Source organism: Jaculus jaculus, chromosome 5 (genome assembly GCF_020740685.1).
Source record: "Jaculus jaculus isolate mJacJac1 chromosome 5, mJacJac1.mat.Y.cur, whole genome shotgun sequence".
Lineage (NCBI taxonomy): Eukaryota > Metazoa > Chordata > Mammalia > Rodentia > Dipodidae > Jaculus > Jaculus jaculus.
Window position 1 is genome coordinate 168,728,740 of NC_059106.1, and position 101,384 is coordinate 168,830,123.

At 43.4% G+C, this 101,384-nt stretch overlaps 2 protein-coding genes and 1 pseudogene across 8 annotated transcripts; all 3 read left to right on the forward strand.

The window, feature by feature from the left end:
• The first annotated feature begins 9,869 nt into the window (after positions 1–9,869).
• On the forward strand, positions 9,870–61,858 carry Spast (spastin). 5 transcript variants are annotated; one of them, XM_045150123.1, is made up of 17 exons: positions 9,870–10,339; positions 19,359–19,445; positions 24,829–24,912; positions 28,753–28,848; positions 33,990–34,177; positions 35,505–35,638; positions 36,465–36,558; positions 40,500–40,574; positions 42,937–43,008; positions 46,323–46,398; positions 46,544–46,635; positions 46,779–46,858; positions 51,638–51,680; positions 54,475–54,554; positions 57,419–57,489; positions 59,185–59,225; positions 60,360–61,858. In XM_045150123.1, the coding sequence occupies exons 1-17, from the start codon at positions 9,889–9,891 to the stop codon at positions 60,480–60,482; spliced, it is 1,887 nt and encodes a 628-aa protein (XP_045006058.1). In that variant the 5' UTR covers positions 9,870–9,888; the 3' UTR covers positions 60,483–61,858. The 5 variants fall into 5 exon arrangements, with proteins under 5 accessions (XP_045006058.1, XP_045006059.1, XP_045006060.1 ...); XM_045150124.1 differs by having other exon boundaries at positions 19,362–19,445; XM_045150125.1 differs by lacking the exon at positions 28,753–28,848.
• LOC123460786 lies at positions 22,338–23,435 on the forward strand (annotated as a pseudogene).
• Positions 61,859–68,019: 6,161 nt separating the features above from the next.
• Slc30a6 (solute carrier family 30 member 6) lies at positions 68,020–98,796 on the forward strand. Of its 3 annotated transcripts, XM_004667336.2 has the most exons (14): positions 68,020–68,078; positions 70,787–70,873; positions 75,624–75,708; positions 77,036–77,078; positions 79,843–79,908; positions 83,007–83,087; positions 84,631–84,666; positions 89,119–89,213; positions 89,558–89,606; positions 89,908–90,027; positions 92,670–92,772; positions 94,840–94,887; positions 95,771–95,839; positions 98,134–98,796. In XM_004667336.2, exons 1-14 carry the CDS (start codon positions 68,076–68,078, stop codon positions 98,626–98,628), a joined length of 1,380 nt encoding a protein of 459 aa, XP_004667393.1. In that variant the 5' UTR covers positions 68,020–68,075; the 3' UTR covers positions 98,629–98,796. The 3 variants fall into 3 exon arrangements, with proteins under 3 accessions (XP_004667393.1, XP_045007098.1, XP_045007097.1); XM_045151163.1 differs by lacking the exons at positions 68,020–68,078; positions 75,624–75,708; positions 77,036–77,078; positions 79,843–79,908 and having other exon boundaries at positions 70,788–70,873; positions 84,636–84,666; XM_045151162.1 differs by lacking the exons at positions 68,020–68,078; positions 75,624–75,708; positions 77,036–77,078; positions 79,843–79,908 and having other exon boundaries at positions 70,794–70,873.
• Positions 98,797–101,384: the final 2,588 nt, after the last annotated feature.

A 101,384-nucleotide genomic window follows, 5' to 3' on the forward strand; every position in this document is an offset into this window, starting at 1 on the left:
GCACCACACCCACTCCCTCTAAAAGTTTTGCTATTAAAATCACATCACTGGGGGATGGGGAAGGACAGGGAAGAGGCTAACAATGGTACCAACTTGACTGTAGTCAACTGAGTAGAAAACTAATTAATAAAAATTTTTTTTAAATCCCATCACTAGGACTGGAGAAATGGCTTAGTGGTTAAAGTACTTGCCTGGGAAACCTAAGGACCTAAGTTCAATTCCCCAGGTCCCTCATAAAGCAAATGCACATGGTGAAGCATGCATTTGCAGTGGCAGGAGGCCCGGGCACGCCCATTCTTTGTCGCTATTTGTTCTCTTTGACTGTCTTTCCCTACTTGCAATTAAATAAAAATGTTTTTTTTTTTTTTAATTCTGTGCTGACCAATTCTGCTATGTCTTCTGGCATGATAGTTTCAAAAATCAAGTTGAGCAGGTCAGGTAACAATTTGTACTCACACCTACTATTTCACAACCATGAGCTCACTCACTTTCATTAAAATAACAAGCCATATGTAGAGAGTCTCACAGTGGTGACTCATAGTTGTCTTTGGCTGGTGACTGGCTTTTTTTTTGTTGGTTTTTTTTTTTGTTTTGTTTTTCCAAGTAGGGTCTCACTATAGCCCTGGCTGACATGGAATTCACTCTGAATTCTCAGGGTGTCCTCAAACTCACAGGAATCCTCCTACCTCTGCCTCCTGAGTGCTGGGATTAAAGGTGTGTGCAACCACACCCTGCTAAATTTTTTTTCTTTTTTTTTTTGAGAGTGACAGATTGAGAGCAAAAGAGGCAGACAGAGAAAGAAAATGGGCACCCCAGGGCCTCCAGCCACTGCAAATGAACTCCAGATGCATGTGCCACCTTGTGCTTCTGGTTTACATGGGTACTAGGAAATCGAACCTGGGTCCTTAAGCTTCACAGGCAAGCACCTTAACCACTAAGCTGTCTCTCCAGCCTTTTTTTGTCTGTTTGTTTGTTTGTTTGTTTGTTTGTTTGTTTGTCTTGTTTTTTCGAGGTAGGGTCTCACTCTAACCCAGGCTGACTGGAATTCACTATGTAGTCTCAGGGTGGCCTCGAACTCATGGCGATCCTCCTACCTCTGCCTAGGGAGTGCTGGGATTAAAGGCGTGCGCCATCATGCCTGGCTTCCAGCCCTCTTTTTAAAAATTGTTTGTATTTATTTATTTGTAAGTAGAGAGAGATAGAGAGAAGAAAAGACAGAGAGAATAGGTGCACCAGGGCCTCCACCCACTGCAAAAATGAACTGCACATGCATATGCACTTTGTGAATCTCAGCCCTACTTTTTTTGTTTGTTTGTTTTCTGAGGTAGGGTCTCATTCTGGTCCAGGCTGACCTGGAATTAACTATGTAGTCTCAGGGTGGCCTCAAACTCATGGCGATCCTCCTACCTCTGCCTCCCGAGTGCTGGGATTAAAGACATGCACCACCAAGCCCAGCCTTTTTTTTTAATTGTTTAATCTTCATCTGGGTTGGCATAGTGTCCTTTATTTATTTATTTATTTATTTAAAATGAGAGAGAGAGAAGGAGAGAGAGTCAAAAAAAAAAAAAAAAAGAAAAGAAAAAAGAGAGAAGGGGCACACTAGGGTTTCCAGCTGCTGCAAATGGGTTTCAGATGTATGCACCACCTTGTGCATCTGGTTTACTTGGGTTCTGGGGAATTGAACCTGGGTCCTTTGGGTTTGTAGGTAGCACCTTAACAGCTAAGTCATCTTTCAATCCCCCCGCTTTTTTTTTTTTTTTTTTGTATTTTCAAGGTAGGGTTTCACTCTAGCCCAGGCTGACTTGGAACTCACTATGTAGTCTCAGAGTGGCCTCGAACTCACGGTGATCCTTCTACCCCAGCCTCCCAAATGTTGGGATTAAAGGCATGCGCCACCATGCCTGGCTAACCTGTATGTTTTAATTTATTATTTCTCTCATGATGCTGGGAATTGGACCTAAGGTATTATGCAAACTAGTCAAGTGCTGTTGGCTGAGCTGTTTCCCCAGTTCTCTTTCTTTTCTTTTTTTAAAATTTTTTTGGTATCCCCATACCTGATTTTTTTTTGTTCATTTACTTATTTATTCGAGAGTGACAGAGAGAGAGAAAGAGACAGAGATAGACAGATAGATCAAGAGAGAGAGAATATGGGTGTGCCAGGGCCTCCAGCCATTGCTAACGAACTCCAGACGCATGTGCCCCCTTGTGCATGTGGCTAAGGTGGGTCGTGGGGAATCGAACCTCGAACTGGGGTTCTTAGGCTTCATAGGCAAGCACTTAACTGCTACGACATCTCTCCAGCCCTCTTTCTTCTTTTATTTTGAGACAGGGTGTGGTGGTTTGATTCAGGTGTTCCCCCATAAACTTAGGTGTTCTGGATGCTAGTTTCCCCAGTTGATGGCAATTGGAAATTAAAGCCTCCTGGAAGTGGTAGATTGTTGGGGGAGGGCTTATGGGTGTTATAGCCAGTTTCCCATTTGCCAGTCATTGGCACCCTCTCCTGTTGCTATTGTCCACCTTATGTTGGCCAGGGGGTGATGTCCACCCTCTGCTCATGCCATCGTTTTCCCCTGCCATCATGGAGCTTCCCCTCAAGCCTGTAAGCCAAAATAAACCTCTTTTTCCCAGAAGCTGCTCTTGGTTAGGTGATTTCTACCAGCAATGTGAGCCTGACTGCAACACAGGGTCTTTCTAAGTTCACATTGGCCTTGAACATACTCTCTGGTCCAAGCAGGCTTTGACTTGCAATCCTCCTGTGTCAGCCCGCGACATAGCTGGGGATAGAGGTCTGCATCAAGGCCCGGGGAGTTGGCGGGCTTTATTTATTTATTGGTTTTTTGAGATAGGGTCTCACCCTAGCCCAGGTTGGCTTGGAATTCACTCTATGGTCTCAGGGTGGCCTCGAACACACGGCAGTCCTCCTTCCTCTCCATGTGTGCAAGCCATCTCCAGACACATGTACCACCTTGTGCACCTGGCTTATGTGGTCCTGGGGAATGGAACCTGGATCCCTTGGCTTTGCAGGCAAAGCACCTTAACCACTAAGATGTGCCTTTCCAGCCCCTTTCCTGCTTTTACTTCTGCTTGCTATCTCCCTAATAAATTTACTCGTTTCCAAAGCGAAAGCATGGCTAGCGTGGATCACTCTTTTCACCACAAGCACGTCTGCCCTCTAGCATGCCGCATTGCTCATGCATGGGACTCACACATATACTGCAGGAGCTTTGGGTTTTAGCCACCACATTAGACGACAAAGTCAGTCTATCCCTACCACCCTGTCCTGCCCTGAGTCCTGGCACCTAACTCACTACCACAGCTCCCGTGGTTAATGTCTATTTGTCCAGGGAAGAAGTGAATATATGCCACATTGTAGACTCAGTTTAGGGAAATAGTTGTTTTTGCTGATTAACACAATCCTAGGATTCTCCTTTTATCCTCACCTGCGTTTATGACGGCTTCTCTAGGATTTTGGCCTTTTGCAAAATCAGCCATTCTAGGGATGGGGAGCTGGCTCAGAGGTTAAAGGCACTTGCTTGCAAAGCCTGATGGCCCAGGTTTGCTTCAGGGTAACCACATAAAGCCAGAATACAAAGTGATGCATGTGTCTGGAGTTTGTTTGCAGTGGCAGGAGGACATGGTGCACCCATGTTCTCTCCTTTTCTCTCCTTCTCAAATAATAAATAATTATTTTAAATCAGGCATCTTGAAAAATGATAACCATGAAAAATAATAAACAGTGAGGCTGGTTGTGCTGGCGCACGCCTTTAATCCCAGCACTCAGAAGGCAGAGGTAGGAGGATCGTCGTGAGTTCAAGGCAACCCTGAGACTACATAGTGAATTCCAAGTCAGCCTGGGATAAAATGAGACTTTAACTCAAAAAACTAAAAAATTAAATAAATAAATAAACAGTAGTTGCTTAAAAAAAAAAAAAAAAACTGCCAGAACTGCACATGGTAGCACATGCCTTTAATCCCAGCACTTGGGAGGTAGAGGTAGGAGGATCACAATGAGTTTGAGCCACCCTGAGACTACACTACAGAGTGAGTTCCAGGTCAGCCTGGCCTAGTGAGGCCCTACTTCCAAAAAAAAAACCCACAAATAACAACTGCCGGGCATGGTGGCACTTGCCTTTAATCTCAGCACTCAGCATAAACAGAGGTAGGAGGATTGTGTTGAGTTTGAGGCCAGCCTGAGACTACATAGTGAATTCCAGTTCAGCCTGGGCTAGAGTGAGACCCTACTTCAAAAAACCAAGAAAGAGGCTGGAAAGATGGCTTAGCAGTTAAGGCGCTTGCTACTCTCCAGGTCCTACTAAGCCAGATGCACAATGACGCACGCATGCCGGGTCGCACATGCAAACAAGGGGGCACATGTCGAGTTTGATCACGGTGGCTGAAGGCCCTGGCACACCAATTCTCTCTCTCTCTCCTTTCTCTCTGACTCAAAAAAAAAAAAAAAAAACACAAAAAACAAACCACAGGCTAGGCATGGGGGCACATGTGTTTTATCTCAGGACTCAGGAAGCAGAGGTAGGAGACTTACTATGAATGAATTCCAGGTCAGCCTTGGCTAAAGGCAGACCCTACTTTGAAAAACAAAAACAAACAAACAAAAAAAGCAGCAGCCATCTCTCATCATAGCTCTAAGTATGTTATGTTATTTTATTGATTTTTAATTTTTTTAAAAATTATTTATTTATTTGAGAGACAGAAAAAAGAGAAAGGGGTAGAGACAGAGAATGGGCATGACATGGCCTCCAGCCACTGCCGTCAAACTCTAGACACATGTGCTACCTTGTGCATCTGGCTTTATGTGGGTACTGGGGAATCAAACTCAGGTCCTTGGGCTTTGCAGGCAAGTGCCTTTATTGCTGAGTCGTCTCTCCAGTTCTATATATATATATATATATATATATATATATTTTTTTTTTTTTTTTTTTAGTTGAAAAGATGTCCTTATAGCTGTTACTGGTCTCTACTTCAGGTAATCTAGGACCTCTAAACGTGCAGTGTGAGGAATAAGTATTTCTGAAGGCACGCAGAGCTGAACTATTAACAAAAAACAAACAAAAAAGCCCCTTTGGTGGTGTCTACTTTGGTAAACAAATTAATGGGTTAAACTGATAAAGTAACTGGATGTCCTGGCTTAGCTGCCACAGTCCTCAGCTCTTCTTTTTTGTCCCGGCGAAACTGTTCCAGATTCCATTTGAGATTAAATGTCCTGAAAGCTCTTACAACCTATAAACAAGGAGGCTTGTCACCAAGTAGGGTTAGTAGCTAGGAAGCTTTAGGATGGTTAGACCAAACACACTTTAATGTGGGGGAAATAGCAAGGTACAATTTTTTCTCTAGAAACTCACAAAATGGGTGTGAGACTAGAGGTTTAATTCCAAGGGGCAGAAGCAGTGTATTGAGAATATTAAAACACAAGATCCCAGTAGAGCCAGAAATCTGGTATGTCATTGCAAGTAAAAGACAAAAATAAATAAATGTATTTAGCCTTTTTATACCACACCACAGCACAAGAATTATGCTGCAGGTTTAGTACAATTTTATTTTATTTTTTGGTGTTTTGAGGTAGGGTCTCATTCCAGCCCAGGCTGACCTGGAATTCACTATGTAGTCACAGGCTAGCTTCCACGGCAATCCTCCTCTCTCTGCCTTATGAGTGCTGGGATTAAAGGCATACACCACCACACCTAGCTAGGCTGAGAGTTTTAAAGTGTATTTTTTATTTGAGACAGAGAAAGAGGGGGAGATGGGGAGAGAGACAGGCATACCAGAGCCTTCTGCCACTGTAAATGAACTCCAGACACATGAGCTACTTTGGGCATCTGGCATTACATGTATACCGGGGAATTGAACCTGGATTATCAGGCTTTGTGAGCAAGTACCTTTAACCACTGAGCTATCTCTCCAGCCCTAAAATGTACTTTTAAAATTATTATTGTTTTTTTTTGGAGGCACACCAGGGACCACTACAAATGAACTCCAGACCTTGTACATCTGGCATTATGTGGGTACTAGGGAATCAAACTTGACTCCTTAAGCTTTGTGGGCATGCACCTTAGCCACTGAATCATCTCTATAGGGCCCCTCCTTTTTCTTTTTCTTTTTCTTTTTCTCTTTCTTTCTTTTCTTTTTTTTTGAGGTAGGATGGCACTCCAGCACAGGCTAACCTGGAATTTACTATGTAGTCTTAAGGTGGTCTCAAATTCAAGGCAATCCTCCTACCTTTCTGCTCCCCTGTGCTGGGATTAAAGGCATATGCCACTATGCCTGTCCCCCATTTTTTTTTTTTTTTTTACAAATTTGTTCCATGTATATATATTATTAGAGACAGAGAGAGGGAGAGAGAGAAAGAGAATGGGAGGCCAGGGCCTCTAGCCACTGCAGATGAACTCCACGCACATGCACTACCATGTGCATCTGGCTTATGTGGGACCTGGGTCCTTCAGCTTCGCAGTTAAGCACCTTAACTGCTAAGCCCATCTCTCCCTCTCTTTTTTTTGAAAATATTATTTATTTATTTATTTATTTGAGAAAGAGGGAGGGGGGGGAGAATGGGCGTACCAGGGCCTCCAGCCACTGCAAATGAATTCCAGATGCATGCACCACCTTATGCTCTGGCTTATGTGGGTTCTGGAGAATTGAACTGGGATCCTTTGGCTTTGCAGGCAAATGCCTTAACTAGGCCATCTCTCCAGACCCTCCATCTATTTTTTTATAATTTATTTATTTATTTGTTTGTTTGACACATATATATATGTGTGTGTGTGTGTGTATGTATGTATAAATATGTACAATATATACATATATGTATATATACATATACATATACATATATATATATATATATGCATATATATAGAGACAGAGAGAGAGAGAATGGGTGTGCCAGGGCCACCAGCCACTGCAAAGGAACTCCAGATGCATGTGGCACCTTGTGCATCTGGTTTATGTGGGAACTGGGGAATTAAACCTGGATCCTCAGGCTTTGCAGACAAGCACCTTGACCACTAAGCAATCTCTCCATCCTGCATCCCCAATTTTTAATATTTATTAAAAAATTTGGGCTGGGGGGGATTGCTCAGTGGTTGAAGGTGTTTGATTGCAAAGCCTGATAGCTTGGGTTCAGTTCTCCAATACCCACGTAAAGCCAGATGCACCAAGTGGTGCATATGTCTAGAAATCATCTGCAATGGCAAGAGTCCTTGTTGCTCCCCCACACACTCTCTGTAATAAATGCCGGCTGTGGTGGCACATGCTTTAATCCCCAGCACTAGGGAGGCAGAGGTAGGGAGGCAGAGGTAGGAGGATTGCCATGAGTTTGAGGCCACCCTGAAACTACACAGTGAATTCAAGATCAGCCTGGGCCAGAGTGAGACCCTACCTCGAAAAACCAAAAGAATAAAATAAATAAATAAATAATGGCTGGGCATGGTTTACCACTATTAAAAAAAAAAAAATCATTCCTTCCTTCTACATGACTATGGAGCTGTTTGCTGCCTGCCTGTGGGGATTGAAGACTGGCGTGGACTGAAGGCCAGTGTCAATTGAAGAGCCAGGTGGATTGAAGACCAGCAGCTCTCCAGGAAACCTCGAGGCCTTCTGTGCTGGGTTGGGACTGCTGAGGCATCTGGTCACGTGGACTGAGCAGCTGCCAGGTTCCTTGATTCTCAGGTCTGCAAGTACCATTGGACTACTGTAAACTAATCCAATATATAAAATCTAATAAATTGAGCTGGGCATGGTGTTGCACAACTTTAATCCCAGCTCTCAGGGAGGGCAGAAGTAGGTGGATCGCCTAAGTTTGAGGCCCCCTGAGACGACATAGTGAATTCCAGGTCAGCCTGGGCTAGAATGAGACCCTACCTTGAAACACACACACACACACACACACACACACACACACACACACAGAAGAGAGAGAGAGAGAGAGAGAGAGAGAGAGAGGGAGAGAGAGTGAGTGAATGAGAACTATAGTGGTTTGAATGTAAAAAGTTCCCCATAGCCTCACATATTTGTGATTAAGCCTTAAATTTAAGCCCCAGCTGGTGGATTTGAAAGGGAGAAAACATTTCAGAATGAGAAAATAGCATAAAAACAGAGGCAAAAAAGGGGGAAGCAGTACTTGGAATCCCGAGGTCATTTTTGCAGTAACATGCAATAATTTGTAGGGTATATTGGCAGGGAATAGAGTTGTGGCAGAATGTGTAGACTCTTGGTAGCTCTCATGAGGGGTAAGCCTCACACAGTTAACAATGGGGACTCTGTATTAGCATTCGCTAGTTTAGGCTACAAGCAACAATTGTGCCTAACTGAAGTAAAAAGTGGACTGGAGATATGGTTTAGTGATTAAGGCACTTGCCTGCAAAGACTAACAACGTAAGTTAGATTCCCTAGTGCCCACATAAAGTCAGATGCACAAAGTAGCTCACACATCTGGAGTTCGTTTGCAGTGGCTGGATGCCATGGTGCACCTATTTCCTGTGTCTCTCCTCTCTCTCCCTCTGCTTGAATTTTAATACGGAAGAGATTTTTTTCTTTTTCCAGGTAGGGTCTCACTCTAGCCCAGGCTGACCTGAAATTCACTATGGAGTCTCAGGGTGGCCTCGGGCTCACAGGCATCCTTCTGCCTCTGCCTCCCGAGTGCTGGCATTAAAGGCGTGCGCCACCACACCTGGCTTGAGATTTAAAAAAAAATTATTAATTTCTTTTTTTAAGATTGGCAGTTAGAAGAGAAGAGTGAAAAGACTGAGCAGTTCGTTGGACAGCATACATAATGCGGTGAGTAGGCCAGGAACCCACAGGACCTGGGGAGTCTCCGTGGGATGCACGGATCGACCATCTCGCTCCAACTCCGCGTCCATGGCCACAACCTTACACCTGCGCGCCTGCGAGGGGCTGCTCCCAGCCAAGTCTGCGTGACCTGGTGTGTGTTTGCGCTGGTGCTACCTGGGCTTAGATGGCTTCGTGGTTAAAGACCCACGTCAGCCAGATGCACATGGGGGCGAGTGCATCTGGAGCTCGTTTGCAGTGGCTGGAGACCATGGCACGCCCATTCTCTCCCTCTCTCTTTTTCTAATAAATACATTTTTTAAAAAGTTAAAAAAAAAAAAAAAGATGTGGAGGTCGGGCGTGGTGGCGCACGCCTTTAATCCCAGCCCTCGGGAGGCAGAGGTAGGAGGGTCGCCGTGAGTTCGAGTCCAGCCTGAGACTACATAGTGAATTGCAGGTCAGCCTGAGCCAGAGTGAGACCCTCCCTCGAAATAAAAAACAAAAGGAAAAAAAAAGACGTGGAACCGTGGAAGTGACTCTGTGCTTGGGGGGGGGTCTCGCGTTACGTCGCACGCACACTCATGACGGGGTCGGGCACCAAAGCTGCCTACTGCGGGCCCCTCCGGAGCCCCCGGGGTCAGCAGAGCCCAGGGGCGGAACTGCGGGTGCGGAACTGCCGTTCCCGGGGGAAGGGGGATGAGAAGGGATTCCACACATGCGCACAACATGCCCAGGGCAACAAAAGACGGCGGCGTGCGTGCGTGTGCGCGTACGCGCGCGCGCGCCGGAGAAAGTACACGGGCGTGCGTGCGCGGGCACGGCTAGACGCTGCCCGGCGGCTGAAGGGAAGGGACCCAGCGAGCCAGGGCGAGAGCGGGCGAGGGAGGGGCGGTAGCCAGCGACCGCTGGAGGCGGAGGAGGAGGGGTGGTGCTCCGGGCCGGGCAGGGAGAAAGGGGCGGGTCCGGGGAGCCGCGCGTGCCGGTGCAGCGCTCCGGGGGACCCGTGGCGGGCGGGCGGTCCTCGCCGACGCAGCGGCCGTCGTCGCCCGGTGTCCGACGGGGGCCGCGGGAGGCGGGTTATGGCGGCGGCGGCAGCGGGAGCTGTGAATGAGTTCTCCGGCCGGACGACGGAAGAAGAAAGGCTCCGGCGGCCCCAGCAGCCCGGTGCCGGCCAGGCCTCCGCCCCCCGCGCCGGCGCCCGCCCCTCCCGCCGCGGGGCCGTCCCCTCGGGCCGGGTCGCCGCCGCCTCCGCCTCCGCCTAAGCGGAGCCCGTCCTCCTCCTCTTCCGCCTCTCCCTGCTCGCGGTCCCCGCTGCGGCTCGGCTTCGCCCTGCTGCGCCTGGCCGCCCTCCACCTGGGGCTCCTCTTCGTGTGGCTCTGCCAGCGCCTCTCCCGCGCCCTCATGGCCGCCAAGAGGAGCTCCGGGCCCCCGCCGGCGCCCGCCTCGCCCTCGGCGCCGGGGCCCGTGCCGGCCGGCGAGGCGGACAGCGTGCGCGCCTTCCACAAGCAGGCCTTCGAGTACATCTCGGTGGCCCTGCGCATCGACGAGGACGACAAAGGTACGGGGCCCGGGCCGGGGCCGGGGGCGGGGGTCCAGGCCGTGCACCCCCGAGTCCGCGTCCCCGCGTGTCACACCCGCCCCCGCGCGCCAGCCTTGCCTTCCCCGCGCTCTTGGACGCCGCCCAAGTTCGGGGAGACGTCCAGCCGCGCTGGTGACAGTGACAGTTGGCCTCGAGTTGACCACTCCGGGGCTGTCCTCCAACGCCGCCGGACAGTGTGCGGCTTTTTCTCCGAGCCAGGCTTTCCCAAAGGCTTGATACCGAAGACGCTGAGCCTCGTTAGGCTTAATGAAAGCGGAGTACTGTAGTGCCTGGAAGAAAAGAAAGAAAGAAAAAACAAAACAAAAAACAGATGGTGACTTTATTTTGAAAGGAGTGGCTGGGTGTACCGCTGATTTTGGCTGATCTTAAAACTTTGGTGAATTTTTGTCCCCCTCCCCCCCCCCCCCGAGGTAGAGTGTCACTCTGGCCCAGGCTGACCTGGAATTCACTTTGTAGTCTCAGGGTGGCCTTGAACTCTCGGCGATCCTCCTGCCTCTGCCTCCTGAGTGCTGGGATTAAAGGCGAGTGCCACCACGCCCGGCGTTGGTCAGTTATTTTAACACTGTAATGACTACTGAGTATTACTTTTTAAGAAGTTGTATCTTACCCCTGGTTGCTTTGGCTGTAATTAGACCATTATTCCAGGCCAGCCTCTAAATTTCTAAATTGTTACATGAAAGCGTTAGATAAGCATGCATGTTAGTGTGCAGTGAAACTTAAAGACAAAGAGATCTCTCAAGAAAGGCAAAAATACTACATCTTTAAGGTCTTTTTTAGCCTTTCCTTGTGCCAGGCATTGTGCTATTGGCTGTGCATGTGTTACTAAATCCTCACAATAAATTTGTGACAGGGAAGTACTATTGGTATCAGCATTTTACAGATAAACTGGTGCTTAGATGATGAAAGTAGATATGCCAAATTTATGCTTATAGGCTAATCTAAAATATCTGCGAGCCGGGAGGATCCCTGTCACTTCCAGGTCAACCTGGATCTACAGAGAGTGAGACACCACCTCAAAAAAAAAAAAAAAAAATTGAAAGGACCCAGGTATGGTGGTGAGTTCGAGGCCACCCTGAGACTACGTAGTGAATTCCAGGTCAGCCTGGGCTAGAGGCTTAGTGGTTAAGGCATTTGCCTGCAAAGCGGAAGGACCTAGGTTCCATTCTCCGGGGCCCACGTTAGCCAGATACACAAGGAGGCGCAAGTGTTTGGAGTTCGTTTGCAGTGGCTGGAGGCCCTGGCGTACCCATTCTCTTTCCCTCTTTCTCTGTCAAATAAATAAATAAAATATTTTTAAAAAAACACCAAACAACAAAAATCTGTGGAGGGACGGGAGAGATGGCTCAGCTGTTGAAGGCATTTGCTTATAAAGTTTGACTACCCCCGTCTACTGAGGTTCATTTCCCCAGCACCCCTGCATATGTGTCTTAAATTTAAAAAAAAAAAAAGTAACAACAACAAAAAAAAAAACCTGTGGAAAATAAGTAAAGTTAGAAACTTACTTTTTCTATTCTTTATTTTCAAGCAGAAAGACAGAGAAAAAGTACGGGTGCACCAGGACCTCTAGGCCATTGCAAGCGAACTCTAGATGCATGTGCCACTTTGTGCTTCTGGCTTTACATGGGTACTGGGGAACTGAACCTGTGTTTTTTTCAGGCAAGCACCTTAACTGCTGAACCATCTTTCTACTTCTTACATTTTTTGTTGTTTTTGTTTTTCTGGGGTAGGGTCTTGCTCTAGCCCAGCCTGACCTGGAATTCACTATGTAGTAATCATTCAGGGTGTCCTTGAATCCATGGTGATCCTCCTGCCTCTGCCTCTGCCTCTGCCTCTAGGGTACTGGGATTAAAGGCATGTGCCATCATGCCCAGTATAAAATATATTTTTTATTTACTTTCAAGCAGTAAGTGATAAGAGAGAGACACACTGAGACAATTGGCATGCCAGAGCCTCCAGCTACTGCAAACAAACTCCAGACACTTGTACCATCTTGTGCATCTGGCTTTACATGGGTACTGGGGAATTGAACCTGGGTCCTTTAGCTTTGCTGGCAAGCACCTTCACTGCTGAGCCATCACTCAGCCCCTAAATCTAATTTTTTAAAAATTTGTTTTGTTTTTGTTTTTTGAGGTAGGGTCACACTCTAGCTCAAGCTGACCTGGAATTCACTATGTAGTCTCAGGGTGGCCTCAAACTCATGGCGATCCTCCTACATCTGCCTCCCAAGTGCTGGGATTAAAGGTGTGAACCACCACGCCCGGCTCCTAAATCTCATTTTATTAAAATTGTGCATGAATGTGCTTTGCATGGTGACTTTATAAAAAATTTATTTATTAGAGAGAGAGAGAGAGAGATTGAGAATGGTTGTGCCAGGGCTTCTAGCCATTGCAAATGAATTCCAGATACATGCCCCAGCTTGTGTCTATGGCTTTACATGGGTCCTGCGGAATCAAACCCGGATCTTATGGCTTTGCAGGCAAGTGCCTTAACTGCTAAGCCATCTCTCCAGCCCTGCATGGTGACTTTCTGTTTTTGTTTTGTTTTTGGTTTTTTGGTTTTTCGAGGTAGGGTCTCACTCTGGCCCAGGCTGACCTGGAATTCACTATGTACTCTCAGGGTTGCCTTGAACTCATAGCAATCCTCCTACCTCTGCCTCCCGAGTGCTGGGATTAAAGGCGTGTGCCCCACGCCCAGCTGCATGGTGACTTTTTAAAAAATATTTTATTTTATAAGAGAAGATGTGAGATACAGACAGAGAATGGGTGTGCACTAGGGCCTCCAGCCACTGCAAAGGAACTCCAGACACATGCGCTACATTGTGTATCTGGCTTTATGTGGGTCCTGGGGAATAGAACCTGAATGCTTTGGCTTTGCAGGCATGCACCTGAACCTCAGTCCATCTCTCTATCCTGAACTACTTCTTTCCAACTAGCCCCCTCCCTCCCCCTCCCCCTCCCTCCCTCTTTCTCTCTCTCTCTCTGACGTGTGAGAGTATTGAGAGAGAAGAGGAGGGAGGATTGGAATGCCAGTGTCTCCAGCCATTGCAGTTGAACTTTAGACACGTGCACCCCCTTGTGTGCATGTGCAACCTTGCGCAGTTGCATCATTGTGTCCGGCTTACGTGGGACCTGGAGACTTGAACATGAGTCTTTAGGTTAAACGCTAAGCTGTCTCTCCAGCCCCCAGTCTCTTCTATTTTGATGTCATCTTTTTTTTTTTTTTCAGACCCACTATGCAGGTCCTGTGTAGGTAGCATCAGCCACTGTGAGGTCATGAACATCAAGGCTACTTTGTGTCTAGAAGACAGTATTATAAACAGTTCTTCCTTTCCTTTGGCTCCCACATTCTTTCTGCAACCTCTTCCAAAATGGTCCCTGAGCACTGGAAGGTGTGATAGGATGTCTCAGTGCTGAATACTCCACTGTCACTTGTCAGCATTTTAATGGGTTTTGAGTCTCCTCGGTGGTCATCACCACCAGAATATAAAAGCCTCTCTTGCCAAAAATGAGATTTGGGCATTTTTTGGGCAGTATATCAATTTAGATTTAGTCATAGCTTCCCCTAGAGCTTATGACCTTCCCAGCAATATGTTTTTGACTAGATTTTCAGTATCAGGCATCAATTCCCTCTAACAGAGTAGGCCTCAAATTCAAATCAGAGAAAAGTTGGTTTCCTGCATAACAGACATGCCAACGTTGGTACCACTTGATACATTTGACCTGGCTAGTCAGCTGTAAAGCTTGCAGTGTCCACTGCAAGGTGAGACCACTGATGACTTTTCTCCTCCCAAAGGCTATGTATGTGCTGCATAGCTCTTTCCATCATCTTGACAGCCATTTCTTTTGAGGGGGGGGCCTTCCAGCTCCAGCTTGATTTTATTTTTTAATATTTTACTTATTTATTTGAGAGAGAGAAGGAGGGAGAGAATGGGCATATTAGGGCATCCAGCCACTGCAAATGAACTCCAGATGTGCCATGTGAATCTGTCTTACGTAGATCCTGGGGAATTGAACCTCGGTCCTTTGGCTTTGCAGGCAAGTGCCTTAACCATTAAGCTATCTCGCCAGGCATCCAGCTTGATTGCTTAGTGTCCTACTTGCACCACTTTTTGTGTCAGGTTTACATGGTTGGTTTGGCCAATTGGGAATTGAACCTGTGCCACAAGACTTTACAAGTAAACACCTTTAACCTGTCAAGCTGTAGTCCTAGGTTCCTTACTCTTTTATACCAGTTTTCTCCATTTTTTAAAAAAAAATTATTATTTATTTGAGAGCCACAGACACAGAGAGAAAGACAGATAGAGGGAGAGAGAGAGAATGGGCGCGCCAGGGCCTCCAGCCTCTGCAAACAAACTCCAGACGCGTGCGCCCTCTTGTGCATCTGGCTAACGTGGGATCTGGGGAACCGAGCCTCGAACTGGGGTCCTTAGGCTTCACAGGCAAGCGCTTAACCGCTAAGCCATCTCTCCAGCCCATCCATTTTTGTCCTATTAGTATTCCTGCCAAACCAGTGAAGGCATTACTGTACTGTACTGATACAGTCTGTGTGTGTGTGTGTGTGTGTGTGCGCGTGTGTATGTGCCCTGGTAGGCCTGCGGAGGTCAGAGGATGATTTCCAGGTTTCTGAGCTTCACCTTCTTTGAGACAGGCAAACAAACTGTCAGACTGCAAAAGAGTGAAGCGGAGCAGCAGACTAACTGGCCAGCCAGCTTGGGAATGTGCTGCCTCTACCTGCTATCATCGTAGTGGCTCAGGCCACTTTGCATCCAGTTTCAAGTGGGCTCTGGAACCTGTAGGCTTGATAAGCAAGCATTTTTTTTTTTTAAGTACGCTCTCACTTCTCGTCCAGGCCGACCTGGAATTCACTCTGTATTCTCAGAGTGGCCTCAAACTCTCTTGTTTGCAGTAGCAAGAGACCTTGTCTTATGGGATATAGAACACATAAACCTCGAACTTCCCAATCTCTTGGCTCCATCTTCCATTTTTAAAGCCATGTCGGGATTACAGATACATATACCATTTTGCATCTGGCTTTGCATTCATGGTAGGGAATTGAACCCGAGTAGGCAGGCGCTTGCAAGTAAGTGCCTTTAAGTGCTTACCCTCGCCTCAGCCTCTTATTTTTTGTATCATTGACAACTTACATAATTACAAACAATAAACTATGATAATTCTTCCCCCTCACTTTCTCTCCATCATATCCCCTCCCCCTCTCAATCAGTCTCTCTTATTTTGATATCATCATCTTCTCCTCCTATTGTACTGGTCTTGTGTAGGTTAGGTAGTGCCAGGCACTGTGAGGTCATGGATGTCTAGGCTATTTTGTGTCTGGAAGAGTGCATTGTAAGGAATCCTATCCTTCGTTTGGCTCTTACATTCTTCACACCACCTCTTCCACAATGGACCCTGAGCCTTGGAAGGTGTGATAGAGATGTTTCAGTGCTGAGCACTCCTCTGTCACTTTTTTTTTTTTTTTTTTTTTTGAGGTAGAGTTTAGCTCTAGTAGCCTAGTAGTAGTAGGATTAATGGTGTGTGCCACCACACCTGTCTCCCTCTTAGATTTTGATTACCTCCCCCCACTTTCATTACTCAGTCACTTAGGCCTTTCCACCCCCATTAATCTGTCCTCCTAACCCTAACCACAGTGGTGTGATGCCTGCTGCTATCTGGCTAAATGCATATATTATGCTCACCAACTGCCCAGTAAGCACTTTTTATAATGTTCATACCATATGTATAAATGATACTTTCACTTTTAGTTAGAGAAGCTTCTCTTTTTAGATGGCAGTGATTTTTGGTATGACCCAAAAGGCACCACAGTGCTGGGAAGTGACAGGAATCTGGGTGTGATAGCCCATGCCTTTAATCCCAGCATTCAGGAGGCAGAGGTAGGAAAGTCACTATGAGTTCGAGGCCACCCTGAAACTACATAGTGAATTCCAGGTCAGCCTGGACTAGAGTGAGACCCTACCTTGAAAAACAAAACAAAACAAAAAATCTATATGAATAAGTCATGTTATGGAATCTACTTTTTTGGACAATGGTGCATCCAGAAGCCATCAATTGCTACTAGAAAATTTTGAGTGCCAGGGATGGGATACCCTCCAATGAGTTGTTGGCCAGAGAGGTCCCTGTTGCTCCCAAAATATAACAGGCCATTGCCAAGGCTTTTGGTTCCCCACCAGGAATAGATGGTAAGACCCTATTGCTGAAGACTCCACATGCTTGGGCTGCAAAGTCACTGAGAAATCCTGCTGGAGTTGAGTTGATAACCTCCTCCATGTAGACCAGCTGACAGAAAGCTGTTAAAAGCTATGCTGCATGTAGCTTCATGAGGGAGAGAGACAAGTCATCAGTGGAGGTAAAAAACAGTGGACACTGCAAGCCTTAAGTTGGGTCAGCCAGGCCAAATGAGCCAACTGGTGCAATAGTAGCATGTCTCTTATGGGGGAAACCAACTGCTCTCTAGTTGGACTGGAGGCCTGCTCCATGGCAGGGAATACATGCCTGATACTGAAAACCTAGGACAGGGGAAGGAGCCATGAGCCTTAGGGTATAATGACTGTATTTTAAAATGGTGTGTGTATGGGTATATGCATGCCACAGTGCACATGTGGAGGTCTGAGGACAACCTCAGGATGTTGGTCCTCTCCTGCATTGCTTGCAACAGGTTTCTCGTGTTTTACTCCTTTATGTGCACCAATTTTGCTGGCCCATGAATTTCCAGATTCTCCTGGTTATGCCTCCCATTGCTGTAGACATACTGGGATTACAGATACCTGTGCCACTGTGTCTGGCTTTACATGGGCGCTGAGGAATCAAACATGTACCAGCAGGCTTGCAAGGATCTTGGCCCGTGAGCCATCTCCCTAACTCCCTGTAGATCTTTTTCATGGCTTAGCTTGAATCAAGAATTAATATAAATTAATATAAATCAGGGCTGGAGGGATGGCTTAGCAGTGAGGGCATTTGCCTACAAAGCCAAAGGACCCGGGTTTGATTTCCTCAGGACCTACAAAAGCCAAATGTACAAGGGGGCACATGCATCTGGAGTTTGTTTGCAATGGCTGGAGGCCCTGCCATGCCCATTCATATTCTCTCCCTGCCTCTCTTTCTCTGTCTCTCTACCTGCCTATTTCTGTCTCTCTCTTTCTCACAAATAAAATAAAAATTAAGAAGAAATAATGTAAATCAAGTACTTGTTCCAGGGGAGTGTGTTACAACAAGCCACAATTGTAATTCCATCCATTAGTTCCTACAGTGTAATAATTGTTACATAAAAACCACTCTAGAAGGAAGTGCCTAGTAGCACATTACATCAGATTTGTATATAATTAGGTTGGGTCATCACCATTAAAGTTATGCACCACCAACCACAAGTTACAAGTTTTGATAAAAACACCTGGACTGGGTGTGGTGCCACACACCTTTAATCCCAGTACTTGAGAGGCAGTGAGTTAAGAGGATTGTTGTGAGTTGAAGGCCACCCTGAGACAACAAAGTGAATTCCAGGTCAGTCTGGGCTAGAGTGAGACACTACCTTGAAAAACCAGAAAAAAAAAAGTGCACTCACACACACATTTGTAAACACCTGAGTCTGTGGTGGACATATATTCAAACTTCCCCATCCATTGAAACCACTTTTATATTTTCCAACAACGTATATGTTAAAATAAAAATGTGTTAGTTGGATGTGATGGCTCATGTCTATAATCCCAGCATTTGGGAGGCTGAGGCAGAAGGACCAGGAATTAAAGACCAGTCTAGGATAGATTACCTTGTTTCAAAAAAAGTAAATAAATAAAAGAGCTGGGTGTGGTGGCATAAATCTTTCCTCCCAGCACTTGGGAGATGAAGGTAGGATGGTTGCTGTGAGTTTGAGGACACCCTGAGACTGACTACATAGTGAATTCTAGGTCAGTCTACCGCGGAAAAAAAAGGGGGGGCTGGAGAGATGGCTTAGCGGTTAAGCGCTTGCCTGTGAAGCCTAAGGACCCCAGTTCAAGGCTCAATTCCCCAGGACCCACGTTAGCCAGTTGCACAAGGGGGCGCACGTGTCTGGAGTTTGTATGCAGTGGCTGGAGGCCCTGGCGCGCCCATTCTCTATCTGCCTCTTTCTGTCACTCTCAGATAAATAAAAATGTAAAACGAAATGAAAAATGTGCTTTAAGTTTTCTAAAATTTCTTGTCATATTACAGTATTTTAATGAGTTTATAAGCATAAGGCCATTAGACAATTAGTAAAATCACAGACTTAGCATTTTTAGAAACATTGAGAAAGCATTCTCCTTTTTGGAGTGGCAAGGACATATTAAGATACAAAAGTTGGGCTGGAGAAGATAACTTAGCAGTTAGGCACTTGCCTGCAAAGCCAAAGGATCTCGGTTCGATTCCCCAGGACCCCACGTTAGCCAGATGCACAAGGAGGCACATGCATCTGGAGTTCGTTTGCAGTGGCTGGAGCACCCATTCTCTCTCTCTACCTCTTTCCTCTCTCAAATAAATTAATAAATAAAAATACAAAGTCATATAGTAATGTTTCTCAGGCTTACTTGTTCAGTCTTGTTGTTATTTGGTTTATTTTGGATTTTGAGGTAGGGTTTCATCTTAAGCCCAGGCTGGCCTGGCACTGGCACTGGCACTTTATTTTGTTGTTGTTTTTCGAGGTAGGGGTTCACTCTAGCCCAGGGTGGCCTCAAACTCACGGTGATCCTCCTACCTCTGCCTCCCAAGTGCTGGGATTAAAGGCGTGTGCCACCACACCCAGCTACTTTTCTTGGTAGTCCTAGGCTGGGCTCTTAATTTATGGCAATCCTCCTACCTACCTCTGCCTCCTGAGTGCTTGGGTTAAAGTTGTGCACCACCGCCTGGCCTGCGATCTTATTTTACATGCTTCACCTGTCAAAGCATACTTTGGGCAGTGGATTTTACATTCTTCATATTGGTGACATATACAAATAATGATTTATATTTTAAAGCAGGACAGAAGGAGCAAGCTGTGGAATGGTATAAGAAAGGTATTGAAGAGCTGGAAAAAGGAATTGCGGTTATAGTCACAGGACAAGGTAGGTTATATTCATATTTATTTAAAGCCATCCCAAATTTTGCAGTAATCCTGTCTCCTTTTCTCCAGCATTCATGAGGAACACATTCCAGGGACTAAAAGAAATTATTACCAAGCCATAAAGACTACACTGATACCAGTATTTGTAATTAATTAATTTATTTATGACAGACATTTATGTTTACTATCAGCTAATTCTTCTTTTCCTTCCCCCATTTTTTTGTGACAGGTTTTTTGATTTGTTTTGTTTTTCAAGGTCCAGTCTCAATCTAGTCCAGGCTGTCCAGAAATTCAGTATGTAGTCTCAGGGTGACCTTGAACTCACAGCAATCCTCTTACATCTGCTTCCAAGTGCTAGGATTAAGGGAGACACAAATTTTTTTAAAATTTTTATTTATTGGTGGGGGGAGAGGGACAATGGGCAGTCCAGAGCTTATATTTAGCCTCTGCAAACATACTCCAGATGCATGCATCACCTTCTGCATCTGGCTTACTTGGGTCCTGGGGAAATCAAACCTTGGTCCTTTGGTTTGCAGGCAAGCACCTTAACCACTTAAGCCATCTCTCTAGCCCAAGATAGTATTTTTAAGAAATGTAGTGGAGCTGGATTTGAATTTTTTTTTTAATTTTTTTATTATTTTTTTTTTTTTGGTTTTTCGAGGTAGGGTCTCACTCTGGTCCAGGCTGACCCAGAATTAACTCTGCCATCACAGGGTGGCCTTGAACTCATGGCAGTCCTCCTACCTCTGCCTCCTGAGTGCTGGGATTAAAGGCGTGTGCCACCACGCCCGGCTTTGGATTTGAATTGTTTATTCTCTGCCTCCCAAGTGTTGGGATTACAGGGATGTTCTTCTATGCCTGGCTAATACCAGTTTGTTTATTTATTTTATTTTATTTTATTTTATTTTATTTTTTGAGGTAGGGTCTCTCTCTAGCTCAGGCTGTTCTGGAATTGACTATGTAATCTCAGGGTGGCCTCGAACTCTCAGAGATCCTATTACCTCTGCCTCCCAAGTGCTGGGATTAAAGGTGCCACCACGCCTGGCTGATTTCTTTCTTTCTTTTCTTTTGGAGGTAGGGTTCCACTGCTGCTCAGACTGACCTAGAATTCGCTATGTAGTCTCAGGGTGGACTCGAACTCTTGGCGATTCTCCTACCTCTCCCTCTGGAATGCTGGCATTAACGGCGTGTACCACCACGCCTGGCCTTAATTTCTAACTATAGTGCATCCATCAATTTTGTATTATTCAGGAGTTTTATTTTTTATTTATTTGAGAGATTTACTTGGCAGATAGAGAGCATAGGCGTGCCAGGTACTCTAGCCTGTGCAAATGAATTTGACACACATCTGCCACCTTGTACAGCTGGTTTATATGGGTCCTAAGGAGTTGAACCTGGGTCCATTGGCTTTACAGGCAGGAGCCTTAACTGCAAAGCCATCTCTCCAGCCCCAGTAATTTTGTTTTTATTTACTTACTTGAGACAAAAATCGATGGCTGGAGAGATGGCTTAGCAGTTGAGCACTTGCCTGTGAAGCTCGACCCGCATTAGGACCTGGCGTACCCTTTTTCTATCTCTTTGCCTCTCTCTCTGTGTTGCTATCCAATAATAAAAATGAACAAAAAGAAAAAAACAGGAAAGAAAATGGGGACTCCAGGACCTCCAGCTACTGCGAATGAACTCCAGATGCATGTGCCACCTTGTGCATCTGGCTTACATGGGTCCTGCGAATTGAACCTGGGTACTTCCTTTGTCTTTCCAGGCAAGCATCTTAATGACAAAGCCATCCCTCCAGCCGTTTTTTTTTTTTTTTAAGGGTAAGGTCTCAGTCCAGTCTAGGTTTACTTAGAATTTATAATGAAGCCTCAGGGTGACCTTGAATTTAAGGCGGTCCTCCTCCAAGTATTGGGATTAATGACATGCACTACCACACCTAGCTTCCAGTATTTTATTTTATTTATTTATTTTATTTTATTTTAGAGCAACAGACAGAGAGAGAAAGAGGCTGATGGAGGGAGGGAGAGAGGATGGGCATGCCAGGGCTTCCAGCCATTGCAAATGAATTTCAGATGCATGCACCCCCTTGTGCAGCTGGCTGACGTGGGTCCTGGGGAGTCGAGCCTCGAACCGGGGTCCTTAATCTTCACAGGCCAGCGCTTAACCGCTATGCCATCTCTCCAGCCCTCCAGTAATTCTTTGATAATTTTATTTATTTATATTGTGTGGGTAAGAGAGAGAGGGAGACAGAGAGAAAAATAAAAAGTGATTGGATGTACCAGGACCTCATGCTGCTGCACATGAAGTCCGGATGCTGTTTGTACATCTGGCTTTCATGAGTACTGGGCAATCAAACCTGGGCTGGCAGGATTTGCAATGTGACCAGTATTTATTCTACTTGTTTCCTGTCTTTATACCTTGACTACTTCTCTAACTAGTATTCTATATAAAAGAAAGCAGCCGGGTGTGGTGGCCCAAGCCTTTAATCCCAGCACTCAGGAGGCAGAGAGGTAGGAGGATCGCCGAGAGTTCAAGGCCACCCTGAGACTACATAGTGAATTCCAGGTCAGCCTGGACTAGAGTGAGACCCTACCTCAAAAAAACGAAAAGAGGCCAGGCGTGGTGGCGCATGCCTTTAATCCCAGCACTTGGGAGGCAGAGGTAGGAGGATCGCTGTGAGTTCAAGGCCACCCTGAGACTCCATAGTGAATTCCAGGTCAGCCTGGGCTAGAGTGAGACCCTACCTCAAAAAACCAAAAAAACAAGAAAAAAAAACGAAAAGAGGCCGTGCCGTCCCCTCATGGCGGCTGTGGCGACCTGGGCGCGGCGCGGCCGTGACTGGGCTGTGAGCCTGGCGGGCTTGCGCCTAGCCACGTGCCCCTCCCCGGGCTCTGCACCCCTGATGCTGCGCGGGTGCTGAGCCCGTCCGCCCAGGCCCACACGATGGTGAAGTATTTCCTGGGCCAGAGCGTGCTCCGAAGTTCCTGGGACCAAGTGTTCGCTGCCTTCTGGCGGCGGTACCCGAATCCCTACAGCAGACGCGTCTTGACTGAAGACATCGTGCACCGGGAGGTGGCCCCTGACCAGAAGCTTCTGTCCCAGAGACTCCTGACCAAGACCAACAGGATGCCCCGCTGGGCGGAGCGACTGTTTCCTGCCGATGTTGCTCACTCGGTGTACATCCTGGAGGACTCTATTGTGGACCCACAGACTCAGACCATGACCACCTTCACCTGGAACATCAACCATGCCGGGCTGATGGTGGTGGAGGAACGATGTGTTTACTGTGTGAATTCTGACAACAACAGCTGGACCAAAATCCGCCGGGAAGCCTGTGTCTCCTCTAGCTTATTTGGGGTCTCCAGAGCTGTCCAGGAATTTGGTCTTGCCCGATTCAAAAGCAATGTGACCAAGACAGTGAAGGGTTTTTTTTTTTTAAGAAGGTTTTTTTTTGTTGTTGTTGTTCATTTTTTATTTTTTTATTTGAGAGCAACAGACATAGAGAGAAAGACAGATAGAGGGAGAGAGAGAGAATGGGCGTGCCAGGGCTTCCAGCCACTGCAAACGAACTCCAGACGCGTGCGCCCCCTTGTGCATCTGGCTAACGTGGGACCTGGGGAACCGAGCCTCGAACCGGGGTCCTTAGGCTTCACAGGCAAGCACTTAACCGCTAATCCATCTCTCCAGCCCCAGTGAAGGGTTTTGAATACATCTTGGCCAAGCTGCAAGGTGAGACCCCTTCTAAAACACTTGTTGAGACAGCCAAAGAGGCCAAGGAGAAAGCGAAGGAGACGGCACTGGCCGCTACAGAGAAGGCCAAGGACCTCGCCAACAAGGCGCCACCAGACAGCAGCAGCAGCAGCAGCAGCAGTTTGTGTAGCCCACCAGCCCGTGCGGCTCAGCCCTCTCCCCTACTCCTCTTGTGCTTTACTTATTAAAAATCAACTTGCAGCCCTCTCTGCTGTTGGGGTGGTGGCTGGGCACGTGTGCCCTGTTCAGCATCTCAGTATACCAGGCTCCATGTCCATGCTGCCCCGGCCTGCTTGTTCCCCCTTTGGGCATCTGACAGGTGCAGACAGATTGTGACTTGCCCAAGGTCATAAGCAGTGCGCAGGTGAAGTGGCAATAAATGGTAGACTGTAAGCTCCACGAGGGCAGGGTTCCTTGTTCTATTCTCTGATGTGTCCCAAGTCCCTGGAATATTTAGCATATAACAGGCATTCAATAAATACTTGTTGGACTCAATAGCCCCCCCCCCAAAAAAAAAAAAAACGAAAAGAAAGCAAAAAAAGCAGAAGCTGGGTGTGCTTAAATCCAGCACTCCCTGACAGAGGTAGGAGGATCGTTGTGAGTTTGAGACTAGCCTGGGACTACAGAGTGAGTTCCAGGTCAGCTTGGACTAAATTGAGACCCTACCTCAGAAAAAAATAATAACAAAACAGAACAGAAAAGATTGGCCTGGGTTGTGGCTTGTTGATAAAGCATTTGACTAGTATTAGCAAGGCCTCTGGGTTTGAACTCAAGCATACTGCCAAATACTGCCAAAATAAATTTCAAGAGCCGGGTGTGGTAGCGCATGCCTTTAATTCTAGCACTTGGGAGGTAGAGGTAGGAGGATCGCTGTGAGCTCAAGGCCACCCTGAGAACATATCATGAATTCCAGGTCAGCCTGGACTAGAGTGAGACCCTACCTCGAAACCCCCCAAAAAAATAAAAAATAAAATATAATAAATTTCAAAAAACAAAGCAAGCTAGGTGTGGTGGCACAAGTTCAAGGTTAGCATGGGGGTACAGAGTGAGTTGAAAGGAAGCCTGGGCAACTATGTAGCAAAGGATGATCTTGAGTTTCTGATCCTCTGCCTCCACCTTCTGAATGCCAGCTTTTCAGGCTGCCACCATGCCTCATTTATTGGGTGCAGGGCATCATACTCGGGTCTCGTGCGTGCTAGGCAGGCACACTACCCACTGAGCTACCTCCCCACTCATGAACTTCTTTTGAGGTGGGGTCTCACTCTAGCCTGGGTTGGCCTGGAATTCACTATGTATTCTCAGGGTGCCCTTGAACTCATGGCGATCAACCTGCCTCTGCCTCCAGAGTGCTGGACTTAAAGGTGTGCACCATCACACCTGGGTAATTTTCTTTCTTTCTTTCTTTAAGACAAGCTCATTCTGTAGCCCAGGCTGGCATATAAGTCACTTTGTAGCCAGGCAGGTCCTAAATCTCCCTGTGCCTCCAGAGTGCTAGGATTAGTTATGAACCACTTGGCTCAGCTTTAACTTCTTAGTAGGCTTTTATTCTCTGTGGAATAACTGGAACGAGACTTTAACTTTAAAAAGTATTAAGAAGGAGATGTAGATACTTTAATTCCTCCTTTTCTTTCTTTTAGGTGAACAGTATGAAAGAGCTAGACGCCTCCAAGCCAAAATGATGACCAATCTGGTTATGGCCAAGGATCGTTTACAACTTCTAGGTATCAATATATTTATAATTAGCATATGAGAAATATTTGAAAAGTAAGTTCTAAGTCTAATAAATCTTGAATTGTAAGTGGTTGAAGATGTACTTGTCTAGCATTTGTATGACCCTGAGATAAGTTCCCACTGCTTGAAAAAACTAGTGTTTGTAGATAGTAGTACTCAAAAAGTTTTGTAATTTATTTGAGAGAGAAGAAAAATGGGCACCCCTAGCACTGAAAATGAACTCCAGATGCATGTGCCCCTTGTGCATCTGGCTCACATGGGTCCTGGGTAATCAAACTTGAGTCCTTTGGCTTTGCACTAAGCCATCTCTCCAGCCTTTTTTTTTCTTTATTAATTTATTTATTTGAGAAACCAATTTTTGTTGTTGTTGTTTTTTGAGGTAGGGCTTCACTCTAGCTCAGGCTGACCTGGAATTCACTATGTAGTCTCAGGGTGTCCTCAAACTCAGTGATCTTCCTACCTCTGCCTCCTGAGTGCTGTTTTTTTTTTTTTTCTTTTTTCTTTTTTTTTGTTAAATGAGAGAGAATGAGACACTATCTTGCCAAAAAAAAAAAAAAAAGGCTTTGTAGGCAGAGTAGACTATGAAATTAATAAAATTTATAAAGATAAAAGGAAAACTGGGCATGGAGGCACACACCTTTAATCCCAGCACTCAGGAGGCAGAGGTAGAAGGATCGCTGTGAGTTTGGCCACCGTGAGACTACATAGTGAATTCCAGGTCAGCCTGGGTTAAAGTGAGACCCTGCCTTGAAAACAGAAAAAAAAAAAAAAAAAAAAAAAAAAAAAACCAACAACAACAACAACAGTTAAATATATTTAGCCAGGGGCTGCATGGTACAGAAAAAGCCAAATCAAGATTGGCTAAGAGGGCTAGAGAGATGGCTCAGCAGTTAAGTTGATTGGCTGCAAAACCTAATAACCAGGGTTGATTCCCAGGACCCATGTAAAGCCAGATGCACTAAATGGTGCATATATCTGGAGTGTGTTTGCAATGACTGGAAGTCCTGGCTTGCCCATTCACTCTGTCTCTCTCTTCTCTCTCTCTGCTTGCAAATAAATTTTTTTTTGTTTTGTTTTGTTTTGTTTTTCGAGGTAGGGTCTCACTCTGGCTCAGGCTGACCTGGAATTCACTATGTAGTCTCAGGGTGGCCTCGAACTCTCAGTGATCCTCCTACCTCTGCCTCCCGTGTGCTGGGATTAAAGGCGTGCGCCACCACGCCAGGCTATAAATTTTTTAAAAAAAAGATTGGCTAGGAGTTGGTAACTACCAGAGCTTAGTAAGGGGTAATTAGTTGGTGGATGTTTAAAAAGCAGGGAGTTGGGGCTGGAGAGATGGCTCAACAGTTAAGGTGTTTGCATGCAAAGCCTAATAACCAGGGTTTGATTACCCAGAGCCCATGTAAAGCCAGATGCACAAAGCTGCATATGCAACTGGAGACTGTTTGCAGTGACTAGGGCCCTGGCATACCTGTATTTTCTCTCTTTGGCTCTCTGTTTGCAAATAAATAAATAAAATAGTATTTTAAAAAGCAAGGAGCTGGCCCAACCAGTATTACTTTTGCATTGAAAATGTGAGGACTTCAGTTCAATCCTCAGTACCTATGTAAATGCCAGCCATGGTGGTGCGCACCTATAAATGCAGGGCTCCAGCAGCAGAGACAGGTGAATCCCTGGAACTGCTGGCCACTCAGTCTAACCTAATCAGTGAGTTCTAAGCCAATGAAAATCCTGTCTCAAAAAGAAGTAGATAGGGGCTGGAAAAATGGCTTAGGTGTTTGCTTGTAAAGCCAAAGGACCCATGTTTGATTCCCCAGGACCCACATAAGCCAGATGCACAAGGACACCTGCATCTGGAGTTCATTGCAATGGCTAGAGGCCCTGGCATGCCCAGCCTCTGTGTCTCTCTTTTTACTTACAAATAATTAAATTAAAAAAAAAAAAGTAGATAGGGCTGGAGAGATGGTTAGCAGTTAAGGCACTTCCCTTTGAAGCCTAAGGACCCATGTTCAATTCCCCAGGTCCCACATAAGCCAGACACACGAGGTGATGCAAGCTTAGGCTTGCACACAAGGTGATCCACACAACTGGAGTTCAACTGGAACTTGCTCTGCAGACATAAGCTTGCCTCCACCTCATAGTGATCCTCCTTCCTCTGTTTCCCAAGTGCTGGGGTTAAAGGCCTATGATAGTGTGCCACCTACACTGCTTTTAAGGCAGAGTCTTACTCTAGCTGAGAGTTAGCTTAACTCCTTCTGTTGCTCACTTTCCCTAATGATGTGATTCATTCTACCCAGCCCAAATATATCATTTCTTACAGTTTCCTTCTGTGCCATTAAATGTGTCTCCTGAATTTTTTTTTTTCATTTTCTTGAGATAGGGTCTCACTCTAGCCCAGGATGACCTAGAATTCACTATATAGTTTCAGGGTGACCTTGAACTCACGGTGATTCTCCTATCTGCCTCTTAAGTGCTGGGATAAGGTCTCACAGTTGCCACGTACTGGAATTAAAGGGGTGCACCACCATGCCTGGGTCTCTCACTCTAGCCAAGGCTAACCTGAAACTCATGGTAATCCTTCTACCTCAGCCTTCTGAGTGCTGGGATTAAACGCATGACCTATCACCCCCAGCTATGTAGTTATTTTAAAAATACAGTCATGTTGGGCTTGGGAGATGGCTCAGGGTTTAAAGGCATTTACTTGCAAAGCCTGGGTTTGATTCCCTAGTACCTACTTACTGGCAAATGCACAAAGTGGCATGTGTGTGTATAGTTCCTTTGTGGTAGCAAGAGGCCCTGGTGCACCCATTCTCTCTCTGTCTCATGAATAAATAAATAAAATTGTTTATAGAAATTGCTAATATTTATTTTTTTTAACTTTATTATTTGAGAGAGAGAGACAAAGGAAGAGAGAGAGAAAGGGTGCACCAGGGCCTTTAGCTATTGCAAATGAACTCCAGACACATGCGTCACTTTGTGTATCTGGCTTACGTAGGTACTGTTGAATTGAACCTTCGAACCTGTATCCTTAGGCTTTTCATGCAAGTACTTTAACTGCTAAGCCATCACTGCAGCCCCCCCCCCTTTTTTTTAAGCAAACCTTAATTTATTAGATAGATGGAGAGGCAGCAGATAGAGATAAAGATAATATTTATTAATTTATTAATTTATTATTTAATTTATTAATCTAAATGCTAATTTCCTAACATAGTGATCTAGATATACCAAATATTCAGGTAAGGTGTGTATGTGTATGTTTGTGTATATATATATATGTATGTATGTATAATTTATTTTTATGTAGTTATGTGTATATATGGGTTCACCAGGGCCTCTTTCCGGTATAAACACTAGACATTTGTTCCTTGTGTGTGTGTGTTTGTCTGCCCGGCTTGGGAAATGTATGTGGGCCAGTAAGCTGTGTAGCAGGCATATTTAACCTGGCCTGGACCTCATTATGTACACCAGGCTGGCCTTTAACATGTAGCATCCTCCCCCTTCTGCCTCTTGAACTACGGGATTATGGGCACAGGTCCATAATTTAACCACTTAGCCATTTTACCAGCCTGTTGAGGTATAAACTGAGCTGCTACCTCAGCCCTTTTTGTTTTGAGGGAGGGTCTCTATCTGGCCTCAAAACTTATGATGCAGGACATAACCTTTCACTTGTTGGCTTCTTTAGCTATTTTTATATCTAAGTTTTTACTAATAATATATTTTAAAATAATATTTTATATAAACGCAAAAACTTTACCACGTGGAGTTTCATTTGCTTATTATAGCTTTTCTTTTTGTTTGTTTGGTTCTTGTTTTTAATCTCCTCTGTTGCATAGAGAAGCTGCAACCAGTTTTACAATTTTCCAAGCCACAAACGGACATCTATAATGACAGCACTAACTTGACCTGCCGGAATGGACATCTTCAGTCAGGTAGGGTTAGGGCAACTAACATGAAATAGTAAACTTTGCATGCAAAGTAAGAATCTTATTTAGCCTAATAATTTTGATTTGGCTTTATAAGAAAAGGTTTAATCATATCTATTTCCACAGGGCTATGTTGAAAATCCATATCATTCATAGTTTGAACATGTAACAAAATATGGTGTGACCAACCACATCTTACTTAAATATCTTGCTGGGGGCTGGAGAGATGAAGGCTCAGTGATTAAGACATTTGGCTACAAAGTCTAATGACCCAAGTTTGATTCTGCAGTACCCATATAAAGTCAGATGCACAAAGTGACACGTGTATGTGGAGTTCACCTGTAGTGTGTAGAGGCCCTAGCATGTCCTCTCTTCTCTCTCTGTCCCTTTCCCTCCTTCTCTCTTCTTGCAAATAAATAAATAAAATTTTAAAAATAAAATTTCATGTCACTCTGCAGTCCCAGCACTCAGGAGACTGAGGTAGAAGGATTGCTATGAATTCAAGGCCATCCTGGGCTACAGAATGAGTTCCAGGTCATTCTGGTATAGAGTGGGGCCGTACCTAGAAAAACAAATAAAAACAAACAATCCCCTCTGCCCCAAAATTGAATGTATTGCTGGGCTTGGTGACCTGTACCCATAATCCCATAGTTCAAGAGGCAGAAGGGGGAGGATGCTGCATGTTAAAGGCCAGCCTGGTGTACATAATGAGGTCCAGGCCAGTCTGGTCTACTTAGCAAGACTTCATTTCACTGTGTAGTCTCAGGGTGGCCTTGAACCCATGGCATTTCTCCTACTTCTGCCTCCCAAGTGCTGGGATTAAAGGCGTGTGCCACCATGCCTAGCTGCAAAACTTCATTTAAAAAAGACAATAAAATAAAATATAGGCAGGCCTGCTACCCCTTGTAGTTACTCAGTAAACCTGTCCTTTTCTTTTTCTTTCTTTGTTTTTTTTATTTTTTATTTTTTTTAATTTTTCTGAGGTAGGGTCTCACTCTAGCCCAGGCTGACCTGGAATTCACTATATAGACTTAGGGTGGCCTTGTGCTTTCCAAGTGCTGGGATTAAAGGCATATGTCACCACACCTGCCCTGACTTTTTTTTTTTTTTTTTTTAATTTTATATATATAATTTTTTTTGTGTGTGTGGTTTTTTGACGTAGGATCTCACTCTAGCCAAGGCTGACCTGAAATTCACTATAGAGTCTCAGGGTGGCCTTGAACTCACAGCAATCCTCCTACCTCTGCCTCCTGAGTGCTGGGATTAAAGGCGTGTGCCTCCACGCCCGGCTCAAATTTATATGTTTTATTTATTTACTTATTAGCAAGAGAGAGATTGAGCATGCCAGAGCCTCCAGCAACTGCAAAGGTACTGCAGATGCAAGTGCTGCCTTGTAACTCTGGATTTATGTAGGTAGTGGGGAATCAAACCTGGGTCCTTAGGCTTTGCAGGGAAGCACCTTAACTGCTGAGCCATTTCTCCATTCAAGGAGGGAGAGAATGAATGAGAATGGGCCTACCAGGGCCTCTAGCCACTACAAATGAACTCGACATGCATGCGCCACTTTGTGCATCCAGCTTTACATGGGTACTGAAGAATTGAACCCAACATATAAGGTATTGCAGCAAGTGCCTTAATTGTTGAGCCATCTCTCTAGCCCTGTTTTCTTCCTTAAAAAAAAAACACTAAAAATATGATGTGCTGGAGAGGTGGTTCAGTGGTTTAGGCACTTGCTTACAAAACCTAAAGGCCCAGGTTCAGTTCTCCAGTACCCACATACAGCCAGATGCACAGAGTGGTGCATGTATCTGGAGTTCGACCCACCTATTGGAGTTTATTTGCAGTGGCAGGAGGCCCTGGCATACCTTTTCTATCTCTCCTGTCTCTGCCTTCCTGTCTCTTTGCTTGTAAATAAATAAATGAATAACATTAAAAATGTGAATGTAGATGACCTCACAGTGCCTGACACTACCTACACAAGACCATCATAACAGGAGGAAAAGATCATGACATCAACATAAGAGAGACTTATTGAGAAGGGGCAGAGATATGATGGAGAATGGAGATTCAAAGGGGAAAGTGGAAGGAGGGATGGTATTACCATGGGATATTTTTTATAATCATGGAAGTTGTTAATAAAGAAAACTGAAAAAAACATGAATGTAGAGCTACAACCTACCCCCCAAATATAACTGTACATGCCTCTTTTTTTTTTTTTTTTTTTCCCGAGGCAGGGTCTTGCTCTGGCCCCGGCTGACCTGGACTTCACTATGTAGTCTCAGGGTGGCCTTGAACTCATGGTGATTCTTCTACCTCTGCCTCCTGAGTGCTGGGACTAAAGGTGTGCATCACCATGCCTGGCCTCTTTCTGCTTGAAAATAATAAAAATAAAAGCCTAGAACAAACTCTGTAGTCCTAGGCTGACTTTGAACTCAGAGTGATCTTCCTACCTCCTGAGTGCTGGGATTAAATGCTAAATGTGTACACAACCACATCTGGCTTTTTTTTTTTTTTTTTTTTTTTTGAGGTAGGGTCTCACTCTGGCCCAGGATGAAGCTGGGTTTCACAATGTAGTCTCAGGGTGGCCTTGAGCTTATGGCGATCCTCCTACCTCTTCCTCCCGATTGCTGGGATTAAAGGCATGTGCCACCATACCTGGCTTTTTTTTGAGGCAGGGTCTTACTCTAGGCTGACCTAGAACTTGCTCTGTAGCTCCGGCTGGCCTCAGACTTGATCCTTCTAATTCAGTGTCTAGAGTGTTAGTATTAAATGTGTCACACTGAGTTTTTTCCTCTCTGTTTTATTTGTGTATGTGTAGGTTATTGTTTTGTTTTTTATTTATTTATTTGAGACAGACAGAATGGGCGCATCAGGGCCACAAGCTACTGCATATGAACTCTAGGCACATGCGCCACCTCGTGCATCTGGCTTACATGGGTTCTGGAGAATCAAGCTGAGGTCCTTTGGTTTTAAAGGCAAACTCCTTAACTGCTAAGCCATTTCTCCAGCTCTATAGGTTAAATATATGTATATGTATTTCATAGCACTCTTATTCTGCCTTATTTTTAAAAAAAAAAAAAATTATTTATTTATTTATTTGAGAGAGAGGAAGAGGCAGAGAGAAAGAGAGAGAATGGGTGCTCCAGGGCCTCCAGCCACTGCAAAGAACTCCAGACGCATACACCCTCTTGTGCATCTGTCTTATATGGGTCCTGGGGAATCCAACCAGGGTCCTTAGGTTTCACAGGCAAACACCTTAACCATTAAGCCATTTCCCCAGCCTTTTTTGTTTGTTTTTGAGGTAGGATCTCACTCTAGCTCACACTGACCTGGAATTCACTATGTAGTCTCAGGGTGGCTTTGAACTCATGGTTATCCTCTGCCTCCCAAGTTCCTGAATTAAAGGTGTGCACCACCATGCCCAGCTTGGTCAGGTCATTTTTGAGACAGGGTCTTGCTGTATAGCCCTCATTGGCAGGGAAGTCACTCAGAATAGGCTGGCCTCATTATTCTTGCCTTCTGACTACTGAGATTACAGACATGAGCCACCATATCCAGATGTATTTTGCGTGGGAGGGGGTGATGAGGTCCGCATTGTTTACCCAAGCTGGCCAGAAGTTCACTGTGTACCTGCCTTAACATTTGTCTTGGCAGAAAACGTTATTCACAAGCACTGATTTTTGCTTTGCAAGCATGTAAAGATACTGTGTAGAAATAGTGAGATTTAAACATTAAGAAGTGTATACACAATGGTACCAACTTGACCTTATTCCCTGAGTACAAAACTAATTAGTAAAAAAAAATTAATACATTTTTAAAAAGAAGTGTGTAAGTTTTTATAGTGGAGTATCACAAGTACTAGTAACTTTCCAACTTGAAAGCATTCTATAAAAATTTTCTTTGTGAAACAGGGACTCATGTAACCTATGAAGATTTTCTTAAATTTGCTGTGTAGCCAAGATCTACCCTGAACTCCTGATCCACCTACCTCTACCCTCCCAAATGCTAGAATTCAGGTGTGGCCTGTGCCCCCATGCCAGCTATAAATGGCTGTTTGCATATAGAAAGAAGCATATATGAAGAACTTGACATATACAAAGCTACCACTTTATACTCTTTCAACTAAAATGGATTAATTAAAAAACTTATATATTCCACACCATAAAATTTTTGGCATCAAGTGGTGGAGTGTTAATTTTTTCCATACATGTTTTCCTAATGCCTTACAGAATTTTTTTGTTTGTTTGTGCTTTTTTTTTTTTTTTTTGTGGTAGGGTCTCTGGCCCAGGCTGACCTGGAATTCAGGCTGGCCTTGAGCTCACAGCAATCCTACCTCTGCCTTCTGAGTGCTGGGATTAAAGGCGTGTGCCACCATGCCTGACTGACGGACTGACCTTCCTTCCTTCCTTCCTTGCCTCCCTCTCCCCCTTCCTTCCCTTCCTTCTTCCCTCCCTCCGTCCTTCCTTCCGTCCGTCCGTCCTTCCTTCCTTCTTTCCTTCCTTTTTTTCCTCCTTCCTTCCCTCCTTCCCTCCTCGTTTTCTAGCACAGGCTGACCTGGAAGTCACTATGTAGTCTCAGTCTGGCCTCATCTTATCCTCCCGCCTCTTCCTCCGGAGTGCTGGATTAAAGGTGTGCACCACTGTGTCTGTCACGTTTTGTTTCCTAATTATTTAGGAGCTTTTTTTGGTTGATATCCCTAATGTCTTCTTTTCCTCACAAATTAAGCTGTTCTTTTTACCAATACATTTCTGTATAAGAAGATGAGACTGTCAGGAGAAGGGCAAACCTAATAACCAAAACATTCACCCATTGACAGCTCTCTTAACATCCTGGTTTATGTTCTGATTCAACCTTATTTTGAAGTGTCTCTGAATTTAAAAACTGAATAGCTCAGTTTTACATTTTTAATTTGTATTTTTTTTAGTTACTTTGTTTTATTTTGTTTTTAAATGAGGCAGGGCCTCACTCTAGCTCAGGTTGATCTGGAATTCACTATGTAGTCTCAGGCTGGCCACGAACTTACAGTGATCCTCCTACCTCTGCCTTCAAACACTGGGATTAAAAGTGTGCACCACCACACCCATCTATTGTTACTTATATTTTACAATTACAGTTTTCTAATTACGGTTATGTCTTTTCCTTGATAGAAAGTGGAGCAGTTCCAAAAAGAAAAGATCCCTTAACGCATGCTAGTAATTCACTGCCTCGCTCAAAAGCAGTTACAAAAAGTGGATCTGCAGGTCTTTCCGGTCACCACAGAGCACCTAGTTGCAGTGGTCTATCCATGGTTTCTGGAGCAAGACAGACACCTGGCCTGGCAGCAAGCACTCATAAGGTACTCGAGCTCAAGGAGTGTCACTGCTGGGGTTTGCATCCTTCTGTCCATTGTAAGTTCTTTATGGTACTTCAGAGGACTGATAGGTTTCTCCACAGTCAATTTTGTTTTCCTGGAAGAACAAGTAGCTACTGAATAGGAAACTCTTACGAATTTCCTTTCAATGTAGTTAGGCATTTTATTATTGTTCACTTGCCACATCTGCTTAATATAACGATATATATGTCATCTCAAGGTTATCTCAGGTTTTATAAATTTTATTTATTTTAAAATTTTATTCATTTGAGAGAGAGAGAGAGGGGAAGAAGCAGAAAGAAAAAGGGGGAATGGGCGCGCCAGGGCCTCCAGCCACTGCAAACAAACTACAGATACATGCGCCCCCCCTTGTGCATCTGGCTTACATGGGTCCTGAGGAATCGAATCTGGGTCCTTAGGCTTTGCAGGCAAACGCCTTAACTGTTAAGCCATTTCCCCAGCCCAAGTTTTATAAATTTTATAATACTAAACATTCCTAAAATGTTGACATCAAGAATCATACTGGGCTGGAGAGATAGCAGTTAAGGTGTTTGCCTGCAAAGCCTTAAGAACCCAGGGTTGATTCCCAGGACCCATGTTAGCCAGATGTACACAGTGGCCCATGCATCTGGACTTCGTTTATAGGGGCTGAAGGCCCTGGCATGCCTATTCTCTCTCTCTGCCTCTTTCTCTCAAATAAAATAATTTTTAAAAAAGAATCATATGTACATGACTATTGTCATAGGACCTTTCTCTTTTATAGTTATTAAATCTCTGGATAAAATCTATATGTAAACTCATGTGAATGCAGTTTTACTTTGAACTAAATATATACTTTGAAAAAAATTATTTGTGCCGGGAATGGTGGTGCACACCTTTAATCCCAGTGCTCTGGAGGCAGAGGTACGAGGATCACCATGAGTTCGAGGCTACCCTTAGACTACATAGTGAATTCCAGGTCAGCCTGGACTAGAGTGAAACCTTACCTTGAAAAACAAGCACAAAATTGTGAGGAGAGAGAGAGAGATAAAATGGGCCTATCAGGGGCTCTTGCTGCTGTAAACACACTTCAGATGCATGTGTCACTGTGTATCATGCTCTATGTGGGCACTGGGGAATTGAACCCAGGCCACTAGGCTTTGCAAGTGAATGCCTTTAATTGCTGAGCCATCTTCCCAGTCCTAAATAATATACTTTTTTGAAGTTTAATTTTTTTTTGCTTTTTAAGCTTGAATTCTATAAGCATTAATGGTGGTTTAAGAGTAAAAAGTTTAGCTTGTATTTTCACATTCAGGTTTTATATTCTTTTAAGGGTACTTCAAAAACAAATAGAACAAATAAACCCTCTACCCCTACACCTGCTGCTCGAAAGAAGAAAGACTTGAAAAATTTTAGGAACGTGGACAGCAATCTTGCTAACCTTATAATGAATGAAATTGTAGACAAGTAAGTTTTGCCATTTGATAGATTTATCTTACAGTCTAATTTTTTTTTTTTTTTTTTTTTGTGGTAGGGTCTCACTTTCTAACCTAGGCTGCCCTGTAATTCACTATGTAGTCTTAATAGTGACCTCAAACTCAGTGATCCACCTACCTCTGCCTCCTGAGTGCTGGGATTAAAGGCGTGCACCATTATGCCCAGGTTTTTTGTTTGTTTGTTTGTTTGTTTGTTTGTTTTTTGCTCTAGCTCAGGCTGACCTGGAATTCACTATGTAATCTCAGGATGGCCTCAAACTCAAGGCAATCCTCCTACTTATGCCTCCAGAGTGCTGGGATTAAAGGCATGCACCACCATGCCCAGCTTATTTTAGTTTCTATTTCTGAATTGTTGGTGTTTTCTTTTTTTGAGGTAGAGTTTGTTGCCAGTTTGTTGTCAGTCTGTTGCCCAGGCTGACCTTATATCTGAATTTTATTTATAAAATGTATCATGAGTGAACCTGGTAGCATAGATCTTTAATCCCAGCACTCTTGTGGCAGAGGTAGAAGGATTGCTGTGAGTTCAATACCAGCTTGGGACTTCAGAGTGAATTCCAGGTCAGCCTGAGCTAGAGTGAGTGAGACACCACCTTGAAAAACCAAAGCTAAAGGTATCATAAGTGAAATACATAACAAATAATCTTGTTTGCATTCGTAATTTAATGACACTTTTGAAAACTCTTTGTAAAAATATAGCTTCATGGAATATAAACTGATTACATTTCATAGGGTTTATGCTTATTGTAATATTCAAGCCACATTTCTGTTGTGAAATTTACTGAAATTCTGTATCTTAGTGGAACAGCTGTTAAATTTGATGATATAGCTGGACAAGAATTGGCAAAACAAGCATTGCAAGAAATTGTTATTCTTCCTTCTCTAAGGCCTGAGGTAAGGCTTTATTTATATTATCGTTTTCCCACGATAACATCCATTACTCAATGCTGTAACAGTAAAGAAATATTTGGGCTATATTAAAATTATTAGTTTATAAAAAGTAATGCTAAGTTTGTTTGTTTGTTTGTTTGTTTGTTTATTTATTTATTTATTTTCTGAGGTAGGGTCTCACTGTCTAGCCCAGGCTGACCTGGAATTCACTACGTAGTCTCAGTGTGTCCTTGAACTAACAGTGATCTAAGGTGTGTGCCACCACACCCAGCTTAAATTTAGTTTTTTTAAAAAGGTAAACATTAAGAGACTGGAGAGATGGCTCAGTGGTTAAAAGGGCTTGCTTGCAAAGCTTCCTGGCCAATGTTTATTTCCCGAGTACCCATATAAATCCAGACATGCAAAGGGGTACAGGAATCTGGAATTTGTTTGCAGCAGCAAGAAACCCTGAAATACCTGTAGCCTCCCTTTCTTTTTTTTTCCTCTCAAATAATTTTTATATATATATATATATATATATATATATTTTTTTTTTTTTTTTATTTAATTTGGTTTGAGGGAGGAAGGCAGTGGGTGCACAGGACCTCCAGCCACTGCAAATGAAGTCTAGATGCATGTACTATCTTGTGCGTCTGGCTTACAGAGTTCCTGGAGAATGAACTTGAGGTTTCACAGGCCAACGCCTTAACCACTAAGTCATTTCTCCAGCCCAAATAATTGTTTTTTTCCCTTTGGTTTCTCAAAGTAGGGTTTTGCTCTAGTCAAGGCTAATTTGGAATTCACTATGTAGTCTCAGGGTGGCCTTAAAGTCATGGTGATCCTCCTACTTCTGCTTCCTGAGTGCTGGGATTAAAGGTGTGTGCTACCATGCCCAGCCCAAATAATAAATAAAACTTTCTTTTAATTGACAACTTCCATGCTTATAGACAATAAGCAGTTTTCTCATTTTTATGGTAGTGTACCTCAGGAAATTCTTTCAAAAAAAATTTTTTTTTTAATTATTTATTTATTTATTTGAGAGCGACAGACACAGAGAGAAAGACAGATAGAGGGAGAGAGAGAGAATGGGCGCGCCAGGGCTTCCAGCCTCTGCAAACGAACTCCAGACGCGTGCGCCCCCTTGTGCATCTGGCTAACGTGGGACCTGGGGAACCGAGCCTCGAACCGGGGTCCTTAGGCTTCACAGGCAAGCGCTTAACCGCTAAGCCATCTCTCCAGCCCTCTTTCAAAAATTTTATATGAGAGTTTTTCTTAATATTTCATATATCTAAATATAGCTTTATGCTATATTCCTTTATTGATAATTTGAGTAGGTATCAAGTTTGGAAGTTATTTTTTTTGTTTATTTTTACTTATTTATTTGAAAGTGACAGAGAAAAAGAGGCAGATAGAGAGAATGGGCGTGCCAGGGCCTCCAACCATTGCAAACGAACTCCAGACATGTGCGCCCCCTTGTGCATCTTGCTAACGTGGTTCCTGGGGAATCGAGCCTCGAACCGGAGTCCTTAGGCTTCATAGGCAAGCACTTAACTGCTAAACCATCTCTCCAGCCCACTTTATTTTATTTTTTATTTTTTCAAGGCAATGTCTCATTCTAGCCATGGCTGACTCTGTAGTCCTAGGCTGGCCTTGAATTCATAGTAATCTTCCTGTCCCTGCCTCTCAAGTGCTGGGATTAAAGGCATGTACAACCATGCTAGGCATTGTCTGTTGTTCTGCTCCTAGTTTTTTGTTGTTTTTTTTTTTAATTTTAATTATTTATTTTTGTTTTTTTGAGATAGGGTTTTGTTCTAGCCCAGGCTGACCTGGAATTCACTGTGTAGTCTCAGGGTGACCTTGAACTCACAGCGATCCTCCTATCTCTGCCTCCCAAGTGCTGGGATTAAAGATGAGCGCCTCCATACCTGGCTCCTAGTATTGCTTTTTTAAAAATTTTGTTTATTTTTATTTATTTATTTGAGAGCAACAGACAGGGAGAAAGAGGCAGAGAGAGAATGGGCATACCAGGGCCTCCAGCCACCGCAAATGAACTCCAGACGTGTGCACCTCCTTGTGCATCTGGCTAACGTGGATCCTGGGGCATCGAGCCTCGAACCGGGGTCCTCAGGCTTTGCAGGCAAGCGCTTAACTACTAAGCCATCTCTCCAGCACTGTGTCTTCCTTTTTAAATAGAGAGGCTAGAACCTGGGGTGTAGGGCTTCACCCTCTCTTGCCATTGGGTGTCTCTGAGGCTCCTGGTTTGGGATTAGTTTCTTTAGAGAATAAAACTTCAGCTGGGGTGGCTGGCGGCTGGAAAGATGGCTTAGTGGTTAAGTGCTTGCTTGTGAAACCTAAGGACCCCGGTTTGAGGCTCAATTTCCCAGGACCCACATAAGCCAGATGCACAAGGTGGCACATGCATCTGGAGTTCATTTACAGTGGCTGGAGGCCCTGGCACACACATTCTCTGCCTGCCTCTCTGTCTGTTGCTCTCAAATAAACAAGCACTCAAAAAAACACTGGGAGAAGTTTAAAAAAAAAAAAAAAAAACTTCAGCTGGTCTTGTCTGGCTACTTAGTGCAAAGCAGGAACATTGGCTCAGTTCATCTTACTTTCAGTGGCCTCCTTTCTACTTCTTTGGTTTCTGATGCCTTTGTTCAGGTCAGCTTGCTTCTTATATTGAAGTATCCATGTACAAGCAAGCACTCAAGTTTGTCCTTTTTCCTTTTTTTAAAATTATTTTAGTTCTAGCTCAGGCTGAATTCACTATGTAGTCTCAGGCTGGCCTTGAGCTCAGTGGGCCTCCTACCTTTGCCTCCTGAGTACTGCTATTAACAGGTGGGCATCATTATATCCAACTCATTTCCTCTTTTTTTTTTTTTTTTTGGTTCATTTCTTTTTTAACCGTAGAAGTTTTTAAAATATTTTTTTGAGGCTAGAGATGGCTTAGCAGGTAAGTGCTTGCCTATGAAGCCTAAGTACCCCAGTTCGAGGCTCTCTTCTCCAGGACCCACGTTAGCCAGATGCACAAGGTGGCACATGCATCTGGAGTTCATTTGCAGTGGCTGGAGGCCCTGGCACACCCATTCTCTTTCTCTCTCTCTCTTTCTGTCTGGCACTCTCAAATAAAAAATACACAAAAAATTAAAAAAAAAACAATAAAAATATTTTGTTTTGTTTATTTATTTGAGAGGGACAGACAGAGAAAGAGGCAGATAGAGAGAAAGACAGAATGGGTGCACCAGGGCCTCCAGCCACTGCAAACGAACTCCAGATGCATGCGCCCCCATGTGCATCTGGCTAACGTGGGTCCTGGGGAATCAAGCCTCGAACCGGGGTCCTTAAGCTTCAAAGGCAAGTGCTTAACTGCTAAGCCATTTCTCCAGCCTTTATTTCCTCTTGTTAAAAAAAATTCATTTTCAAGGAGAGAGAGAATGGCCATGTGAGGGCCATTTGCTACTGCAACCGAACTCCAGATGCATGCACCATTTGTGCTTCTGGGTTTACATGTTTACTGGGGAATTGGACCCAGTGTGTCAGGCTTTGCAAGCAAGTGCCTTTAATTGCTAAACCATCTCCATCACCCGAGCACTCAAATTTTTACTTATTCAGCTTTGCTTAATAATTCACTACCCTTTTATCAGTTCCCCCATCGTACAAGTTATTTTGTTATCATTGTTTTATATATTTATACTTAGAGGTTATGTTTCTCTTTCATTGTAGTTGTGATTTTGTCTACAGAAACATGACTATGGTCATTTTCTTACTTAAGCATTCTTTTATGTTGATTACTGATTTGATTTCGTTTTTCTGTTTTTAATTATACTCACTGATTATGTGATTCTTTTAAAGCTCTTGTAAGAGTGTCACTGGACAAGCATGTTTTTAGATAAATAAAAGATACCTGACAGGATTGGAAGAACTCTCCAGCATCATAGTTGTAAGATAATGTGTATTTTGCAAAGTTGTTCACAGGGCTTAGAGCTCCTGCCAGAGGATTGTTACTCTTTGGTCCCCCTGGAAATGGAAAAACAATGCTGGTAAGAATTCTTTTTTTTTTTTTTTTTTTTTTTTGGTTCTTTTGTATTTTGAGGTAGAGTCTCACTCCAGCCAGCCTGGGCTGACCTGGAGTTCACTATCTAGTATTAGGGTGGCCTTGAACTCATGAACTTCCTACCTCTGCCTCCAAAGTGCTGGGATTAAAGGCATGTGCCACCACACCTGGCTGTGTCCCAGCCCCCCAAAGTTAATTATTTATTCATTTGCAAGGAGAGAGAAAACATAGGTATGCCAGGGCTTCCAGATACATGCACCGCCCTATGCATCTCGCTTTATGTGGGTACTGGGGAATTGAACCCATATTAGGCTCTGCTGGCACCTTAACTGCTAGACTATTTCTCTAGCCCTCTGTCACTTTCTTGGGTCTGGCTTTATGTGAGTGCTTGAGAGTTGAATTCAGGCCAGTGGGTTTTGCCAATAAGAGCCTTTAAATGCTGAGCCATGTTCTCATCCAACCCATTTTTAAAAATTTTTATTTTTTTTATTTTTTAGAGACAGATAGAAGGAGAATGGGCACATCAGGGCCTCCAGGCACCACCATGTGCATCTGTCTTATGTGGGACCTGGAGACTCCAATCTCAGTCCTTAGTCTTTGCAGGCAAGCACCTAAACTGCTAAACAATCTCTCCAGCCCTCCCCCTTTTTTTTTAGTTGTTTGAGAGAAAGTGGGGTGGGGGGAGAGTGGGCATGCCAGGCTCTCAAGCCACTGCAAACGAACTCTAGATGGTTTTTCCTCCTTGTGCCTATGGCTTATGTGGGTCCTGGAGAATTGAACTGGGATCCCTTGGTTTTGCAGGCAAATGCCTTAACTGCTAAGCCATCTCTCCAGCCCAGGAATTTTTTTTGTAAGGTTGAGAATTCTGTTGAGATATGACAAAAACAAAATCTCAGAACCTTTATGTAGTTCTTAAGTTTTACTACTTGATTCTTGCTATAATACATTTCTTAAAAATTTTTTTGCACATGCGTGTGGTGTACGCTTGTGTATGCAGAAGCTCATGCCCTATGCACAGACCTGTGAAGGGCAGAGGAGCTTATCAGGTGTCATTCTCTTCTCACTTATCCATGTATTTATTTCATTGAAATAAGGTCTTCCCCCCTTACTCCTGTAGACTAGGATTACAGGTGTGTGTGGCATGGGTCCTGGGGAGTTGAACTTGGTGGTCTCCAGTCCAAGTGGTCTCTTGATTAAGTGACAAGCACTTTTAACTGCTAAGCCTTCATCTCAGCTCCCTTCTTAAAATATTTAAACCAATTTTCAAAGCAAAAATAAATGGTCCAGTTGGGAACATGGCTGTGGTTAAAGGTGCTTGCTTGCAAAACTGGTTGGCCCAGGTTCAGAACTACGGCACCCACATAAAGTCAAATGCAGAGTGTACATGTACCTGACATTCTGTAGTAGCAGAGATACTGGAGCACCCATGCACACACACATGCAAATAAATAATTTTTAAAAGGTGAAACACATGTTGGCCTCAATAATGTTTGGTGGGTGTGGTTGTGCATGCCTTTAATCCTAGTATGGGAGGCAGAGGTAGGAGGATCACTGTGAGTTCAAGGCTACTCTGAGACTACATAGTGAATTCCATTCAGATCAGCTTGGGTTACAGTGAGACCCTATCTCAGAAAAAGAAATGTTTTGTTCTTTAAGAGTAACAGCTTACCTTACTGTAATTAGTATGTATGTAACAACTCTTGAATTTTTTTTTTTTTTTTTTTTTTTTTGAGCTAGGGTCTCACTCTGGTCCAGGCCGACCTTGAATTAACCGTAGCCTCAGGGTGGTCTTGAACTCTCGGCAATCCTCCTACCTCTGCCTCTTGAGTGCTGGGATTAAAGGCGTGCGCCACCACACCTGGCACTACTTAATTTTTTACAATCCTAACAAACCTAGTTGAAAAAAACTATTGTGAAATTTTTGTATTATACTTTGACCAAAAGCTTTTGCCAGGGTCTGAATACCTATATTGGATCACTCTTCTGTGTGGGAAAATAGGGAAAGAGTACATTTTCTCTTCTGTTTTTCTTTCTCTGAGTCCTTTTCTTTCCTGCCCATGAAAAGAGCACCCAGTCTGCCAACCTATAAGCCTTTCCTTACAGCTGAGAAGCAAGCTTTTCCAATGTCACCTCCCATTCTGTTTCACAACAGAGTGGAAACGAGTATGGCCCAAGGCACCTTTCCTTACAGCGGAAAAGGAAGTGTTGTCAGATTAGGATTGTATCACGCCTTGCATTTTTAAACAGTGTGCTCTGGTACTTAAAATTGATCAAATTTAGCTGCCTTTTTTTTTTTTTTTTCCCCCAAATAAAGATACTGAACTGATATATTTCCTCTGATTTTATAGGCCAAAGCAGTAGCTGCAGAATCAAATGCAACTTTTTTTAATATAAGTGCTGCAAGCTTAACTTCAAAATATGTGAGTACTTTTTCTGGATATAAACATGTTTTGTTTTGTTTTATTTATTTAAGAGAGGGAAAGAGATAGAGTGAGAGAGAATGAGAATGGGTGCTCCAGGGCTTCCAGCCACTGCAAACGGACTCCAGATGTATGTGCCACTTTATGCATCTGGCTTATGTGGGCCCTGGGGAATCAAATCAAGGTCCTTTGGCTTTGTAGGCAATCGCCTTAACTGCTAAGGAATCCCCTCAGCCATCACCATGTTTTTAAAAGTATTTATTTGCAAGCAGAGAGAGAGAGAGGATATGAGCGCACCAGGGCCTCCAGCCACTGCAAATGAACTCGAGATGGATGAGCAACTGGCTTTACGTGGTTACTTGGTTGTTAGGCTTTACAGGCAAGCACCTTAACCACTGGGCTCTCTCTCCAGCCCCTTGATAGTACCACATTTTAAGTTACTGTCTAAATGTTACTATTTTAAGTATAAATGCTGGTAACATTTGGCAGAATACGTGCTTGTACACCAGGTGTAGGTGCCTTTAATCCCAGCACTGGGGAGGCCAGGAAATAGGAAGATCACTGTGAGTTTGAGGCCAGCCTGGAACTATAGACTGAGTTCCAAGTCAGACTAGGCTGGAGTAAGACCCTCCCCCCCAAAATAAAAATAAAATAGAATTATGTTGTTGAACAGTGTACTAGTTTGCTAGGAATGCATAACAAAGTACCATAAGCTTTGTGCATCTGGCTTATGTGGGATCTCGGGAATCAAACCTGAGTCCTTTGGCTACATGGCAAGCACCTTAACTGCTAAACCATCTCTCCAGTCCTGGGAGATAGATTTTAACTTCATTTTTATATCCTCAGCTGTTCTTTAGAAAGTATCACTGGTGGGCCTTCTTTATCTAGAAAGCTGGTGTCCATAAGAAGCGGTCCTGTGGGTTTCATTTCAGGTCAGAGAATATTTGTTTTCATGATTACAAGTCTCAGTAAGATAGTGCCTTTTATTTAAGTGAAATTTTTCACAAAAGACTAAATGCCACAAGAGGAGTTTTACAGTAGATTTTCATAGCCTTCATAACCCACTTAGGCACTGAGGTACATAGAATGGTCTTGAAGGTGTCAGTGCCTGGAAATGTCTGAAGGGCTATTCACAGACCTCCTGGAGCATGTAGTAGTACTTTTGTATTTATTGAAAATGGTATTGTGAAAACAAATTTCCAAGTGCTCATTTTTTATTTTGGTTATTATATATCTGTAGATATTTTAAATACTAATTTTGTATGTATAGATGTCCTGTGTGTGTGTGTGTGTGTGTGTGTGTGTGTGTGTTCACGTGTGTACACTTGTGGAGTGCCAGAGGACAGTATTGGGTGTGGTTCCTTAGGCACCATCTCTCCTTGGCTTAGAGAATGCCAAGTATGCTAGACTAGCTAACTTCCAAGTCCCAGAGATGTTCCTCTCTCAGACACATCCCTGGCCTTGGGATTGCAAACATACATCATTGTGCCTGCCTTTTTCTTTAATTTTTTTTTTAAATTTTTTGTTCATTTTTATTTACTTGAGAGTGACACAGAGAGAGAAAGAGGCAGATAGAGAGAAAGAGACAGAATGGGCGCGCCAGGGCTTCCAGCCACTGCAAACGAACTCTAGACGCGTGCATCCAGCTAATGTTTATCCTGGGGAATCGAGCCTTGAACCAGGGTCCTTAGGCTTCACAGGCAAGCGATTAACCGCTAAGCCATCTCTCCAGCCCCTTTTTTTTAATTTTTAAAAAATTTATTTTAGAGGGCTGAAGGGATGGCTTAGCGGTTAAGGCACTTGCCTGAAAAGCCAAAGGACCCATATTCGATTACCCAGGACCCACGTTAGCCAGATGTACAAGGGGGCACATGCTTTGGAAGATTGTTTGCAGTGGCTGGAGGCCCTGGCACACACTCCCTCCCTCCCTCCCTCTGTCAAATAAATAGAAATAAATTACCTTAGAGAATTGGCGTGCCAGGGCCTCAGCCACTGAAATCAAACTCCAGATGCTTGTGCCACCTAGTGGGCATGTGTGACCTTGCTCTTGCCTCACCTTTGTGCATCTGGCTAACATGGGATCTGGAGATTCGAACATGAGTCCTTAGGCTTCATTTATTTTTGGTTTTTCAAGGTAGGGTCTGTCTTGCTTTAGCCCAGGCTGACCTGGAATGCACTATGTAGTCTCAGGGTAGCCTTGAACTCACAGCACACCAATTTTCCTACCCCTGCCTCCCGAGTTCTGGGATTAAAGGGGTACACCAACATGCCCAGCCCTATTTTTGTTTATTTTTAATTTTCTCTTTTTTCTTTACTTTTTGAGAGAGAGAATGGGTGCACTAGGGTCTTTAGCAAATGAACTCAAGATGCTTGCTCTTGTGCATCTGGCTTATGTGGGTCCTAGGGAATGGAATATAGGTCCTTTGGCTTTGTAGCCAAACACCTTAATTCCTAAGCCATTTCTCCACCCCCCCTTTTTAATTTTCATTTATTTATTTATTTTATTATTTTTTAATTTATTCAAGTCAGAGAAAGAGAGACTGAATGGGTATGCCAGGGCCTCCAGTCACTGCAAATGAACTCCAGACACAAGCACCACCTTGTGCATCTGGCTTCGTGGGTCCTGGGGACATCTAACCAGGGTTCTTTGGCTTTGTAGGCAAATGCTAAGCCATCCCTCCAGTCCCAAATTTTTATTTATTTATTTGAGAAAGAGAAAGAATGGGTGCGCCAGGTCCTCCAGCCATTGCAAACAAACTCCAGATAAACGTGCCACCTTGTGCATCTGGCTCTACGTGGGTCCTGGGGAATCGAACCGAGATCCTTTGGCTTTGCTGCCAGATACCTTAACCCTTAGTGGTTAAGCTAAGCCATCTCTCCAGCCCAAAAAAAAAAAAATTTTTTTAAATATTTTATTTTTATTTATTTGAGAAAGAGGCAGAGAGAGAGAAAAAGGGCACACTAGGGCCTCTATCTAGCCCCTGCAAACAAACTCTAGATATATGCCTCACCATGTATACATCTGGCTTACATGGATGCTGGGGAAAAGAACTTGGGTCCTTATGCTTTGCAGGCAAGTGACCTAACTGGTAAGCCATTTCTCTAGCCCCTTATGCAGTTTAGTAACACATACCATTTTCCCTAATACTTCATCCTTTTTAGGTTGTTGCAAGGCAGAGAAATTAAATTCCTAGGTTTTACAAGAGTAATCTGTCATGAAACCATGAATCTTAAGATTTTAATGATAAAATTTTAATTATTTGGAATAAGTTTTCATTTTATGTGTACAGTAATACATTAATACCTCATTCTAGGTGGGAGAAGGAGAGAAATTGGTAAGAGCTCTTTTTGCTGTGGCTCGAGAACTTCAACCTTCCATAATTTTTATAGGTAAGACAGTTTTAAAGAAGAGCGAAATTAAAGATGCCCTATTGAGCAGAACCCACTGTATTCATAAGGAGCAAACTAAATTTCTTTATGGATGATTCATAGCAATTGGCCTTTCATTAAAATCTTATTCTTGTATTTTCTCCAGATGAAGTTGATAGTCTTTTGTGTGAAAGAAGAGAAGGGGAGCATGATGCTAGTAGACGCTTAAAAACTGAATTTCTAATAGAATTTGATGGTGTAAGTAGTCATATTTTTTTTCATGTGATAGCATTTAGTTTGTTTATTTTTCTGTTAAATGTCTCAAATTAGAAATAAACATATTTATTGTTTCTTATTACTACTCTTATCTAAAATATTGAAGAAAACACTGTGTCTTATAGGTACAATCTGCTGGAGATGACAGAGTACTTGTGATGGGCGCAACTAACAGGCCACAAGAGCTGGACGAGGCTGTCCTCAGGTAGGAAGTTTTATTTATATATATATATATATATATATATATATATATATATATATATATTTGTTGTTGTTGTTGTTGTCTTTCGAGGTAGGGTCTCACTCTAGCTCAGGCTGACCTGGAATTCACTCTGTAGTCTCAGGGTGGCCTTGAACTCAAGGCAATCCTCCTACCTCTGGCTCCCAAGTGCTGGGATTAAAGGCGTGAGCCACCATGCCTGGCGTGTTTTTTCTTTTATTTTTGTTTATTTATTTGAGAGTGACCGAGAGAGAGAATGGGCACACCAGGGCCCCCAGCCACTGTAAATGAACTCCAGATGCTCAAGGGGAAGCATGTGTATGGAGTTGGTTTGCATTGGCTAGATGCCCTGGTGCACTCATTCTCTCTCTCTGCCTGCCTATTTCTCTCTCAAATAAAGAAATGAATAAAATCAAAAAAATCTTCTTTGGATGTCTGAGCAAATTAAAAACAAGACTAAATGATTTTCTCCATATCATGTACCTGGCTCATTGCTACCACGTAACTAAAAGGGGCCTATGGTGATATAAAACTAGTCTTTACTTCATAGATTTGGGCAATTGCTTCTTGGGGTTTGCATTAAATTTCCTTTTTTAAACTCTAAAATTGATTCTTACCTTGTTTTTCTTTATTTTATTTTTTATTTTTATTGACAACTTACATGATTGTAAGCAATATCCCATAGTAATTCCCTCCCCCCCTTCTCAATCGGTCTCTCTTTTATTTTGGTGTCATCATCTCTTCCTCCTCTTATGATGGTCTTGTGTAGGTAGTGTCAGGCACTGTGAGGTCATGGATATCTAGTCCATTTTGTGTCTGGAGGAGCACATTGTAAGGAGTCCTACCCTTCCTTTGGCTGTTACATTCTTTCAGCCATCTCTTGCATGATGGACCCTGAGCCTTGGAAGGTGTGATAGAGATATTTCAGTGCTGAGCACTCTTCTGTCACTTCTTCTCAGCATCATGGTGCCTTCTGAGTCATCCCAAGGTCACTGCCATCTGAAAAGAGAAGCTTCTCTGCCCAAAAGTGAGAGTAGCATTCATATATGGGTATGAACATTAAGAGAAGTGCTTACTGGCAGTTTGTTGAGCATAGTATATACATTTAGCCAGACAGCAGCAGATGTTACACCCCTAGGGCTCATGACTACCCCTGTTGTAGGTTTTTAGTATCAGGGATGTATTCCCTCCTATGGAGCGGGCCTCCAGTCAAATTAGAGGGTGGTTGGCTTCACCTATAACAGACATGCCACTATTGCATCCGTTGGTTCATTTGGCCTGGATGGCCAAATTTAAGGCTTGCGGTGTCCACTGTTGGGTACCTTTCACTAGTGATTTCTCTCTGTCATTGAACTGCATGCAGCATGGCTTTTTCCAGCTTTCTGTCAGCTGGTCTACATGAAGGAGGTTTTCAGCTCAGCTCCAGCAGGATTTCTCAGTGACCTTGCAGCCCAAGTGTGTGGAGTCTTTAGCAATAGGATCTTACCATCTATTCCTGGTGGGAAACTAAGGGCCTCGGTAATGGCCTGTAATGTTTTGGGGGCATCAGGGACCTACCTGGCCAACAACTCATTGTAAGGTATCCCATGTCTCGCACTGAAAATTTTCTAGTAATAATCTATGGCTCCTAAGTGTTCCATTGTCCAAAAAAGCAGGTTTCTCTATGACTTACTTATAACCTCTTAGATTTTGATTATTTGTGGCCAGATCCATCCATTTTCCTGCAAATTTCATAACTTCATTTTGTGAGGTAGGGTCTTGCTGTAGCTCAGGCTGGCCGAGAATTCATGGCCATCTTCCTACCTCTGCCTCCCTTGTGCTGGGATTAAAGGTGTGTGCCACTACGCCCAGTGTCTTACCATTTTTTTTTTTCTTTTCAAATTTTTTTTGTTTATTTTTATTTATTTGAGAGTGGCAGAGAGAGAGAGAGGGAGAGAGGCAGAGAGTGAGAGGGAGAATGGGCGCACCAGGGCTTCCAGCCACTGCAAATGAATTCCAGACGCATGCACCCCCTTGTGCATGTGGCTGGCTAATGTGGGTCCTGGGGAATTGAGCCTCAAACCAGGGTCCTTAGGCTTCACAGGCAAGCGCTTAACTGCTAAGCCATCTCTCCAGCCCAAAAACAAAATATGTTTGTTTTTTTTTTTAATTAACAACTTCCATGATTGTAAACAATATATCCCATGGTAATGCCCTCCTTCCCCCCACTTTCCCCTTTAAACTCCATTCTCCATCATATTTCCTCCCCTTCTCAGTCTCTCTCTCTTTTATTTTGATGTCATGAGCTTTTCCTCCTCTTATGATGGTCTTGTGTAGTTTTTGTCAGGCACTGTGAGGTCATGGATATACAGACCATTTTGTGTCTGCGGGGAGCACGTTGTAAGGAGTCCTATCCTTCCTTTGACTCTTACATTCTTTCCACCACCTCTTCCGCAATGGACTCTGAGCCATGGAAGGTGTGATAGAGATATTGCAGCGCTAAGCACTCCTGTCATTTCTTCCAGACACAGGTGCCATCTTGTGCATCTGGCTTACGTGGGTCCTGGGAGAATTGAACCTTGGGCCTTTGGCTTTGCAGGCAAGCACCTTAACTACTAAGCCATCTCTCCAGCCCATACCCAGCCTTTATTAAAATATTCATTTATTTATTAGAAAGAAAATGAGAATGGGCATGCCAGGGCCCCTGGACACTGCAAATGAACTCCAAATGCTTGTGCCACATTGTGAATCTGGCTAACATGAGTTCTGGGGATTTGAACCTAGATCCTTAGGCTTTGCCGGCAAATGCCTTAACTTCTAAGCCATGTCTTCAGCCTGTATCTTCTTTATTTTGGGTTTTAAATCTTTTCTACTAGTTTTTGTCTTGTGATTTCTTCTCTGGTATTTTGAGACAGGGTCTCATTCCGTGTCCCAGGTGTTGTCAAATTCATGGTAGTCTTCTTGCATCAGCATCCCAAGGGCTGAAGTTCCATGCGTGAGCTACCATGTTCAGCTTTCAGTTTTGCTTGGAAAATGTAATTTTGGAAGGACATTGCTGGGATGGTGCTAACAAGTTAGCCTGAGTGGGTATTTCACGTATACCCTAAAATAACAGGCAGTCACACAGTGAAACTCCACGTGATAACGGAGTGTAACTGTGAATAAGGGACACTGAGCATGGTGGTTCACGCCTATGATCCCAGCACTTAGAAGGTAGATTAGTAGGAGGATTGGCATGACTTTGAGTCCAGCCTCGGTTGCACAGTAAGTTCCATAGTGAAGTACCTTGGGCAAGAGTGAGAGGTCCTGCCTCAAAACAAACTAAAATTGAGCTAGGCTGAGACAGAAAGCTCAGGAATTAAGTTATCCTCAGCTATGTAGCCTGATTTGCACCATCTTACAAAGGTGATGTGTACACCTTGCCTGCCTTGCTATTCCTTTGCTATCAGTTGGGGTTTCTTTGGTCTACTAAAGCCCCCTTATAAGTAGGGAGTGGTATTGTTGCCTTCAGTGTGTGACTTCCTTTCTCAGTGTAATTTTTATCACCATAGCTAGCAGTTATTACTATTTATTTTATTTAATTTTTTGAGGTAGGGTTTCACTCTAGACCAGACTGACCTGGAACTCTCTGTAGGCCAGGCTGGCCTTGAATTCACAGTGATCGTCCTACATACTGAGATTAAAGGTGTGTGGCTAGTTCATACACTTTTGTTGTATAAATGACACCTAGATTAATGACAGTGAGGTTCACATTTCTGTTCTTTCTTTTTTAGTTGTTTTCAGTTCAAGAAGCTAGTAGACGGTTTATTCTCTTTAGTGTATCAGATATTGTTTTTGTGTTAATGCTATTAAAAAGTATACATATGTTGGGAGGCAGAGGTAGGAGGATCGTGTCACCATGAGTTCGAAGCCACCCTGAGATTACATAGTGAATTTCAGGTCAGCCTGGGCTATATTGAAAGCCTACCTTGGGGAAACAAAACAAAAGTATACATATGTTCTGCGTGAGAAGGAAAATACTTAGTAGCAGAGGCCAGTAAGTTAAAAAGGAGATATAAAGGGAAGAGAAAGGAAGGGAGGAGGGTACTTAATAGGTTGGTATTGTATATATGGAAGTACAATGATTGAGATGGGGAGGTAATATGATGGAGAATGGAATGTCAAAGGGGAAACTGGGGAGGGGGAGGGTATTACCATGGGATTTTTTTTTTATAATCATGGAAAATGTTAATAAAAATTAAATTTTTAAAAAAGTATACATATGTAAGTTATTGGCCATTTATTAAAGATTTGTAAGCATTAACTAGGGAGCTACTAAATAGCTGGATCTGGTGGTACAAGCCTATGATTCCAGCTACTTGGAAGGTGAAGCAAGAGGATCACAAGTTTAATGCTTGCTTGGACCACAAAGTAAGCTCTAGGCTGTACTGGGCAATTTGGTGAGAGTCTTTCTCAAAAGAGTGGGGGAATGTGGGTTATATATATGACTCAGCAGTTAAGGATGCTTGCTTGCAAAGCCTGAAAACATGGGTTTGATTCCTTAGTACCTATATGAACCCAGATGCATAAAGTGGTATATGTGTCTGGAGTTCATTTGCAGTGGCAGGAGGCCCTAGTGTGTCCATTCCCTCCCTCCCTCATTTTCTCTGTCTCTGCTTACAAATAAAAAAGAAAAAGTAACTGAAAATGTCTTATACTTAAAACCTTGGTAATGTCAATTATTATTTGAGCTGTCATAAATTTAAACTGATATTCCTAAACTTACATGATTCTTTTTCTCCTTAGGCGTTTCATTAAACGGGTATATGTCTCTTTACCCAATGAGGAGGTATGTATCGATATTCATTCATTTATTTATTTATTTAATTTTTAAAATTATTTATTTATTTATTTGAGAGCGACAGACACAGAGAGAAAGACAGATAGAGGGAGAGAGAGAGAATGGGCGCGCCAGGGCTTCCAGCCTCTGCAAATGAACTCCAGGCGCGTGCGCCCCCTTGTGCATCTGGCTAACATGGGATCTGGGGAACCGAGCCTCGAACCGGGGTCCATAGGCTTCACAGGCAAGCGCTTAACCGCTAAGCCATCTCTCTAGCCCTCGATTTTTATTTTTAAGCAGAAACAAGAAGTGTCTGTCTTGACAATATTGTGTATTTCATTTATGCTGCATCCATTTTTAAACAAGTTAGCCCTTTCTTAATAAAGATAATGAGAGTTGAGTGTGGAGCACTCAGGAAGCAGAAGTAGGAGGATCACTGTAAGTTCAAGACTACCTGAGACTACATAGTGAATTCCAGGTCAGCCTGCACTAGAGTGAGACCCTACCTCAAAATCCAAACAAACAAAAATCCAAAAGGTCCAGATATTCCATCCCTAAACATTTACTATGAGAAATAGAAATATGTACACACATTTAAAAGAGTCTTTTATTAATTTTTTTTATTAACTTCCATGATTGTAACAATATCCTGCCGAGCATGGTGGTGTACGCCTTCGATACCAGCACTTGGGAGGCAGAGGTAGGAGGATCACCATGAGTTTGAGGCCACCCTGAGACTACATAGTAAATTCCAGGTCAACCTGGACCAGAGTGAGACCCTACCTTGAAAAAAAAATAAAAGTAAACAATATCCCATGGTAATGCCCTCCCTTCTCCCACTTTCCCCTTTGAAACTCCATTTTGAAACTCATATCCCCTCCTCCTCTCAATCGGTCTCTCTTTTATTTGATGTCATCATCTTTTCCTCTTCTTATGGTGGTCTTGTGTAGATAGTATCAGGCACTGTGATGTCATGGATATCCAGGCCATTTTGTGTCTGGGGGAAGCACCTTCTAAGGAGTCCTACCCTTCTTTTGGTTCTTACATTCTTTCTACCACCTCTTCCGCAATGGATCCTGAGCCATGGAAGGTGTGATAGAGATATTGCAGTGCTGAGCGCTCCTGTCACTTCTTCTCAGCACCATAATGCCTTCTGAGTCATCCCAAGGTCACTGCCATCTGAAAAGAGAAGGTGCTCTACCAAAAGTGAGAGTAGCATTAATACATAGGTATGAACGTTAAGAGAAGTGCTTACTGGGCAGTTACATTTACAAGATTCTTTAGAGCAGTCATATTAGTAATAGCCAAAACCTGCCAAAGAAAATGTTTCAACTTCATTACTGATTAACAATAAAGGATGTTAAATAGCTAGGGATGTGGCTATGGTAGATTGTTTGGTATATGTAGGGCACTGTAGAAGGAAAAACAATCTGTAATACATAATACATTCAGCAATATGAATGAAACTCAGAAACATACCAAGTGAAAAGAGCCACGTGCAAACTAATTACACATGATTTTATTTATATGAATCATCCACAAAAGATAGATGTATAGAAACATCACAGATCAGATTGGAGATTATGAAAATAATTTTATTGATTGTAAAACTTGGCTGGGCATAGTAGAACATGCCTTAATCCTAGCACTCAGGAGGCAGAGGAATCACTATGAGTTTGAGGCCAGCCTGAGACTACATAGTGAATTCCAGGTCAGCCTGGGATAGAGTGAGACTCTAACTTGGAAAAAAAAAAAATAAATATTACTATAGGCATGAGTGAACTTTTAGGGTAATAGTTATTTTTTTGGGGGGGGGGACAAAAGGATTTATTTTGGCTTACAGGGTAATAGATATTCTAAAACTTTATTAGTTAATGTTTACATGACTTATTAAAAGTTACATACTTAAAATGGGTAAAATTCTTGCTATTTAAATCTATACTATACAGTACTTAAAAATTTTATTTATTTATTTGAGAGCAACAGAGAGAGGACGAGCCAGATAGAGAGAATGGATGCACCAGGGCCTCCAGCCACTGCAAATGAACTCCAGATGTGTGCGCCCCCTTGTGCATCTGGCTAACATGGGTCCTGGGGAATCAAGCCTTGAACTGGGTTCCTTAGGCTTCACAGGCAAGTGCTTAACCGCCAAGCCATCTCTCCAGCCCTTTTTTGGTTTCACTGAAGCTCAGACTGACCTGGAATTCACTATGTCGTCTCAGGGTGGCCTCAAACTCACGGTGATCCTACTACCTCTGCATCCCAAGTGCTAGAATTAAGGGCGTGCATCACCACACCCAGCTATTTACTATTTTTTTAAGTTTTTTTTTTAATACTTAATTGCAAGAGGAAAGAGAGAGAGAGAATATGAATGGGTACTCCAAACCCTGTAGCCACTACACACTTCAGATACATGCACCACTTAGTGCGTCTGCCTTTATGTGGGCACTGAGGACTTGAACCTAGGTCATTAGGCCCTGCAAGCAAGCACATTAACCACCATCTCTCCAGCCTGGTGTTTTTCTTCTAAAATCATGACTGCTTAACTCAGAGTGTTATTCTTTGTAGTAACAGCAGCTACTTCCTTTGCTTTATTTGCATTGTCTACAATTCTGACAGACCATCCTATTCAGAGGTGGCCTTCACTCCACTGATAGGAATGAGGCCCACAGTGATAGTGTTTGAACCTGATTCCTGAATAGTTTCTAAAAGTATTTCTTAGCGTCATCAATAACAATGACTAGTTTTGATAATTCTGAGGAAATTTAGGCTTTACTGATAATTCTTCAATATCTCTTTTCAGACAAGACTCCTTTTACTTAAAAATCTGTTATGTAAACAAGGAAGCCCATTGACACAAAAAGAACTTGCACAGCTTGCTAGGTAATTTGATTTGGTTTATCTATGTCATGCTTTTATGTATTTGTTTGTTAACATATGTGTTTAAACAATAGCATTCTCTGTATGACTTAAATACACTTGAAATGAAGAATTCACTTATCAAAGCATTTGTTTTATCCTTTACTTTTTCTCTTATTCTTCTTCCTGTATACATGGATCTAAGTTCACTTTTGTGTCTTCTAATAAACTTGACCTAAGCATCGAATTATGATGCTATAAAGCTTAGGGTTTCACTCTAGTCCAGGCTGACCTGGCACTATGTACACTTGATCTTAGCCAAAAGGGCCGAGAAGCGATTGACCTGGCACTATGTAGTCTCAGGGTGGCCTCGAACTCATGGTGATAGTCTTACCTCTGCTTCCCAAGTACTGGGATTAAAGTTGTGCGCCACCACGCCCAGTTGTGAAATTTTTTTTCTTTTTTGTTTTCGGGGTAGGGTCTCACTCCAGCCCAGGCTGACCTGGGATTCACTATGGAGTCTCAGAGTGGCCTCAAACTCATGGTGATCCTCCTACCTCTGCCTACTGAGCATTGGGATTAAAGGCATATGCCACCATGCCAGGCTAGAAAATTTTTAAATAATATTGAACTTGTGTGTCAGGCTTTATAAATAAGTGCCGCTAGCTAATGAGTGCTCTCTCCAACTCTATAGAATCTTCAAACTTTTATATCTAAAAATCTTGGGGTTGTTTTGGGGGAGGGGGTTCTCACTAGCCTAGACTAGCCTCAAACCCTTAGTGATCATCCTACTTTAGCTTTCTAAGTACTAGGGTTTCAGGTGTAAGCCACCACACCAGGCTTCCTGAAAACTTCCCTTTTACTTTATTCTTTAAATTCTTTGTCAGTTAATTTATTTGTGTGTGATTGGGTGGGGGCTTTAGGATCTCTTGCCCCTCAGAAAATGTACCCCTTGTCGCCCAGCCTTATGTGTTTGCTGATGGATGGAGCCCAGGCCTGCAGTGTAAATAAGCACATTTAACTGCGGAGTCATCTCCCTAGTCCTTGGACGCTTCTGAAAGACAGTAAGGCAGGGCTGGGAGATGGCCCAGGAGGTTGAAGGCACTTGCTAACAAAGTCTCCTGTCCCAGTTTCAGTCCCCCAGCCACCCACATAAAGCTGTGCAGGCATTTGTTTGCTGTGGCAAGAGATGCTGGGGTGCACATGCACATGTCTAATCAGGAAGCAGAGGCAAAAGGATCATGAATTGAAGGCCAGCCTTAGCCTTGTATAGCAAGACCCTGTCTCAAAAAATAAAAGAATAATCAGACCACGTATCTTGTTACGGCAACTATTACAGTGGGAATTTAAAGTGAGGACCAGAGATTGCGTTCAGCTCTGACTCCATCAAAGTCTTCTTACCAAGCTGGGCATGGTGGCACATACCTATAAGCCCAGCATTTGGGAGGGAGAGATAGGAGAATTGTAGTGAGTTTGAGTCCACCCTGAGACTACATGGTGAATTCTAAGTTAGCCTGGACTAGAGCAAGACCCTACCTAAAAAAAAAAAAAAAATGAAAACCCTTCATATCAAAGAAACAAGGTGAGGGGTTGAAAATTATTAATAGGAACCATGAAGAATAAATGGGGTCTTCTTGTAAGGCTGACTAAACAAAGGACCTGGGGGAAGGGATCAGTCAGTAAAGTGTAGTAAACCTGAGGACCTGGGTTCCATCTCCAGAACCCATGTGAGAAAAGCTGGGCACAGTAGCACAGATTGGTAGTGGTAGTGCTAGAAGGCCGAGTCAGGCAGATCCCTGGGGCTCCCTGGCCAGCCAGCACAGCCTACTTTCATGGCCCTCATTCCACCAAGAAAGTACTCAGTCAGAAAAGAGGCAGATTGACCTACCAGAGAAGTCAGTTGGTGGTCACATGTCAGTTGGTCACTTAATGGCTGGGAGATGTGACTTTTCCAGGTGGTGCTAATCCAAAGAAATGGTTCTAATTCTAAACGTTTGAGACATTATAAGGAGTCAAAAATTAGATTGTTTTTCTTTTAGTAAATGGGCCATTCTGTGTCCTTCAAATCACTTAACTATTAGCTTTTTTCTAAAGGCAAACTAGGCCCCTTTCTTTTAATATATTTTATTTATTTATTTGAGAGAAAGAGAGGGGGAGAGAGCGAATGGGCACACCAGGGCCTCCAGCCACTGCAAACGAATTCTAGGCACCCCCTTGTGCATCTGGCTTACCTAGGTCCTGAAGAATTGAACCTGGATCCTTTGGCTTTGCAGGCAAATAGCTTAACTGCTAAGCCATCTCTCCAGCCCAAACAGATTTTTTAAATATATTTTATTTATTTATTTGGCCACTTTCTTTTAAACACAGGGTCTCATGTAGCCCATGCTGACTTCAGACTCTCTATGTATGTGATGGTGACCTTGAATTCCTGACTCTCCAGTTTCTGTCTCCCAAGCGCTGGGATTAGAGGCATATGTTATCACTCTACCAATCGAGCAGTGCCTAAACCCCATTTATGACTTCTAGTTACATAAGTTGTGTGTGTATGTGTGTTCTGGTTTTGGCCTTTTCTTATTTTTTATTCTTTGGGTTTTTGAGGTGGGGGGGTCTCACTGTAGCCCAGACTGACCTGGAATTCACTGTATAGTTATAGGATGGCCTCGAACTCATGGTGATCCTCCTACCTCTGCCTCCTGAGTGCTGGGATTAAAGACATGGGCCACCACCCCATGCTTGGACCTTCTTATTTGTCTCACTGTATAGCCTAAGCTGGCTTCAAACTTGTGGTCCTCCTGCCTCTGGTCCTGAAGGATGGGATTAAGGTAACATTTCACTCTGTACAAATAAAGATAAGTTTTTTGTTTTTTTTTTCCCCATCCACTTTTCAGAATGACCGATGGATACTCAGGAAGTGATCTAACAGCTTTGGCAAAAGATGCAGCACTGGGTCCTATCCGAGGTGAGTGTAAAAACCTTGAAGCATTAGAGCTGTGTGTAGTACCATTTAGAAGTTAAGTAGTTAAGTAGTCTGTACCAAAAAATCCATTTTTTTTTCCATCACTAGGAAAACAGGAAACATTTATCAGTGTAAAACTTGGTACAAAGTAGATTTTGGAATAGAGATTAGCAAATATTTTCTGGGAGAGATCAGTAAATATTTTGGACTTTTGGGCTTTGTTCTCTTTTTTTGAAAAAAATTTTGTTATTTTTATTTATTTCAATCCAAACCTGTTACCTAGGAAGTTGGGCATCCCCTACAGTCTGTCTTTTCTAGCAAGTGTCCTTACCTTAATTAATTAACAGTGGATCCCAGCAAGCGGAAAGGAAAGGACACAACCTGAATGTTCCTGTAATGCTAATTGGTAATTTTCTTACTTCTAGTTAGTGGTTCTCCATAGGGTTAGCTGTTGAGATCTGAGTTGCCAAAGCTGCAACTTAAAGTACTTAAAGTACTGTGGGTCAAGCACTGGGCTTTTTTGCCCCCAAGCTGTTTTCTTTTTCCCTCTCAGAAATTGTGGGGCCAGCCAGGTGTGGTGGCACACACTGTTAAACCCAGCACTCAGGAGACAGAGGTAAGGAGGTTTGCCATGAGTTTGAGTCCACTATGAGATTACATAGTGAATTCTAGGTTAGCCTGGACCAGAGTGAGACCCTACCTGGAAAAAAATAAATTGTGGGGCCAATAACAGACTAAGCACCAATTATGCAGATGTTCATTCTTGGGCAAGAATAAAAGTGGGGGCTGGAGGGATGGCTTATCAGTTAAAGTGCTTGCCTGCAAAGCCAAAGCACCCAGGTTCGACTCCCCAACAACAATAAACCAGATACACAAGGTGGCGTGTGTATCTGGAGTTCATTTGTAGTGGCTAGAGACCCTGGTGCATACATTCTCTCCATCTCTCCCACCCCCCAATAAGTAAATAAAAATTAAAAAATAAAAGTGGGCCATCAGTTTTCAAATGGGATTCTCAGAGCTTTACTTCTTGGTAGTGGCTAAGGAGCAAGAAACACTAAGGAGAATGGCAAGGTTTTGTTGTCTGCTTCATTGTTTCCTGGCGGTAGTAGGAGTTGAACTTCAGGCCTCAGGCATGCTACATTACATTTACCACTGAGCTATATCCCTAGTACGAACTTGCAAGTTTTTTTTTTTTAGAATGTTTTAGTTATTCTGAAGGATACAAAGTTTGTGATTAAAGCAGACTTTTTCTAAAAATCAAGTTGCAATCTTTTAAGTTATATTTGAAATTAGTAAATTGTTCTTTTGGGGTATTGTGCAATAAATTGAATTACTTCCATTTATTTGTATAAAGACTTTTTTTTTTCTTGTTTGGTTTTGGTTTTTCGAGGTAGGGTTTCACTCTAGCTCAGGATGACCTGCAATTCACTGTGTAGTCTCAGGGTGGCCTCGAACTCATGGCGATCCTCCTGCCTCTGCCTCCCGAGGTGCTGGGATTAAAGTGTGCGCCACCACTCCCAGCTCAAAATATTTTTTATTAAGCATTTATAAATTTTGTGTATTTTCGATGTTACTATGTTGCTTTAATGTATTGATTTGTATTACATAGGTACTACTAGATTATTATATTTGGCTTTCTTATAAACAATTTAAACTTTTAAAATGACTTTTATTGGGTGTATGACTTATATTTTACAGAACTAAAACCAGAACAGGTGAAGAACATGTCTGCCAGTGAGGTATGCTATTCTGTGATTCTCTGATCTTCCTTTCGGTCCTGCATAAGACCAATAATTTGTTTTGTTTTGTTGTTGCTGGTTTTTTTTTGTGTGTGTGGGTTGTTTTTTCTTTGAGGTAGGGTTCTCACTCTACCTCAGCCTGACCTGGATGTCACTAGGTATTCTCAGGGTGGCCTTGAACTCAGGAGGCAGAGGTAGGAGTATTACCTTGAGTTTGAGGCCAGTCTGAGACTCCATAGTGAATTCCAAGTCAGCCTGGACTATAGCGAGACCCTGAAAAACAATACACAAAAAATAAAAAAATAAAATGTTAATATCAAGCTGTCATGGTGGTGCATACCCGGTGCTCAGGAAACTGAAGTAGGAGGATCACTGAGTCCAAAGCCAGTTCAGGGCTACAGAATGAGTTCCAGGTCAGCCTGACCTACCATGAAAAATCCTAAATAAGTAAATAGAATGTTGATATTTATGAAAATAAATGCAAGCAATAATTCCAGCACTTGAGAGACCTGAGATAGATAGATGGCAATAGTTTGAGGCCAGCCTGGGCTTCAGAGTGAATGAATCCCTTGTCAACCTGAGGTAGAATGAGACCCTGTCTCAAACCCCACCCCCCAATATATATTAGCATTGCAGTTTGGTAAGATGTCTTTTTTTGTTTGTTTTCAAGTTAGGGTCTCACTCTAGTTCATGCTGACCTGTAACTTACTTTGTAGGCCTAGGCTGGCTTGAACTCATCTCAAGGCAGCCCTCGTATTTAAGCCTCTTGAGTGCTGGGATTAAAGGTGTGCATCCCCATGCCCAGCGAGGAGATGTCTTACATAGCAGACTTGCCTAACGTATAATACAGAAAATAGATTTAAATGATTAGTATGATTTTTTTTTGGGGGGGGGGTCTCAAGATAGGGTCTCACTCTAGTCTAGGCTGACCTGGAATTCACTCTGTATTCTCAGGGTGGCCTTGAACTCATGGCAGTCCTCCTACCTCTGCCTCCAGAGTGCTGGGATTGACTGTGAGTGCCACCATACCCGGCTAGCATTATTTATAGACTATGTGCATGTTATGATTAATAACATTTTATATATTTATTATATGTGTTCATCATTTGCATGTAATTTTTTTTTTTAATCTAGATGAGAAATATTCGATTGTCTGACTTCACTGAATCCTTGAAAAAGATAAAACGCAGTGTGAGTCCTCAAACCTTAGAAGCATACATACGCTGGAACAAGGACTTTGGAGACACCACTGTATGAAGTTAGCAGAACGTTTTGCTGAACAAAAAAATTAAAAATTTAAAATTTAAAACATGATCTTCAGAAACTCAACCTAAGTTTACAGGACTTTTTAGAGTTTTACATTTTTTGTGCACCAAACTTGAAGATGAACAAGAAGACAGACAAATAAAACATGAAATGTGAATAGAATTGTTAAGGCCTTTTTGCCTTGATGGTCATGGTTCTCGTAGTGGGCACTGTAAGTTAGCACAACGAAAACTGGTTCTGGTCTGTTTACTGATAGACTGTAAATGATAATATGTATACTGTATTGGAGATGAGACTGCTCCAGAAACAGTGAATAGTAGATGACACAAACGAGCCTTTTGTTGTGTGTCTTGTAGTTTTTTTTCTTACAGTAATTTTTCTTTTCCTATTGTTGTCTTATGACTTGTGATTGGAATACTACTTCTTTCTTTTTCTGTTTTCTCTTTTTTCCAAACCTAGCGTGCCAAATGAAATTTTTTCCTAACAGCAATAGGAAAAAGCTATTTTGAGGCTTTCTGTTTTTCAGATACAGACTCTTCACTCTTTACTTTTCTGTTGTCTTACCTTGCTACTGAACAATTTAGAAAGCAATATAATAGCAACATAAGTGTGGTCAGAGAGAGCTTGAATATTTGAGTTACTCTGTCATATAACGTGTATATCCGTCCTCATGTGACCTGAAGTATTTTTTTCCAATATGTCAAAAATCAATCGTAGACTGTTAACTTGTTCCAAATGGAATTTTTTTTTCTTTTTCTGTTAGTTACTGTAATATTTGAAAGAGCCAGTTATAACTGCTATAAATGGAGCCCTAGTGTGGAAAAAGAGAAATGCTAGGAGATGTTTCTAATTTATTCCTTTTTACTTTCTTACTGTTTACAGGGGAAATACAGCCAGTGGCACTACCATCTTTTATTAGTAATCATGATCCCTTCAGTGAAACTTAAAATACCAAATTTTTATATACTGCATAAATTTTATAGGTTTCTCGTGCTCACTTTATTAACAAAAAAGCACTAGTCTGTTGATGTACCTTTGCTTTCCATAAAATGTACAGTAATTTTGTTTGTTGTTTGTATAAATATGCCTGGACTTTTATTATAAAAGTGCATTGTAGGAAGTAGAGGCTAATATTACAGCCTTTTAAATATTGTAATAAAGGCAAATTGGTATTTGCCCCTCATCCACTGGTTAAAAGTTTGTTTACAGAAGTTTTCTTTGGTGCTTAAATGATGCTACATAAAATGTCCTAGATAGAAAGAATAATTTTGTGGTAGTGACACAGACTTTTCATTTAGGAAAGTTGTTTGGAAGAATATACTAAAAAAAAAAACAACTTGCCTTCCCCCAGGTAAGAACTTTATAATGACATACATCCTCAGTTTCACTCATTGTTGGTTAAAGATTTATCTTAAACATACAGGATATGATTTCTAAAGAAAATCTGCTGCTTGTAGCCATGACTTGGATTATGTCTTTCCTAATCATGATTCCCTGGATGATACAAATGACAGCTGAACTAGGTAGGTGTGGCCATGCATACCTTCAATCAACGCACTTGGAAGATGGAGGTAGGAGGATCACCATGAATTCAAGGCCACCCTGAAAGTACTACATTGTCTCCAGGTCAATCTGGGCTAGAGTGTGACCCTACCTTGAAACCCCCCCCCCCCCAAAAAAAAGACAAGTTGAAAATAAATAGGTGAAAATAAAATGAACTCAAAGCTATGTGTATTTTAGCTTCTGGGTAGAATCATTTTTGAGGTCTTACGTTAAAGGGTCAAATTATAAATTGCTGGTAGTGAGAGACTGAGTGAAGTACATACATGTTAAGAACTGGGACAGCCCCAAATTAAAGCTTACAGTGAAGTGTATAAAATCACATTTTGTTTGTATTTATAAAAGAGTTAACTTTAAGCCACGTGTAGTGGCACACACCTTTAATCCCAGCACTCAGGAGGCAGAAGTAGGAGGATTGCCGTGAGTTCAAGGCCACCCTGAGAATACAGAGTGAATTCCAGGTTAGCCTAGATTAGAGTGAGACCCTACCTTGAAAAAAACAAAAAAAAGTTTATTAGTACTTACATATCTGCTTATCATATTAAGGGACTATTTGGCTTAAGTTCTGCTTCTAAAATGTAACCTTAAAAATTATCAAGATTAGCATAATCATTTAAAAAGAGCAAAGACTTCAAAAGTTGGAAGATCAGTTATATTTATTCAAAGTTGCATTACTATGTGAATATTTATCGGTGTATAGAATTTTCTTTGCTGATTAAGAACTATATTCAGCTAGTGCTTAAGGAACTTTTCCTGTGACTTACTTTGACCTAGTTTTAAGTGGTTTTTTTTTTTGTTTGTTTGTTTGTTTTTTTAATAGTAGAGCCATGAAAATAGAACAATGACATAATAGATGGCCAGGGATTGGCTTTGTTGTCTTTTTGTTGTTCTTGTTATGTTTTTCAAGGTAGTATCTCTCTCTACCCCAGGCTGACGTAGAATTACTGTGTAGTCTCATGGTAGCCTCTAACTCACAGTGGTCCTCCTACCTTTGCCTCATGAGGGCTGGGATTAATGGTATGTGCCACCATATCCTGCGTTTTTTCTTTTCTTTTCTTTTTCTTTTTCTTTTTTTTTTTGGTAAAAACAAATAAAATACTTACGTATTTATTTGAGAGAAAGAGAATGGGCACACCAGAGCCTCCAGCCACTGCAAACAAACTCCAGATGCATGAGCCACCTTGTATATCTGGCTTACATGGGTACTGGGGAATTGAGCCTCGAACTGGGATTCTTAGGCTTCAAAGGCAAGCGCTTAACCACTAAGCCATCTCTCTAGCCCATCTTTTTCTTTTTTAAGGGCTTTTTATTCCTATGTTATTTTATTATTTGAGAGAGAGGAAGAGAGAATGGGCACATCAGGGCCTCTAGCTACTGCAAATGAACTCCAGATGCATGCACCTCCTTGTGCATCTGGCTACACATGGGTACTGGGGAATCAAACCTGGGTCTTTAAAATGCATTAACCACTAAGCCATCTCTGCAGCCCATTTTACTTTTATTTATTTTTGTATTTTCAAGGTAGTCTCTCACTCTCACTCAGGCTGACCTGGAATTCACTATGTAGTCTCAAGGTGACCTCAAACTCACAGTGATCCTCCTACCTCTACCTCTCAAGTGCTGGGATTAAAGGTGTGCGCCACCACGCCGGCTCCCATTTTACTTCATTTTGGAGACGGGGTCAGTGTAGCTGTAGCACAGGCAGTCCTGAAATGCACTATGGCAGTTTGGTCTTTCTCACTACAGACAAAAGTTGGTAAGAATTTTTTTGTGTTTTGTTTTTCAAAGTAGGGTCTCGCTCTAGTTTAGGATAGCTTGGAATTCACTATGCAGTCTCAGGCTGGCCTCAAACTCACCGTGATCCTCCTACCTCAGCCTCAGAGTGCTGGGATTAAAGGTGTGCACCATCACGCTTGGCTGGTGAAGAATTCTAAATAAGTGTTGAACCTAGAGTCTAACCTGGATTTTGTGTTGAGCTGTATGTTCTGTTACTTCCTCAAAGGTAATACTTGAATACTAAGCATTTGTGTGCTCGTCATGTGTTCATGGCAGAGCTTGGTAAGCTAAACTAAACTGCAAGACGGAGGCAGAGGGAAAAGTCAACGTGACCCAGACATGTGAGAAGTAAAAGCTGTTTCTAACATGGCCTGACCACTGGACTTAGTAGCTTTCTGAATTGCAAGATGTTTTGTGCTCCAGGATAATTGAAGGAAAAATAAACAGAATTCTAATCTAAATATGTATAGCAATAGCATTCTTTGTTTATAGTGTAAAATTGTTTATATTTTGTACACAAATAATTCTTTTGGTAAAATGAACCGTTTACAGTTTGTTCTTAAGACTAAATTCAAAGGGTTTTCCTCTAAATGCTGTCTCAGTTTTGGTCTTTTGTACTTCAGAAAAGATAAACTGGGTATAGCTGCATAATGTGGGTTTTTATCCTAATGGATTGTAAATAAATCATAAACTTTCTTTTGCCCTTAGTTTTTAATTTAAGTCTTTTCGGTATTTCAGAGGTATAATTTGATCATGAGTACTTTGTAACTCTTGTGCCAGTAAACTGAACACAATAAACATAAGACTCTGGAGAGCAACTAAAACCAGCCAGAAACCACCCATTCCTATTAGACAAACTTCCACATTAACCAGCTTTAACTGTGTCACCACCCAGTTTGTGCAGCTCATTTGAGAGTGAAATTTAGAAGAATGTGACTGTCTTGTTCCACTGAAGAGTTACTTTGGACTTCTGGTACACCTGGAAATGACAAGGGAAACCGGGCCTTAGAGAGGTTATCCCCATAATGACTTAGATTCCTTTCACGTCTTTGATAAGTTCCAAGATTGTATCTGTGCTGTGGAATATTCAGAGGAGCCCAGCAGAAAGCAAAGTCCAAAGAACTGAGCAGGCGCTAGTATGGTAAGAGCAAACTTATCAAACTAGCACTTGAGAGGCTAGTAAGAGTACAAGGTCATAGTATGTTCCAGCCCAGCTTGGACTACATAGGCAGACTGTAAACAACAGGGCTGGGAAGATGGCTCAGCAGGTAAAGTGCTTGCATTGTCTGCATGAGGACCAGTCACAGCGATGGGCTCCCCAGCAGCAACTGGTTGGATAAGAGCCAAATTGTCACAGTGGGCTGATTTGTGAGAGGCCCTACCTTATTCAATTGAAAGGGAAAACAATAGAGGGAGAGTGGAAATACAGAATTCTCCAGAAGACAGAATCTACACTGTACTTCCTCCCTGCTGTACTTCCTCCCTGCTGCTGAGACAATGTGCGCAAGTCTCCAGTTCCTGCCATGTTTTTTTCACCATGATGGGCTTCCCCTCAAAAATAAACTCTTTCTTACAAACAAAAACAGGCCACAAATAGCTACAGTTCCTTCTCAACTTCCCTTAGATCTGCAACTGGGCCTGTTTTCCTTAAGGTCCTCCCCATAAACCTGAACTAAAAAGCCTAGTTCATGGCTTCAGCCTCCATCCCTCGGGAAGTCTGCAGCTAGTTACTGGGCTTCAATAAACAGCTCTGAGATCAAGACTGGTGTTTTTCTTGTGCTTTTCTTTCTCATTTTCCTTACAGTCATTTCCTCAGCACCCCCCCCTTAAAAAACTTTTTGACAACCTCCATACCTAGAGGCAATACACCATGATCACAATCTTCACCACCTTCCCTGTCCATCCCCCACGTCCTCTCCACTGAATCCCTTTCCTACTAACCTCCTTTATTATTTTATTACAGAGAATTGGTGCATCAGGCCCTCAGCCACTGCAATTGAACGCCAGAGGCTTGCGCCACCTAGTGGGCATGTGCAACCTGTGCACATTTGTGCATCTGGCTAATGTGGGAACTGGAGAGTCAAACGTCGGTCCTTAGGTTTCACAGACAAGTGCCTTAACTGCTGAGCCATCTCTCCAGACCAGCTCTCCTATTTTTAAAAATTTGTTTACATGAGAGAGAGAACGGGTGCTCCAGGGCTTCAAGCTGCTGCAGATAAACATACATGAAGACACATGTGCCACCTTGTGCATCTGGCTTTATGTGGGTCCTGGGGAATCAAACCTGGGTTCTTTGGTTTAATAACGGCTAACCCATCTCTCTAGCCCAGCTCTTCTATTTTGATGTCATCATTTTCCCCCTATTGTGCCGGTCTTATGTAGATGTCAGCCACTGTGAGGTCATGAATGCTAGGACCATTTTCTGTCAGGATGACAGTATTGCAAAGCATTCCTCTTCTTCCCTTGGCAAGGTTTTTTTCATTCTTTTTTGGGCGGTCTTGCTCTAGCCCAGGCTAACCTGGAATTCAGTATGTAGTCTCAGGGTGGCCTCAAACTCACAGCGATCTGCCTCCCGAGTGCAGGGATTATAAAGGCATGCACCCCCACACCCTGCTTTCTTGGCAAGTTTTGATGATTCACTAGGAATCTTTCAATATCTTTTTGACCTCTCGAGACTTCCAAGTACATTTTCAACAATTTGTCTTCAACTTATTTGCTTGCATTGTTTCACTGGACCTATCTCCTGTCTGTTTTCTATAAATTATTCCCTTTAAAAAATTTTTAGTGTGTACTTCATCCCAGGTTCTTCCCGTTCAACTGTTCCCTCACCAGGGCATACAAAGGTGCAGGCCTCCCTATGCTCACTTCTCTGTTGGCCAACTTGTGATGCCGCTGGGCCAAGGTTTCAACTCTCCTTTAAGAAATTTATTTATTTGGGCTGGAGAGATGGCTTAGCGGTTAAGCGCTTGCCTGTGAAGCCTAAGGACCCCGGTTCGAGGCTCGGTTCCCCAGGTCCCACGTTAGCCAGATGCACAAGGGGGCGCACGCGTCTGGAGTTCGTTTGCAGAGGCTGGAAGCCCTGGCGCACCCATTCTCTCTCTCCCTCTGTCTTTCTCTCTGTGTCTGTCACTCTCAAATAAATAAGTAAACAGAAAAATAAATAAAATAAAATATTAAAAAAAAAGAAATTTATTTATTTAGGAGCTGGAGAGATGGTTTAGCAGTTAAGGCACATGCCTGTGAAACTTAAGGACCCAGGTTTGATATTCCAGGTCCCAGGTAAGCCAGAGTTAGTGTGCAGTGGCTAGAGGCCCTGGCGCGCCTATTATCTCTTTAATAAATAAATAAAAATAGATCTTTAAAAAAAGTTGGGTGTGGTTGCGCACGCCTTTAATCCCAACAGTAGGGAGGCAGAGGTAGGAAAGTCGCCGTGAGTTCGAGGCCACCCTGAAAATACAGAGTAAATTCCAGGTCAGCCTGGACTAGATTAAGACCCTACCTCGAAAAACCAAAAAATAAAATTGGAATTCACTTATATCGGTGGCCTCGAACTCAGCAATCCTCCTACCTCTGCCTCCTGAGTGCTGGGATTAAAGGCGTGCGCCACCACGCCCGACTTTATTTATTTTTATTTGACAGACAAAGGCTTCCAGCCACTGGAAACAAACTCCAGAGACATGCGCCACCTTTCCGTCTGGCTACCTGGGTCCTGGGGAATCGAACCTAGGTCCTTTGGCTTTGCAGGAAGACGCCTTAACCGCTGAGCCATCCCTCCTTTTTAAATGTTTCAAATGGGAACATGCCACGGAAATAGGCTCCTGTTTGTCGGATTTGCTGGACACACTCCTTCCCATAGTATGGCCAGGAAAGGGTGTACTCTGGGTTGGTGGAAACCCTCCTAGCCCAGAGCCACGCCTCCTAAGGAGCTGTTTTTGTGGGGTGTTCCCCTATCTCTCAGCCTTCTGCTAAGGCGGCCAGAGCGGGGGACTGTTTCTGCGCCCAGGGACCGAGCCCACCTTCTCCCCAGCGATTCCTGGCCAACCGACCCGCCGGAAGCCGACCGTGCCCTGGGCCCTGGGCTGGCCACTGCGCCGCGCGAGGGCCGCCGGGAAGGGGGCGGGACCACACCGCGACGCACTTCCGCCCCCGCCGTCTTCGCAGCCAATCCGCCCGCGAGGCCCCGCCCCTTCCGGCCCGGAGAACGCGCCCTCAGAGCGTCTTCCGGCGGGAGCTGAGCGGCTCCTTATCATGGTGAGTTGGCCCCGGGGCGTGAGGGCTTCGGAGCTCGGGGGCTGCCGGTTCCTGGCCGTGCGGCCCCGCCTAGCGGGGAGGCCTCGGCAGCGCACGGAGAGGGTCGTCGGAGCTGCGGTCCGTCGGGCTCCGCGGAGAAGCGGCTGCCGCCCGCCCGCCCGCCCGCGCGCACGGCTCCCCTCCCCGAGCTCGGCTCCCTTTCGGTTCCTACTCGGGTTCCTTGGCTGCCCGAGGTCCGCGTCCCGCCACGGGTCGCGCGTCTGGCGCCCGGATGTGGTGCATGTCACGATAAAGGCTCTGCCCGCGTCCGGGACCGCGCCGCGCACGAGCGGGGCCACGAGTGCGCGGCGGCCCCGCGGCCCCCGGGCAGGGCGCGCCCCTCCTCTGCCCCGTGGGCATGCACGAGTGTGGGCATGCACGAGTGTGGGCATGCACGTGCGTGTGCAGAAGCGGCGCCCCTCCGTGGGCCACCCGGGGTGTCTCTCCTCAGCGCACGCCGTGCTTCCCGGAGTCTCGCACTCTGCTCCCCGCAGCCGGGGATTACGGAGGTGTGCAGCTACGCCCAGCTCCTACGCGGGTGCTGGGGACTGGAACTGGGCGCACCCAGGTCCGCTCTGGCCACCGTGCTTGGGTGGGAAGCGCACATTTTAAAAATAAAAAATAATAGTTTTGTGCCGAACATGGTGGCGCGCACCTTTCATCCCAGCACTCGGTAGGTCGAGTTAAGAAGATGGCCATGAGTTCGAGGCCACCCTGAGGCTACATGGTAAATTCCAGGTTCGCCTGCGCTGGGGTGAGACCCCACATTGAAAAACCCAACCAAAACAAAAAGCAAACAAAAAAACCTTTTTGCTTATTTGAGACACAGAGACACACACAAAGTGAGTGTAGGTGCATGAGGGACTCTGGCCACTGCAAAAGAATTCTCAATACATGTGCGACTTTGTGCATTTGGCTTTATATGGGTGCTGGGAAGTTTATCCCAGGCCATCGAGCTTTGCAAGAAAGCTCCTTTAACCACTGAGCCATCTTTCCTGCTCTAGGTTTTTATTATCTGCACATCATTCCTACTCCAAGTTTAAAAACTATACCTGGGGCTGGAGAGATGGCTTAGCGGTTAAGCGCTTGCCTGTGAAGCTTAAGGACCCCAGTTCGAGGCTCGATTCTCCAGGACCCACGTTAGCCAGATGCACAAGGGCGCACTCGTCTGGAGTTCATTTGCGGTGGCTGGAGGCCCTAGCACGCCCGTGTTCTCTCTCTTGTCTCTTTCTCTCTCTTTCTCTATCGCTCTCAAATAAATAAATAAAAATGAACAGGAAGCATTTAAAAAATTATACCTTCATTTCTGTTTCAAGTATAGTTCTTTAAATACATTATATTTTTTTAGGTGAGGGATTCGAGGTAGGGTCTCATTCTAGCCCAGGCTGACCTGGAATTCACTGTGTAGTCTCAGGGTGGCCTTGAACTCGTGGCGATCCTCCTACCTCTGCCTCCTGAGTGCTGGGATTAAAGGTGTGCACCACCATGTCTGGCCCAGCTTTATATTTTAGTTGTTTAAAGTAATTTAGAATATAGAGTATAGTAAGGATGCAGTACAACCTTTATCAGAATGTCACGGAGTAGCTCATATTTTCTTTCACTGTTGTTGGATGCTGTCTTTATCATAAATTAATTTCTTGGGCTGGAGAGATGTCTTAGTGGTTAAGGCACTTGCCTGTGAAGTCAAAGGACCTATGTTCAACTCCTCAGTACCCGCGTAAGCCAGATGTACAAGATGGTGTTGCAGCTAAATGCCTTGGCCTGCCGGTTCTCCCTCTATCCATCTGTCTCTTTATCCCCCCTTAAATAGATAAAGTAAAATAATTTCTCATGTGTTTGAATTCTCATTTTCTAAGATTCCCCATGTGGCTTTCTAAACTTGGTTGCAAATCCATGTTACTTGCCATTTGGTCTCCTATTTTACTGGGAACCCTCTTGGTAGGCCCTTTCTGTGGCTGCCCTGTCCTGTGTCCTAGCAGAGGCCATGGAGCTAGGATGTCAGAGGTTTGGGCTGAATGCCTAAAAGAGAACCTAAAAGGCTTTGTTGTAATAGTTGCCAGAATGTGCATTTGTTTGTTTTGATGGGGGAAATGTATTTTCTTGGCTTATCTGTTTAGCAGTGATGAGTGCAATTTAGAACTGATTTGAATTTCTGCTTAGCTGTCTACTAGCTTTCTGACTTTGAATAATAATAATAAAAGTTATTTCTAGCTGGGAGTGGTGGCGCAGAGGTAGGATTGCCATGTGTTTGAGTCCACCTTGAGACTACATAGTGAATTCCAGGTCAGCCTGGGCCAGAGTGAGACCCTAGCTCAAAAAAAAAAAAAAGTTATTTCTATCTTAATACTTGAGTATTAAATCAGTAAATGTATGTAAAATATCTAGAATAAGTGCCAGGTGTGATGGCACCCACCTTTAACCCCAGCACTCAGGAAGCAGAGGTAGGATCACCGTGAGTTCGAGGCCACCCTGAGACTATATAGTGAAGTCCAGGTCAGCCTGAGCTATAGTTAGACCCTACCTTGGGGAAAAAAAAATACTTGACATATATTGAACACTCAATAAATGTGAGTTTTTAGTACTGTATCAGCTCACAGGAACGATGAGGAGTATTAAATACTATGTACTGATGTGTACTTGTTTTTGTTTATTTATATTCATTTTAAAAGGGGACAATTCATCTCTTTCGAAAACCACAGAGATCCTTTCTTGGAAAGTTATTACAGGAATTTAGACTTGTGGCAGCTGACCGGCGGGTAAGTTCTGCCTTCATCTTATTTTTATTTATTGCGAAGCAACATTGTAACACTGAAATAAAAATAATCGTTAAGGCAAATGGAAATTCTTTCTATTGAGCCATCTTTTTTCATTGTTGTATAAGCATTTTTAAAATGCTTTAATTTTATTAGCCAGGTGTGGTGGCACATTCCTTTAATCCCAGCTCACTGTGTAGTCTCAGGTTGGCCTCCCAACTCAACCTCCTGAGATCTGGGATTAAAGGGTGGCACCTGACAGAATCTAACTCTTATAACACCTTCCACTTTGAACACCACCGGTAGTTCTCACATGTATCATTATAGTCACTTTTTTTTTTTCTTGGTAGGCTCTCTAATGCAGGCTGACCTGGAATTCACTAGTCTCAGGCTGGTTTGATTCCCCCTGTATCCACATAAAGCCAGATGTACAAGGTGGTGTATGCGTCTGGAGTTCATTGCAGTGGCTAGAGGCCCTAATGTACCCATTCTCTCCTCCCTTCCCCTCCTCTTGCTTTCTCTCAGGTAAATAAAATAATCCCAGCACTTGTGAGACAGAGGTAGGAGGATTTCTGTGAGTTCGAGGCCACCCTGAGACTACCTAGTGAATTCCAGGTCAGCCTGGGCTAGAGTAAGACCCTACCTGGGGGGGGAGGGGGAGTAATGGGTTAACCGGACATGGTGGCACACATTTTTAATCCCAGCACTCAGGAGGCAAAGGTAGGAGGATAGCTGTGAGTTCAAGGCCAGTCTGGGCTAGAGTGAGACCTTACCTTCAAAAAATCAAAAACAAACAAAAAGAGCTGGGTGTGGTGGCACACACCTTTAATCCCAGCACTCGGGAGGCAGAGGTAGGAGGATTGCTGTGAGTTCGAGGCCACCCTGAGACACCATAGTGAATTCCAGGTCAGCCTGGGCTAGAGTGAGACCCTACCTCAAAAAACAAAAACAAGCAAAAAAAGGCTGCAGCCATGTTGGCTACTATTGTTAAAGAAATCACCACCATTAAAGGAAAACCTGGTACTCTACATTGACACTATAGGAAAGATGCCTTGAGATCAAGACCCACCCCACTGAAGGCTCATGATAGGAAGAGCGGGTAAGGCCTGAGGAAGATCTGTGCCCAGGTCAACACGCAGAGGTTGCTAAAGCTTTGTTCCGTGAGCGCCAGGCTGCTTTCCCATCTGATTGCAAAACTTGGCGTCATTGCCATGTGGTACTTAGTACTAGAAGAATGAAAGATAAGTGTTATCAAAGGTTATGGAATATGTACCATGGCTGCAGAGTGCAGCGAGGTCAGAGGCCTGGCTCTGCGCAGAGGCCACCACAAGCCTGTCTGTGCGTGATGGTGAATTGTAAGTTGCATTGGAGACCCCAGGACATTGGAGATGCAAGAACCTTGGGACATCTGCCAAGAAAAGCTGCAGATTAAAGGTGGATCTGCCCATGAGAGAGGCTACTGGGAACCCAGCTGGAGGTGTGGAGCTGCCTGAGCCTTTGGAGCCTACGTGATTTCATCCCAAGTCTCAGCTGCCGGATAGGCAGCTGCAGGATGTGGTGTTTACCCTGCGGGGTTTGGCTCTTGTCTTGGTTCAGCCTTGATGTGTAAGTCCTTGCTCCTCCCGTAGAATGGAAATGTGCTGTGCCATTTGCCTTGAGTCTCAGGTGAGACTGTAGACTTGAACACTGTTGGAACTATTAAAGACATTTGAAGTTAGTCTGACTGTATTTTGCATTATATGAAACCTTTGAGGACAAATGTTGAAAAGTTATGGCTTAAATGTATGTCTGGGTATCACGTGGACAAGGGCTGGACTTCTCACGTTTCATATTGTGAACTTGACAGGACATAGAACCACTAGTGGGGGGGTATGTAGATTAGGTTAGCCTCTGCATTCAGTTAGGGTTATTTTGATTAGATTAATTAAGATGGGATGACCTACCTCAACTGTGGTGCCACCATTACACATGCTGGGGTCCTGGACTGGGTAAAAAGTTGAGAGCTAGGGCTGGAGAGATGGTGTTTGCTTGCAGAACTGGAGGTTTGATTCCCCAGGACCCACGTAAGCCAGATGCACAAGGTGGCACATGTGTCTGGAGTTCAGTTGCAGTGCCTGGAGGCCCTGGTGCACCCATTCTCTCCCTCCCCCCACCCTCTGCCTCTTTCTTTCTCAAATAAAATTAAAGGGGGGAAAACCATTGAGAACTGGTTGAGTATAGAAGCACTTCTCGCTGTGCTTGCTTTGGAGTGGATGTGACCAGCTCCTGCCTTCCTGCCTTTCCTATCATGACAGACTACAACCCTGAGCTGTAAGCGGAAACAAGCCCTTCCTCCCTTAAACTGATCCTCCTCCCTCCTTCCCTCCCTCCCTCCGTCCGTCTCTCTCTCTGTCTGTCTCTGTCTCTCTCTCAGGTAGGGTTTCACACTAGATTAGGCTGACCTAGAATTCACTATGTAGTCTCAGGGTGGCCTCGAACTCATGGCAATCCTCCTACTTCTGCTTCCCAAGTGCTGGGATTAAAGGCGTCTGCCACCACGCCCGTCCCCAAAGGGTCTTTCCTGAAGGAGAAAACCACAGGCCCTGCAGGCTGTAAATCTCCAAAGCTGCTGGGAGAAGGGGATGGATGACAGGAACAGTCATTTGAGTTCAGCAGTGATCAGGTGGTAGCTGCTTGGGAGGGGTGGGAAGCGACAAGGAGTCTCTAGAAAACCCAAGAGGGTCAGGGCAGACATGCATAGAATTTTAGCCTGTATCTAAAGAAGGGATAGAAAAAAGTTAGAACTAAAAAAATTCGGCAGGCTTACAGTGTAGATCTGTGAAGCAACCCTGTGAGGGGAGGCCCTCAGAGGACCAGAGGGCTAAGGCAAGTATGCTTAAGCTGTGGACCAGTATCCAAAAAGGATAAAAATGGAGAAAGGAGGGTTGGAGAAATAGCTTAGCAGTTAGTATGCTTGTGTTCCACTCTCCAGATCACACATAAGCCAGATGTACAAGATGATACAAGTGAACAAGATGGTGCAAGCATCTGGAATTTGATTTCAATGGCTGAGGACCTGGCACATCAATTCTCTCTCATAGAGGCATGTGCCACCATACCCTGTCCCCCCCAAAAAATTTAAAAATGGGGCAAGGAAAGGTGGAAAGGTTCGGTTTTTGAGTTAGAATTCAGAAAAGCAAGTAAATTGAGCAGTCCAGATCTGTTAGTAACTTCCGTGAGGGAAGGGCTTATGAGCACGTAAGCACGTCACCTTCCCGGTGAGTACGAGGAGCCTCGTTTGGCTCTTACATACAGACTTGCCAGTTGCTTCCCTTTGGGTTCCCATAGCCTCTATAAACACATTTATAGAGACAAAGTGAAAGGTATTTTCAAACTATTGTTTGGGAATAGGTATTCAAATTTATTTTCTTTGGGGGCTGAGGAGATGGTTCAGCTATTAAGGGTGCTTGCTTGCAAAACCTGCCAGCCTCCATTGGCCCAGGTTTGATTCCCCCAGTACCAATGTAAAGTCATGTGCAAAGTGGCACATGCGTGGAGTTAGTTTGCAGCAACAAGAGGTCCAGACATGCCCCTTCATTGTCCCTCCTTTCTTTCTGTGCTTACAAATAAATAGATAAAAATATATTGAGGGGGCTGGAGAGATGGCTTAGCTGTTAAGTGCTTGCCTCTGAAGCCTAAGGACCCCGGTTCAAGCTCAAGTCCCCAGGACCCATGTAAGCCAGATGCACAAGGTGGCACATGTGTCTGAAGTTTGTTTGCAGTGGCTGAAGGCCCTGGTATGCCCATTCTCTATCAGTCTGCCTCTTCTCCCTCCCTCTCTGTCACTCTCAAATAAATAAATAAAAACAATATATACATATATTGAGAGGTAGGAGGATTGCCATGAATTCAAGGCCACCCTGAGACTACATAGTGAATTCCAGGTCAGCCTGGACTAGAGTGAGATACTACCTCAAAAATAAAAAATATATTTAGGGGAGCTGGATGTGGTGGCACACACCTTTAATCCCAAACATTCGGGAGGCAGAGGTAGGAGGATCGCCATGAGTTCGAGGCCACCCTGAAACTACATAGTGAGTGCCAGGTTCCAGGTCGGCCTGAGCTAGAGCGAGACCCTACCTCGAAAACCAAATATGTGTGTGTGTGTGTGTGTATGTGTATTAGAGAGAGAGAGAGACACTAGAGAGATGGGTCACTTGTTAAGGCACTTGCCTGCAGAACTGAACAACCTAGGTTCGCTTCCCTGGTGCCACATGAAGCCAGATGCACAGTGTGGCACATGTATCTGGAGTTCTTTTGCAGTGGCTGGAAGCCCTGGTGTGCCTTTCCTCTCTCTCCTTGCCAATAAATAAGTAAAATATTAAAAAGTATTGAAAAAGAATCTATTTTCTTTTTTAAAAAAATGCCCCTTCTGCCAAGTGTGGTGATACCTTTAATCCCAGCTCTCGGGAGGCAGAGGTAGGGGAGGATCACTGTGTTCAAAGCCAGCCTGTGACTACATAGTGAATATCAGGTCAGCCTGTACTAGAGTGAGACCGTACCGTGAAAAACAAAACAAAAAGTCCCTTCTAGAGTCATTCTTTTATATTGTAGGTTACAGTAATAACTTGGTTGGTGGTGATTTTGCTGGATGTAGGAAGTGTGACCTGTCTTGGGAGGAAGGCAGCTTGCTCTTCTATCAGTGAACACTAACAGCACCCTCGCCAGTGAGACCCACTAGTGCTGTAGAGTAACCGTGGCTTTCCCTCCGCAGTCCTGGAAGATCCTTCTCTTTGGCGCAGTAAACTTGGTCTGCACTGGTTTCCTGCTGATGTGGTGCAGCTCCACTAATAGCATAGGTACGTCACTGCCCGTCTGCATGAAGTTGCTTCTGCTTTTGTTTCTTATTTTTTTAATTTTCATTAACATTTCCCATGATTATAAAAAAATATCCCATGGTAATTCCCTCCCCCCCCCCCGACACTTTCCCCTTTGAAATTCTGCTTCTGCTTTTGAAGGTATTTTCCTTCATATAGGACCTATTCACCTAAAATTACATAAATTTGAATGATTCAAACAAAAGATTATATTTTCCCCCTTATTTTGTTTTATTGCTTGTTTGTCAAAAGAATATATTTCAATGGCTGGAGGCCCTGGCGTGCACATTCTCTGTCTCTCCCTCCCCCCTCCCTCTTTCTCTATCGCTCTCAAATAAATAAAAATATTTTTAAAAATTAAAAAAAAAGAATGTATTTGAGACAGGAGTGGTGGCATACACCTGTACTCCCAACACTCAGGAGGCTGGAGTATGAAGATCCCTGCGAGTTCAAAGCCAGCCTGGGCCTACAAAGAGTTTCTAGTCAGCCTGGACTAGAGACCCTGTCTCAAGAACCAACCAACCAAACAAACAAACAAAAAGCCTGTAAACTATAGTGTTTGGTTATTTGTTTGGACATTTAGTTTTAGTTTTTGTTCGTTTCGACACAGGGCATCCTAGACTGACTGTGAACTCTAGTGTAGCCAAGGGTGACCTTGAAGTTGTAATTGTCCTGCTTTTAGACTGGGGGGGGGTTGCATAGGAGCGCCACCATAGCCTGTGCTCGGCTTTTCAAGGCAGGGTCTCACCCTAGCGCAGTTTGACCTAGAGTTCACTGTGTAGTCTCAGGCTGCAATCTCACTGAGATCAAAATCAGGAAGGAAAGTGGTCGTAGGGCTTATGTGCATTTTTGGCTTCATTTTTCCTGATGCAAAAAAAGTCAAGTTCTAAAGTAAACATTAGTATCAACCATGTTGGCTAAATGCTAACCAAGCATAATAGATAATTAACCTGCCTGTGAGGTAAGTCAGTTACTCCAAACTATTTTGATGATGATTGATAATCCCTATTACGTACAATTTTGCTGTTTTGCTGTATTTCCTTAAGAATGAATTAAGACATGGGCTGTAGAGACAGCTTAGCAGTTAAGGCACTTGCCTGCGAAAAGTAAGGACCCAGGTTCAATATCCCAGTCCCCATGTAAGGCAGATGCACGAGATGGCGCATGTGTCTGGGGTTCTTTTGCAGTGGTTGTAGCCCCTGTTGCACCCGTTGTCTCTCTATCTGCCTCTCTCTCTCCCCCTCTTATATAAATAAATAGTGAAAGAAAGGACTAAGTCATCTGATGGGTCTTTTCTATTATTTTTCAGCTCTAACAGCTTATACTTACCTGACCATTTTTGATCTTTTTAGGTAAGTGATGTTTTTAATGTTTTAGAAACAATAAGAATTTATTGCACATATGCATCTGTATTACACGGGTACTGAGGAATTGAACTCCAGTCCTTTGGTTTTGCAGGTAGGTAGGCAAGTGCCTTAACCACTAAGCCATCTTTCCAGCCCTATTTTATTTTATTTTTTATTTTCTTCATTTATTTAAGAGAGGCAATTGGAGAGAGAATGGGTACTGCAGGGCTTCCAGCTGCTTCAAACGAACTCCAGATGCATACACCACCTTGTACATTATTGCACTTATGGCTGGAGACATGACTTAGTGGTTAAGAAGCTTGCCTGCAAAGCCAAAGGACCCAGGTTCTACTCCCCAGGACCCACATAAGGCAGATACACAAGGGGGTGCGTGCATCTGGAGTTCATTTGCAGTGGCTGGAGGCCATGGTGTGCCCATTCTCTCTACCTGCCTATTTCTTTCTGTCTCTCTCAAATAAATAATTTTTTTGTTTGTTTGTTTGTTTTTTTGTTTTTCGAGGTAGGGTCTCACTCTAGTCCAGGCTGACCTGGAATTCACTCTGTATTCTCCGGGTGGCTTTGAACTCACAGCAGTCCTCCTACCTCTGCCTCCCGAGTGCTGGGATCAAAGGCGTATGCCACCATGTCCGGCTAAAAATAAAATATTTTTTAAATTTTATTTATTTATTTGAGAGCGACAGACAGAGAGAAAGACAGATAGAGGGAGAGAGAGAGAAAGGGCGCGCCAGGGCTCCAGCCTCTGCAAACGAACTCCAGATGCGTGCGCCCCCTTGTGCATCTGGCTAACGTGGGACCTGGGGAACCGAGCCTCGAACTGCGGTCCTTAGGCTTCACAGGCAAGCGCTTAACCGCTAAGCCATCTCTCCAGCCCTAAAATATTTTTTAAAATAAGTAAAAATGGTACAAAACTCTGAAGTTATTAAACTTTGATAGTTAAATCATTAAAGTTGAGTGTAGTGGCTAACACCTATAACCCCAGCACTCAAAAAGGGAGGCTGAGGTAGGAGGATAGCCATGATTTTGAGGTCAGCTTGGACTACAAAGTGAGTTCCAGGTCAGCCTGGAGTAGAGTGAGACCCTGTCTCAAAAAATAAAAATAAGCCATGCATGGTGGCACATGCCTTTAATCCCAGCTCTTGGTAGGCAAAAGTAGGGGGATTGCCATGAGTTCGAAGAAACCCTGAGATTACATAGTGACTTCCAGGTCAGCCTGAGCTAGAGCAAAACCATACCTTGAAAAAAAAAAAAGAAAGAAAGAAAAGAAGAACATAGGCTGTGGAGACGGCACAGCAGGTAAAGGTGCTTTCTTGCAAAGCCTAAGGACCCAGATTCAATTCACCAGTACCCATATAAAGCCAGATGTACAAGGTAACTTCATATAGACAGCTTCCATAAGATTAGACAATTTTGTTTTGAGGTAGGGTCTCACTCCAGCACAGACTGACCTAGAATTCACTCTGTAGTCTCAGGGTGGCCTCCAACTCACAGTGATCCACCTACCTCTGCCTCCCAAGTGCTGGGATTAAAGTCATGTGCCACCATGCCTGTTCTATGAAGGTCTATTGTAGGTAGTGTCAGTCACTGTGAGGTCTTGAATGTCAAGGCCATTTTGTCTGGAAGATTGCATTGTAAGCACCCCTCCCTTCCTTTGGCTCTTACATTCTTTCCACCACCTCTTCTGCACAGGACCCTGAGCCTTGGAGGGTGTAATAGAGATGTCTCAGTGCTGAACACTCCACTATCCCTTCTTTATGGTGATTTTTTTTTTTTTTTTTTTTTTGAGAAAGGAGAAAGAGGCAGATACAATGAATGAAAATGGGCACAGTAGGGCCTTTAAGCCACTGCAAATGAACTCCAGAAACATGTGCCACTTTGTGCATCTGACTGTACATGGATACTGGGGAATCAAACTTGGGTCCTTAGGCTTCACAGGCAAGCGCCTTAACCCCTAAGCCATCTTTCCAGCCTTTTGGTGACTTTGGAGTCATTCCAGGAGACACCAACATCTGTGTGTGTGTGTGGGCGGGGAGCACATGTGTCTACGTGTTTGCTCAAAAATAAGTAAAATTTTTTACAGATTTTTCTCTATATTAAAAAAATATTATCTATTTGTCAGAGAAAGAGGGAGAGAGAGAATGGTTATGCCAGGGCCTCCAGCCACTGCAGATGAACTCCAGACTTGTGCGCCCCCTTGTGTATCTGGCTAACATGGGTCCTGGGGAATCAAACCTGAGTCCTTTGGCTTTTCTGGCAAATGCCTTAACTGCTAAGCCATTCCTCCAGCCCAAAAATAAGTAATTTTTTTTAAAGCAGCTCAAACAAGACTGTAACACCTTGGTTTCAATTTAAAATTTTTCCAGAGATTTTTGGCACAGCTTAGGTATAGTACTCAAGTGCCTATCCATGAAGGAGTTGATTGTGGCATAAGAACCCATGAGTTCACATGGGAAGCATATGGTCTGAGAAAAAGGGATGGTAACTGAGAGGTGAGGAAGTAGGAGGTGTGGAGACAAATGGGCCTTTCCTATCTCCACTTGAGGGTTCATACTTAGAATTCTCATCGTCCCGGTATGCCATGAGCTAGGGTGATTGCTGGGGTAGTTATAATTATTATAGTAATGTATTATTTACTGACTGTGTACAGATGCTATAACGTTCAGCAACTTAGGAATTTTGAAAACTTAGCTTGTCTCTCATGCTGACATCTAGCTCTGCTTTTTAACACAAAGTTTATTTTCTTTTTACTTAGTTTAATAACATGTTTAATAAGCTACTGGGTAATGATGAAGAAACCTAGCCCTGTCTATTCATTTGGGTAAGTTAAAATTGTAGTATTTTTTGCTGTTATTACTGTTAAAATAACAGTGCAGTAAGCACTGGCAGCAATAGTCCGGGAAGTGCGTGTGGCCGCTGAGTGGTAGTGATGGGATGGCGGAGAGCACAGACAGTGCTTCCTCAGAGCGCTCTGGAGAATGCCTGCACAGTGAGAGTGCCAGCCACACGAACATGCTCGGGCCAGTTTTTTTTTTTAGTTACTTCAATATTTATTTATATATGTATTTATATATTTATTTATATATTTGCATGTGTGTGCATGCACATTCATGCATGTATGCTTGTGGACACACCAGGGCTTCTTGCCACTGCAAACAAACACCACATGCTTGCATCATTTTGTGCTTCTGGCTTTATGTGGGTGCTAGGGAATTAAATCCAGGTAGGTAGGCTTTGTAAGCAACTAACTTTGCTGAGCTATCTACCCCACATTCAATTCTATATTTTATGAAACAAAAACAAAAAAAAAAAAAAAAAAAAAAAAAAAAACCTAAAGTGATCAGTAAGTTCTTTGATATTTTGAGAATTTTATACTTAAAGTAGGAAATATTTAATGAAAATATTTTGTAGGTATTATAGTAAATATGGTATATTTCAACTTTAGGTGTGAATGGAAATAGATTTTTGTCTTTAAGACTTTGGGTTTAGTAATGTGTGACTAATAAAGAATCTGAAAATCCTGCTCCTATTATTTTAGAAACTACTAAGAGCTGAAAAATACTTTTTTTTTTGGGGGGGGGTTCAAGGTAGGGTCTCACTCTAGCCCAGGCTGACCTGGAATTCACTTTAGTTTCAGGGTGGCCTCAAACTCACGGTGATCCTCCTACCTCTGCCTCCCAAGCGCTGGGATTACAGGTGTGTGCCACCACACCTGGCTCTTTGGAGGTTTTAGGGTAGTCACTAATAGCCCAAGTTGGACTTTAATTAATTTGTTTGTTGTTGTTGTTGTTTTCGATGTAGGGTATCACTTGTAGCCCAGGCTGACCTGGAATTCACTATATAGTCTCAGGGTGGCCTTGAACTCATGTCAGTCCTCTTTTGCCTCCCATGTGCTGGGATTAAAGGTGTGTGCTACCATGCACATCTTTGGTTTCAATTCGTAATCCTTCTGCTTCAACCTCTTTAATGCTATGATTATAGACATGTGCCGCTGAACCTGGCTAAAGAGGGAAGCAAATAAGGAAAGGAGGGAGGGAGGGAGAGGAGGAGAGTGGGGAAGAAAGGGGAGGGGAGGGCTGGAGAGATGGCTCAGCAGTCAAAAGCACTTGCTTGCAAAGCCTGACAGCCAAGGTTCAATTTCCCAATACCCATGTAAAACACATATACAAAGTGCCACATGCATTGTCTGGAGTTGGTTTGCAGTGGCAAGAGGCCTTGGCATGCCCATTCTGTCTCTTTCTCTTTCTCTATTTACAAATAAGTAATGGAAAGAGAAAAGAGAAGGGAAGAGAGAGGGATAGGGGAAGAGGAGGAGAGGAGAGAAGGGAAGGGGGAAGAGGGAGAGAAGAGAGGAGAGGCCTGGTGTGTATGCCTACAATCAGGAAGCTGAGGCAGAAGAATTCATAGTTCTGCCCAGCCTGGGCTGTAACATTTTTAGTGGGGAGGACAGGAGATGGATGGCTTCTTGCCTTTTTGGCCCAATGACAATGAATTACAAGGTATAGATATTTACATAATCAAATCTTGTTATTTTGAGTCAAATCTTCTGTTTTCAAGTGACAGAAATATAAAACTTAAATTTGTTTGGGAAGAAAATGGGGATTTTAATCGATGTATGTGAGAACAGTAACAAATAAGTACTAGGCCACTAAGTGTTATTGTCTTTTTATTCTCAGGCCCTGAATTATTTTATTTATTTATTTGCTTGCTTGCTTGTACATATGTGCCTTTAACCACTGAACTATCTCATCTCCCCAGACCCTAAGTAATTCTTTTTTTTTTTAATTAAAAATTTTTATTAACATTTTCCATGATTATAAAATATATCCCATGGTAATTCCCAAAGTAGTTCTTTAATCCTTTCACGTTAACAATCAAAATGAACCATCATTGTCAGGCATGGTGGCCTTTATTCCTGGCACTCAAGAGGCTAAGGTAGGAGGATTGCTGTGAGTTCCAGGCCAGTCTGAGACTACATAGTGAATTCCAAATTTGCCTGGTCTAAAGCGAGTCCCTACCTCGAAAGACCAAAAATAATTGAGATGATGTTTATTAAACACTGACCAGTATCTAGTGAGATTGTGAGGTATTTTTATATAATAATGGCTATTTCTACATTTCTACAAAAGTAAGAGCTGGAACTGGGAATGCTGGAGCCTTCCTTTAATCCCAGCACTTGGGTAGCAGAGATAGGATGGTCACTGTGAATTTGAAGCCAGCCTGAGACTACATAGTGACTTCTAGGTCAGCCTGGGCTAGAATGATACCCTACCTTGAAAAATCAAAAAAATAAAAACATAAGAGCTATAGGTAGGTGGTAAGACTACTGTATAAAATAGATACTATTTTTGGGCTGGAGAGATGGCTTAGTGGTGCCTTAGAGATGCCTTCGAAGCTTAAGGACCCAGGTTCGATTCTCCAGGTCCCACATAAGCCAGATGCACATGATGGTTCATGCATCTGGAGTTCATTTGAAGTGACTAGAGGCCCTGGCATGCCTATTCTCCCTCTCCTTCCCTCTCTCTCCCCTCTTCCCTCTGATAAATAAAGATAAAAATAATTTAAAATAAATAAAATAGATAGTATTCTTGAGTTTTCAGTGTTCATTTGTTTGGAGGTTCTGGCAGGAGAGGCATTTAGTCCTATGTCCTTCACTGACAGTGAGTCCTTAGAGAAGGCTTTTTCTCTAAGTGCAGCTTAGGGAGGAAATGGGGACATTCAGCTGGCCAACTGGACCAACCCTGTCAGTCCTGGTAGTCATTGGGGTGACAAGCGTCACAGCCAGCTTCCCTCATATCTACTGTATTATTTTCCTTCTCGAAGCTCTGCAGTCTAATAGTTTCTGTGTTAAACAAGTATGTTCTAGAGCGACTGGTTTGTATGTGGAAAGAATTATGATGTCCTAATTTCTGATTTCAGATTTGAAAGATTAGAAGTCCTGGCTGTATTTGCTTCCACTGTCTTGGCACAGTTGGGAGCCCTCTTTATATTAAAAGAAAGGTATGTTTGTCCATGTTCTTCTAATTCTCACCTATGACATTTGGAAATAGGAAAGTATCCCATGAGTCATATCTGGTTTTTTTTTCTTCAATTTTTTTAATTGACAACTTCCATGATTGTAAACAATATCCCATGGTAATGCCCTCCCTCCCCCTACTTTCCCCTTTGAAACTCCATTCTCCATCATGTCCCAAACCCCCTCTCAATCAGTCTTCTTTTATTTTGATGTCATGATCTTTCCCTCCTATTATGACGGTCTTGTGTAGGTAGTACCAGGCACTGTGAGGTCACAGATATCCAGGCCATTTTGTATCTGGGGGAAGCATGTTGTAAGGAGTTCAACCCTTCCTTTGGCTCTTACATTCTTTCCACCACCTCTTCCGCAATAGACCCTGAGCCTTGGAAGGTGTGATAGAGATATTGCAGTGCTAAGCACTCCTGTCACTTCTTCCCAGCACCATGATGCCTTGTGAGTCATTCCAAGGTCAGGAGGCATATCTGTTTTGAAGAAGAGCAGAGAGAGAGAGAATGGGCACACCAGGGCCTCTAGCCACTGGAAAGGAACTCCAGGTGCATGTGCCACTTTGTGCATCTGACTTACATGGGTACTGGGGAATTGAACCCAGGTCATTAGGCTTTACAGGCAAGCACCTTAACCACTGGGTCATCTCTCCAGTGCTTCTCTTCTCCTTTTTTTAATTTGCTTTGGTATTTTTTTTAATATTTTATTTGTTTATTTGAGAGAGAGAATATGAATATGGGCATGCCAGGGCTTCCAGCCACTACAGACGAGCTTCAGATGTATGACCCTCTTGTGTATCTGGCTTAAAGTTGGTCCTAGAGAGTCGAACTGAGATCCTTTGGCTTTGTTGGCAAACTCTTTAACCACTAAGCCATCTCTCCAGCCCCCTGTTTTGGTGTTTTTTTGTTGTTGTCTTATGGCAAGATATCATCACTTGGGTCTCATACTTGCTGTGTAGCTGGGGAGGACCTTGAAATCTTGATCCTTCCTCTTCCGCTTCCAAGTGCTGGGGTTACAGCATGTGGCCTTGCCAGGCTTGGGAGTTCAGAGTACAGTTTCTTCTTGTTTCAGACCTTCCCCACCTTCCATTTCACTTCTGTTTCTTTGATGTTACCAAATTCAGCCATAGGTATATCTGATGGAGAGAACCAGCCACATATGTCCGAATGCATTACAAACCCACTAAGACAGAATTAGTAGAAAAAGATTGACATTACATTATTGAGGATAGCTTGAGTGTCTTCTGGCCCCATCACTGCTATAAATGCTAAAGATTCTATGAATTCTAGAGATTAATTTTATCTTTAGTACAAGTTTTCAGTTACATAATTTTTTGTTTTGTTTTGAGTCAGGGTCCCCCTCAAGTCCAAAATGACCTGGACCTTACTCTGTAACCCATGCTGGTCTCAAACTGACCTCAATCCTACCTTAATCTCATGAATGCTGGGATAAAGGTGTGTGTCACTACTTCCAGCTTATCTGATTTATAAGTCTTATTTACTGTGTTTTTCTTTCTTTTAGTGCAGAACGCTTTGTGGAGCAGCCTGAGATACACACGTAAGATTTAAAATTATTGATTGACTGATTTTGTAGTGCTGGGGGTTGAATCCAGGGCCTTAAGTACACCAAGGAAGTACATTTCCACTACCATTTACCTTCATTTACTTTTTATTTATTTATTTTTATTTTGGTTTTTCGAGGTAGGGTCTCATTCTAGCTCAGGCTAACCTGGAATTCATTCCCAACTCAAGATTTTGTTTTTTGTTTTTTTAAATATTTTTTTGTTCATTTTTTATTTATTTATTTGAGAGTGACAGGCACAGGGAGAAATACAGATAGAGGGAGAGAGAGAAGATGGGTGCGCCAGGGCTTCCAGCCACTGCAAACAAACTCCAGACGCGTGTGCCCCCTTGTGCATCTGGCTAACGTGGGACCTGGGGAACCGAGCCTCGAACCGGGGTCCTTAGGCTTCACAGGCAAGCGCTTAACCTCTAAGCCATCTCTCCAGCCCAAGATTTTGTTTTTATTGTTGTTTGTTTTGGTGTGGTTTCAGCTTGTTTGATTGTTTGTTGGGGGTGGGGCCTCACACTCACCAAGGCCAACCCAATTCATTATGAAGCCCCAGGCCAGCCTGGCGCTCCTGTCACTCACTCATCCTTATCTACTCTGCCCAGTGCTGGGGTTAAAGCCTGCACCACCACACCCGGCTAACGCCAGAAGTTCTTATTTTTTATTAACAACTTCCATGATTATGAAGAACACCCCATGGTAATACCCTCCTTTCCCCCACTTTCCCCTTTGAAATTCCATTCTCCATCATACCCCCTCCCCATCTCAGTCAGTCTCTTTTACTTTTGATGTCATGATCTTTTCCTCCTCTTATGATGGTCGTATGCAGGTAATGTCAGGCACTGTGAGTCCATGGCTATCCAGGCCATTTTATGTCTGGAGGGGCATGTTGTATGGAGTCCTGCCCTTCCTTTGGTTCTTACATTCTTTCTGCCACCTCTTCCGCATTAGACCCTGAGCCTTGGAAGATCTGGTGCAGATATTGCAGTACTGAGCACTGTAGTTATTTCTTGCCATCACTATGATACCTTCTGAGTCATCCATGGGTCACTGCCATATGAAAAGAGAAGATTCTCTACCAAAAGTGAGAATAGCATTAATATAAGGGTTTGAACGTTAACAGAAGTGCTTACTGAGCAGTTTGATAAGCATAGTATATTCATTTATCCAGACAGCAGCAGACTCATGACTACCTAGGGCTCATGACTACCCCTGTTTTAAGTTTTCAGTATCAGGGGTATATTCCCTCCCATGGAGCAGGCCTCCAGTCCAGTTACAGGACAGCTGGTTTCCACCATGACAGACGTGCTACTATTGCACCCATTGGCTCATTTGGCCTGGCTGCCCAATTATAAGGCTTGCAGTGTCCACTGTTGAGTATCTTCACTGGTGATTTCTCCTTCTCCCATTGAACTGCATGCAGAATTAACCCCAGGTTTTTTGAGAGTGTGTGTTAATGTGTTTGAGTGAGGAGGTCAGAGCACAGCGTCGAGTGTCTGTCCTCTTGTTGTTCACTGCTAACTTACCAGGCTGCAGATTCTCCTGTGTCTGTCTCCTTTCTTGCTGAGAATGCCATAGGAGCAGAAATACTAGTTCTGTAGCCTCCAGTTCTGTGGGTCAGGCCTGAGTAACAAGCACTTTCTCCACTGTGCCATCTCCCCAGACTCCAGCCCATAGTTTGTGTGTGTGTGTGTGTGTGTGTGTGTGTGTGTGTGTGTTTATTTTTATTTATTTATTTGAGAGCGACAGAGAGAGAGAAAGAGAGAGAGAGAGAGAGAGAGAATGGGCGCGCCAGGGCCTCCAGCCTCTGCAAACGAACTCCAGACGTGTGTGCCCCTTATGCATCTGGCTAGCGTGGTCCTGGGGCATTGAGCCTCAAACCGGGGTCCTTAGGCTTCACAGGCAAGCGCTTAACTGCTAAGCCATCTCTCCAGCCCCTCCAGCCCATGGTTTTATTTTTGATATAACTTGCTATTATTTTTGACTCCAAATATTAATTCATACATTGCTAAAAAACACTTGCCCAATATCACAGTTCAGAGTGTGACAGTGTATATTTTCACTAGCATTTTAAAAATAAAACCTCCAAATTTCACCAGGCATGGTGGCGCACGCTTTTAATCCCAACACTCGGGAGGCAGAGTTATGAGGATCGCTGTGACTTCAAGTCCAACCTGAGACTACACAGTGAATTCCAGGTCAGCCTGACCTAGAGTGTGATTCTACCTCAGAAAACAAAAATTCACAATGCCCAAACCCTAGACTTTTTAAAAATTTGTCGTTTTTAATTTTATTTTGTATTTTTTGTTCTTTTTAGAGTAGGGTCTCACTATATAGGCTGACCTAGAATTCACTATGTAGTCTCAGGGTGGCCTTGAACTCATAGCAGTGCTCCTACCTCTGCCTCCCGACTGCTGGGATTAAAGACGTGCACCATCACGCCCAGCTTTCTTTTCTTTTCTTTTTGTTTTTTTTTCAAGGTAGGGTCTCACTCTAGCTCAGGCTGATCTGGAATTTACTATGTAATCTCAGGGTGGCCTCAAACTCACGGCGATCTTCCTACCTCTGTCTCCCAAGTGCTGGGATTAAGGCATATGCTACCATGCCCAGCTCTTTTTTTTTTTTTTTTTTTTTTTTAATGATAAAGACAATGGGTACACCAGGGCCTACAGCCACTGCAATCAAACTTCATGTACCTGTACCATCTTGTGCATATGTACAACTTTGCATCACTGTGTGCATCTGGCTTATGATCTGGAGAGTAGAACATGGATCCTTAGGCTTTGGAGGCAGGAACCTTAACCACTAAGCCATCTCTCTAGACCCTTTCCTTCTTTCTTTTTTTTGAGATAGGGTCTCATTCTAGCCCAGGCTGACCTCTTTCCCAAGTGACCTGCAATTAACTGCGTAGTGTCAGGGTGGCCTTCTCCTACCTCTGCCTCCCGAGTACTGGGATTAAAGGTGTGCATCACTACGCATGGCCCATTCTTTCTTTTTTTGTTGTTGTTCTTTTCAAGGTACAATCTTGTCCTAGCCCAGGCTGTTCTCAAACTTACAGTGATCCTCCTGCCTCTGCCTCTCAAGTACTGGGATTAAAGATGAGCATCACCATGCCTAGCTGCATTTTTTTAAAGATTAATTGCTTTATTTTTTTTTAATCTTTTCTTTTTTTGCTTGTGTTTGGTGTAAATAGGTATGCATGTTCACGTGGGGGGTGCACATGTGTTCATATGTGTGTAGGGGCCAGAAGTTGACATCAGGTATCTTCTTGAGTTGGGTCTCCCGTTTGAACCAGACCTTGCCAGTTCAGCTAGTCTGGCTAGACAGCTTGCCCCAGGGGTGCTCACTGGCATGTATGTGGGTGCTAGGGATATGCGTTCAGATCCTCACGCTTGGATTGCAAATGATCTGGCCACATTGCTGTTTCCCCATTATTCGTCAATATTTTAAAAATGTACTGGGAGGCCTTTTACTTTTTTGGCTATTGGCTTTTCAAGGTAGGGTCTCACTCTAGCCCAGGGTGACCTAGAATTCACTATGTAGTCTCAGGGTGGCCTTGAATTCATGGCAGTCTTCCTACCTCTGCCTCCCCAGTGCTGGGATTAAAAGCATGTGCCACTACACCAGGCTGTTTTTGTTTTTGGAGGTAGGGCCTAGTTCTACCCCAGGCTGACCTGAAAATCACTCAGTATTCTCAGGGGGACTTGAACTCATGGTGATCCTCCTACCTTTGCCTCCTGAGTGCTGGGGTTAAAGACGTGCGCCACCACACCCGGCTGAAAGGCCTTTTCTATTTTGGCTTCATTTCCTTCACTAATTAATGGACCCAGGTCAGTACAGTAACCCAACTCCCCTTATTTAGTCTTCTGTAATTTCAAATTTGACTCCCCACATTTTTTTTTCTACTGTTAGAAAAAGTAAATTGGCCAGGCATGGTGACACACACCTTTAATCCCAGCACTCGGGAGGCAGACATAGGAGGATTGCTGTGAGTTCGAGACCACCCTGAGACTATATAATGAATTTCAGGCTGGCCTGAGCTGAGGTGAGACCATATCTTGAGAAATAAAAGGGGGGGGGGGAAGAAAGATAAGAAAAGAAAAGGTAAATTATATTTATCACCCATTTAGTTACCTATTAATTCAGCAAAGTTTCACTTGTATAGTGTATTATAAATAATTTCCATTAACATTTATACAAATCTAAAGTAGTGCTTCTCTGTAAGAACACACTGTTAGTGGTAAGAGCCTTTGTCATCCCATGTTAGACACAGCAAGAGCAGACAAGACCAAGTATGTGCCTAGAAACCAAGTTCCCATTCTGGCCTTCAAGCCTGTGAAAGCAATCACTGTTGCCTTCCTGTCTGTAGTCTCTGTGCACACTGAAATGACATGTTGATCGATTACCAAGAAGTAAAGATGAATGTTTTGTTCTTTGTAGGGGAAGATTATTAGTTGGTACTTTCGTGGCTCTTTCTTTCAACCTGTTCACGATGCTTTCTATTCGGAATAAACCATTTGCTTATGTCTCTGAAGGTATGTTTTTCATTTAATATTAATTAAAGAAAATGAATTACTCTCAGAAAAAGTCTTTTCTTTGTTTCACTAACTTGTGAATTAATGAGAGGTTATGTTCAGACTAGAAGGGAGAGCTAGCGCCAAGATTCTCAAGTCTTTGCAGAGAATTCCAAAACAAAATCTTATTAGCTCAAGCTGTAAAAGAATATAAAAATAAGCAGGACTAACCTTGAATTAAATTACATATGGAAAATTACATTTACCAAGTCACATGGATAAGACTTATGTTGAAAGTAAAGAACTCAAGTGGTTCTAGTAATGGCTTATTAGAAGAATAATAGATGGATATTTTCTCCTTAAAGCTGCTAGTACGAGCTGGCTTCAAGAGCATGTTGCAGATCTTAGTCGAAGGTAAGACACGATGGAGTTTATGATATACATCATTTAAAAATAATTAACATGAAACGCATCCCTCGTGAGGACTTAGACTTACTGCTGCCACTACTGCATGAAGTGCCCATGCCACATTCTTTTACTTGCTTGGCTTTTTAATGATTCTTTTTATGATTCAAAAGAAATCTTTTCAGTGACACAGTTTTGTTCCTGAGACTTCTTTGCTTTTTTAAAAAAAACACCTAAGTTGCCTTTTGCAGTGCTTTGACCAGTGTTACATGCACTCTTGTCATGAATGCTTTTGTCCTGTCTCTTACAGCCTGTGTGGGATTATTCCTGGACTCAGCAGCGTCTTCCTTCCCCGGATGAACCCCTTTGTTTTGATTGACCTTGCTGGAGCGCTGGCTCTCTGCATCACTTACATGCTGATTGAAGTCAAGTAAGTGTGCTTTATTGTCATCGAATGTGTGGTCTTTTTGTTTCTTTTTTTTTAATTTTTTTTTTTATTATTATTTTTTGGTTTTTTTGAGGTGTAGGGTCTCACTCTGGCCCAGGCTGACCTGGAGTTCACTAGGCAGTTTCAGGGTGGCTTTGAACTCACAGCAATCCTCCTACTTCTTCCTCCTGAGTGCTGGGATTAAAGGCGTGCCACCATGGCCAGTTTATCTAATGTGTTTTGATACCTGGGCCTTGGGCTTTTTTTTTTTACATTTTCACACATGTTTTCACTTTTACCATGTGTGCCCCATCACCCTCCCTTATCCCTCAGTGTCACTGTACACGCCTTCTCTTCTCTTATAGTGGCTCTTGTCACTCCAGGCAACCTTCAGTTCTCATTAGCACATGAAGGGAGCGGCTTGACAAGCCCTTCTCCTGTCTGTAACAGGGTGTTGACTAGCCCAGTGGGGCCTTTTGCTTGTGCTTGTGTATGTGTATGTATCCACATGTATGTATGTGTGTTCATGTGGGAGGTGTATTCACATATATGTGTGTGTGTGTTCGTGTGGCAGGAGGCTCTTGCTGTGCTGGTTAGAGCAACACAAGCGCCCTACTCCACCATTCTTATTTGAGCCAGTCTCTTACTGATGCCGGGGCTTGCTGGTTTGGGGTTACAGGCATCACACCCTGATGCTTATGTGGGTTTTGGAGATTGAACTCAGGCCATTACCTGCCTTCTTCCTTGTGTAGGAAAGCACACTCAACTCAATGGCTGAGTTATCTTCCAGCCCCAGTAGACCTGGCATTTAATGGTATCAGCAAATTAGATTGTAGTTAAGCTTCTGACATTGTTACTTCTGACCTGGGTAACCTGTCAAGGCTTGTCCTCAAGTGTTTCCACCTAAAAAATTGAGGGAATTGGGTTCAATAAATATTTCTCACCAGTCTGTAATGCAGAACAGCAAATTATTTAATTCCCTACTGCTCACCTGATGAGTGAAACAGAAGACGGTAAGAGAAGTTGCAGCCACAGCAGCTAGTGCTGCCGGGAGGTGTTGCAGTTACTTCCTCTTTGCGGGACACATGTGCCACTCCGTGCATCAGGCTTTACGTGGGTACTGGGGAATCAAGCCCAGGCCATTAGGCTTTGCAGGCAAGTGCCTTTAACTGATGAGCCATTTCTCCATTGCCACAATATATATTTTTTTATTTTATTTCTCTTCATATTAATTAATTGCTAGTTATTTTTCCACTAAACTTTGACAGGAAAGAATTCTTAAAACAGAGATGGGTGTGGTGCTACACGCCTTTAATCCCAGCACTTGAAGGTTGAAGTAGAAGGATCACTGTGAGTTTGAGGTCAACCTGAGACTACATAGTGAATTTCAGGTCGTCCTGGGCTGTAGCAAGACCCTACCTCCAAAAAATAAAAAACAAAACAAAGGTGCTGGAAAGATGGTTTAGTGGTTAAGGCACTTGCCTGTGAAGTGTAAGGACCCAGGTTCAACTTCCTAGAGCCCACATAAACCAGACACAAGATGCTGCAGTGCATGCACACAAGGCGGCACGCACTTCTGGAACTTAATTCCAGCAACTGGAGGCTCTAGTGTGCCAATTTTATTTCTCTTTTAAAGAGAGAATTCTTTTTTTTTTTTTTAATCTTACTTACTTTTTCTCAATTTTTAAAACATTTTCCATGATTATAAAAAATATTCCATGGTAATACCCTCCCTCCCCCCACTTTCCCCGTTGAAATTCCATTCTCCATCATCTCCCCTCCCCATCTCAATAAGTCTCTCTTTTATTTTGATGTCATGATTAAAGAGAGAACTCCTGGGCTGGAGAGATGGCTTAGCGGTTAAGCGCTTGCCTGTGAAGCCTAAGGACCCCGGTTCGAGGCTCGGTTCCCCAGGTCCCACGTTAGCCAGATGCACAAGGGGGCGCACGTGTCTGGAGTTCGTTTGCAGAGGCTGGAAGCCCTGGCGCGCCCATTCTCTCTCTCTCCCTCTATCTGTCTTTCTCTCTGTGTCTGTCGCTCTCAAATAAAAAAAATTTAAAGAGAGAACTCTTAAAACTGAGTTTTGGGGCTGGAGAGATGGCTTAGCAGTTAAGGGCCTTGCCTACAAAGCCAAAGGACTCTGGTTCAACTCACCAGGACCCAGGTAAGCCAGATGCACAAGGTGGCCTGTGCATCTGGGGTTCATTTGCAGTGGCTGAGGACCCTGGTGCACCCATTCTCCTCCCCCCCTTTATGTCAAATAAATAAAATCTTTTAAAAACTGAGTTTTTTAACTTTCTTTTCTTTCTTTCCCTCTCTCTCTCTCTCTCTCTCTCTCTCTCTGTCTCTTTGAGAGAGAGAAAGAAGCAGAGAGAGTGGGCGGGGCCTTCAGCATTGGCAAACAGACTGAAGACATGTGCGCCCCCGTGTGCTCCTGTGCCGCACTGCAGGCTTGTCACTGCGTCTGGCTTAGTACTGCCAAGCCGTTCTCCAGCCCCACACTGAACTTTTTATTTCTCCATTGAGATAGGTGTTCCTTTGCCAGCAGTAGCCATTTTTTTTAAGTATTAGGTGTTAATGTTCAATAAATTAATTTTAAGATACTCAGTGAGATATTTAAGTTTCAGAGTTATTTTTCCTTGTAGTAATTACTTTGCTGTGGACACTGCTTCTGCAATTGCCATTGCCCTGATGACATTTGGCACCATGTATCCCATGAGTGTGTACAGCGGGAAAGTACTACTCCAGGTAAGGTTAGTGGGATTCACATGTTTAATGTTAGCCATGTTCTTGTGCCAATTTTAAACACCGTACATATTGGACCTGACAAAAAATTCAGGGTGCTGAAGAAATGGCTCGGTGGTTAAAGGTGGTGACAGGCAAAGCCTGCTTGTCCTGTTTAGTTTCCCAGCAACCCATGTAAAGCCAGGTAGGCATTTGCTTGCAGAGGCAAGAGACCCTGGCATGTACACGCACATATAAAACTAAATAAGTAAATAACTTACAGGTGGAGGTCCCTGGTAATAAAGAAATCGAACAGCAATCTCTGAAATTATGTAGCAAGAGCAGGTGAAATTCCATTGACCCATAAAGCTTTAGACTCGGGTCCTCCTATGTTTCTGTGATAGCAATCATAAATTTAAAAGTAAATACCTTTGATAATGCTTAAAGTGAAAACAGTGTTAAACTATTTCATGTCATTCGATCACAGATACATTTACATTTAACAATTTAGAATGACAGATTGAGCCAGATGTGGTGGTGCACACCTTTAATCCCAGCACTCAGGAGGCAGAGGTAGGTGAATCACCATGAATTTGAGGATACCCTGAGACTACATAGTGAATTCCAGGTTAGCCTCAGCTAGAGTGAGATCCTACATCAAAAAAATCAAGAAAAATAAACTTAATACTTGTATGGCCTGTAGGATAAAGTGTTGCTTTTCAGGGGTTGGAAAAATGGATTAAATGGTTAAAGGTGCTTATTTACAAAGCCTGATGGCCTGGGTTCAATTCCCCAGTACCCATGTAAAGCCAGATGCATGAAATGGCACATGTGTTTAGAGTTTGTTTGCAGTGGCTGGTGGCCCTGGCACACCCACATACTCCTTTCCGCCCCCTCCTGTCTCAACATTTAAAAAAAGTTAAAATAAAAAAAAATGTTACTTTTCAGAACAATTTTTGTAGTTTTTTGTGTTAGTTATTTGGTTGGTTCTTAAATCTTAACAATTTTAGAGATAGCAGCTTCTTTGTGAGAAATAAAGTGTATATCAGCCTCCTGATGATATTGTCCTACTTATTGGTTAGTGGAACCTCTCTTCCTTAAATCATGATAGGACACATTTAAAAATTATGAGCTGGTTCAATGAACAGTTTTGGAGGAAAATCTCAGCCAGTTCATGCTCAGATGGTCCTGAGACATCCAACTCCGTCTACCTGGGTTCCCTCAAGTGCTCCCTAAAGGCAACCAGTTTGCTGTGTGCCCACTTCTCATTATCTCCTTACTTTCATCCTTTCCCCCCAACATTTTCTTCCAAGACTATCGTCCTGTGCTCCATCAGTACACTTTCAGGGTCCTTTAGAATAGTTCCCCTCTCTGGGAAAGACTCTAACTGCCGTATGTCACACCCTCATTCAGCAGGAAGCAGTTAAAGACTGACCAGTCTTGTCCTCTTTCCTCTAACAGCAGTTAGAGTGTGTTCTCAAGAGAGGAGAGAATGAGAGGGAGCAGACAAGGAGAGGGAGTAGTGACTGGGCCCCTGAAAGTAAAAAGACAAGAAAATCTGCACTTGCTGCAGATCAAAGGATGATCTGGATTCTTTCTTGCCTCTTGCCTAGTTCCCTAGACCTGCTTTTCCACCTGGGTCCTTCTTGGGAGGAAGGTCTTTACACTGTGGTCAGTCAAGATTACATCTCACAGCTTGGCTAGCCCCAATCAGTTGTCCCTTTGGTTCACCTGAGTGGGAAGGCAGAGCCCACCCCTACAAGGTTATAAATACCTTTGCAGGGGGAGGGCAGGTTCTCTGACCACTTGGGAACTTCCAGTTGTTGGTGAGTAATTTTCCCCTGCTCAGCCAGGAGGCCCTTGAACTTTCTTTTCTCTCTTCTTTCCACAGTTTGCAGGGTCTCCACATAGGGTCTGTAGCCACATGGTGGGTGCCTTTTCTTGGATCTGTACTTCCCTCAAAAAATAGAATTTAAAAAATCAGAGGCTTTTATGAAATCCATTTGTGGTAAGGGTGTGCTTCGGGACCCTTGTTGCAAAAGTTGCCATCTCACTAAGCTATTCATGTTTGATGTGATTTTTTTCCCCCAGACCACACCACCTCATGTTATTGGTCAGTTGGACAAACTTATCAGAGAGGTAAGTCAAAATAGTAATTATTTTTTAATTTTATGTTAGAGAATTGAAGGGTAGCCATATATAATATTTTAGTCAACTCTTGCTAGAATTTATTCTAAGGGGGTTTGTGTTTATAAAATAGTGACAAAAGTAGGTTTAAAAGACTACTTGGTAGCCAGCATGGTGGCACATACCTTTAATCCTAGCACTCAGGATGCAGAGGTAGGAGGACTGCCATGAATTGGAGGCTACCCTGAGACTACAAAGTGGGTTCCAGGTCAGCCTGAGCTAGAGAAAAACCCTACCTCAGAGGGGGGAAAAATACCTACTTGGTTTAGAAGCCAAATTGACTTGAAACAATTGTGACAGGTAATGGTTACCCCGTTACCTGAGAAGATGCTGTGAGTATTCTAACTGTAAATTCATGTCTAGCTCTCAGGTAAAGACAAATTTCACTTTTACACATTAATTTATCACACAACATCTTAATGTGTGGGTTTCAGGCATGTCCAACCTATGGCCTGCTGGCAAAATGCATCCGAAAATAGCTGTGTATGCAGTACAGCATAATGCTGAACTTAAAATAGCGTTTCTTTTTTGTTTTTATAACGCAGTTCCTAAGTTCCCATGTATGAACTTTGTAGATGACAGTGTTAAATGTCCATGTCAGAAGCCTGGTAGACTTTCTGCTACTGTAAATTTCTACTTTTCTACCTGCTAAGTAATGAAGAAACAAGGTAATAGATACGGACTATTCTAAACCGTTAGTTGTCAGGAATCACACTTTTTCAACATAGACTACTTTTAATCACTTGGAGGCTTAACGCTAGTCCCTAGTGTCACTGAACCGTGCTGGCTGCATCAGGTGAGGGAACTGATGAAGTAACAATCTGCTTTTGACCAGGTGTCCACCTTGGATGGAGTTTTAGAAGTCCGAAATGAACATTTTTGGACCCTGGGTTTTGGCTCATTGGTATGTCTTGCAAATCTTATTTTGGTTCTAATTTAAAGCATAATTTGGGGCTGGAGAGATGGCTTCGTTTAAGGACCTAGATTCAAGTCCCCAGGACCTACATAAGCCAGATGCACAAGGTGGTGCATATGTTGGGAAGTTGTTTGCAGTGGCTGGAAGCCCTGGCGTGCCCATTCTCTCCCTGACTCTTTTTCATTGTCTCTCAAATAAATAAAATATTTTAAAATAGGTATTTAAAATTGAAGTAAGCATTTCTGGATCACTTTCATAGTCTTTGATTCCCATCTCTGAAGGGCTCTAAACTGCAAGTGGAATCAGTTCCCTGATTGAAGTTAGTTTGTTTTTCTTTTATTTCTACTTATTTATTTATTTGAGAGAGAGAAGCTGGTAGACAGAATGGGCGCACCAGAACCTCCAGCTGCAGATGAGCGCCTTCTTGTGCATCTGGCTTATGTGGGTCCTGGTGAATGGAACCTGGATCCTTTGGCTTTGAAGGCAAACGCCTTAACTGCTAAGCCCCAGTTTGCTTTTCTTTCCACCTTCTAACTACCAGGGTGGGGCCATGTTGATACTGGTAGATTGAAGCACTGTACATCTGGGCAGCATGCCTGGCCCTCAAAATGCTGTGGCCCTTAATACTGGACTGTACATGCAGCCAGTGTAAGACCCCAAACCAGAAGTACAACTACTTCCCTTAATGTTTTTGTTCTTTTTCCTTCCTTTTCTTGTTTTTGGTCCTGTTGTCATGCCCCACCCCCACCCTTCCTCAACACTTTTTTCCGTTCTCATGGCCTCCCTTGTAGTTTCACAGTCTGTATCCACACTCCCGTTTGTACCTAGGCATATAAACATTAGAAACTTGGGTCCACATACGAGAATGAACATGTGAGTTTTGTCTTTCTGAATCTAGGGTCATTTTGCTTAATACTTTTCAGATCTATTTTCTTACAATTTTTGTTTTGTTTTGTTTTGTTTTGTTTTCGTTTTTCGAGGTAGGGTCTCACAGTAGCCCAGGCTGACCTGAAATTCACGATGTAGTCTCAGGGTGGCCTCGAACTCACAGCAATCCTCCTACCTCTGCCTCCCTCCCAAGTGCTGGGATTAAAGGCATGCGCCACCACGCCTGGCTTTCTTACATTCTTTTCACATATCTTCTTCAGTGTTCCCTAAACCTTGGAGGAGATAATATAGATGTTTTGTTAGTGTTGAGTACTCCACAGTCACTTGTTCTCAACACTGATGGGTTTTGAGTCTCCCCAGTAGTCACCATCTGCAGAAAGAACCTTCTCTGACCAAAGTAAAAAGAGCACTATTTTGTGGATATTAACGTAGTTATTTTTTGTTTGGGCTTTGTGTTTTGTTTTGTTTTGTTTTGTTTTGTTTTGTTTTGTTTTGTTTTGTTTTGTTTTGAGGTAGGGTCTTACTGTGGCCCAGAATGACCTGGAATTCATTTTGTAGTCTCAGGCTGGCCTTGAATTCTCAGTGATACCACACCTGGCCAAAAAATAAGCGAGGCACACAGAGAGAGGGAGGGAGGGAAAGAGGGAAGAGGGAATGGGAATGGAAATGAGTTGGCACACCAGAGCCTCCAGCCACTGCAAATAAACTCCAGATGCATGTGCCACCTTCTGCATCCTGTGGCTTTGCAGGCAAGCAACTTAACTGCTAAGCCATCTCTCCAGCGCCCCTCCTCCCCAATAAGCTTTTGAACTACCCAAAATTGGTGTCACAGGAGCCTGAGATTCACACATTTATCATATCATAAGTAACTGTTTAATTCTAAAATGGTTTTCACTTAATTTTGAAGAATACACTGTCTTTCATAGTTACGAATATTGAAACTATAAGGTGGCAGTGTCAGAAAAGGAGGGATAAATAAAAAGTCACTTGACATTAAACTTTCTTTTAAAAGACTACCACCTGGGTGTGGTGGCGCACACCTTTAATCCCAAATCCCAGCACTCAGGAGGCAGAGGTAGGCAGATCTCCATGAGTTCAAGGCCACCCTGAGACTACATAGTGAATTCCAGGTCAGCCTGGGCTAGAGTGAGACCCTACCTTGAAACACCAAAAGATAATATACCAAATACTAGCCAGGTGCGGTGTTGCATGTCTAATCCCAGCATTTCGGAGGCCAAGGTAGTAGGGTATCCATGAGATTGTGATCAAGGCTACTCTGAGACTACATAGTGAGCTAGAGTGGACTCTACCTTGAAAAACAAACAAACAAAAACCATAAATAAAATGCTCGTTTTTTATAGAATTCCCAGTTCTCTTATGATTTTTCCTTTTAGGCTGGATCAGTACATGTGAGAATTCGCCGAGATGCAAATGAACAAATGGTTCTTGCTCACGTGACGAGCAGGCTGTGCACTCTCGTGTCCACCCTGACTGTGCAGACTTTCAAGGACGACTGGATGAGGCCTGCCGTGATGTCAGGGCCTGTCGCAGCCAATGTCCTGAATTTCTCTGACCATCATATAATCCCAATGCCTCTTTTAAAGAACACTGATGGTGTGACCCCTGTCACATCCACTCCAGCTAAACCTAGTAGCCCACCCCCAGAGTTTTCATTTAATACCCCTGGGAAAAATGTGAGTCCTGTTATTCTTCTGAACACACAGACAAGGCCTTATGGTTTGGGACTTAACCACGTATACACACCCTACAGCAGTGTGCTTAACCAAGGACTTGCGGGGCCAGGACTCGGAGCAGCGCCGGGATTCAGGACTGGTTACACAAGCATTCCAAGTAGACATGGAAACAGCAGTAGAGTGGGGCAGCCCTAACCGTGATGTACTGTAACTCATTTTCATGAAGAATATGGACGGACTCCTTGGCTTGCAGCGTGTTTAGTAATTCAACTTAAACCGACTGTTCTGTCATTTACACTAAAATGTCCACATACGGTAGGCTTGTTCATATTTCATGAAATTTATAAACTATATTTTTGTAAAGTGTTCTTGTGGCGGTGAGATCCTTGTAAACATTACAGGTTTTAACGAGCGTTCCTTCAGAAAGCACGTGTCTATACATGTAAGCTTTGTAGCTGGCTGCAGCGTGCTGCAGCCTGGCCTTTTTAAGACCTACTAGGGTAACATGTAAGTTAAACTTATAAACATGTTTTGTGAACGATACACATTTTAGGAAAGAAGAAAACAGTCCATTTCAGGAGTTAACGTCACTTTTATAGCTTTAACATCTTACTTTCTACATTTTTTTTTTTCTTTGAGGACCTCCTGAATCATTTTTTTGCAAAATAAAAACAAAAGGTTTTATCAGACATTTGGGGACACGTTGTACCGTCTAATAAGATTTTTGTTTTGTTTTAGGTGGGCTTGCTGTGTAGTACAGCCTGTCTTAGAGTCGTCTGTGGTCCAGGCTCCGCACGTCCACAGTCCTGCCTCTTCCCTGCGGTCACCTTACATGGATGGGCCGACATGCCTGTTGTAAATCTTTAGTTAGCTGGCTGTGGTGGCACACGCCTTTAATCCCAGCACCCCAGCACTCAGGAGGTAGAGGTAGGAGTAGTTCCATGAGTTCAAGGCCACTCTGAGACAACATAGTGAGCCTGGGCTACAGCGATACCCTACCACGAAAAACCAAACAAAACAAAAAAGCCTCTCCCAGACTTGGTGGTGCACATCTGCAATCCCAGTACTAGCGGCGGAGGCTTCAAGACGAACCTGAGCTACTCAGTGAAACCCTACCAAAAGATGAGAGGTGGCTCAGCAGTTGAAGGCACTTGCTTGCAAAGTCTGCTAGGCTGGGGTTCAATTCCCCAGTACCACATAAAGCCAAACACACAAAGTGACACACGTGTCTGGAGTTCTTGGTAGAGGCCTTGACTGGCAGAAGCGTCACTTATTTCTGAGCTCAGGTCTTCATGCTTGTATAGCAAGCACCTTACCCAGTGAGCCATGTCCCCCAACCCCTCCATCTTGCTTTTGCCTCTTTTTTAAAAAAAAAAAAAAAACATTTATTTATTTATTTATTTTGGTTTCTCAAGGTAGGTTTTTCCTCTAGCTCAGGCTGACCTGTATTCATTATGTATTCTCAGGGTGGCCTCAAACTCACAGCTATCCTCCTACCTCTGCCTCCTGAATGCTGGGATTAAAAGCGTGTGCCACCATGCCTGGATAAATCTTTTTTTTGTTTATTTTTCTTTATTTATTTGACAGCAAGACAGGCAAAAAGAGAAAGAGGCAGAGAGAATGGGTGCACCAGGTCCTCTAGCCACTGCAAACAAACTCCAGGTGCCTGCGCCACCTTGTGCATCTGGCTTACATGGGTACTGGGGAATTGACCTCAAACTGAGGTCCTTAGGATTCACAGGCAAGTGCCTAACTGCTAAGCTCTCTCTCCAACCCTATCAATTTTTCTTTTTTTTTTCTCCAAAAGTTAAAAAAAATTATTTTTGATTTTTCAAAGTTGGGTTTTGCTCTAGCTCAGGCTGACCCAGAATTCACTATGCAGTTTCAGGGTGGCCTCAAACTCACAGTGATCCTCCTACCTCTGCCTCCCTAGTGCTGGGATTAAAGGTGTGCACCACTACATCTTGGGGGAGATATCTATCTATCTATCTATCTATCTATCTATCTATCTATCTATCTATCTATATATATATGAGAGAGAGAGAGAGAATTGACACATCAGGGTCTCCAGCCACTACAAACAAACTCCTGAGGCATTTGCCACCTTGTGCATCTGGTTTACATGGGTCCTAGGGAACTGAACCTGGGTCCTTTTGCTTTGCAGGCAAATGCCTTAACTGTTAAGCCATCTCTCCAGACCGAATATACAATTTTTCTTAGCATTCGGTTCTAAACATTTTAATTGAAGGTTGGTAGTATGAACTTGTATCATAATTGACAACATGGCTTGATTTTTCTCCCAGCATCCAGACATAGGCACAAACAAGGGCAGCATTACGGACATTCACGGTTGGAATTTTCCAGGGAAGCAAACCGCGTCCACTGTGTTTCTTCTCATAACGTCACGTACTACTCACTGTCTCCTTGCATCTACGTAGGTAATTTTCCTTTAACTGCTGACTCCGTCTCTAATTATACATGTCTTCACATGACTATTGAACATAACACATCTTTCACTAATGGTCATGGCCTCAGTTGTGAAACTGAGAGTCAAGGGGGCTTCAGCTGCTGGGGTGAGAGTGCCTGTAAGGATTGAAGTTGGAATCTAAACTCTGGGAATGGATATTAACAAAGAAAGTGGAGAATGTGATTAATTTGAAGAACTGAAGAGGGCCAGAGAGATGGCACGGTGATTCAGGTGCTTGCCTAATGCCTGACAGCCTGGGCCCAATTCCTCAATACCCAATACAAAGCCAGGTGCGCGAAGTAGCACATACACCTGGGGTCTATTTGCAGGGGCAAGAGGCCCTGGCGTTCCTATTCATTCTCTCTTTTAACTCTTGTCTCCTTGCAAGTAAATAAAGGATAGTGTGGTGGTTGGAGAGATGGCTTAGCAATAAAGGCACTTGCCTACAAAACCAAAGGATCCAGGTTCAAATTCCCAGTACCCA

Excerpts from the sequence above, each read along its gene's own strand:
- Spast (XM_045150123.1), top strand. The coding sequence starts at position 9,889 with ATGAGTTCTCCGGCCGGACGACGGAAGAAGAAAGGCTCCGGCGGCCCC. Across the intron at positions 35,639-36,464 it reads ATGAATGAAATTGTAGACAA|TGGAACAGCTGTTAAATTTG; the intron begins GTAAGTTTTGCC and ends TCTGTATCTTAG. Across the intron at positions 43,009-46,322 it reads CAAGCTTAACTTCAAAATAT|GTGGGAGAAGGAGAGAAATT; the intron begins GTGAGTACTTTT and ends ACCTCATTCTAG.
- Slc30a6 (XM_004667336.2), top strand. Across the intron at positions 83,088-84,630 it reads CTCTTTATATTAAAAGAAAG|TGCAGAACGCTTTGTGGAGC; the intron begins GTATGTTTGTCC and ends TCTTTCTTTTAG. Across the intron at positions 89,214-89,557 it reads ATTTGCTTATGTCTCTGAAG|CTGCTAGTACGAGCTGGCTT; the intron begins GTATGTTTTTCA and ends TTCTCCTTAAAG.